We start from the raw sequence: 144,179 nt of genomic DNA, 5'->3' as shown, positions 1-144,179 counted from the left end.
GTACACAATTTTAGCACGGTTGCTGCCCCACTCACAGCTCTGACCTCTCCCAAGGTGCCTTTCCTCTGGAATCCCCAGGCGGAGAATGCTTTCTCTAAACTCAAGAATTGTTTCACTACTGCACCTGTGTTAACCGTTCCTGATCCCTCTCTGCAGTTCGTAGTCGAAGTGGATGCTTCAGTGACCGGAGTCGGTGCAGCACTGTCCCAGAGGTCCCTCAAGGACAACAAACTGCACCCCTGTGCCTATTACTCTCATCGCCTGTCTCCTACAGAGCGCAACTACACCATAGGGGACCGCCAACTGTTGGCTGTGAGGCTGGCCCTTGAAGAGTGGCGGCACTACCTCGAGGGTGCGGTCTTGCCCTTCCTCGTTTGGACGGATCATAAGAATCTTGAGTACATCAGGTCAGCTAAACGCCTCAATTCCCGCCAAGCTAGATGGTCTCTGTTCTTTTCACGCTTCAATTTTACCCTCTCATATCGCCCTGGTTCTAAGAACACTAAGCCTGATGCCTTGTCCAGGATTTATTCACCAGAGGAGGAGTCTGTAGCCCCTAAGCCCATTTTGTCTCCCGAGCTGATAGTCGGAGCTGCAAGTTTTGACATCGAGTCCCAGGTTCGGAGAGCCCAGCATCAGGAACCTGACCCAGGTAATGGGCCTACTGGCTGCTTGTTTGTCCCCACAGCTGTTCGCCCTGCGGTACTGACCTGGGGACATGATTCTAAGTTGGCGTGTCACCCGGGTACGAAGCGGACTCTGGCCTTCATAAAACGACGCTTCTGGTGGCCATCTATGAGGACAGATGTGGAGCAGTTTGTGGCGGCCTGTGATACGTGCGCCCGGAACAAGCACAGTAACCGACCCCCAGCTGGCCTTCTCAGACCCCTTCCTGTCCCACATCGACCCTGGTCCCACATTGCCATCGATTTTGTCACTGGTCTGGAGGTGTCCGAAGGTAACACCTGTATTCTCACCGTTGTTGACAGATTCTCTAAGGCAGTTCATTTCATTCCCTTGACCAAATTACCCACAGCCAAAGAGACAGCGGAGCTACTGATCACCCACGTTTTCAGACTTCATGGTTTACCCCAGGATATTGTGTCACACAGAGGTCCACAGTTCTCTGCTCAATTTTGGAAGGCATTCTGCAAACTAATCGGTGCCACTGCCAGCCTGTCATCTGGTTTTCATCCACAGACCAACGGCCAGACGGAGCGTGCCAACCAAGACCTGGAGGTGGTTCTCCGGTGCATGACCTCCTCCAACTCAGCATCGTGGAGTAAGATGCTTCCCTGGGTGGAGTATGCGCATAACTCCCTTCCCACTAATGCTACTGGTCTTTCCCCTTTTCAGTGCTGCCTGGGTTACCAGCCTCCACTGTTTCCTGCACAGGAAGAGGAAGTGGCAGTTCCCTCAGCCCAGGCCTTCATTAGGCGGTGTCGGCAAACCTGGATGCAGGCCAGAACTCGCATGTTGAGGTCGGTGGCTTATTTCAAGGGACAGGCTGACAAACGTTGCTCGGCAGCCCCCCTCTACAGTGTTGGACAGAAGGTCCTGCTTTCCACCAGGAATCTACCTCTGAGGGTACTGTCCCGGAAGCTGGCGCCCAGGTTCATTGGACCCTTCCCCATTTCTAAAGTTGTCAATCCTTCATCTGTGCGACTCTCACTGCCTCGACCCATGCAACGTATTCACCCTGCCTTTCATGTCTCCCAAGTCAAGCCTGTGGTTCTCAGCCCTTTGTCCCCTCCCTCCAAGCCCCCTCCGCCTCCCAGGGTCGTTGATGGTGGTGAGGTGTTTGCTGTCTGGAAATTGCTGAAGGTCCGCCGCAGGGGCAGGGGCCTCCAGTACCTGGTCGACTGGGAGGGCTATGGGCCTGAGGAGCGGTGTTGGGTCCCTTCCAGGTTCGTCCTGGCTCGTTCCCTCATTCGGGACTTTCACCGTGACAATCCTGGGGCCTTGGATGGGACGCCAGGGGGCGTCCGTCAGAGAGGGGGTCCTGTCACGGTCTGAGGTTGAGTGGGTGTGTCTGGCTCCTTCCCACCTACCTGGCAACACCTGCAATCACTCTGGTGCAATCAGGCCCACAGCATTTAAGCCTCAGTCACTCTTCAGTCCATGCCAGATTGTCTTGTGTTCTCCAAGCCTTCAAGCTGTTTTTCAAGCCAAGTGAGTTTTTCAAGTTTTTGACCTTTTGATCTTTTTCTGCCCCCAGACCACGTTTTTGCCTAGCCCTTGCCGGTACCTCTGCCTTCGCTGACAGCCTTTTTGGACCTTGACCTTTGCCTGCCCCTGGACGGATTTTTGCCTGACCCTTGCCTGCTCAGATTTACTCTAATAAATCTTTTGAACCGTTTTCCCTTTGTCTGCAATTGTGTCCATTCCTTGTGTGCCTGACAGTCACTTTAAACTCGTCACTTTAGATACAATCCATACTGCTTTTAAATGCTGCTAAATCTATTTTGCTACTATGTATGTTTTATGTTTACTCCCTTGTTTGATTGTAATGTTTGACTGAATAGTTTTTATGATTTCTGTGGGGACTGCGGGTGGAAACTAGCATTTCTGCTAAAATCCGGTGTATTTACACTGCTTAATGTAGTGTTCATTAATATGCATTGTCCCGTCTAAATAAACTTTGATTTGAAATGCAGAAATGTTATATATGTTCATGTTCATTGCAACCATCATATGCTGGTTGAAGTAAAGACAGAAACATGTGCTCAGAAGAATAAGGACTCAGTAAAGGCCTTGGCACAACTTGTCTATACACTTGTGCAGTGTTCATTTTGTTAGTCCCACGATACCTCCACTGACTACATCTTTTTGCCCCATCTGACATTTCTTTCACTCTCTTCCTCAAATTCTGCTCACATACTCCCGGTTCCACCAGTAATGTGACTACTGATCTAGCTATGAAACCCCTACATAACACTTCTACTGGACGAACACTAACTTTCCATCATTGCTGCTCTGCTTGTGCTCCTAATTCTGCATATCTAAGCTTTTTTACTTTAATTTGCCTCCTCCACTGAGTCTTCCCAGTGAACTTACAGCTCAATAAAGTGAACTATTCTCTCACTGACCAACCATAAGACTATGTCAGGCCTTAAAAACTATTTCCTGATGAATAACTGGCTGTGAAATCCATCATGTTGTTCTGATATGCATTTGTAGTTATTTTATATGTATTAAGTAATAGGATAAATCAATACAAATAGACACAGTAATTCCATAAATGTATTAAAAAAAAAAACATTTACATTTTCCCCTGAAGCCAAGGTGTGGCAGCTGCCGTACCCAATTGACGGCCCTGATCTAAATGCTATGCTCTCATTCTCGCCATACGCACGTATTAACACTTATAACTCCAGTGGCGTGAAGTATGTGGATCTTCAGATGCAAACTAATGAATTTTGTAAATTGAAATGTTAAATAAAGTTTAAAAAAAAAAAAAAAGTATGTGGCTCTTTTGTTGTCGCCGGTTGCCATGGTGAATCGTCGAATCAGGGCTCAATTGATACTGGCTTTTTATAGTTGTGGCGCATGCGCTTAACTCCAGGTGAAACTACGTAGAGTTGAGTAAATTAACTCAAATCCGCTGTTCTGGAACCAAAAACTCAGAGTTTCCGATCTCAGAGTAGATCAACTAAGAGTTCAGGATTAGACTCAGAGTTTGTTGAACCTGCTTTGTGAAACAGACCCCTGACTTGAGTTTCACAGTTATGTGCACCAGTGGGAGGTTCTGTTCATGTGCTCACCCCACACTTCTGCTTTGTGTTGAGAACTCTGCATTCTTGATTAAATCGGTGAAGTAAAGTAGACAGTGTTATAACGAATAAGCAACAAATCTTGAAAATAAACTTGATCACATTTTCAAATCCATTTCATTGTTTAAGTACAATGTAACTTTAAGGTCTTAAATAGTTTCATGTTCAGTATTTCAGATGAAAACCAGAAACAGTTCTCAGTTGTTCTTCCTCTGAACTCATAATGAAAGAAGAGTGAATGTCTGGTGTTGGAGGATAAACACAAGATCAAATCTAATTCTCTTAAAAAAAGTCCATCCAGGTTCTTAAGATGGTAATTTAAACGTTGGTAAACTGTATTGAAAGATAAATGTAGACGTGCAGTACCTGATACGGAGAGAAGGAGGACGAGGAATCCACCTGCTGCTGCACTTAAACTCATAACGGCTCGTCTTTTGAGTCGCATCAGCAGTTAACTCACACTGAAGACAAGACACCAGTATACCATCAGGTTATCATGAAAAAGAGAAGTGTTTGCAGTCAGCTACTTCTGTGGTTGGGAAAATAGAATCCCCTGTGTATAAACTGATGAAGCTGTTAAAAATAGTCTTCCTTCCTCTTTCACATTATTGATATGCAAGAAGAGCCTGTATGTAAATCACAAGTGAACACAGAATTTTTTTTTACTTTTCAGAGGAGTTGGTTGGGACAAGCTGCAGTTGCAGTTGTGTGTGTTTACGGTTCTTCTCAATGACTTTAATGTTTTCAGTATAAAAACTATCCGCATGGATGACATGATGTTTCCGTTTCATATCACAGGTGCATTCTTTCAATAAGCAGTGATTTTAACATTACTGGCTTGTCTAATAACTCATTCTTGCACTTACAGTGTGATAAAATACAGGTTAATAAATCAGGTGATACTAATGGATATCATTAACTGTGTTTGTATATTGGAGGCTAATCTTTCAATACTCTCATGCTCAGCGACATGACTGTCAATCAAAATTCATTTGACTTTAACCATCTCAATCCACTCACCTGTTATTTTCATGTCATTCATACATGCAGGTCAGTAAGTACATTATCTCCTGTACCAAGAGAGCGCAGCAGAGATACAGCCTGCTGGTTTAATCAGTGGTGAATTATCCTCTGATGTCACTCTTGGCGCCACTATTCTTGTTGTTTTACTGAAGCTGTAATGATATAAATATTTATTTTCCAGTGTCTCTAAAGTACAAACAGAAAATCCAGAAAACCTGTCTCTCTTAAACCTAAATAGAATACAATGTCAGGGTTTCACCCTTCCTGTTTTATTTTGAAGCCTGTGTCTTTGTGTTTAAGTTCTGGTTTGACCTTCCTGTTTCCCATTGGCCCTGATTGACTGCATCTGTGTCTCGTTATCCCTTGTGTATATCTAGTCTTGTCTTTCCCCTGCTCCTCGCTGGCCTGTATTGTTTCCTCCCTCTGTGTTTTCTCCCGAGCCCAGTCTTGTAGTTTTTGATCCCTGTGTTGCAGTTTTTGATCCCTGTGTTGCAGTTTTTGATCCCTGTGTTGCAGTTTTTGATCCCTGTGTTGCAGTTTTTGATCCCTGTGTTGCAGTTTTTGATCCCTGGGTTGCAGTTTTTGATCCCTGGGTTGCAGTTTTTGATCCCTGTGTTGCAGTTTGTGATCCCTGTGTTGCAGTTTGTGATCCCTGTGTTGCAGTTTGTGATCCCTGTGTTGCAGTTTGTGATCCCTGTGTTGCAGTTTGTGATCCCTGTGTTGCAGTTTGTGATCCCTGTGTTGCAGTTTGTGATCCCTGTGTTGCAGTTTGTGATCCCTGTGTTGCAGTTTGTGATCCCTGGGTTGCAGTTTGTGATCCCTGTGTTGAGTTCTAGTTTTTTGTATCCTGCTAAGCAGCGCCTTTCGTTACTTTAAAATAAAACCTGCCTTTTTTGAGAACTCCGGCATCCTGCTCTCTCCTACATCTGGGTCCGAACAACAACCATATAACATACAATCCTTTATTAATACCACTGCAAACATCTAGCAAACATATCTTTTAAAAAAGTTAAACTGTGTTTGGTCTGATGCCGGTCACAATAAAACCTGACTTGTTTGTATTTACTTTGTTCTGAATTTTTGTGGTTTTTCCTTAGTAAAACTTTAGTAACTTTGGTAACCTGTGTGGTTTTACACAGAATAAAAATGTTCACCAATAGACAAAATAATCTTTACAGGACTACGATTAAAGCTAAAGATGAATAATTAGACATATGTACATTATCAGACATCATCACCTTGTGATTGCTTTGTGATACTCATATTTTGTCATATTTTATCACTTGAGCAGAAATTTCAGTTCAACTAAAACTGTTTAAAACCTCTCAGCTGCTGTGTGTATGTACATATGTTCTGTTTGGTTTTAAATTTGCACTCCGACTTATTCTTAGAAATGTGTTGCAGAACATTGATTTCTGCAGAACTGAAAACAACAGAGAGACCACATAAGGAAGGAGGGTAACCAATCAGAAAAAGGAAAAGTTGTGCTGCTTTATTTCTTCTTTTTTAACTTGTTCAGTCAAAATCTGAACGATCATGGTTTGCTGTTTTTGATCATTTCCACACATATAAAATATTGAAAAATAACGTTAATGAGCCACTCAGGATTCTTTCACAAAAACTGAAATTCCTCAATTGCTTTAACAGAGGAGGCCACAGGGTAACCAACCAGAAAATACAAAAGTTGTGCTGCTTTATTACTTCTTTTTTTACTTGTTCAGTCAAACTCTGAACAATCTGTTTTTGATCGTTTCCACACATATAAAACATTTAAAAACCACACTAATGAACCAATCAGGATCATTTCACATAAGAAAAACCAAATTTCCTGAATATAACAGATGAACAAAGTCATTAATGTTACAAATCTGATGTGTGAAAAAGACTTTAAGGGAGTTTAAAACCATCATCTGAACCTCTCCAGCAGGAACAAACACAATTTACCCCCAATTATCAAGATGCAGCCGTTTACACTCATTTATGCAAAACTGTGTCCTACATTACACAGATTCTACAAAACATTAATAAACAAACTAACAAAAAGTTATCAGGGCATCCACTGACAAATCCTCTTACAGGGGTGTGTTTGTATGTAAATGGCCCAAACACACCAGCCAATAAGAAATATAAGAAAGTGGAGTTTTCTCATCCTTCTCTGGTCTTTACAGTAAAAAGTCATGATGAAACTCTGTTCAGATGTTTTTGATTTCAAGATAAAAATAAGGAAGCTGTAAATATACACCAGATATCAGGTTTTTTTTTTTAACAAAGTAACCTCGTATTCAAATTTACAAAAAACATATCTGAAAAAGGAAAACACATATCATGATCACCTCATCTCTGTAAATTGCATCAATATTGCATCAATATTGCATCAAAGAAAGTTGGACATCATACGTAATAAATAAAGCGTCTTTATATTGATTTTTATCAGAAAAAGGCTGTAGTCTTGTTATTTATGTATTTATTTTTGTTCAGATGTGATAGCGAAGAAAGAGAGAAAGGGTAGTGACTGTGAATGTTCTAAAGAAAAGTAAGCTAGTCGCTTCACGCATCATGAAACTATACACTGTTTTAGATATGTGTCGTTGTTTAAATACAAATAGTGTCATGTAAGACGAGTGAATGTCTGGTGTTGGAGGATAAACACAAGATAAAATCTAATTCTCTTTAAAAAAAAGTCCATCCAGGTTCTTAAGATGGTAATTTAAACGATGGTAAACTGCCTTGAAAGATAAATGTAGACGTGCAGTACCTGATACGGAGAGAAGGAGGACGAGGAAAACACCAAGTATACCATCAGGTTATCATGAAAAAGAGAAGTATTTGCAGTCAGCTACTTCTGTGGTTGGGAAACTATAGTCCCCTCTGTATAAACTGATGAAACTATTAAAATAGTCTTCTTTCCTCTTTCACACTATTGATATGCAAGAAGAGCAGCATGACGGTAAATGACATGAATCCAGTTGATTTTTGTTTTGATTTTTTTTATTGAAAGACAAGATGCAAACAGCACAATCCACCGCCAGGGGGAGACACACACTCAGCGGCGGAAAATCAGGGCACAATGAAACAATGAACTACAAAAATACATTAAAAAGAGACATAAACTTAAGGTCTTGATGGCCTTTGCATTGGTGGAGAGACTAATGGTTCTAATGTATTGTTTGACCTCATTTTCAAAAATACAAAAAAGAGGCTTTTGATTAATATACCGGGATTTATGAATAAACCATTTTGTCAAAAGTATAATAAGATTAATAATATAAAATAGTTTTTTTTTGACAGAAGGATAGTCAATGAAGCCAAACAATACATGTTCAAAGCAAAGGGAGAAATGTGGTTCAACACAAACACAAATCAAATTACAGATATGGACCCATAATGTTGTAGTGAAAGAGCAACTCCAAAATAAATGAAAAACATCTTCAGGGGATCCTTCACAGAAACAACAGGCAGTGAATCCAGTTGAGATACTGATGTAAAATCTTCTTAAAATCCACTGAAAAAACTCTGGGGCTACGAAAACCTTTGTTTGAGGACAATGGAACCAAAAGAAATCGACAAATGTATTTTCAGTTGATTGGGACAAGTTGTTGCAGCTGCAGTTGTTTGTGTTTACGGTTCTCCTCAATGACAAATGTTTTCAGGAGAAAACCATTGTGTGCTTTGGATGGTATTATGGTCATATTCATTATCACAGACATATTACAGTTTTTGCCCATTGCTTGAACACTATAGACGCATGCTTAAACTAAAGTAACACAACTTGAAACTTTTGTTACCATACCTCAAACACATGTACCCATACCTTAAACCAAAGCGCTGCTTTGCACTGTAGTTGCAATTCTGCAACACACTTAGTCCTTTATGCAACACACTTGGTCCTGCATACTAGACTCTATTTCATACATAAGACACTTCGTTCACAAATGAAATCTCAGGATGCCATTTGGAAAACGCATGTTTCCAAAATACAAAACACATCGGTTATTGCAACCATTCAAATACACACCTGAAGACACTTGCTTGCTAAACGTAACACCAATCAGCCAGCTACAAAAAGGCCTCAGTTTAGCCATTTCAAGAACTTTGCAAGCATGGATGGAGGGAGAGCAAGAGGACGAGGAAGAGGACGACAAGGAGGGCAAGGACAAGGTCGAAGAGGCAATGCACGGACCTCCATATCTGACGATATAAGGGCAACTCTGGTGGATCATGTTATAGATCATGGCCTGACAATGAGGGAAGCTGGGCAGAGAGTCCACCCGCACCTCACACAGTAGCATCTATAATACTGTAAGAACATTCACACTGGAAAACAGGTATGTCTTCCCCTCTCTACCTTCTACTCAGATGGTATTTACAGCACTCTACAGTATATCACATTACCACATCACATTTACAGGGTATTGCAGGGTTCAGTACAGTGGATTATACATTATATACAGTGAAGTACTGTAAGAAAAAGAATCAAACTGATGACAATTTGTGTTTGTATTTCTCTAGAATGACTAGAAAACCTTTTGGGGGAGGACGTCAACGCCTGTTCACACAACAGCACACAACATGAGCCCAGGTGCAGTATGCACAATTATGTGTTTATAGTATAGTGTTTTTTCTATTTTTTTTTTTTTTTTAGTTCACGTTACTATGTACAACATTGAGTAGGCCTATTTGTTTTTTTTTTTTTTTTTGGTTGCTTGAAAATGTGCCTGCTGAATAAAAAATAAATAAAAAAAATAAATCAAAGACTGCAGTGTTTTATATAAAGTAGACTAGTGTGTTCTCCCTGATCTGAAAGTGTATGCATATGATACAAGTGTGTGTCATTTTGTCATCAGAGTTACATTTTGACCAAGTATTTTTAGGTTATGATAGCAGAGTCTAGGCAGTGATAGTAGAGTTTCAATTTGACACAGATGTGAATGGTATATTTCCCAGTGTTGTGTCATGCTTACTTGTGTGTAGAGTTTTGGCACAATGAGCGAAATTTTGCAAAATGTGTTCAAGCAACGGGCAAAAACTGTAAAGAGTCGTGCGTGGTGTCATCGGACTTAATTTTGAGTCCTTGAACTTAAATGGTGCAAATTTCAAGCGCGAGGGCCCGTTCATCGCTGCTTGCAGCTTTAATTATTATTATTATTATTAGGGCCCGAGCACTGACAGTGCGAAGGCCCACTAGTTACTAGTACATACTCAGCCCGACTCGCCTCCACTCGGGTTTGGCTCTTTTCCACTAGGGGTCTAACGTGCCGAGTAGATACTTTTTCTGTATCTATTCTGCCGAGGTTCTAAGCGGCTGTGTCGGCTGTATCTGACGTCATCACACTACAGGCCACCGATTGCAAACAAACAAAAAAGCGTAGCCGCTTGAAGCTTCTCTCACTCTCATTTTTTAACTTGATATCAAACACAAGACGACAGACCCAGCAGCACATCTACAGGGGTGGAAAGTAACTAATTACATTTACTCACGTTACTGTAATTGAGTACTTTTTATGAGTAATTTGTAATTTTCTGAGTAGTTTTTGAAATATGTAATTTGTACTTTTACTCGAGTACATTTTGACCCAAGTATTTTACTTCGCTACATTTGAACCCCCTCACGTTACTGAGTACAAAATTCATGATAAAAAAATCAAATGCGGGCGGAAACCTCTGTGTCCCGGAAGTGAACGTGATTTGCGCATTGATGTGTCGAAACTGCCGGAAACAGAAGAAGAAGAAGAAGTATAATAGGGGCGCCTTGCCTTCAGCGCGCCCTTTTGGATCTACGCGTTTGAAGAAGATGGATGTTGATATAGAGATCGAAGATGAGGAAGGGCCCGACGAAAATTCCGGAGCGGAAAGCCACAGAAACCCTTGGCCAAACTTAGAGGACTTATTTGCGTTCAAACGCACAAAAGGCAACAACAACATTGTTATGCAGTGTAAGATGTGCCTGCCCGGCAGAACGGAGCTTTCAGCTTTCAAGACATCCACGTCAAATTTACGAAAGCATGTTGCGGTAAGTGAGTGCATGTGTTTTTGTTTCTTACATCCCAAATGGTTTATTTGTTGTTTGGTTTTAAAATCCCAGATAACACAGTGCTGCCAACTTTCCCAGAAACGTAGGCGTGAGATTTGGCGCGGGCGGGTGGCTGTTTTATTAATTATTAATCTGTTTATTAATTTCATTCATACTTCGTCGAGCATTGTCGCGCACAACGGGACATGTCACAGACGTCATGCTCATGAAACCGCTGCTTCAGCTAACCGAGAGGTCCGCACCGAGCCGACCGCGTTGCGGTTAATGAGAACCGAGCCCCGGCTTCACAAGGCTCAGCCAGCCGCTGTAGCATGACTGGTAGCTGTTAGCACAGAGCTCAGAGCTTCTGTGAGCTAAGATGCTTTCACCACACGTGAAAATGATCCGCCATTTGATTTTTCAGCTCGCGTTAGTTTTCCACTCAGGTCCAAACAGTTGATCAGTGACTGCGATTACATGCAGTCAATAGCCCTCTTAAAACCCGAATATTGGCAATGACCTGAATTTGCACGGCCATGTAAACACCAATAACCCCTTTGAATAACCCGAATTTGCTCATATTCCGGTTATTCAACCATATTCGGGTAATGAAAACGCCAAACGGAATATCCCGCTCAAACGGAACATGAATTTGTTTTCTGCGCATCCTCTGTTCGCAAGGAATCCTGGTCTTTTGAGTCCAGGAAGTTTTTCTAAACACGGCGAAACGCAAGAACAGCATTTCAAGTGTCTTGAGCAGTCTCAACTGCTTTGGCTGCTGTTAAAATATGTTACATAAATGTTATATAAAAATACATGATTATGGTAATGTATTTAGATTTCCGTTTAACTTTAAACATTTAGGCGAGGCTTTATGGAATCATGTCTTCTAAATTCTACTGCTTCATTAATGAATCTGTTACCTATACATCCAATATGGCGTCAAAGTCACCGCCATATTGGATGTGGCAAGACTGCGCTATAAACTAATACAAGTAAATGGACTTATTTTAATAAAGCGCCTTTCTACAAAGAAATTTACGTTTTACGTCTCATTTATTCATTCACACACGCACTAATATACTTGGGAAACAGTTAGGCACCAAATATAATGTATTTAATTTTCTCAGATGGCAAAAATAAAAACTTTATTGATCCCACATAGGAGTAATTCATGTTGTATCAGCTATAGAGAACAAGGTAGTGCCGAAAAACAATATATATCCCTCTTCACAAAAATAAGAAAAAGAGATACATATTTTCTCATCAACAAAACATATTTTTAAATTTTCAAGTAACAAAATAACATATTTTAACTATTTTTCAGATTTTTTCAATTATTTTATTGTCTGAAAAATGGTTCAATTATGTTATCTTGTTATTTGAAAAATTTTAAATTTGTTTTGTTGATCTATTTTTCTATATTTTTCTTATTTTTGTGAGGGGGGATATATATTTATATTAGTTTTGCGGCACTACCTTGTTCTCTATAGCAGATGTAACATTAATTACTTCTATGTGGGATCAATAAAGTTCTTATTTTTGCAATTTTTTAGACAGAAAATAACATGTTTTGTTGATGAGAAAATATGTTTCTCTATTTTTCTTATGTCTATGCTGTTCCTGCCTGTGACGTCATTACAACAGTTTTTCGACTCGTACCCATAAACTTGAATTCATGTTCACAGTGAAAACTCGTAGTCGTAGAAATTAGAGTTGTATTCACAAGACTTTGTACTTACAGCTTTTAGATTCATACTCGCATAAAAACAATCCTAACCCTAATAATTTATCACTCATGTGTGTGACAGCAGAATTTTGGGTACAACTTTTTTATTTACATACAAATGTTTATCATTACGAATACGAATAGTTATAACATGGACACATCTTTTTTACGCACACACAAATAATATTGGAACAATAATACCCCCATAGGCAGGCCTGTGCGCCACCGGAGTCACCCTACCACTGGGCCTAACAAGTTTTCTGGGGGAAATCCTGAATAGTGACAGTACAACACATTTTTTTCATAAGGATGAGATTGTTCTAGCTTAATACATGTTCTAGTTCTTAAATAGTGTTTTCTAAATATGAGTGTGCCTACGAATACATAATTACTCTGTACCCTCTTGTATTGTGTGTATTCACAGAGAAAGCATCCATCAAAGCTTGCTGCTTTTAGTGCATGTTCACGGAAGTCACCACAGGAACAAGGCAACAGTAAGCAGAGCAAGCTCCCAGACAACCAGGCCAAACTTGCGGTGGGTGGTGCCATCCGTGTGTCTCAAGGGACAGTTGACCGGTTCCTTATCAGGCTTATCTGCGAAGGTCACCAGCCCTTTTCTTTGGTGGAACAGCCAGCATTCAGAGAGTTTGCTGCTGCTCTCAATCCTCAATACAAAATGCTCTCCAGGCCCACAGTTAAAAGAAGAATCGCAGAAGCTGCTGCTGAAATGAAGACAAAGTTGATATCACACCTTGGTAACATCAATCATGTTGCTACTACCACCGATTGTTGGTCTGCACACCAAAAAAGCTACATAGGTGTCACGTGCCATTGGATTGATGGGGAGACTTTCGAGAGAGGATCTGTCGTGTTGGCATGCAAGAGGTTAAAAGGTTCACACACCTTTGATGTGCTTGCAGGTGTCCTGGATGATATCCACTGCCAATACAAAATAAGAGGGAAAGTGGTTAGAACCACCACAGATAGTGGCTCAAATTTTGTGAAGGCCTTTTCTGTTTTTGGTGAGCAGAGCCAGTCGGAGGATGATGATGCCGGATCAGATACAGACCAAGAAGGTTCAGAATCGGATGATGATGTTGAGTTCCAAGATGCATTCAGCATCCTAGAGCAAGACAACGGCCTGGAGTACCAGCTCCCCAAACACCAGAGATGTGCATGCCACCTACTGAACTTAGTTGCCACAACAGATGCTGACCTTGCTGACAAGAAGAACGACACCTACAAGAGGCTTTCACGTGCTGCCTTTGGCAAATGCCAAGCTCTGTGGAATAAGTCAGGTCGCTCGCACACTGCAGCAGAAGCTGTGGAAGACAAATGTGGTCTTCAGCTCATTCGACCCAACAAGACACGGTGGAATTCAACATACATGGCTGTGGAGAGAATCATTCGCATAATAAAAGAACAAGGGGAGGATGCCATCAGGTGTGTCTGCGAAGAACTGAAAGTGAAAATGTGAGTTTTGGTTTTTACATTTTTAAATATTTAATTAACTTAACATTTTTCATAATTCATAATGAATAAACAGTTCTGATTCAACAGTATAAAATACACAATATATGATATAATACAATTTTATATGATGTAAATGTTATTTTGTTGTTTGTTACAAAGTCCATATCCTTCTATGTTAATAAACAAAACTTAATTATTGTTTTTTTTCCATTTATTTATCTCGTGCAGGTTCAGTCAGGCAGAAATTGCCTTTCTGGATGAGTTCTGCTGTGTGATGAGACCAGTGGTAAAGGCATTGAATATTCTTCAGTCAGAGAGCAACACACACCTTGGGTGGCTGCTTCCAGTGATCTCTGAATTACAGTCCAAACTGAGAAGGCATGAAGCGTCGGTCAAGATGTGCCTTCCACTCATCTCGGCACTACAGCAAGGGGTACAGAGGCGCTTCAGAGTCATGATGGAGGACCGAGAGTTTATCTCAGCAGCAATCCTCCTACCCAAATTTAAGACGGGCTGGACTGACAAAGCTGAAGTCGCTGAAGCAGGTATGACTCCATTGTTCAATATCACAGCAATCAGGAATTTATTTTAGTCTTTTTCATTAGTTTTTTTATCAACAAATACATATTAACAACATTTCAGTACAGAATACAAGGTGTTTTATTTGCCACATACATAGAAATACTAAAAAAGCATAAAAGGAGGTGAAATTACAGTTAACCATCTGTACTGTGCAGGCGTGTTTGTTAGTGGGAGCTGGGGTATTAAAGTGCAATAGTGCCAACGTGCATACTGCAATATGTCATCTGACTTAGCTGTCCATAGTACTGTTTAAGAACAAATAGCTCAGTACTTAATTTCCCTACGCTTTCTGTCATTAAACAGGACTACTATATTTGAGGCATCACCTTGACCAGATGGCTGAGGCTGAGGTGAACCAAGGCACGCTCAAGGAGCATTCGTCAGACGAAGACGACTACTTCTCCACGATGAATTCCCGCAGGTCCGAGGGTTCTGGGGAATTGGACGGGTACCTCGCCTGCGTTTCAGAAAGCATGGACCTGCTGAACTCCTTCCCAAACATTAAGAAACTGTCTCTGAAACTCAACACAGGCCTTCCAGCCTCAGCCGCCTGTGAGAGACTTTTTAGTTCTGCCGGGTTGCTCTTCACAGCAAAGAGAGCAAGACTTACAGCAAAAAACTTCGAAAATCAGCTGCTGCTGAAATTAAACAAGAGCTTTTCCAGTCTAAAGTTGTAGATTGTGGGCAGTATTGTGGGATCTTGTTATGGGCAGAAATATGTGCCACTAGAAACTGAATTTGAATAATTTATATTTGAATTTGAATTGCTCAACTTGAATAATTTCATCAAAAACTGAATCTGAATCACATCATTTGAATTTGTATTGTTTAATTTGAATCATTGCATTGAAAAACTGAATCTACATTCAGCTCTCACAATTCAAATTCAGTTCTTGCAATTCAATTTCAATTCTACTGTGCCAGACATCCGGGTCTTCCACAGGAACAGCAATCGAGTGCAGATACATAGAACTCCAGAACAGCAGAAATTTTTCTACAAAACGGCAAGATATAAATCTACACTTTTTACACAGAATGGAGAAAACACAATAGGTTTTGAAATATCTAGCTCCCATTGGTCGTTTATATGGTTGAAAGAAAATAGAGGTTATAGTAGGCTATGTGAAAAGGAGTTCTTTGTATCTGCACTCGATTGCTGTTCCTGCGGAAGACCCGGATGTCTGGCACAGTGATATTGAAATTGAATTGGAATTGTGAGAGCTGAATGTAGATTCAGTTTTTCAATGCAAGGATTCAAATTAAACAATACACATTCAAATTATGTGATTCAGATTCAGTTTTTTTAATGCAATTATTCAAGTTGAGCAATTCAAATTCAAATATAAATTATTCAAATTCAGTTTCTAGTGGCACATATTTCTGCCCATATCTTGTGGGCATTTTATTTTGGTTTATTGTGAATAGCAGGATCCTGCGGACGTTGGGCACTTTATTTTGTGTTTGAATATTTTGATTCTGGTTTTAGTGTTGTCAGTTGGACAATATGTTTGCACTTTACACTACAGGTTGTGACTGTCCTTTTTGTCCTGTTCTGCGGAAGTAAGAGCTTTTACAAGTGTTGATGTGTTCTTTAAAATGCCTCGAAGTTGATTAAAACAACTTGTGCTGGATTTGATTCGTGACTCATCCTTTTTTTGCATTAAATAACTGAAAGTAACTTTTACTCAAATTACATTTTAAATGAAGTACTTTTGTACTTTTACTCGAGTAAATTTTTAGATGAGTACTTTTACTTTTACTTTGAGTAGGATTTAAGCAAAGTAAAGATACTTTTACTCAATTACAATTTTTCAGTAATTTTTCCACCTCTGCACATCTATCATCTCCAGGTTCTACATCTTTAGTCAAATACGTCACAGCAGCTTCACTCCAACCTCCTACTGGTGAGGTGAGACGAGTCGAGTCGCGCTGAGTAGGTACAAGTATAAAAGCACCATTAGTGGTTCCTGTATGTTGTATTTCTCCTCCAACCGCCATATCAGACGTGGCTGGTTATTGTTTATATATAAACACGGTGACTTCAGCATTTTTACACAACAAAGTGTTGTGCAACTCGGGTAGCTTGGCTGATTAGTTATCGAAGGGTTATTAATAATTGTATTAATAATTATTAATAATTAATAAAGTTGACTATTTATCAAATTGAATGATCAATATGATAAATAAAATCCTCGGGGCACCACTCTGTTCCTTAAGCAGAGAAATGATAACTTTTAACAGCAGAAAATCAGTCTCAATATGATTTGAATTATCCTGCAGAACAGCAAATCTTACTATATCTTACAGAATAACAATGAAGGCGTGATGTCCGAACACTAGGCTCTGCTTAAACAAATCAATTTGTGACCAAATCTTGCATGAAATAACAACAACCACTCGTTAAAAATCAATCAGAATTTATTTACATACGGGTATCAAAGAAGATGTGAATAGATACCCAATAAATCCTGACGGCACACTACTTAAGTATTATAAAACAATTAATTAACTAGAAAAACATCAATAGAAAAATATGACATGAAAGTTAAATGCATGGAATGAAAAAAGAAATCAAAGCAATAATAAAGATGATACAGAACGAACATCTACAGTTCAAACGTGGCTGCAGTGTTTAAAGAAGCCGGGGCTCCTGTGGTATTTTAAAGATGGCGGAACCCTCTTTAAGCCACGTGCAAATCTAGACCGGATGTTACTCCCGGTGTTTTAAACGTGACTACGGCAGAAAACAGCGCTTTAAAACATGAATGACTAGCAGAAAGTAGTGACTACAAATTAATGAAAACAGTCCTGATAATGATGCTGATGTAATCTCAGCTCTGAACACAGATTTAGCTCTGAAAACGTTCTTAAGTTACTGATAAACAGAGATCCCGAATTCACACAGTTCTGAACCGTTCTTAGTCCTACTGATCTGCTGCTCATGGGCTCACGTTTCCTCTCGGATCCGGATCGGGTGCCTGCGGGTTTTGTCGACTGGGCCGTCCCTTCCCCTGAAACGGATTAGACAGCGGCGGGGCCGCCTCGTGCCGGGCCGTGGTTCCGGACCAAACGGAGGCTCACACGCATTCCTAGGCGCGGCGGGGGACCGGTCTCTCCTGCCGTGCTTCCCTCTCTGCGCCGGTCGCCGACGCGCGGCCGTCCGGGCCCCGGGAGAGCTCACGCCGGCGAGACGCCGGCCGTCCGTCCCCGATTCCTGCGCGGTCAGCTGACAGGGGCTCGGAGCGGGGAGGGGGGTTTCAGTCTGAGCGTTCAGTCGCAGCTGTGTCCCGATCTGGTTGCCGGGAGCGCGTGGGCGTCGGAAGCTTGGATCTGTGAACTTAGAGGACAGAGTTAGTGGAAGCCGGAGCCTCCCCGGGGGACCGCCGCTTCAACCGCGGGTCCAACGGAGCGGGCCCGGTCCGATGCGGGCCTTACCCCTCCCCCCAGCCGGGGGAGAAAAGGAGATCTTGGCCTGGAGCCAAGATCCAGTGCCGATGAGATGAAGTGGAGAAGGAAAGAGATGCAGCCGGCGCTGTCTGCGCCGCGGGTCCTCGCTGATCCTCCGACCAGACCACGCTGCAGATTCCCCCCTTTGGGGGGGTGGGGGGAAGGTCGTGGTCCCTTTGGCCCGGAGCCAAAGGTGGACGAACTGACCCACTGGTTGATGAAGGAAAAAGAGAGAGATGAACGCGCAGCGCGGCGTTTTGATCCTACGCGCGCTGCGGTGACGTCATCGGTGCCTCATTGCGATTGGATGCGCGCCGCTTGTAGGCGCCACCCCCCCCACGCAAGGCATGCTGGGGGTTGTAGTTCAGGTCGGCCATTTTTGGAGGCACATTACAGCCGATTTTCAGCTGAGCCGTTTCAAAGTTGAATATACACATTCACAAAGTGTTCATACATTTTATAAGTTCAGAGTTCACATGGGCGACGCCCAACAAAAGCATATCCAACGAAACTGACTTAAGATGAGCTCTTTAAAGGTGACATATGGAAACACACACGTCCCTCAAAGCATTTCTTTAAGGGTTTAATGTCATTACCTCCTAACAAAAAGGATAACACAAAGCTGTAACACAAACTTCAAATGAGGGACCCCCAGCAGGAGAAGGGGGTGGGGTTAGGATGTTAACTCCACCCTACAACTTGCTGCTAAATGCGTTTAGTGTTTTTCCCTGTTACTGCTGGGCAGTAACCACAGGTTTCTGCCTCCAAGGGGCTGCTTACTTTTTCCAACAGCACTGTGAATGTTTAATGGGTGCTCAATTGTTTTTGTGGGCTATCATGTCATGCACATTGTGATTGTTTTTTGCTGTGTTACTGACTCTCCTGTCATCTGGATCCTGCCACCCTCATCAGCCTCATTCCCTTCACCTGTGCTTCCCTGGCCCAGCTCCACACCTGGTTTCCCTCATCAGTTTCCCCTTCTTAAACCGGCCCATTCCCTCATACCTGTTGCCAGATTGTCGTGTGCTTTTGCTCCGCTTTCCAGCCTTCCTGATTTCTGTCCTGTTCCTGCCTGCCTGCCTGTAACCCTGCATGACTCCCGGTATGACTCCCGGTTTTTTGATTTGTGCTTGCCCCCTTGGACTTGTTTGCCTGATCTGCCTGTCTGCCCGGTTTTGACCCCTGCCTGCCTTGGACCCGAATAAAGCCTCTTGGACTCTGATTCTGCCTGGTGTTGTGCATGTGGGTTCTCTGTCCTGTCTGAGCCGTGACAGTACAATCTGGCCAAGACTGAACCCAGCCAACATGGACTTACCATGTAAGGAAGAGGATTTGTGGGATTTTTTTTATGGGGACCAAGTGGCGTTCTACCACCGTACGGTGAAGGGGACGGGGACATGCCCCCAGTTCCGGCCTGTTGCTGTTCCCGAGGTGGTTCCAGACCCACCCCAGTCCCTTCCCCCTTTCTGGGGAACACGCCTGGCTCTGGGTGGGCCCAGGAGCCTGCAGGCTCAGGGGAGGCAACGACGAAGGCGTCAGCCCCAGCCCCAGCTTGCTCCAGCCCCAGCTCCTGCTCCGGCTTCTGCTCCAGCTGCTGCTCCGGCTCCAGCTCCTGCTCCGGCTCCTGTTCCGGCCCCCCGCATCCTGTCTGCTCCTGTTCCGGCCCCCCGCATCCTGTCTGCTCCTGTTCCGGCCCCCCGCATCCTGTCTGCTCCTGTTCCGGCCCCCCGCATCCTGTCTGCCCCGGTTCCGGCCCCCCGCATCCTGTCTGCCCCGGTTCCGGCTCCCCGCATCCTGTCTGCCCCGGTTCCGGCTCCCCGCCTCCTGTCAGCCCCGACTCTTGTTCCTGAGGTGGTCCCGCAGCCCTCGGTTCCCGAGGCGGTCCCGCAGCCAGTCTCCATTCCTGAGGCAGCCCCGCCGGTCTCTGTTCCTGAGGCGGCCCCGCCGGTCTCTGTTCTGGAGGTGGTCTCTGTTCCCCTTCCTGAGGCGATCCTGGATGGATCTGCCGCAGTCCCAGACCGACCCCCTGACCAGTCTGCCGCAGTCCCAGACCGACCCCCTGACCAGTCTGCCGCAGTCCCAGACCGACCCCCTGACCAGTCTGCCGCAGTCCCAGACCGAACCCCTGACCCGCCTGCCAAGCCCCCAGACCGACCCCCTGACCCACCTGCCAAGCCCCCAGACCGACCCCCTGACCCGCCTGCCAAGCCCCCAGACCGACCACCTGACCCGCCTGCCAAGCCACCAGACCGACCCCCTGACCCGCCTGCCAAGCCCCCAGACCGACCCTCTGACCAGCCTGCCGCAGTCCCAGACCGACCCCCGGACCCGCCTACCAAGCCCCCAGACCGACCCCCGGACCCGCCTGCCAAGCCCCCAGACCGACCTCCGGACCCGCCTGCCAAGCCCCCAGACCGACCCCCGGACCCGCCTGCCGCGCCCCCAGACCGACCCCCGGACCCGCCTGCCGCGCCCCCAGACCGACCCCCTGACCAGCCTGCCGCGCCCCCAGACCAACCCCCGGACCAGCCTGCCAAGCCCCCAGACCCACTCCCGGAACTGCCTGCCAAGCCCCCAGACCGAACCCCGGATCCGCCTGCCAAGTCCCCAGACCGACCCCCGGAAGACCTGCCTCGCTGGTCTGCCCGGCACCGAGGACGGCCCCCGGAGCTTTGGCCATGTGTTGGCCGGGGCCCTCCTCCGGACCCCCTCCGCCCACCCTGGGTGGGGGGGTTTTGGGACATCTGGAATCTGTCCCTTGAGGGGGGGGTTCTGTCATGATCACAGTTCATGTTTTTTTTGCTGTGTTACTGACTCTCCTGTCATCTGGATCCTGCCACCCTCATCAGCCTCATTCCCTTCACCTGTGCTTCCCTGGCCCAGCTCCACACCTGGTTTCCCTCATCAGTTTCCCCTTCTTAAACCGGCCCATTCCCTCATACCTGTTGCCAGATTGTCGTGTGCTTTTGCTCCGCTTTCCAGCCTTCCTGATTTCTGTCCTGTTCCTGCCTGCCTGCCTGTAACCCTGCATGACTCCCGGTATGACTCCCGGTTTTTTGATTTGTGCCTGCCCCCTTGGACTTGTTTGCCTGATCTGCCTGTCTGCCCGGTTTTGACCCCTGCCTGCCTTGGACCCGAATAAAGCCTCTTGGACTCTGATTCTGCCTGGTGTTGTGCATGTGGGTTCTCTGTCCTGTCTGAGCCGTGACAATTGTTTAATATTGAGACTCAGATGAAAAACAGATTACATTTGATTATAAAATTAGTGACGAAAACCAGTTCATTCCAAACATTTGACATATTTTTCTTGCTACTGTGTGTTAGGCACCATCACCTTGCATATTGAGAGTAGAGCACTTTTATTGTGACTCCAACAATACCTAATAATATAATAATAATAATAATAATAATAATAATTTCAGACTTATCTTCCTTTTTTCTCTGGAGTGGGATTTGTTTTTTATGACTATACAAGGCCTGATATAATGTATGTGAATATAATTAGTGTTCCTGCACTAGAAAAACAATGCAAGGTAGCTTTAAGATTACTATAATACATTTAGAACAATATGGTAATTCACACCATTTTTATTTTTTGCAGGCATTTCTTTATTTTCTGGTCTGTCTCTTATCCACTGAAGCCACTCAGTGCTTCTCTTAAACACACTTAAGCATATGTGTGTATTGTCATTATACATGGGTACAGTGAGATTAAAAGCAGCATCACCTTTCCAGTGCAAGACAGTGCAAACAGACACAAGAAATTTAAATAATATAAAACGGTTATGGTGCATTTTTAAATAGTCAAATCAAGACCTGAGATCCTATCTACAGATAATAACATATAACTACACATGTGGTGGAATATTGCACAGATGGGCCGGGGAAAAGTATTTAATTTTTTTTTCAAATTTGATTTGAATTATTTTGTACATGTAAAAAACAACAATTCAAGAGATGATAAGAAAACGAAACAACAAAACAAAGAATTTCATACTTTAACACTTGATATCTTAAAGCAGCACAACGTAACTTCCAGCTTTTGTTGAGTTTGGCGGCATCTTTTGGACAAAAGAGGTAGTGCTTTACCAGAAAGAACACTACATTTCCCATGAGCACCAGCGCGTACTGCCAGAAAGATCCTGTCCCGTCGCGTGCATTTGTTTTGATAGTAAATGAAGACGGGACGGACTTTCAAAACTACTTTTCTGTTTCACCAAGTGAACAGACGGAACGCAAAAAAAAGATGTTAAACTGCTGGAAAGGAACTGGAATTTACCGGGATACCTTAAACAAGGAAGCCAGGGAGCAGTATATGGAGAAAATAATGATTATTAACGGTTTGGATCCATATGAAATCCCTACTAAAGAATGGAGCTCCTCGTCGGAGCGCCACTCTTTAGAAGGATTTACTGCCGCAGTTCTGCACAACCCACGTCTTACTACCTTGTTTAGGAGTGTTTGGCAGCTGCTTTGGTAAATGTTTGACTCGCCATGTGTTTCAATAAATTTGTATAATAGTACAACATACAGTACATGTTTTGTATTACTCTTACTTCTCTTTTCTTTTTTTTGACTGCTATATTATGCTGAAGAGGCTCCGAGGCGTGAGCAATATTTTTGTTTTCCTCGTGAGATTATTTTTTTCCTCTGCAGCTACAAATAAGAGTTAATATTTTTTCCTCAACAAACTAGTTTTATCCGAAGATTGGGGTTAATTGAGAGCTGGCCAGCAACTGCGTTTAGCTGGAGAAGTGGGGAATAAAACCTGTGTTTTGATCCGACCTGGTCTGTGTGAGTGTTTGTGATACTGTGAGGAACGTTATGTTTGGCCGTTACAGCCGCGATCCAAGCGAGCCGACGACTCTTTCACTCTTTTAATCTGTTATCTCAGATACTCGGCCTCCGTGGTTCTGCCTCCGAGCAGGAAAGCGGTGAAAAGTTAAACCATTAGCGATCTTTTCCCCACGTCTGTTATGTAGCTGCTGCAGCCACAACGCAGCAACGAGTTACCAGCTTCTCATGAGCCCTGCGCTCCACGCCCCGCCCATTTTCGTCTCGACTGCGAATCGGGAAGGAGGGGGAAGTGACGTATGCCGTAAAGCAGTCAAAGCCGTAAAAATGTGTAGTTTTTTAGTGTGGCAGGGTTCCTACCATGCTCCTCAAAGTTACATAGTGCCAGTGAAGGCGATACAGACCCCTCAGTGTAAACTTATTTAATCCTACCCCCTTTCACTAATCATTTAGCCCGTATTTATAAATAATCACAGTGCTAAATAACATTATTATTATTATTATTATTATTATTATGATATACTGTAATTATACTCACACACATACCTATACATAAATACACTTAGTTGACTATTTCTATATATTTGTACACACATATAATAGTCTATACTTTCTCTATTAACTGCATCTGCTCTATAACTATGTATATATCTACTTACACACATATTCACACACGCACACACATATATATATATATATATATATATATATATATATATATATATATATATATATATATATATATATATATATATATATATATAGATAGATACATATATACATACCTACATACATACACATATAGACATACATACATTAATACACATATACTGTATATACACGTGCATACTTCTTGAAAACTGAAATTCAAACTCCCCCCGGACTCTGTAAACCACATCACCATGTTCACCGTCTTGGCTCCCGCACAGGGGTGGACTGGCCATCGGGCATACCGGGCATTTGCCCGGTGGGCCGATGGTGATTTTGGGCCGGGCCGGCCCAAAAAAAAAAAAAAAAAAAAAAATTATTTTTTTTTTTTTTTTTTTTGGGCCGGCCCGGCCCAAAATCACCATCGGCCTGGCCCGATTTTGGGCTGGCAGATTTTTGAAGAAATTCTGATCAAACTCCGACAACAGCATTTTGACTTTGGAAATAAAACAAGCAAATTTCTAGCAAATCAACTTAAACAGAAAAATCCATCATCACTTCAATTGTAGATACATCTGGTAATATAACTCACGACTTCTCCATAATTATTGACTCTTTCAGAACTCTTTACTCAAACCTCTACACTCCATCACAGAATACCTCAATTGCAGAAACTGAGACATTTCTGAGGAATGTCTCCCTACCCAAACTAACCCAAACGCAATCAGAAAACGTTGACCGACCTCTCTCACTACAAGAAATCACCAAAGCCCTTCATCTCATGCCCAACAATAAATCACCCAGTCCAGATGGCTATACAGCACAATATTACAGACAATTTTGTCCATTTCTCTCACCACTATTCTTTACAATGATCTCTGAAATCCACCAAAACAAAACTATATCCCATCACATGATGGTGTATAGTTATTACACTCATCCCAAAACCAAACAAACCATACAAGTTGCTCCAATTATCGACCCATATCATTAATTAATACAGACATACAAATCTTAAGCAAAGCTCTATCAGTTAGATTGGAATCTGTCATCTCATCATTAATACACATAGATCAAACCAGCTTCATTAAAGGGAGGCATTCCTCAGAAAACACTCAAAGATTATTTAACCTCATACATTTCTATAAGAACAACACCTCTCCAAAAAAACCACCATTCATCATAGCAACCCTGGATGCAGAAAAGGCATTTGATAGGGTGGATTGCTCCTTTCTCTTCACCTCCCTTAACCATTTTGGATTTCAATCATATTTCACCAACTGGATTAAAACACTATACAATTCACCCACTGCATCTGTTATAAGCAAGGGAATCATATCAAAACCATTTCAATTATTTAGAGGAACGCGACAAGGATGCCCATTATCTCCATTACTATTCGCACTATTCATTGAACCACTGGCAGCTTCCAATAGACAATGCAACCACATCTCTCTCACTCTAAAAAAAAACAAAAACTAAGGGAGGGGGGGGGGGGGGGGTAAATAAAGAAATAAATAAAAACTAGAAAGCCTCTCCTCAGCGGGCAGACCCCCTCCTCAGGGTCTGGAGTTGCCCAGACCAGGAGAAGCACAGGAGGTCGATCCACAACGGGCCGGCAGCCTCCTCTGGTCTGGTTGGTCCAAGATGAAGATGGTCCCCCCTGACTCTAAATCACATCAGACAGAATTGAACAAAGTTAAGGAGGGGTTTCCCTGCCGTCCTACCTGCCTCTTGACTCCCCAACCCCCTCCCCCCTTTTATGTTATGAAATCTCATGGGATGTTAAACTATAGTATTATTACATTGTTTTATATTGTAGTATGGAGATATCATTTTGTTATGTTATAATATTATAAAAATGATTGTTATATTAGGATATTATTATATTATTACATGCTATTATAGTATTACATATATTACATATATTATTACTATATTATATTGTGCTATATTATATCACTCTATATGATAATTAGGGTTAGGGTTAGGGTTAGAATAGAGTGGCAAGGCCCCTATAAGATACACAACCTTACTTGGTCCTAGTGCTTGACCCGTCTCCATTTAATATAGCGTAACATTGTTTTTGGACAGTAAAAACTGCAGGGGACCAAAACTGCCTTTTGGGCAAAGTCCTTATTAGTTTTGTATCATTATAACAGGACCATACAGTCAAACAGAAAAGAGAAACAAAAACAACTCGAGGACACGTCTGTACTGTCCCTGCTTTTGCCCTGATTACTGCATTTATTTCAGTCTTTATCTATTTCAATCCCTGATAAGTTTTGCGACTGGGATAAGTCAATATCCCGATTAAAATAGAGTGGCAAGGCCCCTATAAGATACACAACCTTACAACTGCCAAACAGGGATGAGCCTTCCAAGCCTCAAGGACTACTATCTGGCACCACAAATAAGACCGCGGGGGTGCAGGGGACATGTCACGCCCCCTCCCCCAAAATTACGCCCGTGGTGGGTGGTGTCATCGAACTCGGTTTTGAGTACTTGACCTTCATTGGTGCAAATTGCACGCGCGAAGGCCCGTTAATCGCTGCTTGCAGCTTTAATTTTTCTTGTTTTTGTTTCTCTTTTCTGTTTGACTGTATGGTCCTGTTATAATGATACAAAACTAATAAGGACTTTGATCAAAAAAAAAAAGGTAGCATTTTTTGTCTATGTTCTACACTCTTTTCGTGGTCACCAATGCTCTCTGGATGTTTCCAATCACAGAATCCGCTGATAAATGCATGATTTTGGGATGACAGGAGTTTGCAACAGAATAAACTGATCCAGCGTGTCCTAGTCCCAAGTCCGGACTCCCTTACTGACGCAGGATACTTGGCAGCCCAGTTCTGGAAAGCTGCAGGCCCTTGATAAATTGCCTCTCCCTGCACCCGCTCCGTAATGGCCCTCACAATGACCTGCCATCACCGCTTCCCTCAACGGTTACTGTTAGCAGACAGGTCGCAACATCTTCAGCGTGTATCCAACATGAGGTGAACAAAAGAGACACGGAGACCACAGCACTTGCGTTCACTCAGTCAGCTGATCTGAGTTAGGTTTAGTGAGTCAGTGAATATATACACACTGTCTAACAAGCACTTCCGGTCTAGCGCTTCAGAATAAGAGTGCAAATAATAAATACAATGAAGAGATCATTATCTCAACAGTTACACTTGGTGCAGCATCTGCAGTTATGTGGTCGGTTTACCGGACCTTCATGGTGAAGGAGCTGAGTTGAAAAGTGAAGCTCTAGATTTACTGACCCAAATGCAGCACAACAGCCCGGAGTGTTCAGTCAAAGTCTTTATTAACTGACCTCACTATCAAATTGCAGCAACAGCTTCCAGCTCCACGGTTCCAAAACATATTTTTGGCGTCCTCCAGTTTTAGGCTGCTTCAGTTTCCTTTGGCCTGATTCATAGCAGCCAACTAGTAAAACGTTTCAGAAAATGCAATATGTAAAATTAGAAAACCCTTTTTCCAAAAAGACAACCCATGAATTAGAAAGGAACAAAAACCATTTGAACATTTGTATCAGTCTCTGTACACTCAACCCACACCATTTGTTTCCAGTAAGGTCAAATAATTTCTGAACCATTTGGACTTGCCCTCAGGGGGGAAATTACATAACGACAAATGAATAAAAGAAATATCAACTGCAGAAATAGATAAGACTGAAATGCTGCGAAAATCTCCAGGGACTGATGGGTTCCCATGAGAATGGTATAAATCAATGATGAAACTACTACCTATGCTGCATAAGAGCTTCAACAGTACATTTAGGGAGGGAATACCGCAGCAAGTCCAGACTAATGGACTTGCTGCGGATGTATGTTGCCACCTCGGCTACACCCATAACATTGAAGGAACGCAAGCTTTAGTGTTTAATATTACCCCAATACCAGACTTTAAAAATGAATACACATTTTACTAGGACTCAACAATGATTAAATACTTCTGCTGACACTAACTAATGACATATCCTAACTATACTAATAATTATAAACAAATTACTGGAAAGATAAAAAAGGATCTGGATAGATGGGCTTCCCTGCCCCTTGATTTTGCCCTGATTACTGTATTTATTTCAGTCTTTATCTATTTCAATCCCTGATAAGTTTTGCGACTGGGATAAGTCAATATCCCGATTAAAATAGAGTGGCAAGGCCCCTATAAGATACACAACCTTACAACTGCCAAACAGGGATGAGCCTTCCAAGCCTCAAGGACTACTATCTGGCACCACAAATAAGACCGCTGATACTCTGGTGTGATCAGGAATATTTTGCAAAATGGAAAGTTATCGAGCTATCATTCTTAGATAAGCCCCTCCAGAATTTACTAGGATACGCACCAGCTACAAAACATGATATTCAGAGTCCGTGGGTTAGGTTTTCAATGCAAGTCTGGTCTGGTCTAGTGGAGAAACTCAAAATTCAAAAGAAACTCAAATTCTATTATAGCCAGCCAACGATCCAAACTTTGAGTCAGCTGTGAATGACAGCAGCATACTGAAATTTAAATTTAAACTTTATTTCGAACATGAAACAGTAGTGAATACAAAACAAAATAATAATAATCAATAATAAATAAATGTAAATAAAAAAACAAAACAAAAATATAAATAAAAAAACATGCATCCACCATAATTAACATGCTCGAAAAGGAGTAGGAAGAAGTAAAAACGTATGAAATCCTACCCCATATACTATATTTCATTATGATCAAAATTAATTTAATTTCTATACAAAAAACAAAAGATCAATATATAAATATCAATAATAATACATCCTCACGCCTATATACCCATTTATAAATTAATATATCAATCTCAACAATATACAAAAAAGAAAAGAACTGTTTGATGCTTGGACATTGCTTCAGATCCACACTCAGTCTGTTCCATAGCCTTACTCCATTATTTATTATGCAGAATCTTTTCATTGTAGTTCGATATTGCTGAATCTTGAAATGTAATGTTTCCCTTAAATCATACCCTCCCTCTCTTTCATGAAACAGTTTCTGTAAGTGATTTGGTAATAAATTGTTCCTGTCTTTGTATAGAAATTGTGTTGTTTGGAATTCTACCATATCATAAAGTTTTGTTATTTTAGACTTTACAAATAATGGATTGGTGTGTTCAAGACCTTGTGAATTATTCTGATGGCTCTTTTTTCAGTATGAATAGTGGCTCTAGTATGTATTGCCCGACACCTCTGTACAGTAGTTTAAATAAGGTAAGACTAGTGAACAGAGCAGAGTGTGGAGTGATTTGTTATCTAAAAAGTGCGTTGCTTTGGTCATTACAGAAATGCTTCGAGATATTTTAGTGCAGATATAATGTGAGACTTCCAGCAAATCCTGTCATTTATTATCACCCCAAGGAATTTAATTTTGTGTACTCTTTCTATCTCAACCCCCTCTATGTGTACCTGTGCTTGGTAATTTATTTTTCAATTCAATTCAATTCAATTCAATTCTATTTATATAGCGTCTAATACAACAGATGTTGTCTCTAGACGCTTTCCAGAGATCCAGAACATGAACATGAACATAAACATAAACATAAACATAAACATAAACATAAACATAAACCCCCGAGCAATTATTATATAAACAATGGCAGGTAAAAACTCCCTTAGTGGGAGAAAAGCCTTAAGCCAAACAGTGGCAAGGAAAAACTCCCCTTTAGGAGGGAAGAAACCTTGAGCAGGACCAGGCTCATAAGGGGGGACCCTCCTGCCGAAGGCCAGACTGGGGGAGTCAGGGACGTCGACAGCACACAGCAGGCAGGTGGAAGCAGCAGCGGGATGACCAGAGGTGGGGGGGGGGGGGGCGTCAGCAGCACACAACAGTCATGTGGAAGCAGCAGCGGGATGACCAGAGGGGGGGGGGGCGTCAGCAGCACACAACAGTCATGTGGAAGCAGCAGCGGGATGACCAGAGGGGGGGGGGGGTGCAGGCAGGCGGAAGCAGCAACAGCAGACATCCACGTAGGCAGGTGGAAGAAGCAATGGGATGACCAGAGGGGGGGGAGGGCCGGGAACACAGGCCAGAACGCAGCTCCTGAGGCTCCGGCCTGCAATTTTTCTGTTACCAAATATCATAATTTTTGTCTTGCTCAGATTTAATGAAAGCTTGTTTTTGTCAAACCAGTATTTAATTTTGATGAATTCTGAAGTGATAATAAAACTTGCTGTAAATTCTCACCTGATCCGATTATATTGGTGTCATCTGCAAATAAGATGAATTTGAGTACTTGTGATATTTTACATATATCGTTGATGTAGATGATGAATAATTTAGGACCCAATATTGACCCCTGTGGGACGCCACACACAACGTCCAAACATCTTGACTGGTATTCTCCCATTTTCACAAATTGCTTCCTGTTTTTTAGATTTTTTAGATACTCATATCTCATGCTACATTTAAATCATGCATACATATATCTGCATTCCCATATCTTCATATCTACATGTTATGTACATATCAGATGAACACCACATTAGCCTATATGCACCGAATATACAGTAGTGTAGTGATCTGATATTTTTAGATGATAATCATACAGAAATTAAACAACATCAAGCTTCACACAGGGTCTTTGAAGAAATCCAGATCAGCAGAATAACGAGAGGACACGTGGCCGCATCATGCAGTAAAAAAAAAAACACAAAAAAAACAGTTTTTTTATCTTTCAAAGCAACGCAAAATGTATAGGGCTTCAACGGAAGCTCTGATTACATTTACCATTCAGTTTACCATTAGCATGGGAACTTAAAACATATTGTATGCCAATAATGCTTTTTTCTTAATTTGGTCCCTTTTCAGACTGTGACATGGTAGTCACTGAAATATAATGCTTAAGTTGCTTTTGACTCAATATTAAAATGTAGTGTTAAATAAAGGGAATTGTTCAACAGAATGAGGGCAGTACAACACAGACTTCACTTATCTAGTGTGAATCAGCTGAACGAAATACAGATGTCACGGTGTCCTTTTAGAATTATTGCTGGACCAGAGGTAATTTAAATCCAGCACGAATAGTACATATTGTGATAAAAACCACATGAAAAACGCACTACTGTGTGACACTTTTCTAATATTCTGACACTGATAAACACATTTTTCAGTTGAAACTGAAAACAAAACTCCAGACTTCTTTTTTTCTCAGAACATAACATGTATAAATTTGTTCCTTTAACTGAGCTCTCCGAGTAAAAGCTGCCCCACACTGATCACAGACAATTATTTATCCAGTGTGAATAAACTGATGACGCCTTAGATGACCTTGTCGGGTAAAAGCTGCCCCACACTGATCACATCCGTACGGCTTCTCTCTAGTGTGAATAAGCTGATGACGCCTTAGCTGACCTTGTCGGGCGAAAGCTGCCCCACACTGATCACACCTGTATGGCTTCTCTCCAGTGTGAATACGCTGATGACTCCTTAGATCACTTTGTCGGGTAAAAGCTGCCCCACACTGATCACATCTGTAAGGCTTATCCCCAGTGTGAATACGCTGATGACTCAATAGATGACCTTGTTGGGTAAAAGCCACACCACACTGATCACATCTGTATGGTTTATTTCCAGTATGAATACGCTGATGACGCCTTAGATCCCCTTGTTGGGTAAAAGCCACACCACACTGATCACATCTGTAAGGTTTATTTCCAGTGTGAATACGCTGATGACGCCTTAGATCACATTGTTGGATAAAAGCCACATCACACTGATCACATCTGTAAGGTTTATTTCCAGTGTGAATACAATGATGACTCCTTAGACTACCTTGTCGGCTAAAAGCTACCCCACACTGATCACATCTGTAGGGCTTCTCTCCAGTGTGAATACGCTGATGACACCTTAGATGACCTTGTCGGGTAAAAGCTGCCCCACACTGATCACATCTGTAAGGCTTCTCTCCAGTGTGAATATGCTGATGACTCCTTAGATGACCTTGTTGGGTAAAAGCTGCCTCACACTGATCACATTTGTATGGCTTTTCTCCAGTGTGGATCCGCTGATGACTCCTTAGATTACCTTGTCGGGTAAAAGCCACACCACACTGATCACATGTGTATGGCTTTTCTCCAGTGTGGACACGCTGATGACACTTTAAAATAGTTAATGTGGTAAAAGCTGCCCCACACTGCTTACAGCTGTACAGCTTCTCTTCAGTATGAATCCTCTTTCGGACCTTTAGACCTGGTGAAGTGGTCAGGACTTTATCCCTCCTATCACAGCAGTAACTTGTGGTTCTCTCTTTGGCTTTATGTTTCTGTAAGGAAAGAGAAAAATACTTAAATGCTGTTGTTGGCTGACCTAACAAATCCTTTTTCAGTTCAAGTCAAGTTTTGTCCGTCATGTTCGCAGTGAAATAATGAAGTTTTATGTCTGAGTGCTATGTTAAGCATGTTCTGTTATCAATGGCTCTTGACAGCCAGAAGCATTCAGATAAAACATCTCAATATGTCAAAACAAGTGTGAAGGGCTAAAGCTACCCACCCTCAGAACAAAATCATAAATTGTTTATAGAAATTCCTTGAGATGACTGATGGTTAGTTTAATGAATTCTGTACAAACTCAAAATGTCATCAGTCAGCACTTCTTCTGCCCTGATCTTGTGTGTGCAGTACACAGTGTAGACAGCGAGCTATACACACTCCAATAAAGACCCCGACGCAATACGGATAATTTAGGTATCTATAGTTGAAGTACTGAAACTGCAACAGAAACAGCAACACAGACCCGGCAGGAGGCCCCCCCCTTATGATCCAGGTCCTGGTCCAGGTTTCTTCCATCCTAAAGGCTGGATTATGGTTCTGCGCTAAATCGACCCCAAGCGTGCGCCGCAGGTTGCGCCGCAATGAGCACCCCACGCCACGCCACGCCGTGCCTGACGCATCTCCCAAAATTGTAACTACGCGTCAAGAGGTCACAGACCCAACGCAGACGGAGAGGGCTGTGATTGGTTTGCTTGGTAGCAACGCATTTCCAGTTCCGGTTCGTGAAGCAGTAGTGAACTTTCAGCGCTCTTTTCTTCGTGTGTGTGATTTTTTTTGTTTTGTTTTTTTGCACAATAGTTGTCCTTATCTCTTTGATTCACTGTGACCGGAAAAGTCGGATAAACCATTCAGGAAAAGATAGCGACCCCCTAGCGCTCGCGGGGGGTACTGCACCACGGCGAAATGGAGTGACAGAGAAGTCCAAAGAGTTCACGACGGCGACACGGCAATGCCGTGTGCTCTGCGTTGGTGTAGCGCAGATCCATAATCCAGGCTTAAAGGGATTTTTTTCCTTGCCACTGTTTGGCTTATGGTTTTTCTCCCACTAGAGGAGTTTTTACCTGCCATTGTTTATGTAATAATTTCTCAGGGGTCATGTTCTGGGTCTCTGGAAAGCGTCTAGAGACAACTTTTGTTGTACTAGATATAAATATATAAATAAAATTGAATTGAATTGAACACAGAAATAACAATAAATGTCAGCCAAACATTAGATAGATTAATGTGCTACCTCATCATAAACCATGTAGTGACAATCGAACAAACATACTAATCAAAATGATTAGTGTACTGTTAGCGTACTGTATAGAAAAACATTTCAATATTACAATACTCACAGACTGTGCCAAATCAAAGGTGTAATCAGAAGGATGGTAGAGGATACAATTTGACTCTTCACTGCTTTGTCATCTGACTAAGATGGAAGCTCAAACTAATTAACAGGGGTGTGGGACATACTAGGGCTGGGGATCGATTCAAATATCAAGAATAAATATCAAATATCAAGATTCCAATTCTTAAGATTCAGAATCGATTATCACGCTTTGATTCGATCCAATTCGATCCGATATTGATTTGGGTTACTGTTAATAAAACTGTTTTTTCAGCTGTTGCATTAATTATATGACTGTCTAGTTATGCAACATATGAATACTAGTATTATATTGAGATTCAACAGCAAGTATTGCATCTAATGATGCTGTAAGGACCAATCACCTCCCAGAATGCTGATAGAACTGCTTTCAGAAACATTGTGGGGCAGAATTACCAAACAGATCCAGGGAGGAAACAGAGGACGAAAGAAATCGCTTTTATTTTTTCCCCATTTATGAGAATTTGGTTTTTAACATTTATGCAAATGTAACCCCAAGACAGTACATTAAGCAAAGAAATATAGACAATTTATGCAATTATAACTGAAAACTTTAATGTTTTCATACCTTTAAACATATTTTAAGGCAAAAACATGGCACCAGTTATTCTCGTGTCCAACAAAATATTCCTTTTTTGGGCATAAACAAAAAAGTACCAAAAGTTGTAATATAATGATGAAAAAAAAAAAAAAAAGATTTTTTTTTTTTTAATTGATCTTTAGACATATGAATCGATTTTTAGGAATTAATATGAGAATCGATTTAAAATCGGAGAATCGATCTTTTCAACACAGGCCTAGGACATACCACGTTCATTTTATCTATGGGGATGTGGGGGGGGGCTAGGACCCATTCAACTCTGCCCCTGAGTGCAGAATAGTCTTTATTACAGTCTGGGCTTAAAAATGTATTTTAAACATTTCAGTTTCGCTAGGCCCTGGATAGCTCAGTGGGTTAAGCCCCATTTACAGGTTTGAGTCCTGGGTCCTCATGTACAAAGAGTGCGTGGATTTCAACGTGAATCCGGGCCCGGAATTATTGCGTACACAAAAAAAAAAAATCTGATTCTCAAAACTGTGCGTACGCCCAAATCCACGCGTTTCTTTGAACATCACAATCAACGTGGATTTGAGTGCACATGCAGGAGCACAACACTCTCCCTGTCTCCTCCCTCAATAGATATATTTGAATATGATAATGAGGATAATTATCCATTAAAAACCACTCATCTTAACAAAGAACTTGCAAAAACAAGTAAAACAAATTAAAAATTAAAGCTGCAAGCAGCAATGAACGGTTCCTCCACCCTTGTGCATGTTCAGGCTGCAGTGGAAGCTTGTATGACTTGCATGTAGATTCTTCAGAACTGGACATTTAGCAGATGAAACCACCCACGACTCTCTATATCAAACCATTCAAAAGTTATGGCAGAAAGTAGGAACTATCAGATATCGACCAATCAGATGAAGGGGCGGGGCTAATCTGCACCAATTAAGGTGAAGGAGTCAAAACCGAGTCAGATGACACCACCAACGACTCTCTATGGGAAATCATTCAAAAGTAATGCCAGAAAATAGGGACAACTAGTTCTATCAAACTCCCATATGCCATATGGCTGGTAGAACAGTGTCCATTTCTCAACTAGCAGATGACACTACACTCTTTTTGAAAGATAAATCTTAAGTTGATGATGCAATCAAAGTCATAAACACTTTCTCACTGTTCTCAAACTGAATATTTCAAAATGTGAGCTTCTGCCAGTTAAAAGTTGTACAGACTCAGGGATCCCCGTCAAGCATAAGGTTAAAGGGGACCAATTATGGCATCTAATACCTATTTTAAACAGGCATTGAATGTCTTAAAAACAAGCTTTTGATTGTTTTTGCTAAATAAATTAGAAATTCAGCCTCTGATCCATGTCTTTATCTTCCCATTCTCTAACCTCATTATCTATGCAGGATTCTGAGTGGGCGGGGCTATGATAATGAGGCTCTGTGCTGATTGGCTGCCTGAATGACACGATACAAAGCTACGAAAAAATGGCGGAAGCTCCGGCCGGCGGAGTTAGTTTTGGGCGTGGTTTCACGCATCAGAGGCCGACCGATGTAAATCGCTCCGCCGTTACGTAATGAAAGGGAGCAGAATCTTATTGGCTCGTAGATCCACATCACACTGGACGGCTCATCCGGGCGGCTGTACAGACACTGCAGAATCTGGTTGCTTTCCTCCTTCTCTTCTTTATATATGTTAATGCAAGAAAAAAACCTGTTTTTCATAATAGGTCCCCTTTAAATATCTGGGTATTATAATTGAAAAAGACCAAAACTCTAGATTGTCTGTAATTTTTGATTCTCTAATTGCTTCATTCCAAAAGAGATTTAATCTTTGGCTTCAGAGGGATTTGACCATTACTGGAAGATCCTTAGTAGCTAAAGTTAAAGGCCTCTCCAGACTTATATGCAGCTATGGCTCTTGATATTTCAAAAGACATATGCACAAAAATAGACAAAATTTTATTCAATTTTATTTGGACAAAAAGAATACATTATATTAAGAAAAGTGTGATGATAAACAAGTTATGCTCTGGCAGCCTTAATGTCTTAGATTTCACTTCCCTAAATGCTTCCTTCAAGGTCAAATGGATCAGATTTTTCCTGAAAAATTCCAACTCAACTGGGGGAACTTTATCACTGCCCATGTTTTAATTTATTAGGAGGACTAAATTTTCTGCTCAGATGTAACTACAATATTTCCAAATTACCTGTGAATCTATCTAACTTTCACAGCCAACTTCTGTTATCCTGGTCCATGATGTACACACATAATTTATCTCCTCACAAATATTTCATTTGGAACAATCAAGATATTAGAATTCAAAAACAAATCTTTATATATTAAGAGATGGGTTGATAATAATATTTTACTAATTAGTCAACTATTGAATGACAATGGTCAATTACTCAATAATGAAGAATTTCTTTCAATCTATGGTTTTCCTGTTACTGCTAGAGAGATTAAATTGTGTTTGATGCAATACCGGATGGTGCTAGAAGGTTACTGTGTTTTGTTGCTAAAGGTTAAAATTTTAATAATATTGTAATAATGTAATAATAATAGGTTGAATCCTGAGAAAATGTATTATTACAAACAAAGTAAGAGAGGTTACTTTTAAAATACTTCATAGATGCTATCCAGTCAAGACCAATCTTGTTAAATATAAGATAAACATTGACACACTCTGTTCTTTTTGTGGTAATGTGGATGAAACAATATCTCACTTATTCTGGAATTGCACATATACTAATTTTCTCTGGATTGACTTTAATAATTTTATAAATGCTGAAGTTGATTATTCCTTTAAGTTGAGCATTCAACATGTACTATTTGCAGAGGTGGGTAGTAACGAGTTACATTTACTCAGTTACAATTACTTGAGTAAGTTTTGGGAAATGTTGTACTTTTAGGAGTAGTTTTGAATCACTATACTTTTTACTTGAGTAGATTTGTGAAGGAGAAACTGTTCCTCTTACTCCGCTACATTAGGCTACGTTGAGCTGTTACTTTTCTTTTATCCCTTTTATCCACGTACGCGTCAATCTCATGACATCACTGAGTGATTCTTGGGGAAAAATGTTTGTTTTTGCATGTTTTGTCACATTTACACAGACTCAAACACACACAGAGTTTCTATGAGTTCATGTTTGTTCTAGTTCTGCTGGTTAAAAAAGAAAAGTACAAAGGCTTGAAATTTTGTGCTACTTGTGCTTAATTTATTTTTTATTCTGTTATTATTTTCTTTATTTTATTATTTATTAAAGTACTTGAATTTACTTTAAGATTATTTAAATTTAAGCAATTTTTAATTAATTTTAATTAATTTTATTATTTTATTGATTTAATTTGCCTGAAGATGATTATTTTGTACTTTTGTCTGTTTGAATGGTTGTGTTAAAAAAATAAATCAGACGTTACTCAACAGTTACTCAGTACTTGAGTAGTTGTTTCACAAAGTACTTTTTTACTTTTACTCAAGTAATTATTTGGATGACTACTTTTTACTTCTACTTGAGTCATATTATTCTGAAGTTTGAGTACAATTTTTGGCTACTCTACCCACCTCTGACTATTTGGTGTATCAAAAAATGATGACAGCCCAGACAAAGTATATTTGATCAACCTTCTCTTAATTATGGCTAAATATCATATTCACTGTACTAAATTTGCAAGCCAACATCCAAATATAATTGTTCTCAAAGCTATATTAATATCATATTCAGTCTTAAACAGAGTATAAACCCCAAAGCGGCTTAAACGAGAAGCTTATGTGAAAAATATATTTCCTGATCTTTTGTGTTCCTCCTTAAACCTCAAGCCTTCTATTTTATTTTGATATATAATTTACTGTCCTTCATTTGTAACTGCATGTTATCCTGATGTTTTTTACCTTTTCTGTATATATCTGTCAAAAATAATAAATAAAAATAAAAAGGTCACGTGTGTGTGTTTTCTGCTGCTCAGTTCAAACTACTGACAATAAAATAAAGCGTTTGGATGATCAGCAGCAACAGAGAGACCAAGGAGGAACGTGGACCTGAACACTGACCTGAACACTGACCTGCAGACCAGCGGACGAAGAGTCCGCTTTGGTCCTGGTGCTGGACTCCTGGTCCTGGTCCTGGTTCTGATCCTGGTCCTGGTTCTGATCCTGGATCTGATCCCGGTCCTGGATCTGATCCCCGTCCATCTCCTGATCCTGGATCTGATCCAGGTCCTGGTTCTGATCCTGGTCCTGGTTCTGATCCTGGATCTGATCCTGATCCTGGATCTGATCCCGGTCCTGGTTCTGATCCTGGATCTGATCCAGGTCCTGATCCTGATCCTGGATCTGCTCCTGGATCTGATCCTGGATCTGATCCCGGTCCATCTCCTGATCCTGGTTCTGATCCCGGTCCTGGATCTGATCCTGGATCTGATCCCGGTCCATCTCCTGATCCTGGATCTGTTTGGTACTGGTCTTCTGTGCTTCAGTCTAAAACATGGATGTATTATTTAACGGTCTAAAAGCGTCTGCACATTTCCGCTGTAAGGATGCTGCAGACACGTGACCACCACTCGCGTGTTGCCTGATGGGAAATGTAGGATTATCGTCCCGGAGACATAAATGGTGTATTTTGAGGGAAATGTTCTCCCCCCGACAGCGCTGTATTCACTCTAGTGTTTAATGGAGTCCAACAGAAACCCACCTCTTACTAGCGTCGGTACGGACTGGATTCACGGAACCACGGCAGCTTCTTTACTTTTTTTTATTTTTATTTTTATTTCCCTCACTCGACTTCCTCGGGAGCGTTTCGTTTCAGCCAATCAGAGTCGTTGTTTTGAGAAAACGCATTGACGTCACTCGCAGCCTATTTACAAATGATTCATGGGTGGCTAGATTTATTTTTTTTATTTTTTGGGGGAGATATTGCAAATCCTTTTATAAAGGTACATGTTCCTTTGACTTATTTCGGGTTCATGGAAATCATTTCCACTGTTACATTTAATACATATCACAATGTTAAGAATCCTATAAGCTTACTCTGCCTATATTGAAATCTGATTTACTCTAGTCTAAAACTCATGCTACACAATTACTTTACTTCTTGGCGTTGCCCTGTTTTAACGGTTGTTAATCACCACCTAATTTCTGGTGAATTTTCTTCAGCACATTCCAAGGTTTCTTCATTGTAATTATTTAAAGGTATACTTTTTTCTCTCTCTTTCTTTCTGTCCTTTTTTTTAAAGATTTTAATTTTAACTCTGCATGCATCGCAGCTAGACTGGATATGTGTTGCAGATATCCGCAATTCAATTCTTCCTAGTCAAAAAGAGCATTTCAGATATCTACAATTACATTCTTCCTGTCCACAATAGTCATTTCAGATATCCACGTCATTCTGCCTAGGACAAATAACGTCACTTTTGCCAGTCATGTGTATGGAGTTTCTAATTAGAGATATCAACTATGTGAATTACGGATATCTGCAACTGAATTACGACTAGCTGTAATTCCAGTTTCAGATATATACAATTTATTCTGACTAGTCATAATTCCAGTTCAAGATATCTTTAATTCCCCTCAATTCAAGATATCTAAATCTTCCTTTTTAGATATCTTAAATTAAGTTTTGACTAGTCAGAACGAAGTAGTAGATATCTTGAACTGGAATTATGACTAGTCAAAATGACGTTCTAGATATCTCAAACTGGAATTACGGATAGTCATAATTTAATTGTACATTGATCTTATTAAATTGTAATGAATTTTAATTAGAGATATCTCAAATCGGAGATATCTTTAACTTCCATTTTGCCTAGTCAAAATGTAGTTACAGATATCTTGAATTAGAGTTTTGACGAGTCAAAATGACGTTATAGATATCCTGAATGACAATTCTGACTAGTCACAATGTAATTACGACTAGTCAAAATGCAGTTGTAGATATCTGCAATGTTAATTCCGGATATTCAAACTTTAAATTAAATGCCATTAAATGTTAAAACGGCTTGCCATAAAAATGTAGCAGAAAGAGGGATAGATAGAATTCCACGAAAAAGACTTTGAATTTCTTTAACGGAACTGAGTTAACCTGAACTGCATATCATTTAACAGAACTGGATGGAAGTGAAGATGAGTAGCTCGGGGCCCTCGTGGCTCCAGGGGCCACCTGCATCTAGATAAACCGTGCAGGAAGACAGGTCTGGGTTGAAAGAATGACGCCAACAAACTTTGTTGAGCCTCCCTGAGCACTATAACTTGTAAGGGCAATTTGAAGGAAAAATACATGAATAAATCAGTTAAAATGTTTGGCTGGGAAGGCGGTATAATACTATGGACAACAAATTAAGTTTCTGACTTTATTGTCTGGATCCAGACCCGCAGTTTCTCTACTGACCACGAGGGTCTCGGTGCCAAACTTAACAGAAATAAACATATTTACAGTCTAGTACAGCTACAAAAATAAATAATCAAATACATAAATGGACGTGTCCAGAATCAGAATCATGTTTATTTGGCCAAGTCAGGTCAAACAAGACAGGGAATTTGACTCGGTTATTTTCGCTCAATGTACAGTAAATAGGCAAATAGGCAAATAACAGCTCTTATTAACATATATACAATTTTAAAAAAGTGAAAGGCGCAGCAGTCCTTGGTGTTGCACCGCCTGAATGTGTTGCTGTCATGGAAAAGTTCAGACATTATATGCTTTATAACAAAAGGCCAACAGCTGTAAGAAACAGAATGGGAAGAGGGGAGGTTATAAGAGATGTAAATGGAGGGTCACATCTCTTTTGTAATGTATACCTTCCTCTAGAGAACTAGCATCCATATGTCGGGTGCAGGGGGCCAAAGATCGGTTCTCCTTCACCCAGCAGCTGATCAGTGCTGCACTGCTACAAGCAGACAGATCCCAGCAGGACAACAGCCCTGAAGCAGACCTGAACACCACCATGGAGGTTTATCCTCTGATGAACAAGGTGAAACCTGAACTGGGCCTCATCTACAGCAATGATGAGTTCTGTGGTTCTGTAGCAGCTCTTCATGGGGAATAATCTCCAGGAACCTTCTCAGAGACGGTGGCTCTGCTTCAGATCATCATCACAACTCCTGACTACAGCTGAATCTGAGAGGTGTTTCTGAAGAGAATCAAGACCTTCCTCAGGAACACGATGACACAGCATCCTCTTAATGCCTTGTTCATGCTGTCTGGAGAAGAAACCTGTCAAAAACAGGACATTTATGTTCAAAAAATAAAGCTGCATGTCATTATAATGTTGCTATTGTTAATTTCATTTATTCAAAGATGTGATACTTTAGTACAATATATGTCCATTTTGGAGTTTGGTATAGCCCCCCCTGGAGAAAACTACACCCGCTGCCGATGCATCATCACCTTGTGATTGCTTTGTGATAATCATATTTTGTCATATTTTATAACTTGAGCAGAAATTTCAGTTAAACTAAAACTGTTTAAAACCTCTCAGCTGCTGTGTGTATGTACATCTGTTCTTTTTGGTTTTAAATTTGCACTCCGACTTATTCTTAGAAATGTGTTGCAAAACATTGATTTCTGCACTGAAAACAGCAGAGAGAGCACATAAGGAAGGAGGCCACAGGGTAACTTATCAGAAAATACAAACGTTGTGCTGCTTTATTACTTATTTTTGTACTTGTTCAGTCAAACTTTGAACAATCTGTTTAGCTGTTTTGATCGTTTATAAAACATTGAAAAACCACACTAATGAACCAATCAGGATCATTTCACATAGAAAAACCAAATTTCCTGAATATAACAGATGAACGAAGTCATTAATGTTACAAATCTGATGACTGAAAATGACTTTAAGGGAGTTTAAAACCATCATCTGAACCTCTCCAGCAGGAACAAACACAATGTACCCCCAAATATCAAGATCCAGCCGTTTACACTCATTTATGCAAAACTGTCGTCCTACATTACACAGATTCTACAAAACATTAAAAGGGAAGGAAGAGTATGAAACGATGAACAGAGTCAGGGCAGTCAGTGCGCCATTCAATGGGTCCGCATCACTGTTTTTATTGACAATTGAACTACAAATCCCAGCAGACCGTAGCCAGCCGGGCCTCTTCTACGGCAGACGCGGAGGGACATGTGTCCTCCTCCAAAACCTCCTGCTCCCTTTGGTTTCGGGGGGGACCGCCCACTTTCTGCGTCTCTCTTCCTCCCAGTTGTTTATTTCCGCCTCGGTAACGTGGTTGTCTGGTGTTGACAGATGAATGATCTTCACTCTTCACATGATTCACATGATGGCTTGTTGGTCTGAAAGGCTTTGGCATGCATCGCTGGGATTGGCTGGCTCCTCCTCGTGAGTGCAGAACGCATATTCTCAGGTGATGAACACCACGGATCGGTAGGCATTACCAAAGATTCTCTATACTTATTGAACGTCTGTGGCATTACCGAGTACAACTGAAGCCTGATTTATGGTTCTGCGTTAAATCAACGCAGAGCCCACGGCGTAGGGTACGCGGCGACACGCAGCGTACGGCGTAGATTCTGCGTTGGTGTAACGCGGAACCATAAATCAGCTTTAATGCTGCATGAGACTCATCTAATTATTATTTATTATTTATGTATTATTATTATTATTATTATTATTATTATTATTATTATTATTATTATTATTATTATTATATTGTTATATTTATTATTATTTATTAATTGATTTTATTTTATTTTTGTTCAGGATTGAAGAGCTCTTCATTTGAGAACCCTGCTGCCTTGTGTAACACATGAAACCCACCCAATAGGATCCAAGTAAGTTACATGAACATTTATTGACAAACGTATGTATTTCCAGTATCCAACTCTGTTCATAAATGAATCACCTGTGAGTTGTCTCAGCTAACTAACAAAAGAAAAGGGTGCTTTAACAAAAATTTTACTTTGTACTGCCAAAACTAAAGCCGTAAGATTAATACTGGATGTTACAGTGGTCCAGTAAAGTTGGACAGATATCCGCAGATTCCCACTTCTGCGGTCAAAAACTCCTAAATAAAGAGACGTAAAACCTGAATGTGACCTCTGTCCAACCACTGACACGCAGACAATAAGCTACATGCCAATTGTCGTCAAAAGGAGACCTACTCTAAATGGACAAAAGATGTTGATGTCAATATGCAACTGGCTGTATGACGCTTAGTGGGGGACCGTCTACAAATTTCGATTCCCACATAAGATATTCAATAATGTCACCAATATGGCTTCAGTTAACAATTGCTTCCTACTGATGAAACTACTGTACAACAGTCGGATGGCAAACAGCAGATTTATGGACAATATTTATAATCAAAAACTTTCAATAACCCCACTATCACCAACTGTAGTGTCACCAAAATAAAAGCAGGCATTAGTGGTGTCATGTCAATCATGCTACAATACTCTCTTTTTACAACTGTTTGTGTGTAAATCTCATTTGATAACTTTGGTGTTACAGAATGCAGAACCACCAAACCAAACATCTGATTCCAATCAATGGCTGTCCATGATCTGCTGTTGCTGACACTACAACAGTCACATTCCAAACAGGTGCTCTTGCAGAAATGTGGACAATATTTAGTATCAAGAACTTGGATGACTGATAGTCAGCATATTGCCATGAATAGTTTGTTTGCTATTTTATCAAACCTTTTTTTTTTATATTTACAAGGCACTTCTGCTCGTTCTTCTTATACATTTCCATTTTACCCTGGTGAGGATATCCAGTTGAATATTAGTTAATGACATACTCAGAACAATAGCAATGCTGTGTTCAGAGTAATTTAAATGAACTGTTTCTCATTCTGACCCTCAATGTTATCTTGAGGAACTCTGTCATGTGACTGGCTGATAGTACTGACAAGCAGATGAACAGGTGTCCTAATTAGCAAAAAGTATAAAAGGATGGAACAAAAAAGGGTGGAAGTTATAAGAAAAAGTAAAGACCTGAGAATGAAATTAGAGCATGTTGTTGGGATTAAAGGGACAGCTCTATGTTGGTTTAAATCATACCTATCTGACAGGTTCCAGTTTGTTCATGTACATGAGGTTTCTTCAGAACAGTCGAGGGTCTGTTATGGTGGTCCGCAGGGTTCAGTGCTAGGGCCAATCTTGTTCAGTTTATACATGCAGCCGTTGGGAAGTATAATCCAGAATCACGGCATACACTTTCATTGTTATGTTGATGATACGCAGCTCTATTTGTCTATGAAGCCGGATGAAACAGAACCGTTAGTTAAACTTCAGGCATGTCTTAGGGACATCAAGGACTGGATGTCCAGAAATGTCTTGCTTCTAAATTCAGATAAAACAGAGGTTATCATTCTTGGTCCAGAGCATCTTAGGAAGGGATTAGATGGTGTTGCGATGGCTTCCAGTGCAACTGTGAGAAACCTTGGTGTTGTTTTCGATCAGGATTTGTCGTTTAAACCATATGTTAATCAGGTTTGTAAAATAGCGTTTTTCCATCTCCGTAATATTGCAAAAATTAGGAAAATCCTCTCGCAGAGTGATGCAGAAAAACTAGTTCATGCGTTTGTATCTTCTAGACTGGATTACTGTAATGTGTTAGCAGGATGTCCAAGTAATTTGCTGAATAGGCTCCAGCTGATCCAAAATGCAGCAGCACGAGTGCTGACAGGAATTAGCAGGAGAGACCACGTCTCTCCAGTGTTAGCGTCGCTCCATTGGCTACCTGTAAAATTCAGAATTCAATTTAAAATTTTATTACTTGCATATAAAGCCCAAAACGGCTTAGCTCCGCAGTATTTACAAGATTTGATAGTGCCTTATGTTCCTGGCCGAGCTCTCCGCTCCCAGGGTGCAGGTTTACTCGTAGTTCCTAGAGTATCTAAATGTAGATTTGGAGGGCGGGCGTTCTGCTATCAGGCACCATTACTTTGGAACCAACTTCCAATCTGGGTTAAGGAGGCTGACACCACCTCCACCTTTAAAACTAAACTTAAAACCTTTCTGTTTAGTAAAGCTTATAGTTAGTGTTTAGTAAACCTCTAGCTGGTGTTGGTAAATCTCTAGGTAGTGTAAACTTTAGTGTGTTAGAGTCAGTAATCATAGTCGCAGCTATAGAACAAAACTATAATAGTTAGTCTCAAATATAGCTTGGTGGTAGATATGCTGCTATAGGCTTATGCTGCAGGGGGGCACCGACATGATCCGCTGGGCGGTGCCTCTCACCCTTCTTCTCCTCTCCTCTTCCCTGCCTCTCTTCTCCATTACCATTTTTATTTATTATAAATATCTCATAGCTATCATTTTTGTCCATCGTTCCTGTAGTTTCTTGTGCCGGCCCCCCTTTTTTCTCTTTTGTGTATGTTTGCAGGCCGGAGCCTCAGGAGCTGCGTTCTGGCCTGTGTTCCCGGCCCTCCCCCCCCCCTCTGGTCATCCCATTGCTTCTTCCACCTGCCTACGTGGATGTCTGCTGTTGCTGCTTCCGCCTGCCTGCACCCAAAAAAACAGGAGATCAGTTGCCTGTAGGAATCAAGTTAGCCAACTGGGAGTAATATGGAAGAAAGGCATCATGGATGCCATTTCTGTCACCTGTAGTTTTGCTGCTGTGAAAACTTAGAAAATAAGCCGTGACAAGTCCTTCTGACTTTGAAATAATTATCATAGTCAATAAAATAATAATAAATAAAAGTAATTTAGACCCAACCCAAACTGAATATGTAATTGGCATGATACAGTAATTCCATTTCTGTCACTATTTTTGATTACTATCACCTTTTTGCTGTATTTTTCACTATTTATGCATTACCAGGTTGTAGTACTCCTCTTTCAAATCTAATGTATTTACACATACTGGATTGTGTGATTGAGTATTTGACTTATGCAACCTTGACAATATTTTCCAGGTTTGCCTGTCATCCCGACCTAAGAAACAGCATTTGAAGAAAATGGGAAGACTTAAAAAAGGAACCAAAGCAAAAAGAAAAGACTTATGGGCAATTGCTGGTGGAATGGAAGTCCTGGTGTACTCAATGTGGAGCCTGGACATCATTGAGAGAGATACAGGTTACTCCTCAGCGATCTGGTCTGAGCTATCAATATCACTGTTTGGTATAGACCAGAGAAAGAACCGTCACTGGTTGTGGGTGATATGGAATAAAAATCGAAACGGAGTGAGGGATTTGGTTTTTCGACAGGAGGAAATATCAGAGAGCATCACTTATACATTTGAGGGTATAAAAGAAGAGGATGAGTGTTCATGGATCAAACCAGAACCAGAGGAGTCATTGGTCATGGAGCAGTGGGCCGGAGGACCAGTGTCGGAGTGTCAGCAATATTTCTGATGAAAAAACACAAGATGATGCAGGGATGACCAACAGCAGTTTAACAGAAAGATTTCACACGTATAAACACCCATAAATATATGTACATACATGTATATATGCCTATGTCCACATATACTTCATATACACACTAGTAGTGTGTGTGTAATTCTTTTTATTTTTTTATTGAGATCAGTTGGAATATACAATATGAATCTACAGACCTAATGTAGGACCAGATGTGGCATCTTTTGATGATACATTCTGAAGTGATCCAAGTCAATGTCCCATGTTAAAATGTGTGACTTTAAAGCAGAAATAAAGATATCAGAATCAGAATCAGAAAGGGGTTTATTGCCAAGTTTGTTGACACACACAAGGAATTTGTTGTGGTGATTGGTGCAATACAATAAAAATATAAAAACAAACAAATATATAGAGATAAAATAAGAGATAGAATAAAGTAAAATGTATAAACAGAAATGTACAATATGAGGTTATAAAGTATGTAAATATGAGTCTTTACAAAAAGTGACGTAGGATGACAGATAAAATGTATAAACAGAAATGTGAAATATGAGGTTTTTAAAGTGCCGGATGTGAGTCTGTACAAATGTTACGGGGTTGGAATATTTACGTTAATGTAACGTAGAGTGGGATGGGGGGGCAGTCCGTGGTAGACGGGGGGGGGGGGGGGGGGGGGGACCGGGGCCTTGTTGATGAGGACAGCTGCAGACGGGAAAAAACTGTTCTTGTGGCGTGAGGTTTTGGTCCTGATGGACCGCAGCCTCCTGCCAGAGGGAAGAGTCTGGAACAGTTTGTGTCCGGGGTGGGAGTGATCTGCTGCAATCTTTCCTACACGCTTCAGGGTCCTGGAGGCTGCAGGTCCTGGAGAGATGGGAGGTTGCAGCCAATCACCTTCTCTGCAGAGCGGATGATACGCTGCAGCTGCTTCTGTCCATCACAGTGGCAGCAGCGTACCAGACGGTGATGGAGGAGGTGAGGATGGACTCAATGATGGCCGTGTAAAACTGCACCATCATTGTCTTTGGCAGGTTGAATTTCTTCAGCTGCTGCAGGAAGTACATCCTCTGCTGGGCTTTTTTGGTGAGGGAGGTGATGTTCAGCTCCCACTTGAGGTCCTGGGTTATGATGGTCCCCAGGAAGCGGTAAGACTCCACCGTGTCTGCTGGGGAGTCACACAGCGTTCCTCCTGTAGTCCACTATCATCTCCACTGTCTTTAGAGCGTTGAGCTCTAGATTGTTCCGACCGCACCATATTTACAGTCTAGTTCAAAAAAATTGTTTCGGTCTCAATCGTTTGATTTCACATGAGAACTCTGAGGAGGGTGAATTATTTTTATTTTTTTTACCACGCCAGAAGAGCTTATATCAAACATTACATTTATTTCTAATATGGTTGATTGGAAGAAGGCTCAGCCAATCACTAGCCGTCATCACTTCCTCATCCGTAATCGTCATGCTATCACCCGTTTGTAGGAACCCAGCTTAACTTAAACGGTCATGTCTGATTTTGCTGTTTAATGTTTTCTCATGTCTGTGGCCAGTTTTTCAAACAATGCACCATCCTTTCTGGTTCTGGGCATAAGCCGGTTTATGGCGTCCAAGGCTCTAAGGCTAAGTAGCTTGCAGATCTCCTCGTCTCGCCAGTTACTCATTTTGGAAGTATAGGCCCTACCTGTGATCTCTTACTACTGTTGTTACTCTCAACTGTTTCTTATTTTCAATTCAATTCAACTTTATTTAAATAGCATCTATTACAACAGAAGTTGTCTCTAGGATCTTTCCAGAGACCCAGAACATAAACCCCCGAGCAATTATTACATAAACAATGGCAGGTAAAAACTCCCCTAGTGGGAGAAAAACCTTAAGCCAAACAGTGGCAAGAAAAACTCCCCTTTAGGAGGAAGAAACCTGGACCAGGACCTGGATCATAAGGGGGTAGAAACCTGGACCAGGACCTGGATCATAAGGAGAAACCTGGACCAGGACCTGGATCATAAGGAGAAACCTGGACCAGGACCTGGATCATAAGGGGGACCCTCGTGCTGGAGGCCAGACTGGGCAGAGCAGGAAAAGATTTTATTGAAGAAAGAAAAAAAACCCTCCCCTGGTGGCTTGTGCTCAGGTTATGTGATGGACAGATCCCTCCCACGACCCGCCACCACCATGACCCACGATTAAGTGTATCCGAGGAGGCGAGTTATTCGCTGGGCCAGCACGACACGCTTACCTGTGTCAGTCAGTGTATAAAGGACAGGTGGCACGGTAGATCAGCGGGGTAAACGCAGAGTATTCAGCGATGTAAAAGGGGCTAATGGGAATGCTTCATCCATAGTTATATACAGTCTATGGTTGTCAAGTGACACCTCTGATTATGCCAGCAATGTCTTGGCATTCACTTTTCCATTAATCCATGCCCCGTGCTGCTCCGTGTCACTGGGATCAACTGTTTGCAGGACACTGAGCCAAACAGTGACTGGCTGTACGGGGCAGCTCCTGGATAGCTTGGTGTGGGACGTCTTTGTCTTTTTTTTAAATGTACATTTAACTAAACAACTTTAAGTGGTTTAGGTGGAGTTGATTTCGTTTTCTCTTGTTCCTTAGGTTTTTGCAAAGATGTAAGATTTTTTTTAATTCATTTTTGAAGTATTTACAGGTATGCAGCTTTGTCCATAATACTGTTCTGTCTTTTCCCAACTTACAGAATGACACAGTTTTGGATGACTTTCTGATACTTCTTCAGTCTCTCAAAGGCTTCATTGCATATATTCACAACCAAATCAATCTTCTACAAACTGAAACCTTAAACACTATTGAATCCCTTTTGAAGGAGATCTGAATGTAGATTTTAAAACATGTACATAAGTCCTCTCTCTGTGCTAGACATGGTCATTAAGTGTAAAATTAGACACTGTGCATACTACACTAAGGGCCCGATTTACTAAGATCCTAAATAAAGAGTACTAAATTGCATGTGCACTGAAAAAGTTTGCGCGTCCTATTGGACACAAGCTGTTTTTGTCAAAGGAGGAGACCTATCACAGTGCACGCTCTCCACTGGGATGTACGTAAAGCGGAAATACGTCAAGCCTCCTCAAAACGATACCGCCAAAGTAGCCTGCGTTTGTCAAGACAGAGCTGCAACAAGTCAAGACAGAGCCGCAACAAGTCAAGACATAGCCGCAACAATGGCTACGCCTGCGTCAGAAGAAGAAAGACAATCCGCTGAGTCGTCTGAGTCTGATAATGAGCCGGACTCGGAGCAGGGACTTTCACAAAATCCTTGGCCGTATCTTAACTCAATGTTTGAGTTCGACAGAGTAAAAAACGAGGGCACAGTTTTTTGTAAAGCAGTGGTCTCTGTTAAATCCTTTACGCGTTGAGGGGATACTCAGGATTGTCCACACGATTAACATTTCCTTTATAGAAAAGTGACATTTCTACGTAACAAAAAGTAAAAATCATTCACTCATATGAAACTACGGCATATTTGCCCCAAAATACTGGTTGATGATCAAATGAATTATTACAATAACTGGAAAACATATTCCTTCTCATTAAGCTCCTCCGTAGTTCACTATTGAATGTTACATAAAGACATATCTTCGTACAAAATAAAGTTGAAAATGATCTGCGTCCGGGGCTAAACACTGACATGTTTCCCTGGAATACTCAATGAAACAACCTTTCTTGTATCACATAACAACATCCATGAAATTCAAAATCTCCTTAACAATGTGCTTTCTAAGGTGAATATTTGGATAAAAAATGAACAAAACCTCTATTAATATTAAGAAAACAAATTATATATCATTCAGTTTCAATAAAGCAACAAAAGAATACGGAAAATCTGGCCTTTCAGATCAAAATAAATGATAAAGAAATAAAGAAAGTAAACTCTACAAAGTTCCTTGGAGTCCTCATTGATGACTGTCTAAACTCTAATCGTCATATAGATCACTTTTGCAAAACTAAATATCTAAGAATCTAAAAAATGCTGGTCTGCTTTTCAAACCGAGACGCCTGCTTCCACGCTCTGCTCTTCTTATTCTTTATTAACCTTTGTTTAGACAACATCTAAATTCCTGTACTATTATTTACTGTAATACTTATCCCAGCTATCTAAAAAATTTTGACCTTTTACAAAAAAGAAAAATTACTCGTGCCATTCCTGGACTGAATTTAATTCATCTAATCGCCATCTGTTTGCCCATTCTGGTATTCTTTACCTTAAAGACAATGGCCGGGTTTCCCAGATCCAACCTCTCTTAAGGATTTAAGAGAGGTTCAAAGAAGGTTTGAACTAAGAGAGAACCCTAAGATATGGGTGTTTCCCAGATGACTTCTTAACACCGTTCTTTAGTTTCGCTCTTTCAGAAGCTCTTTGGAGCAGCTGTCCGGTTCTGAAACCAAATCAATCGATGCCAGGCAAATCGATCACCGATCACTATCAGCGCATTTTCACACGCAGCACTGCTACCTAACGCACTAATTCCCTGCTGCCTGTGCGTTATAATGAAAAATTAAGATGATAAATATAATTCAATGACTCTTTTTCATCCAAACGGTGCGTTACTCCGTTATTTCTGGCTACAGTGAGGCTTTTTTTCCCCACACGCAGAAACCGGGAGTCAACGTGGTGGGCGTGTGTGTGCGTTCAAAAACATGAGCCAAGAGAAGGCGAGTTTCGCAAATCGCAACGTGGAATTACAGCAATCCCTGGTTTTTCGCAGGGGTTATGTTCCAAAAAGAACCCGTGATAAGTGAAATTCTTTTTACAATTATAGAGGGCTTCAGATTGCAGAGATCATCCCCGCCACGCACGTGCTCTTCTGAGCTGCTGCATCCCGCAGGTGGGTTTTTTCAAGAGAAGAAAATAGTTATGGGTCGTTGTCTTCGCTCTTTTTTCTTCTGGGCAAAAAGATTCTTTAATATAAACCGACACCATTGATTATATTTGAGACTGTAATGAACGATTCATCAAAGGATCCCGTTGATCAGCTGCTGCTTCCCTGTCATCACATAGATGCGCTCGGGCGCGGCGCAGGAGGATCGGTGTCCCGGCTGCCTGGACAGCGCGGTGCCGCGGTCCGACAGCACGTCCAGGGGACTGAAGTGCTGACGCACGAATGCGTTCATATAAACAGTTCTGCTTCGCGCACGGTGACGCGGTTGATTTGCAGCGAGAACATGCTGTATAGCAGCCAAATTATCAAATAAATGATATTCATGATCATCGTTTTATTTGTGCGTAATGCATAAAGCATATACAGGAACACACTTGAAATTCCTTATTTTTCTTTTTTTTCCCCCCTTTGCTGTCACCAATAAATGCTAAACAATATAAATCTAAAGTATAAAATAGATCAAAACTTGTGCGGGGTGCATTGTTTTAATATCTCATTGCTTGGTGTAATATTGTTTTGCCTGACGCGGCTGGATCTGTGAGTCTTTGTTCACTAAGATGGTTGTAAAGACTGGGTCAGCAGCATCTTTCATTTCCTTCTTAATGAAAGAGATACTTAAGCTAAGAGCGACTCTGGGAAACGCGATTTTCTTTCACAGGCTCCTTAAGAAGGTTTGAAAGAAGTCTTTCGCTGTTAAGAACTACTTAACTGATCTGGGAAACCCGGCCAATAACTACTCCCATAATGCTTGTACAATATATCAGGTTGTCTCAGGTTTCATTCTACTCATTCCAATCTCCGTTTCCCATCTCAAGGCCACTATTATTTATATTTCTTATTAAGAGCTGTCTTTACCATGTCTACCTCTATACTGCTACACCTTTCACTTTTTTAATCGTATATATTTTAATACATGCCACACTTTTATCTACCGTACATTTGTTATTTACTGTTCCTACTTTCAAATCCGAGTGGAAAACGAAATAACCGGAGTCAAATTCCTTGGGCAATATTCAAACTTGATTAATAAATCTGATTCTGATTCAGATTCTAATTCCTTCAATCCTTCTAGCATCTACTGTTACCCATGTTTCGTCTTCCTCGTTTACTATCGCATATGCTAATTGTAACCCTTCGTTCCAGTATCTAAAACAGTATCCGTCTAAAAACAAATTAATCGCTTTGTCAAATGGTGTTTTCACTAAGTCTTCCCTGACTTTATCGTCACAAACGATTCTTTGCATGCACTTGTGTGGTTTTCCCCTATGATATCCTTCGTGTGTATACAAAATATTTGATGCTTCATTTTCTTAATTTCTTTTTGATTAATTTCTTTTAACTGCTACATGCTGTATACATGTAGGGTCGTGTTTACACGTCACATAATTTCCAACCTTACTCCCCCTTTTGAAACAGGATCACTTGTTGATGATCCTGTTACAGAAAAACTCTAAATCCTAACGCCTAGTTGTTTCACCATGTCGTACAACTATTGGGTGGTAATAATAATTTTGCTTTGGAGGCATTAAGCCTGATGGCCTAGACGCAAAACCAATGATACATGAGGGCAAGCCTTTTAATAATTTCATACCACCTTAGTCGTGTCATAATGTGAGTGCAAGGCATCATGTTACCATTAGGTGTATCGTAAAATAATGTGATATGTAAAGGATTGGGGGAACAAGCGTAAGGACACCAGGTGCGACTCAGGGGCGCCACTGTTGATAGACCGTATATCGGGCCAGGAGTAACCGATGTTTGTGGTTCAAACAAAGTCCAACATACTGTACTGCTGCAGCCAGACCTGGCTGAGGAGATAACATGCAATGTCCACTCAGATGGTTGATTGACTCCGTGTCCCCCGTCCAGAAAGGTCAGCGTCAAACCATCGGGACCACACTGAATCATCACCTCCAACATGATCAGTTGGTCTGTCCCATCAGGTCACAGGGAGCTTGTGTGACACGAGGAAAAAATGTCTCAGGGTTTGCGCCCCACCCTCATCCTGAGGGGGCATGTAAATGGTAAAGTCTGTTTTTTCTCCAAAGCAGCCAGTCCCTTGGTGTCTCTTTGTGGGACGTGTCTCTCCTGGGTCTCTATGGCAACCCCCTCGCCAAACCCCCGGGCCCCTCCCCTTTAGTCCACCCATCCTTATGCGTGCGTATTGGTAATGTGGGGGTTGGGTGCTCAAGGTGGTTCATAAAATTTGTGTGTGTTTAATGCCTGATTTTACTACCAGTACCTCTTGGCTTGACCTCACCCCACTGACCCTGCGCCTGGCGCTGAAAGTTTCCCCTCTTTTTTTTTTTTTTTGTTTCTGTTTCACCCGACATGTTTACGACATGGTTTAGTGAAGACTGGTCTGTACCGTACCCCTACATTCCTTCGTTATCTTTTTCCGACCCCCTCCCTGTGTTCCAGGTAGCGTTTCAGTTTTCACTCCTTCTAAATTCCCAATCTCCTCTTTTCTTGTTCAAATTAATCCGAATTTATTTAAAAAATCCTTGGTTCGCTAATGGAGAACTAACCAATGTTTGTAAAAAGAAAATAATCTTTATATATTTTTCCTCTCTCAGCAACAGTTACAGTAAACAGAAAGTGACAAACCCTGTTCAAAAATGTAAAAGTAAATTATCCACTGACTGTCCTAATATTAATAACCATAGAAAAGTCCTAAATAACATTGTAAAACTTCTAACGCATATCTGTAATTTATCATTTCAATCTGGTCCTTTTCCTAAATAAAATAAAAATTGCAAAAGCACTTCTACTTCCCAAAAATGAGAGTAACCTCAACTATACAAATTACAGACAGAAATTACAATGTCCCTACTATCACAGATTCCAAAATCTGTATTCATCAACTCCTTTATATCAACGTTAATATTAGACGTTAATATTATTATGCCCTCACTTGAAACTGTGAATGTGAGCCGCCCCTAACCAATTCACCATATTCCGCTGTGGGGGGGCGCTCCAGTACACAGACAAACGTTCTTGACCTAAACAAACAAACTCCCAAAAAGTCCTCTCTCGAAGTTCATATATGCTTTATCAAATAAAAAAGTCTTCTTTATTAGACACAGAATGCATCATTTAAAGAAGCTCATTGTTAATGTTATCTTAAAAAATGTCAACAGAGAAGCTGAAGCTCATGTATTTTTAACAGATAAAAAGTCTCCTTTATAGACACAGAATGTATCATTTAAAGAAGCTCATTGTTCATATTTTTTAACCAAGTCAACAGAGAGAGGCTCATATGAATTTAAACCTTTACTTCTTGAAATATTATCTTATAATATCCAAATATATTCTAAAATTTGTCACCTATTCAACCCCTAAATAAGATTATTATCAGCATAATCTCTAGCTTTTTTTAAAGCATTAATAGTTATCTGTGCTGCCGAAAGACCCAAACAGCCCCTCCTCCTTCCATCGGAGAAACGCTGCATCTCTGCTTCTCTGCATCTCCAAGCACCATAAAATCTGCTATCGCTCAAAGCAGATCATGATCTGACTGAGGACTTTAACGACCATGGCATCCGAACCTGCAACTTCCACGAATCTATCTTTTACCTTTTTCCCCATTTTAAAACCAACTACGAAGTCAATTAAATCATACTTTTCTTTCTCTTAAAATGACAGAATATATTTCAACTGTTCACAAAATGTCATGAACATAACGTACAATGCACAAAGGCACACACACACATTATCTCTCACACACACACACACTTACACCCTATCTCTGTCTCTCACTCTATCTCTCTCCCTCTGTCTCTCACACACACATCTACACATAGTCTCTGTCTCTGTCACACACACATACACACATACACACACCAGCACACACGTAAATGCAGGCGCTTCACCCACAAGCGCAGCCCCTCCTTTCTCATAGCCAGGCCAGCAGCCACTGCTTAATTTTTTACATATATTCCACAATATTACCATCTCTATTTATTCTATTTTTCATGTCAACATAGATGTTACAGTATCTTCACGAAGCCAAATTCCCTCAACATTTAAAGTTTCTCGGGCATTTTAAAACATCTCTACAGTTTCCAAAATCCTATTCCATCCTCAATGCATACCATCAACTTTTCTTTTCAAAGTTTCTTTGGCAGCTCTTAGAATTCGGGTGGCCTCAATCCCGGGACTCTAACCCAGCAAAATCCGTGCGCCCGTCGACGTCATGGTTGGAGTCGCTACACTCGAGACTTCAGAATGTCTACGGTAACAGGATTCTCCAATAACCCTGTCCCTCAAAAGGGCCTCAAACCCCGACATCCTCGGACTCTAACCGTTAATAAACCCTTTCTAATAACATCCTGGGACTTAAACCCTTAACAAATATTCCTCTTAACTTATATATATTTCCTCTTTATTTTCTATTCCAGCTTTGTCCTTTCTTCATTAAATTTAGCAGTTGTCATTCCTTAAATTTAGCAATTCTTATAATTCAGCAGTTATCATTCCTTAAATTTAGCAGTTATTAAATTCAGCCGTTATCATTCCTTAAATTTAACAGTTCTTAAATTCAGCAGCTGGGTGTTTACTTAAGACTTTGGACACGGTCTTGATTTGAGTATATCCAATGCAGATAAACGGTCTGCTTACCCTGAATTTGCCGCGCGGGCCGTGTCCTCGCCTTTTTTCGCACCAAGCTGTTTTTTTGTTTTTCATAATTACCTCTTTCCTGATCTCAATCCCGGACGAGCCCCCAAATTGTTGTGATCGAATTCAATCACCCCGGGTTCTTTAATTGAGCTGGAAAAGGTAAATAAAAAGACACAAGACTGGGATAGAATTAAAGTAGGCCTCATGAGTGAGATCGGCAGAGCAGGCTCCTGCAGCCTGCTTGGTCAATCGTCCCGCCAGATCTGCCGGTCTCTGTCTTGAGAAAGTTTTATTACACTTGAGAAAGGGGGTGGCTTGGGGCCCCCCTTAGTTTATTGCTGGGGGCCTCTCTTATCTCGTGCCTGTTACAGCATGGTACTCTCAGTGAAAGTCAGAGATGCACCTTAGTTTCACATACAGAAACATTTAGTTAATCAGCACATGCAGTTTACATATTCAGTTTGATTTTAAACTATTTTTTATATAATCAATCATAACATAAGACAAAAATAACGGCAGATGAGGTTAAAACAGAGTCAGCGTTTTAACCTCCCGCGTTTTAACCTCCCGCGTCCCCCCACCGGCCCACGGCCGGTGGGGGGACGCGGGTGTCTTATCAGGGCCGGCTTTGCTGGTCCTGCTTCCTGGCTTCGGCCTCCGCTCCCCCTCTTGCCCCCCCTACACGATTCATACGCACATAGGCGAAAGGCGGGGGGTCCGGGTCGTGGGGGGCACTGTCCCGCGGGGCCTGGCACTCCCCGCCTCACGGTTTTAACTGCAAAATAGACACTGCACATTCAACACTTAATAAATACATTTGACAAGGACACGTAGTTCGGGAGGGGGGGGGGTCTGTGTCAATCGATACTTGGCCCTCCCTCCTCCCTGTTTTTATGGCATTAATCACATGCACTCAACACAAGGGGCGGGAGGGGGTCCCACATCACCCGCGTTCCCTCACCGGCCTGGGCCTGGGACGGGTGGGTCGGGTTACCCGGGCCTGGCGGGGCCCGCCGTGCAGCCTGGGGTGCCTTCTGGCGGTGCTGGATCCCCCCGGGGAGGGGGAAACGGTGCGTGATTGTATGTCTGTGTCGGTGGGAATGCGGTATGGAAGGGTCCTGCCATGGAGGATTTGAGCCTCCATTGGCAGGACATCAAAAACTTAATAATTTATCAATATTATTTTATACAAAGATGGTTATTATTATTATTATTATTATTATTAGTATTATTATTAGTATTATTATTATTATTATGTATAGTATATTATATTATTATTAGTATAGGTATCGAATAGGTGAATGGATGAATGAATGGGATGCCTGGGTCTGGGGCCCTCCGTTGTCGGGCCTGCGCGGGTGTCGCCTTGTTGGGGGGTTCCCTCTCTCCGGGCCCGTCTCCGGTCCCCCCCGCTGCCTCTACGGCGGGGCGCCCCTCTGGTCTTGGAGGGCCACTTTCGTGGGGGACGGGTGCGCCTGCCCGCGTCGGCGGCCGGGGCGGCTCTGTCTCTCCGGGCAGGCTGGCCCCCTGCCGGGTGGGGGTCGTTGGCCTGAAGGGTGAGGGCCTCCTGGCCGCGTGTCCGGCCCGGACCGGGTGGCCGGGGATTGCCTGGGTCGCGGTCCGCCGCCACGGGATCCCTGGCTGCTTCTTTCCGCGCCGTGGGGGCCCCGCCCGCGGGCCCCCTCGGCCGCCGCCGGGTGGGGGGGGGGCCTCGCAGGCGGTGGGTTGCCTCCCTCCTACTTCTCCCCTCTGTGGGGTTGCCGGTGGCCTGGGTTCCGGGCTCTTCCTTGTCGGCCTCTGGTCTCGCGGGTGGCGGGGTTGCTCCCCCCCCTCCCCCACTATAGATACACTTCAGGTGGAGCTTTGTTTGGTTTATTACACACACACACACACACACACACACACACACACACACATATAGTCATTTAGTCACATGCATACACATCCATGATCATATACATACACACACACACACATAGACATACACACTGGCTTGTTCACCTGCATGCTGGCTCTCTAGTTTTTGGGTTTAGGTAGCGGTAGCGATAGCTTAGCTCAGACTGCGATCAGATCTCAAGATTTAGGTCGATTGCTGTTCGTGTTTTGGATGGCTCCGTGCCGGTTTCGTGCTTTGTTTGTGGTTTTTTTGTTGCAGATTTCCAGTGCTTGACGTGTGTCTCCGTGTGTTCCTGCTTCCTGGATTGGCAGTGGATGTCGTCACCCCCCCCCCCTGTGTTTTGTGATTAATAAGCATGGGTTTTAATTAAATGTAATTTACGAAGGATGATTTCACGTTCAATAGGATAAGTAATCAATAAAATACAAAGTTTGTCACAAAGGCTTGGCCTGCTTGTGGGCGAGTGGAGGGGGTCACAAAGGTGGCAAGATATAAGGCGAAGAACTAAAGAAAAAGTGGCCTTTAATAAAACTTGTGCAACCATTTTTAAAATAGCATGCAGCAGAATAAAGACTCTCTCTCTGCGTATTCTTTGATTTTGGATGTCGTCTCCTTGCCACAATAACAGCAGCAGCAGATTAGCACCTTCCTTTCAAACGTATTAAATACAGACGCAATCACAATACGCGCAATTACTTTCAGGCTTGGTAAATCTCATTGCGCGTGGTAAATGGAGCAATTTGCATCTTCCCCTCCCAGTATTTAGCGATTTCTGGCGGGTACGCCCCATATTGATTATTCATCAGGGCAAAAGTACTAAATGAATTGCGTGTGCTATTTTGCGCATTTGAGAGACGCAGTCGTCTTTGCTGAGGCTGCTGCCCCCGCGACCCGGTAACGGATAAAGCGGGAGAAGATGAGTGAGTGAGTGAGTCCTCTTTGCACGCTGTTAGTAGATCAGCTGGCACTTTGGTATGCGGGTGCTGTCAAGTTTGCACACGTTTTTACACACGCAAACCTTTGGTAAATCAGGCCCTAAGGCTCAGCTTGCTAAGATTTAGGATGGGTTTCTGCAAATTGTGATAGATGTCAATAAGCTCCTGCAAACTTAATTCACAGGTTCTGGTCCTATATGTGTCTGTGTAACTTCTGGGTGGAAATCTTTAATACCTTGTCTGAGGTATTAAAGGAGAACATAAAACCGAAACCTATTGGTGCAATATTTGGGGTCCCTCCTCAATCAATCCTTTCTTAAATAAATCTAAATAGGACATTTTAGTTTTTTGCACTCTTCTCGCTAGAAGGCTGATTGTGCTGTGATGGTAATCACCCGCACCGCCCTGTCTGGATCAAGGATGTCCTTTATTTTCATTTTGGGGGATTATGGGGCCCATTCCTTCACGGAGGCCAGTGGGAAATCGAAGGGAGGAGTTTTGTGTTTTTACTTAAATAGTAACTGGTGCACAGATGCAGTGATATTACATCAACACTGTCGTGGCATCCTGGAATCGGTTTTTATTGAGTGTAAACCTTACTACATCCCTCTGCAAGCCCCCGTCCGTAAAGCGCTACAACAGCTGGCTAGGCAGATTTCCAACGTGGAACCCACTCGGCCGAACCGGGTAGTTCTTGTGATGGGAGATTTCAACACCTGGAATCTCTCAAAGGAGCTGCTGAACTACAAACAGCTGGTGACGTGTGCTACACAGGACAACAACACACTGGACCACTTCTACTCCACCATAACTCCTACTGAGAGAAAGAGGTGGCAAAAAAAGCACAAAAATGCACAGTACCTCATTTACCTACATTTTGTGAAAAATTGTAGCAAAACATTGTAGTAAAATGCAAAAAAACATGATAACCAAGACAACTTTTTATGGCAACACTTACAGATGAAACAGTGACCCCTCGTGGTCATAAATAAATACTGCAACTATTGCAGATTCAACAGAAATCTGGCTTCTAGAGTTTTACAGTTCATATGAATAAGTCAAATCGAAGCCATGAACGTAGAATTACCTTCAATGATAACTGTTATCTCCCATGAAATTCTTTCAAAGTACAAGAAATGTTGATAAATGTGACGAATAAATGCCCACTCCAGATAATTACAGGGACCAACAAATAACACATTATTAGAGTAATTATGAAAGCCACTTTATTCTGTAAACTACCTGTACTCTTTCTTTTCTTTTTTTTTAGTACAATATAATATTAAGTAGGATACAAGAAACACAAAGTCTTATGCAAACACGATGATCATAATGCCAATAAAAACAATGATGTTTAAATGAGCTCCCGTTAACATTTAGTTCATTCGAGCCAGTTAACATTTCAGACAAAATCGAAAGAACAGGGAAATAAGCTGACAAAAACGAACAAATAAATAAACAATTCAACATTTAAAACTACTTAACTCAGTTGAAAAAAAATCAAAGAACTGAATAAGACAGTTCGTTTCAAAGCAGCAGGACAAACAAGACAACAGCCTCTGTTGCTTTTCACTATTGAGTAATGAAAAAATAAAGGCATTACGTTAATTATCATAATGGTTGAATTAACGAAACACAATATATTTTTGTATTGAGGAACTAACAAAGAAAAAAACAAAACAAAACAAAACAAAACAAAACTATTGACTGTAAAATGTAGAATTTTGTTTCTGGAAAACTGACATTTTGACATGGAAAATGTTTACTAATTCTGTTTTTCTATTTTTCTATGTTATTCATTTCTGTATTTTCAATTTATTGGTAGCTTATATTTTTTGTGGCGTAAATACACGGCAAATGTCTCAATTTACTTGCCTACGTCTAAATGTTTTATTATAAAACAACAAAAGTTATCATTGAAGACAAAACCATAAAAATGAGGTAATATTGTGGGCTACTGGGTTTTTTTTTCCAACATATTTTTAAGAAAAAAATAAAACCTTTCCAAGCCCTTGTAATCCTGAAGGACAGCTAGTATCTCCAATCAGCGGCCGCTGTTTCAAGACTCTCGACCAATCATATCGCTCCTAAGCTTGCTAGGGCGGGATCATAGCGGCTGCGAAGGGCTGGTCAGCGGCCATTGATGCACTTTATTTCTAAAGGGTAAAATCGATCTATATTTGTCATCGTGTGAGGTTTTGTGCAGCTGAAGCCATGGTGTCGCACTCCCTCGCCCTGCCGATGATCTGCTTCACCACGTTATGGGGGCTGGTCGGGGTCGTGGCTCCGTTTCTGGTGCCGAAAGGACCGAACCGTGGGTAGGTGGACTGGGCTGCACTTAAACCCACAATGTCGTGTTTCCCTTCCTTATTCACACGAGAGTTAGGCTTGTATGTATGCTTACACTTCAACGTGAGTTTCCATTGTTTATAGTAGCATAGCATCTAAATCCATGAGCGACTTGCTGTTCACGTCCAGGGCCTTCAGGAATTATTCATCATCCCTGAAGTCCTGCACCCAGTTATTCCCTCCATCCATCCATCCATCCCTTCATCCCTCCATCCATCCATCCATCCATCCCTTCACCCATCCCTTCATCCATCCATCCATCCATCCATCCATCCATCCATCCATACATCCATCCCTTCCTCCATCCCTTCATCCTCCTCTGTTATCCAGGAGTTATTCCCTTCATCATCCATCCACCCCTTCATCCATCCATCCATCCATCCCTTCATCCATCCATCCCTTCATCCATCCCTTCATCCATCCATCCATCCCTCCATCCATCCACCCATCCATCCCTTCATCCATCCATCCACCCATCCCTTCACCCATCCCTTCATCCATCCCTTCATCCTCCTCTGTTATCCAGGAGTTATTCCCTTCATCCACCCCTTCATCCATCCATCCATCCATCCATCCCTTCATCCATCCCTTCATCCTCCTCTGTTATCCAGGAGTTATTCCCTTCATCCATCCCTTCATCCATCCCTCTGTTATCTAGGAGTTATTCCCTTCATCATCCATCCACCCCTTCATCCATCCATCCATCTATCCATCCCTTCATCCATCCCTTCATCCACCTCTGTTATCCAGGAGTTATTCCCTTCATCCATCCCTCTGTTATCCAGGAGTTATTACCTTCATCATCCATCCATCCATCCACCCCTTCATCCATCCATCCATCCATCCATCCCTTCATCCATCCCTTCATCCATCCATCCATCCCTCCATCCATCCATCCATTCATCCATCCATCCATCTATCCATCCCTTCATCCATCCCTTCATCCATCCCTCTGTTATCCAGGAGTTATTCCCTTCATCCTCCTCTGTTATCCAGGAGTTATTCCCTTCATCCTCCTCTGTTATCTAGGAGTTATTCCCTTCATCCATCCCTCCATCCACCTCTCTGTTATTCCCTGTTCTTGGAGTACTATCTGCAGAAATATTGATTGTAGTAATTGATTGAGTAATTAAAAATATGAATTTATTTTATAATATTAATATAAACCCTGTGTTTGAGAATCACCTCATAACTAATACAAGTCAGCGCTCTGTGGCACGTTGTTATTGTTGAGGTTACCTTCACCTTTATTACTTAATAAATAATTTCCCTTTACCACATTTCATAGCTCCCTCTATCACTCTTCCACTCATTTGCAGCATTTTCCAAAGATACCCTATTTGCAGTTACTTATAAATGCCACCCCACATCTAGAGTATCATACTGCCAAAAACAACCGGTTACGTAATTAAGTGCATTAATTGAACTTGACTATGTTGTGTACATGAGGATAATTAAGAAAAGTAACAGCAAAGAGAAAGTCAAATGTGACAATCAGCAGTAATGTGACTGACAATCCTCTTTTTCTTTTTGACAGTGTGATTGTTACCAGTCTCATCCTCACAGCAGTCTGCTGCTACTTGTTGTAAGTGTAAACTTCCCTGATGGGTTTTTATTGTGAAGCTGCTGTTCTTGGTGCATGCTCCCGGGACTCTTGATTATGCTGCACAACCCACTGCTTATCTGACTCGTAAACCGGTCCAATTCCTCTGTTGAGTAGCAGTTGTGCTTTGCAGAAGTAACAAACCGTTTCAGTTGCTTTCTCACTCTAAATTGACAGTTTAGCTCCTGTAATTAAAGTATCTGAAGTCTCTTTATATTATTGAGGGTCTGACTGAGATAATTCCACAGAATAGAAGATGTAGCTTCTTGACTTCTCCAAAAAGAAAGTGGGAGAGAAAGTTGCATCTCAGTGAGAGGCAGCATGTGATCCTCCAGGGAGGGCGCCCGTTCTGGCAGCGATGCCTTCAACATAGCATCATCTTCAGTGAAGGATTCACCAACCGTAAAAGTCTGAAATAAAAGTACATTTAGTTTTGCCTTTCCTGAGCTTGATAAGAATGCAATTTGTTAACCAAAGAGCTGAAGTGAAATGACAAAGAATACATAAATGGATACAGGATCACTGGATTGGCCTAAAAAGCAGGTATAGTAACGCATAGAGCACTTAGCACGACTTTGAAGCTGTACTTTTTTCTTCTAGGACATAATAAAACTATAATTATCCATTTTCGTTGTATTCAAAGTCCCCCGTGTTTCCCTAACTTTACGTAGCGGCATTGAATTGAAAGGGTGTCCCAACTAGAACACAGCGTGTGCTGATAACTCTGTAAATGCGCTTTATACTTAGTTCAAACATGAAAGTGATGGAGAGGGACATGTTTCTGGCACAATACCTGCCTCTGTGCAGCGCTGGACGCTACGTCAAAAGAGATACACTTACTGAAAAGTCACACACTCCAGTATGTTTTAAGAATGAGAATTCCTTTATTTGTCTCACAGGGGAGAAAGTTTAGTGTTACAATAGCAGCAAGAGGAAAAAGTACCAAAATAGTAAAAAGAAAAATAGTAGCAACAAGTTAAACACAATGAATAATGATTTAAAACATCCAACGCCCTTAGCTTTGGTTAGACCATGCTGCCCCCATGGTAATGTTTCAAGAAGCTTATATCAGGTTGTCACATTTCTTTCCTGACCCCCCCATAAACAACCCCAGACTGCGTCACCGCCCCCTCTATGCTTCCTAGCACGCTAAAGCTTTTCTGTTTTAGTTTTTTTCCATAAATGGCGCTGAGTCATTTTTTTGAAGCCACATCATTGTTTAGTCCGAATACCTCGATTTCACTCTGCATTGTGCACGTGAAAATGCTCCTACATAAGGTATTGATTCCCCATCACCCTGTCCTGAACAGAAGCCAAGTAGACTTCATTGGTTCTTTAAGATGTTTCATGTTTCATCCAGAAGGATTTTTTTGATCAGTTCTAACTTCCTACCAGTCAGTTAGAACGGAAGAACATTTATCCAATGTATTTTACACTAAAAAATAAAAATGTACAACCCCTAAAAGGGATATGAGATATTGATGAGATATTTTTCTTGGTGATCTGTTGGGTCTGACCAAACAAACTCCTCTAATGATGAAGTCAGAGTTCCAGTCGAGCTAACCGGAGTGCACAAAAGTGTCACACAAGGACACAGCAAATCACCGAAGATCAGGTGTGTTCTAGATCAGTGGTTCCCAACCTTTTTTCCTTGGAGCCCCCCCTACTTGTGTCTAAGACCAGCCCCGACCCGTACGTACTGGCACCAAAAGAATAAAGTGATTTGTTACAAATCTTTAATTGAAAAAATGAACATTAATTATGTTTTTGTGATACATTTCTCTTTGGTTTACCCTGTATAAATATAACTTTGTCTTTCTAACCTTCATTTTGTGTCACCAATGTATAAAATACGCACAGAAAATAATTGCAAGGACATAAAATAATTTCTGAAAAATGTCTCTTTTAATATGAGAGCAAATTTTTTTAACATTTTTCCTTTAACAACCTGTCGGAGTAGTAGTAGTATGATTAAATGTTGAATAATGATATAATAATAAGTTATAAAGTTTTTATCCTGCTAAATAAAAATAAAATATATTTTGGTCATTTTAAAATACTACGTGGGTTTATACAGACTTGGATTACTGTATTCCATTAGGTGTGTTATTATGATTTTTTATTTATTTAACATGCGCAAAAATAATTTTTACAACTGCATATCCTCAAAGCAGACAAAGTTTTGCGCCCCCCCAGAGATCTCAGGCGCCCCCCAGGGGGGCCCGGACCCCAGGTTGGGAGACACTGTTCTAGACGAACCCTAGCTCAACCCGCGGGGACAGGTGACCGAGCTGTCTGAACATCTGAACAACTAGACAGTCAGGTTTTCTACAAACCCCAGAAGAAAAGAGTCCAGAGGAAAGCACCGGTACATTGATAAAGCAGATGTAACACCTGCAAACATCTCTGTGATCACAAGTGGAGCGGGAGAACTTCCCCCTCTGCTTCCTCGTGGTGTTTGACCATACAAATATGTAGGGTGGCGTGTCTCTCCCAGATAGTGGTCTGTGAGGTGATGTGCTGTGAGTCTACTGTTTTAGAACACGGTTACTTCATTTGGACTTGTTTTTCATAGATTTAGTTGTTCCTGTGGAGGTTGAGCTGAGAAACAGTTGCTATCTCCAACTTGACCACTAGATGTCGTCGATACACCTGGAAATCAAAGACAACCTAAAGAAACTGCTGAGTCCAGAGATGCAGCTGCGCCTCTTAAAAATACCTTATAGAGTGTCATTTAAACCTTGTATCTGATATCTGGTTACTTCACGCTAAGAAAGACAAAGCAGAGAAGGTAAAATAGAAATTCAAGCCTGGCACCCATATTTACGGCAAGAAGACCCGTGTGTACAAATGTTAAAAATGTTTTCATTTATAAACCGTGTCTGTGTACTAATATATCCAAACCCCTCACCCTCACCCTCCTCTCTTGCTCAGCTGGTTGATAGCCATCCTGGCCCAGACCAACCCTCTGTTCGGCCCTCAGCTCAAGAATGAAACTATCTGGTATCTGCGCTACTTCTGGGAGTAAACAGGGGTACGTTGACCTCTGCATCCCTTACACTTGTGATTATCTTTCCATCCACGCTTTTCTTATGTGCATTTTAGATGTTCAAATCACAAAATCTATAGAAATGGCTGGTCTGTAAAATATGTTTTAGTTAAAAAAACAGGAATTTTTATAGGTTGATTTCTTATCTTTGTGACAGAGTTGTCACAAATATAAGCTGTGACAGAGTTCTGACAAAGTAAAATCTGGACCCACATGAATGAATGAAAAAGAAAAGGATAATTGTAGTCAGGCTGAAATAAAACAACAAATCATGCATAAACCCTGCATTATGACCTTTAATCCCCCATCTGCTGACATCACGCAGGCTAACTTAATTAGTCAGATCACTTGATTTAAATGCTTTTTTTGGCTTTTCCTTTTTAGTCACTCTTTTTCAGTCCTTTTTTTTCCTTTATATTTAATCCGCAAACATTTAGAATTACAGCTGCTGGCTTTTTTATGTTCATATTCACAGATTCTGTAATCCAGCACCAACTACTGCAAGTAAAAATCTTGTGAACATTAAGTGTAGTTGTGTATATAATGTGACTGGTCACATGAGAGCGATTCAAACCTCTCCCCAGAGGAAAAGCCCACCAGTGAATTTCTTTACTTCACAATTAAACTTCTGACGTCATTTCAGGGTTAAAAGCAATGACTGCAAAAGTATCTCTGCTTCAAATGAAAAACTAAATTGCATAACGTACTTAAATCATATGAGGGACAAAAAATGACAAAACAACAGATACATATAAAAATAAATAAATACACATATAAATGCATAAATAAATACATAAATAAATGAATAAATAAATAAATAAATATGTTTTGCTCATGAAAAAGGCTAACTCTTTTTTTTAAACTTGTGTTTGTTATTTATTTATGTATTTATTTGTGTATTTTATCATTTTTTGTGTATTTATACATTTATTTATTTATTTATTTATTTATTTATTTATACATGTATACATTTATATATGTATCTATTTATATATTCATTTATTTCAAATATTTCTTATTTATTTATTCCTACATTTATTTATGTATTTATCCATTTCCACATTTATTCATTTATGCATTTCTGTGTCTGTATGTTAATGAGGTGGGGGGTTCTAACATTTGTCTACAGCACAATGGTACTGTGCCATCCTCTTGTTTGCTCAGACACCCCGAACAGATTTGCGATGTAAATATGTGTGCAGCCACACCGCTGCAGGCATATTTATTTATTTATTTATTCATTTATGTGTGTATGTGTATTTATTTATTTTTATATTTATTTGTTATTTTGTCATTTTTCGTCCCTCATAAACTCAAAACCAATGCTGTATTTTGAATTATGGTGAATCATTTGATTCATATTTCTTACACTAATAATTTGTTGCAATAATTTTTATAAATTACATTTTAATTTGAAAAATTACAATATTGTTTAATTTGTAGACATGTATTTTACTGTGAAATGCTTAGTGGTTTTGATCCGTACAAAGTACTAAATTAATCAAATATATCTGCAATTAAAATAAACTGACATTATTTAGGATATATCAAATACATCAAGTTCTTTGACCAAGTGTATACAGTACACTGCTGTGAAGAAGTATTTGCCTTCTCACAGATTTCTGCTGCTTTTGCTTTTTTGTCACACTTACATGTTTCAGATCATCAAACAAGTTTCAATATCTGACAAAGATAACCTGATTAAAAACAAGATTTGGTTTTTATATGATGATTTCATTGATTGAGGGGAAAAAAGTTATCTAAACTAACCTGGACCTCTTTTTTTTTTTTGGCTGGCAGTGAGTCTCTCATTGTTTTCAAGCATGAACGACATCTTAATCAGATTTAAAGGAGCTTGAGGCTCCTTTTAAGAAATGAGACTCTCTAGCGCCACCCTTCACTACGACGGCCGTTGGGGGTACTGCAGCCAACAGTGAAGCCGGCACGGGAGAACGGGGAGAACGTGCATGCAGCGTCATGTGACGTCACATCCACAGCCCAGCGCGGGAAATTCGGGACCGAATTGCAGCACATTTTGCAGCACACAGCCTGTTCAAGGCAAAGGAGAGATACACTAGAGCAGGGGTTCCCAACCTTTTTTGTGCCAAGGACCAGCAGAAGTATAAACAAAAAGCTCAGGGACCGGTTGACAATTTATGTCAATTTTAATAAACATTTTAGAAAAAAACAATGCATTTTAAAATGCAGGCTATCATCAGCGACGTTAGCTGATGTTGTGGCCTTTAAAACTTGCTTCTGCAAATCTAAGTCACGTTTTTTCCTTCCACTGGTTTGTCTTTGAGAGAAGGATGTTTTGTATTTAAGTGTCTTTGGAGCTTTGATGGCTTCATTGCTTCGTTGGCGAGCGTTTCTCCACATAAAATACAAAGTGTGTTTGGCGCCTCCAAATCGCCCGTTGCAACAAATCCGTATTTTATATACATAATGTCGTACTTGCGATTAAAGCTTTTGCTTTTCTTTTTGGTAGGATTTTCCACTTGTTCATCACTATTTCTTTTACTCGAACAACTAGTAAAGAAACGGCTCATGGAGGTTTGCTGAGGTCCGCTCATCTCTGCAGCTGACTGAACCTAACCTGCATACAGCACTTGTGCATAGCGCTGTTCAGTCCGGTCAGGTACCAGAACTTATTGTCCGCCAAGCCATGACAGGGCTGCCACTCAAAGAAACACATTTCGACAAGTTTTGGATGAAATTATATGACAAAAAAATGCAAAAATTGTTTTCTTAAATTTAGTATGAGGTTGCTTTAATTATGTGGCAAATGATAATAAACACGAGAAAGATGGGTACTTCAATGAAAAATAGATATTTTATTCAACTTTGCTGCTGTCATTCATGCAGGGAGACACCTAAAACATGCTGGATAGGTCTTTCCAGGACCGGAGTTGGAGACCCCTGTATTATGCTCTTATTTATTCATGTAATAATATACAGGTGGAGGTCGGAAAATTTGAATATATTGCAAAACTTCATTCGTAGTAAATTCAACTTAAGGTGAAACAAATATTATTTCCCACTACATGCAAAGTGAGATATTTCAAGCCTTTGTTATAATTTTGGTGATTATGGCTCACAGTTTATGAAACCCCAAATAAAAAATCTCAAAAAATTTGAATATATTATGAAATCATTAAACAATTCAATCATCAAAATTATAACAAATAAAGGATTAACACATATTGCTTTGCCTGTAATGAGACTATGTACTGTAATATACATGTATTACGCGGTCTGATAACCATCTCTCGACGAATATTTAATTCTCTGCGCATAAATTCTGCACCTTCATCAATTGTGTCTTCATCAAAAGGACATGCCATGTTCGTGACAATGGACTTCTAAAATACTGACTCTGTTTTTAATGACAGACGGCAGAACTTCGCCAAAACTCGCCTGCTGACTGAATGAATGAGGAAATCAAATGTGCGTGTGTCTCTGAAAGAGGCGGAGACGCAGAGAAACTCCAGGTTCATTGAGATAAACCTGGTCCCGACCAGGTTAGGTTCAGAGAGTCTGTTACTGCAGTAACTGACCGAGAGCTTAAGTTACCTCTCTTTGTGAAACAGGCTAGAGTTACCTCTCTTTCTCTGGTTTGAGTTACCTCCCTTTGTGAAACGGAAAACTCAGAGTTTCCCTCATTTCAGGGTTAACAGACTCAGAGTTTTCACTAAACCTGCTTTGTGAAACGGACCCCTGTTCATCATTGATCAGCATCTGCAGTATTGATCAGTGAGCGCAGTCGTCTGGTGCGGGGAGACGCAAAAAAGAAAAAAAAAAAAAAAAAAAAAAAGCTGCGCTGACACGCGGCTCTGGGCAGAGATTGTATGAGGTGAAGTGAAGTGAGATGCCTCACTCCATTGGGAAAAAACCGTCTGGTGACAATTGCCGACGATTTTGATTATCGCTTTTTGTCGACAACGTCGTTGCAGCCCTAATTATGATCGGAACACAAGCCATTCCACGGCCCGGTAGTAACGGCTCTACGGACCGGTACCGGTCCGGGGACCGGGGGTTGGGAATCACGGCACTAGAGGGCTCATTCTTTTGGGTTTGGAACGCTTCATCTGACATTATTACTAGAAAACTTAAAATGTATACGGATTTTTTTCATAAATCTTGCCACAATACGGCCTCAAGCTCCTTTAAGTCTGGATTTTGACTCCGCCTCTCCAAAACCTTCTTTTTTTGAGCCAGTCGGAGGTGGACTTGCTGGTCCTCCTGTACACCGCGCTTCTCCTCCCCGCTCATTCCTGGCTACTTCTCCCTGAATACACAACAGCTCTCAGACCTGCTCAAAACTGTTACCAAAGTATGACAGTCTGCTCTTCTGTGGAGAGTTTCATATTCACGTCTGTTGTCCATCCAGACCCGACTAAATTAGTTAATACCCCCACACATAACCACGATCTTATAATCGTCCACGGACTGTGACTATCTATCATAAAAATATGTGATACTTGTATTTCAGGCCATCTCACGGTCACATTTGCATTTTCAGTTCCCTTTCTTGGAGCCAGATCTCTCACTCCAGCCTGCACATCCACTACAGGTGCAGAATCTTCTGCAGCAGTTTTTTCACCTGAGACAAACTTGTCTCCCTTTGTCCTCTCAAGACTTGATCTCTTCTTTCCATTGCACTTGTTCCTGGATTTTGGACTCAATTGCCCCTTTTTAGTTCAGGCCTACCAAAGCCAAGCTTGTGACACCACGTTCAGTGACACCACCCATGCTCTCAGACTGTGCTGCAGGTGGAAAAAGGACAAGCTGTTACATCTATCCCTGGCCGTACTTAAGGACATTTTCTCTAATTCAGTCTGTTGAACGTTTATAACACTTCTTACAGTCCCGATATATATGTTCTCCTGCGCCTCCTGCTGTGTTTAATGTCTGAGATCCAGTGTCCTTATCACCCCTCTCTGAATTGAGACCAACCATCTGTTCCCTGGACACTACTCCATCTCAACTGCTTTGATGGGTTTTTCACACAGTCGGCCCTTTTCTCCTCTCGTTCGTTAACAGCTCGTATAGTTCTAAATCTAATCTGGATCATACAGCCCCCTTCAATTTTAGACCAGTGTCGTCTTCTTGTCCTTTCAGCTGCTCCCTTCAGGGGTCGCCACTGCAAGTCATCCGTCTTCATCTACCCCATTTTCTGTATCCTCTTCTCTCACACCAGCCCACCTCCTGTCCTCTGTCACTACCTCCATACATCTCTTACATCATCTCTTTGGTCCTCCTCCAGGCCTCCTGCCTGCCAGTTTAACCCCATCACCCTTCTACCGATATATTCAATATCCCTCCTCTGTACATGTCCACCTCAGTCTGCCCTTTGACTTTGTCTCCAAAACATCTAACATGGGCATCAGAGGGTGATGTACTCATTCTTGATCCTATCCATCCTTGTCACCTCAACATTTTAACCTCTGATACTTCAGATACAACTCTACCTCCGGTCCCTCGCTCAGTGCCCCAGTCTTTAAACCGTACAACATAATGGGTCTCACCAGCGTCTTGTGGACCTTTCCTTTCATTCTTGCTAATGCCCACACATCAACCTTGACACTTTTCTCCATCTTCTCCAACCTGCTTGCACGTGCTTCTTCACCTCTTTTCCACATTCTTCATTGGTCTAAGTACTTCTTTGTCCCTGCTCCCTGTAGCCTCACCGTTCCTCTTGGGTTCCTCTCATTTACACCCGTGTTCTTTCTTACTGCTTCATTCCTCGTCTTTCCAGGGCATACCTCCCCCTCTCTACATTTCCTTGCCCTGTTTCCTACTCTCACTACAGATCACATTGGTATCTGCAAACATAAATATGAACAAACAATCAAAAAACTTTTTTTTTATATTTGTCAGAATACATCTTAAGAAACACACTGACATTTGTCCTCTGCTTTTAACCCATCACTAGTTAGACGAGCAACAGTGAGCTGCCATTTTTCCGGCACTTGCTCAACGTCCAGAATGACATCCTCGTGTCCCTGGATGCTAAAATAACTGGTGCTGCTTGTGACGCTGGACAACATTCAACACTGTTGACCACTCAGTGCTAGTGGAACGTCTGGATCAAGCGGGAGTTTCTCCATTATGATTAAGGTTGTCTCCTCTGACTCAGACCCTTTGACTCTGGTGTGCCACAGGGATCCATTTTGGGCCCTGTCCTGTTTTCCTTATATACCGTATGCTGTCATTAGGGTCAGTAATTTCCCATGCCTTCTGCATGCAGATGATCCGCAAATCTACCTGCCAGTAAAGCCCAGAATCCACCCTCAGATGCGTAGATGACATTAAACTCCGTCTTAGAACTATGTTTAAATGAGAGCATAGCTGAATGTGTTGTGTTTACTCTTTCCAAGTTCTGTGGCAGTACAATATTTTCACGTTTCCCAGGTCCTGATGCCCTTGACCCTCACTTTAACCATGTTGTCAGAAATCTTGGTGGGATTTTTAAAATTGTATAAACAGATTGATTTGGTTGTCAGGGCATGCTTCTGGCAGTTTCGACACCTTGCAAAAGTCAATCATCTCCTGAGCCGTGGTGACCTTGAGAAAACCATTCTTGCTTCCTTAAGTTCCCGGCTCGATAACTGTAAGGCTCTTTATTTTGGTATCAGTCAAACTTTACTGCGTCGTTTGCAGCTTTTTCAGAATACCTCCCAAACACAACCACATCATTCCTGTCCGGTATTCTTTACACTGGCTTTCAGTTGAAACTCAATCCATTTGAAGCTGTCGTTGTTTGTTTTATTGCCATAAATGACCTTGCTCCTTCATATCTATGTGGGGTTTTAGGTTTTTGTCAACCCAGGAGAACTTTGCGTTCAGCTGGCCACTTCTTAGAGGTTTCATGGACAAGGTGGAAAAAGTAGAGTGATTGTTCTTTTGTAGTCCCTGGTCCCAACCCCCCCTCACTGACCTGCCTTTGTCAAACTAAAGACACCTTTTCAGACTAGCATTTGGCACGTAATAGCACTGTCCCTTTTTTCACTCTTTTGTTTTTATTGGATCTGTAATGGAATATTTTTATTTTCTTAGTTTTTCTGTGTCCAACTATTATTTTTATAGTCCATGTTTTTATTTTTTTTGAATTGTCAAGCACTTTGGTCAACCCTGGTTATTTAAAAGATTGGTTGGTTGGTTTGTTGATTGATCTAGAGGCTTTTTGGCAAATGTGAGACTGGCCTTTGTGTTGTTTTTTGGTCAGCAGCGGTTTTCTCCTTGGAACTCTCCCATGGATGCCATTTTTGTCAAGTCTGTTTCTTATTGTTTACTCGTGAACCCTGACCTTGACTGAGTCAAGTGAGGCCTGCGGGTCTTTAGATGTTGTTTTCAGTTCTTTTTTTGACCCCCTGGATTAGTTGTCGATGAGCTCTTGGAAAGATTCTTCACTGTTCCATGTTTTCTCCATTTGTGGATAATGGCTCTTGCTGTGGCTTGACAGAGTCCCAAAGCCTTAGAAATGGCTTCGTGATGCTTTCCAGACTGATGCATGTCAATGACTTTGTTTGTTCTCATTTGTTCTTGGGTTCCTTTAGATCTGGGTCTGATATGTTGCTTTTTGAGGATCTTTTAGCCTACTTCCTATGTTCTCATACAGGTTCTAATGAAATGATAGCCAGGCTGGTTTGGTAAAATAAATCATCATTTAAAAACTATATTTTGTATTTACTCGGGTTATCTTTGTCTGGTATTAAAATGCTTTGATGATCTGAAACATGTAAGTGTGACAAAAAAAAACAAGGGCAGAAGAAAATCTTTAACGGGGTCACTTTTTCCCAGCGCTGCGTGGCTGAGCCCTCTAAATAGACCTCTAACATTAGAAATGCACAAATCACTGATTTGGGGTTTCAGGGTCTTTAAAACGTTTAAGACTCATCCCATCGGAAATGTGACAGAAAGTTAGATTTTTGGTGTATTCTTTAGTGTGCTGGCTGCTCAGTAACAGCAGTCTCTGCTCTTCCCTTTGCTGTCTCAGACCAGAGAAATGCAGCTCTTTGTTTTTAATGTTGCTCATTGAACACAGGCGGCCAAAAAAAAACAAAGAAATGCCATTGAACTTCATACACTGATAGAAGCTGCAGTCCGCCATGAGTTTTTATCATCTTACTTTTGAAAAAAATAAAGTGAGTAGAATGTAAAATGAAGGAACAGTTTTTACTATTCTGAGGCGGGTTGGGCTCCTGGACTCTGATGCTTTTGGACCAGCACGGAAACATCCTTTTTTCCGTCACGTTCGGACCCTGACATTCATTTCTTTTTAACCAATTTTTGTAAGTGGGTAAATTCAAGGTGTTTTTAGTTTTGTTGAAGTTGTCTCCCTCTTGTGCGTCTGTTCCAGGACTGTGCCACGTGAAGCCTCTCGTCAGCCTGGTCTGCTGGACTTAATTTCAACATATTTCTCAGCTCATCCACACACCTATATGATAGAATTGATGGATTATTTCATAAAATTTTACCACACAAAATGCTGCAAAAACTTGTTAATGATCAGAAAATCAATGTCAGCTTTCCTTGTAAACTTGGGGAGTATTTAGAATTATGCAGTGCATCAGAATGCTCGGATGTAAAGATTATTGTAAAACGTGTTGTTGTGCATCTTTAAAAAAGCAGATGTCCTTATTTATTTGCGTTTCAGTGCAATGAGGAAATGGCACCCCCGCATCATGTGTTAGAACTAGATGTTTTCCTCCCTGAGTAATGTGAAATCCTGTTGTTTACGCCGTGTTTGTTTACATTTTAGTTTTTTATTTTTTCGTTGCTCCCATCAGCGTACATGAACTTCCAAGTGTATTTATTTTAGCGTGTGGTGCTGATGTGGGAGTCTTGTAATCACCTCAGTGTCCACACATTCTTCTTATATAATTGTTATTATCTGTCATATAACTGTGTGTGTGTGTGTGTGTGTGTGTGTGTGTGTGTGTGTGTGTGTGTGTGTGTGTGTGTGTGTGTGTGTGTGTGTGTGTGTGTGTGTGTGTGTGTGTGTGTGTGTGTGTGTGTGTGTGTGTGTGTGTGTGTGTGTTCATTAGTGTGAGTGCCTGGGCCGTGGGCATGAGAGTTTCCTGAAACGGTGTAAGTGAAGAGCGATTCCCTCCTCTTTACACCACTTCAGTATTAAACTGGCTCCCACGTTCCCCCTCGTGCTCCACACCACGGAGGCCCTCGTTGCCATGGTGATCTCATCATCCAATTCGGTCCATCTCCACTCGACCCTTGTTGACGAAATCCTACCCATTCTTGGCGGCCAGTTTATAAATGTACTGCAAAGACACGTTTCTAGAGGGAAGTTGCTGGTAGCTGGTGATAACATCTGGTGTTCACAAAGAAAAAAGAGAGCGCAACTTTTCCTTTTTACTATGATAGAGGGGAAACCTGTTTCATATCAAACAACTGGAGCTTCTGGCTGCTTTGATTTGATATTTAACAGGCCAGCAGTTCAACCGTGTGAGATCACTGAAAACCCATCCACAAATGCAACTCTCTCTTTGCTGACTTCACCCGTCAGACTTCCCAAACTGGGTTTGGAAAGATTTCCTCGCTTGGCATTTTAACACATTTCTCACATTTATCTGAAATAAGATGCAGGTGTGCTGTCATTTCCACATACTTGCCTCCTCTTGATGCTTTAAGAGTCTCAGCTCCCAGCCACGACCACAATTGCACCTCCCGTCTCTACATCCCCAACCTCGCGCACCCCTCCCTCCCTGAACTCCTCTCCAAAACCACTTTGCTTCAGCCAAAAAGAAACAAAATCAAAATACAGCTACTTTTTAGAAAGACCAAATTGTGTTTTATCTTCCTTACACTTCGCCCTTCCCTGTAGTTGTGGTGGTGGCGTGTGCCTAAAACCGGGCGCTGTACTGTACCGTGATTTACACAAGAAGGACCTGCGTCAGACGGAGTTTGATCAGACCTTTGAATATAAACAGAGCTGTCTATGCTTGCATGTAAATCTGTTTTGATTTTTAGTTTCGCTCCAGATGACCCAGATACTGTAAACACGAGTGATACGCACCCACAGATGGCTCAGTTAATTGTCCAGCTGTGACGTTAGAGATGTTGCTAGTGATGGAGAGTCGGTAACAAATCTGAGACCAGCTCCTGTAACTTTATCTCAGTGTTATGATGTTCAGCATGACTGTCTCTGTGAACATTAGCTGCCTCTTGTAAGAAGCATTTTGTTTCCTGGGATTTCATCCCCAGTCCCACTCGTCATCCAGACAGGCTGCAGTTTCCTTGAACAGGGACACACTCACATTTTGAGCGCCAGTGAATCATCAGACACCAAATGGCATTATTCTCACCCAGCTCAACACATCGGACTAGAGGAGGGAACAGCTGAGACACAACCCCCCGCTCAAAGCCTTCTGACAGTAAACACACCCTCATAGTTTATCTGTTCCAGCTCTTTCCCCCTTTTCTGGTGAATCTCTCCAGAAGCCACGACAACCGGCTGCTGCTCATCTATGAAATGTTCCTGGCAGAATAGGTGGAGATGGATATGACAGTGTGTTAAGAATCACCATGGCAACAGAAATCCAGTGTCACTAATGTAAACATTAAAGGAGATGAGACCCTGCGTGTATTATTGTATTAGTGTCAAGTAAAGACTTCTCTTGGACTGGTATTGTACTGGATGTTAAATACCCAATAAAGAGCTTTGTCTCACATGACCCAGTTCTGCTTTATAGATTATTGATGTTCCTCCTGAGCAGGTTTGACTGTAAATTTCATTTATAGACACTAACAAACAAATCTGTATACTTCTGTTCTGTGTGCTTAAACAAATGATTTCAGTCAAATTTGAATGTATTTGACTGTAAGCTCTGAATTCGATGTGACGCTCAATGTTTTACAAAACTATGCATTACTCAAAATCCTCATGCGGATTTAATCTTATCTCTGAAGGATAAAAATAGCAAGTGCACATGCAGACACAAAAACATAATCTGAATTAACAAAACTCTCTTTCATTTTTACCAAATATCATAGTGTGTGTGTTTTACCTGATGGTTAGGTGTATCATTTAGAGGTTGTGTGTGTTTGTGTATCAGAGACGGGGGGAGGTCCCTGAATCAGTTGCCTTGGTAATCAAGGACAAGGTTGACTAAACTGTGCTGATTCCTCACAATAGCACACGTACGCACAGATGAATGAATGACTCAACCATTTAGCTCACCTTATCCATCAGCTGCAAGCAGTTCACAGCAAGAAGCTGCAGCCCTTCACAATGAAGACCTGAGATTCTGGATACTTCCCTCCTCATCCCATTTGGGAACTCAAGAATCCCAGCACTTTGCCACGTGTGAACTGGAAGGTCTGGACTCCGTACGGCTAAGCGGTAAGATACAAGGATGGGCCGACCTGATCTTAAAGACTGATGCTGAGTTTTGATCCTCCTGCATGGACAAGCTGCCAATCCTTACAAGCTCTTGATGTAGCCTAGCACATCAAATAATGATAATAATAGGACCAGTGTTTTATTCAAAATGTGATCAGAATGTTGGAGCAGAAAAGTCTCAAAGAGATCATTTGCATTAAAGTGAGAGAAAACGTATAAAACCCGTGCCAGTTCAACTGCAACTTGTGCCACTTGCAGGCAAGAAAAATGCCTGCAGCAATTACGTCGGATCAGTAAACCTATCTACAGGCAATACAATATTATCATTATTAGTAGTAGTATGGGGAGTAAGAGTAGCAGCATCGGCTTTTGTATTTGTCTGAATATCAGGATGAAATTTTATGACTTAAAAAGAAACATATTGTGCATCCTTTCTCGTGGATAATTAATAGTTTAGTTTTAAAACAGGACGCTTTGCTTAAAATGGAAAGAAACATCTAAATTGCAAGAAACATCTAAATTGCTTGATCTAATTATGTTAATGCTGTTAACTATTCACATGTTAAGCTGTGTGTTCCTAATGTCTGTATCAAGGGGAACTTGCATCCTTGGGCATGTCCCAAGAAAAGCATTCCAGATTTAGACTCTGAGGGAGCCTCTCTCATTCCTTTTAAATCCAACGGTGGACCTTTACTTATCTCTGATATGTTCATTTTGAGGGCCGTGCAGTGGCTTATCAAGGATTTTTTTTCCAAGTAAGCGGCCTTCACAGTTTAAGATTTGTCAGCCTTTAGCTGAGTGACAGCAATAAACCCCTGAACCAGTGGTTACCAAGGTGGGGGGGGTTGAATGATTGAAAAAAATGAAGTTGGACATAATCAGAGACACTAGCCCCTTTCACACAGCCAGTTCGAGGCGGGAACGTTGCGCCTTTAAGCCGCCTCGCTGTTCTGTGTGAAAGTCACGGAGGCGGAATGGGGGGGCCAAGTGGCCCCACCAATAAGCCGGCAGCGGAGGTAGTCACAGAGCCGTCACAGAGACGAAACGGGGTCTGTGTGAATGACACAGCCGGCATGCCGGCATGCCACTAGACGCTGACGCTGTCGTCACGCCTCTGATTGCGGAACGCCGGCATGCTGTGTGAATTTACAGACGGGAGCGGCGTTATGCCGGCGTTGTATGGTTCTGTGTGAACCAACAAAGGCGGCGTATTGGCAGGACTTCTTTACACCAATATTGCGGAATCTCTGTGTGAAAGGGGCTACTGTTTGCCAATAGGTACTCCATGAAAATGCTTGGGGCCCAGAGGCAGAAGGGGGGGCCCCGAGAGCAGACCAACTTTGAATAGCAACTGATCAGTGACAATGAGGGGGATTTGCAATAACGTGGTCGATCAGCGGAGAACTCCCTAAAGTGGCCCCGACTCTACCTCTCGCTTAGTAAACAAACCTGATGACAGTTTATCAAAATTAAGAGACACTATCTGGCAGTAAGAAACCAAAGGAAAAAAATAACACATCAAAAAGTGGTAGGCTAAGTAGTGCAGGTAATACATAACTAATTTAGCTCAGAGCAGCTCGGCGTGTCATTGGTTGCAGTTCCTCGACTGGCCGCTAGAGGGTGGCTGCAAAAGCGAGTCCATCTCCACTGACTCCCGTGTTAAAATGTCCAACTTTAGAGCAGAAACAAACATATTCCTAGCCTGGTTCAAAAAAACATTTTGATCTCAATTGTTTGATTTCACACCCATGACAACTCTGAGGGTCCATGTTTTGTGTATCGCGCCAGGAGAGTTTACAAAAAGCAATACATTATTTCTAATATGACTTGTTGGCAGTTGGCTGAAACAATGGCTGGCCGTTATCACTTCCTCATCCATAATCGCCATGCTACTGCGCTTAGTGAAGCAACCATTGTATTAACAAGCAACCTTTGTATTAACCCAGAAGGGGCTAAACGCCACTGTCATGTTTGATTTTGCCGTATTAAGTATTAAGTGGTATATCCTGCTGTGACTGCCTGACAGCAACTCTGTAGATATTTAGGCAGGGTTTAGCTGAAGAAGCTGGGAGCAAAGCTAACATGTTCTTATCGGCTTCTAAAGCAAATGGCAGACTCCATATGGAGAAAACAGGCTTCAAAACCACTTCAGAAACCGATGGGTCACGTGACCTCATGCTTCGTCCATTGTTTTATACAGTCTATGGCGCTAGTAGCTAAAGTGATAACGGCCTCTAATTATACACAAATTTTTGCTTTATATACATGTACCTGATGTGTAACATAAAAGATTCACCCCGAGTTCAGCTGTCATGGTTGTGAGGTCTAGATATTGAAACCAAACCAAACCTACTTTTGAACTAGGCTGTGAATATTCCGGCAAATTAGTGGTTAGTTTGACCAGTCGTTTCATGAAACGACTGGTCAAAATTCCAATAAATCATGCACCTCAAAATACCAAACAGCAAGACTTTCAATCGCATATTACAGATTAAACCCGATCTGAACCAACACTGGAGCTATTATGTGTAAGACAACTTGCTGTCACGGTAGTACATTGGGACAAAAACTCAAAAACAATCCAAACATGAATACGGTGAACTTTCCCAGCACAACAAACACAATTCAGTTTCAACTGAAGCACCACATTAGCAAAGTGATCATTTCAGCCCAAACACGCAGTCACCAAAGACCACGCCCATCCCCTGCTCAACACTATGGTTGTGGTTTAGTGGAGATTCACTTGTTTTTGGAGCTAGCGGTCTGATGTTACTGCTTAGTTGCAAACATAGACCGTATAAAGTTATGGACGAAGCATGAAGTCACGTGAGTCGTGACCCATTGGTTTCTGAAGTTTTGAAGCTCGTTTTTCTTCATACGGGACGCAGCCACGTTTCTTTGGAAGATGATGGAAACACGCCCACCGTATGTCAATCAAAGTTATCTTTGCTCCCGGCTCCTTCAACCGAACCCCGCCTAAATATCTGCAGAGCTGCTATCAGACGTTTACGGCGGGATATACTGTGAAACACGGCGACTCGACGGCAAAATCCAAAATGACACTCACTTTTACCCCGAGGCTAGGTTAATACAAACAGCTGGGAGTTCTCTGGAAAGATCCTAGAGACAACTTCTGTTGTAATAGACGCTATATAAATAAAATTGAATTGAATTGATTTGGTAAGCGCGGTGGCATGATGATTACAGATGAGGAAGTGATAACAGCCAGCTATTGGGTGAGCTGACTGTCAATCAATCATATTAGAAATACATTTAATGCCTTGCCTAAACGCTCTCTGTTGCCTGCAGGCAGGAGGCCTCAGGTTCCAGGGCCGGCCAGGACTGAAGTATCAAAGACAGAAAATATTCATTCTGAAACATTCTTGCACAAGTGAACGTAAGAGCTCACTGAAGTACATGTAAAGATCAATGGATACCTCAAATAGTGTGAAACCATAATCTCAACCACATCCTTTGTACTTTAACCCACCAGTAGACACACACTATTAATACACATACATAGAGATGCACACTCACAGATTTCAACTTCCAGACATTCACGCACCAAAACCTATTCAATGTTCAGTTTTTTGTATTTTCAATCCATCATTTTAAGTTTTATCTTGATGAGGGTAATGCTAATGATTTTTAGCTGCAACATATATAGTGTGCCAATATGTGTGTAAGTGGTTGTGTGTGCTGGGGGCTTGTGATGCGAGACAAATTTCTGCATCAGTACACAATCTTATATCCTCTGCAATACTCTGAAAATGTTACTTAATACGCTCATGCACCATGACAACCTACTTTCCTCTGAGAGTGCATTAAGATTTAACAGTCTTTATGCAAGCAGCCATACGAGCTGACCTATATAGCACTGGCTGTAACATGGATTGGGTTACATTGCTCCATAACAGAGGAGCTGCAAGCTTGAGGATCCATTTTAATTTCACCACAAAACTGCATCGCTCGTTTTCAAAGTACAGATATTTGACAGGTAAAAACAATGAAATCCACACAAATTACCCTTCTCATATTCACATTGACTGAATTAATAGTGATCCCAGCCCCTCTGGTTTTAAAATCTGCTCTTTCTTTTCTTATATGAAGGTTTTTTGGAGTTTCTTGTCCTCGCCATTGTTTTTCCGATTGTTAATATTTACATTTCCTTCATTGGCCTTCTTTAAGATGGGAATAAAATACATTCTTCTGCCGGTATTCATCATTTTTTCCATCCAAAACTGGTTGCTTGGGTCTCAGTGAATCAGGCATTTGCTCATTTAGTTTGCTGACATGGCTTATACATATATTTATGTATATAAGCTTCTGGCTTCTTTAAAAAATGTTAAAGAAAATAAACTGAATGAATCTAGGGCATTTATATGGTACCATGACCATGTAAACATTGTCTCTCTACACACAATACACAGGGGGACCTTGTTATGCTTATTTCCAGCTAAAGATTCAATAATGTTTCAATAATGTTAATTTTCTGAGCATTCAAAGGATTAAACATTATATATGTCCACAAGGACAAGGACATGTCCAGCATGTCCTTGTCCCTGTACAGCTAAAGAGCAGCCTGTTTGAGTTGAGACTTGTTCTCCTGCCACATCAGTTCCATCACGCTGAGGTCTGGAATTCCATCGAGACACTGCACTGATTTTTCCCTCTTCATCAATCACTCTGTTGCAGACTTTTATCTGTCAAATAAATGGCCTCAGATTTAACTCTAAAATAATTGGGTATAAAAAGTTCATGGCCCACTGGAGGCTTATGGCTCCCGAACAAGCCCAAAACAGCACCTTTCTACCTCCGTGCTTGACACTTGACATGAGATGTTTGTGTACTATCGTATGGCCAGCAATATGCACTTTTTGCTGAGATGCAACTTTTCATTTTAGAATTGAAATAGTCCCAATAGGTTCATCGTATCACCACTTCCAGGTTGATGAGTAGACACACTTCTTCTCTAAGAACATTACTGATTCCTTTCTTTCTTAGCATTGTGTTTACGCATACCCAGTACTGGAGTTGAGGGGGGATGAGGGGGGATGGCATCCCCCCTGAAATCCAAATCATCCCCCCCTGAAATAAAAATGGTCAAAATCATCCCCCCTGTGAAACTGCCATCCCTCCTTTCCATCCATAATGTCATTTCATCAATGAATGTGGTTTTACTGCTATTTCAACATTTAGAGTCATCACCAGAAAAATAACACCAGAAAAATAACTTATTTGACAATTTTCACCTGTTTCAAGTAAATTTTCACTTGAAATAAGTAGGAAAATCTGCCAGTGGGACAAGATTTATCTTCTTATTACAAGCAAAAAAATCTTGTTCCACAGGCAGATTTTTCTACTTATTTCAAGTGAAAATCTACTTGAAACAGGTGAAAATTGTTGTTTTTTCCAGTGATGAGTCTTGTTTTAAGTGTAATGAGATTTTTTTACTAAAATGAGACATTTTAACTAGAAATAAGACAAATATTCTTGTTAAGATTGTGAGTTTTTGCAGTGATCCATGTTACTTATCCTGTGAAGGACAGAGTCATATTGATAAGTTCAGAAAAGTGTTTTTTATTGTTGTGTTTTGATGTATTTGATGTAAGTCCAGTGGATATTTAAAGCTTACAGAAGGCTGCATTTAACTGCTGCTATGTCATTCCTGCAGTATTTCTGCAGCTGTTTTGGTCACTGCTATTATTTGTAATATATTATATTATTTGTAATCAGCACAAATGATCTGTCCCCATATGATAAAATCCACCATGCCCCCTGATTTTTTTTTTTGTACAACTGGAGTACTGCACATACCTAAATCCACAAGAGCAGCAAAATAACCAAATGTGTGCTTTTAAAGATCATGCTTTCACACAGATCAAACTTTCTAATAAGCAGCAACTGGTGAAATTGTATCTCCAAATTCTTACAAAAGCAGGAACAATTCTTTATAGATTGTTACTGCAGTAAGGCTCAGTTTTTGTTGGATAAATAATAACACTGGGATATGTGTTGTTCATCTGAGGTTGTATTTACCCAACATTAAGACCTGCTAAGATTGTAATTTTGTTTCATTATTATCCTGTTCCAATATTTCAGGGTTAATATCAAGTTCATGTGTCATAAATGTTTTGTTAACAGCAGTCACGTGTAAAAGTCCCGCACAACTGTAGATTTATGAATAACAATTCAACTCTAAGGTTGACTTTTATTCCGTATTAATGTACATTTCACATCTGAAACTCGTCCTCTCAGTGTTTATCTTGTACAAAGTAAACCCCAGCAGCACATCTGTCTGCAGAGGAGTTAGTGAAGCCTCTGTAATGTGGAGCTGCTCTCTCTAACTCTGTCTAACATGTGGCTGTGAGAGCCGAGCGGTTCCAGCGGGACTCGGCTCAGAAAAGGCCCACGGACCCGCCGGGGTCAACGGGTTCGAATCCTCAGCTCTGCCGGTGTCCTTAAGGATGGGTCGTGAGACCCCGCCCCTCTGACGAAGCCGTGTCGTAGTTCAAAACCATATCCGTGTTCACGCTCTTCGTAATATGTCAAGATACCGAAGATTCACCATGAAACCGGAAACGATGGAAAGTACTTTCAGAATAATAGACAATGAGTAATATGGGACAAAGACAACTTTGCCCTGATGGCAACTGTTCCCAACTAAAACATCAATATATTCAAATTGGAATCATTATGGTGAATTTAGTCATTACAGATAAATCAACATTTTTTTTCTTTATTGTTTAAAAAAAAACAACTTAAAATTGTATTAAGCTTTCTATACATGTTTTCAAACAAAATGTATCCAAGCTCTTTCTGTGTCATAGAGCATGCAATTTTACAATTTCAGAATTATATTTAAAAAATGTAAACATATTTGAAGAAAATAAATAACAAAGTGAACATAAAATATACAAAGTAAACATACCATCAAAATAAAGTACAGCTAAAATGCTACAATTTTAATCAGGTTTATTTATTTATTTTATTTAGTTTATTATCCATCCCATCCCTCCATCTCACCACTGATCCAGAATCAGGTAGCAAAGGCAGCAGCCACGGCAGAGGACAGACCTACTGGAACCCGTCTCCTCCTTCACGCCGTCCAGGGGAACACCGGGGCCAGATGCTTAAGGTCCCACCACAGAACTTTACTGGGGTTGATGTCCGGACTTTGCCTAGTTCATTAAACAGTCTTTAATGCCAAGAAACCTGGTGTTAGACTGGGTTGGACACTACGTCATTGGAACCAACCAAAACAATGCAACCGCCACATTTAAACCCCTCACACTTGAAGTAGCACCTTGCCCACAACCTTTTCACACTGAGGACCATGGACTTGGATCCCCATCGCTTCATACTAATGAACTTCTCTAAATTCAGCTGAGAATCACAGTTCAATAAAGCCAAGAGGAAAAAACAAATCTGCAAAAACCAGAGATCAAGTCCTGACCCTCCCTTGGCTGTGCCTTTTGATATTAAGATAAGATAAGATAAGATAATCCTTTAATAGTCCCACAGAGGGGAAATTTGCAGTTTACAGCAGCAAAGGGGATAGTGCAAAAACAAGAGGCATCAATAGAAATAGTAATAACACAGTAATAATATCAGAGTACGACACACTATAAACAGTAAACTGGTATATACAATAATAATAATAAGAAGAAGAAGAATAAGAAGAAAAATAAATAAGAAGAAATACTGGTATATAAAAAATAACAGACGGATATTTACAGATGTTATTTACATAATTGCACGTTGCAGTGAATGAAAGATATTGCACATTATTTTCCGGTATGTACATTTATTGTCAGGTTGTTGTGTATGTGGTCTACTGTGCTGGTGCTGGTTGTGTAGTCTCACAGCTGCAGGGAGGAAGGACCTTCTGTAGCTCCTTCACACATTTAGGGTGAAGGAGCCTGTCGCTGAAAGAGAAAAAATATTCTCATTATATTAGTAAAACGTTGCTGACCTCACACGGTTTAAAAAAAAATATTATAAAAGCTAACATTATAAACATACCACTTTTATTTGAGAAAGCTCAGGTGAGTATTTGTAATATTGCATTGTCATTGTAATTATTTCATTGGGTTAGCGCCAGCAGTGAAGGAGGCTTTTATTTTGATATCCGAAACCGGAAACGTGACAGTTTAGACTCTCGCCAGTGACACTCAATTTACACGCTCTTTTATAAACTTAAGTCCCCCTAATTCGTCGCTGAGGAGGGCAACTTTATTTTGTATTTTTTTTACCCCAACTGACACACTTGCCATTGCTGACAGGTCAGTGGTCCCGCGGCTGCTCCGTGTCCGTGTTCGTGTCCGCTGGAGCCGAAACTAGGAGCTAAACCCCGGCGTAACTGGGGAGAAGTGGCGGCGGTGGCGTCCCGGGGGCGACACACACACACACACACACACACACACACACACACACACACACACACACACACACACACACACACACCTGCACTAGGTGGTGTGACCCCGGCCCCCCCGGGGGGTGAGGGGGCTCCGCGGGCGGAGGCTCCGCGGAGAGCCGGGGAACTTTAGTGGAGGAAAGAGTGTTTATTCCCCCATCCCTCCCTCGCTCCAGCCCGCAGCCTTAACACATGCGCTGATGAGCGGGAGGAAGAGGAGGAGGAGGAGGAGGAGGAGGAGGAGGAGGAGGAGGAGGAGGGGGTGTAACAGTAACAGTCCTACTACCATCTTTTCTGTCCCGTCCACCCACATGCAGGCCGGGACCGGGAGCTCCGCTACAGCCCGGACTGACCCGCTGCGTGTGGCCGAGGGTGACGCGCGCTGCCCGGACTCTGCCAGGCCGGCCCGCCGCCCTGCTGGCCGGAGCGGAGGATGTGACCGGGGGAGGCCGTGGCCGACATTTTAGCCCCGGTCCAGAGGAGCCTTCACCCGGGGAGGGACATCCGAGGACGCACGGTGTGTGTGTGTGTGTGTGTGTGTGTGTGTGTGTGTGTGTGTGTGTGTGTGTGTGTGTGTGTGTGTGTGTGTGTGTGTGTGTGTGTGTGTGTGTGTGTGTTGGGGGGGGGGGGGGCACATACACACACACACACACACACACACACACACACACACACACACACACACACACACACACACACAACAAAACAACACAAACACGCTGCTCTCAAGGAAACCTCTGGATTACTTTCACACAGTTTTAAAACAAGTAGCTTTATTATGTTCTTCTGTGATTTAAAAAAAATAGCTGCTTTGGACGTGGAGTGTTTATACTTTGCTCAGAAATATCAGATTTTAAATACAGGATATACAAATGAATAAATAAATAAAGCATTTTAAGGTCCAGGGTTCGTACGGGTGCTTGAAATCCTTGAAAGTGCTTGAATTTCTATGTTGTGTTTTGAATTGAATTTTAGTTTAAGTGCTTGAAAGTGCTTGAAATTATAACTCTTGTGTCTTTCACAAAATTGGGATCAGACTGTATAGTTTAGTTATTACAAGGATAAATAAAATCAGTAAGATGAAACATAACTAGATGTTTTACAGCACGATACAATGTACATGATTGTGATAAAAAGCGGAAAAAATAATATATATTCCTGTAGATATTTTACCCCAGCGATAAGGTGCTTGAAGGTTTTGAAAGTGACCCTTGAAAGTGCTTGAATTTGACCTTGAAAAATGTGTAAAGTCATGAGGCTTGTCTCGTCAATAAGAAAAAAAAAACACATTTCTTACACATGTTATAAGCCTGGCTTGTAAATGTATCTCTTATAACTTATTGCATAGGTGTCTCTTACATTTGCGCACGGATTTCTATTCCTCCTGCCCTCTTTCCCTCCTCCCCCCGTAAAAAAAAAAGCCCAAACTACCATGTTTTTGCCACCGGATCAGCCCTAACTTGGCCCCGGCCCCCGGGTGTGCGAGCAGCAGCAATCCGCAGCAACACCTGCAGGTGGACAAAGTTGCTCTCTATCTTGTTCTCCTCCTCCGTCTCCACTATACTCCAACCTCTCCAAAAAGTCCTGGATAGTGGGGATTCGGACCCGCAACCCCCTCCCCGGGACTCCGTCACTACCGAGCCCTGCCGAGGCCACATGCTCGCATTAACAATTAATATTGGACATCCGGTGGCAGTGCCAGCTGCGCCCCATTTTTATTGTTGTCTGCCTGCGCGCCGGAGAGGAGAGGAGCGGAGAGCAGCCGGAGAGACCGAGCCACCGACCCACCGGAGCGGCTTCTGGTGAGATTCACGCTCGGGGATTCACTTTGCGGAGCCTCCTCATCCAAACCCGGCCAGCAGCCTCGCGGAAGCCGCGAGGCTGCTGGCCGGGTTTGGATGAGGAGGCTCCGTCTCCGTGCCATGCGGGACCCGCCGCTGGCTGCCACCATGGCACCTTCCTCCCCCTTCCGAGCTCCGGAGCTCCCCGAGCCGCCGCCGGCTCCACATCTGGGGGGTCAGGGGGGGGCGGGTTCCCGGGGTTATTTTTCCGGGGAAAGAGGTTGGATTGATGGAGGGAGAGCGAGGCGAGGGGACGTCAAACGGGGTCACTCGAGCCCCCCACCGGTGACGGGAAGCGCAGCTCCAAGGACACGGGGAGGAGGAGGAGGAAGGCGCATCCAGCCCCTTTATGCTCTTTATTCTACTTTTCTCTTGCCGCGATTCGTAAAAAAAAAATATTTACGGGAGGAATTGCACGCGAGACGGATCTCCATCCACCAGTTTTTTGGGAGATTTTATCCCCCCCCGCCTCCCAAATTGGCTTCCCAGACAGGCTGCCAGCCAGCCCTCGCTCCCCCGCCTCCCGAGCCCGCTGCCCGGCCGCGCTGCTCCGGCTCTGCCCCCTCACGGGCTGGACTTGATTGACTTCTCCTCCTCTCAACCTCCTCTCCTTTTCATGAGCCTAACCTTCACCCATCCGTGGCAGGGCTTTCAGTCATCGTGCGTGAGTATTCCCCCCCCCCCCCCTTTCTTTGCTGAAGAGGCCTCCAGCTGTTAAAGGTTCATTGTCTGGTCACACAGCCCCGGCTCTGAACACGCACCAGGTCCTGCTGCTGCTCCATCACTATACTCACGCTTCTGGAGGCGTCTGTGCGCGTTTGGATGGCATAGATTGTGCGTTATGAGCAGTCAGATGTTCCAATAGCTTTTTTAATTTTAAGTTTTCATAAGGGAAAGTAGCGGGACCCAGGAAATACACCTTTCCTCCCCATAATATATTACACAGTAAACAGTAAATAATGTGTAATAATAACTCAGCTTTATGTGCATTTTATCTTTCCTATTAATAGATTCAATACCATAAATTGTAACCATACTGAAACCTTGATCAACAGCAAAATAATTACTAAACAGTCTTAATAAATGATGTTTAGGGCAAAGATAATCTCGTTCCAGTGTTTCATGTGTCAGGAATACGTTTAATGCATTTACAGCTGTAATATTTCATGCACAAAGCAAAAATGTTACAAAGACTCTTTATAGTTTTAAATATAGTTAGTCTTTTTCTTTTCTTCTTCTTTTTTTTTACCTCAAAAGCATAAATGGTGGTTAAAGCAATGCATGTGCGAGATAATTGCTCCAGCTTTCTAATTTCTGATACTATAATAACAGAGTCCGCTGCAAGTATGAATGCAGCTGGAAGTAAGAGGAATTAGTGTGAGGCTACGGAGGCATTTCAAAGTCCTCTACGGCTGAATGTAAGCAGGACAAATTACTTTTGTTACGCGTGGACTGGGTACATAAGCCATATCATACCACACAGTACACGTAAGGGACACATATTTGCTCTGCCGGTATATGCTGTATTTGTTCAGAGATGAGCGCTTGTGTTGGCATCCACGTTACTTGCAGATTCCTGTTTACAAAGGACTAAATGGGTCGTGGGCTGAACACAAACCCAAGGGTTATAGGCAGTTGTTGACCTACAGTACAGTACGGTGGCATGAGACCAGGGGCTTTTATTTAGTTTCTCTGCAAAGTCTGCCAGCCGGTGTGCGTTTATGAGGAAGGAGACCTTTGGACCGAGCCCTATGTTGAACTAACAGACGCAAAATGAAGGTTGTTCCTGCACGAGGGCACGCCTCGCTCCTACATCAGCTGCAGCGTGAACAACAACAAGCACGGATCTGCTTGGCACGCAGGGTAAATGTAACCTTGTAACTGCAAACACCAGGACAGACAGCCGCTACATGAAGCAGGTTCACGCAGATTGAAAGAAAGTGTGAAAATGACATTTCCATTGAGGTGAGCAAGTTGTTATATGTGTGTGGCATTTTTTGATTCACCAGATATTAGTACAGATGTGATTAACAGCACAGTTAGTAGCCAGTCTCACTCTTTTTCTTTTCTTTTCTTTTGATTCTGCACAGAGAAGAAACGGTAAAATGGGGCGTTTGAACAAACTGTGTTGTTGGTGCGAGCAAAAAAAACGGGTGCCAGAAAATGGTGTTAACGCGTCCACAACCTCTGTGCTTCACGTCTTAGGTCCTCCTGTCTTTCTGTACTTCTCTTATTTCATGATGTAGATGTGTATCTTTTGAACATTCACACTTTGCTGGGTTACCACATTTGTTATCAACTTCAGAAGTCGCTGTGTGTGTCTGATAAGTGTTTGTGTACACATTATGTTGGTAGCTGGCTTGCTTTGTGTGCCAAATACCAGTTTTCCATGCGGCGTGCCAAGGCAGTGTCATAACCGCCCAGCCAATCCTCATTTCCTCATTCTTGTGTGCCTGAGGTCAATCCGCAGAGAACATATCATGGCATTGTTCTCAAATCTCTGAAGCGGGGTCTGTTTGAGGTTCTTTCTCTGGCTCCTCCACAGGTACTGAACCGTAGGTTTGCATGAGTTCTGCAGTATCCGTGTTTGGGCGTTAATGTTACTCGACGTTTCATCATGTTGCCATCTGAAAAGAGCCAGAGCCGGTCTCTGCACGCAGTGCGACTTCCTCTGCTCTCTAGCATGGTTTATTTGTAATTACCTAGATATTAAGTGAAGCAGGGCTCCACAGCAGCCAAAAAGTATCCAGAAGCAACCAGGTCCAGGGTCGAGTTAGGTTAAAGGATATGTTGAGCTGTGTTTGATCATTTAGGGACTTTCATGAAAAAGAGAATGATCATCTGACCATGATAATACTTTGCTGAGGACTCTGAGACGCAGGGCTTCAGCGTGAATCCAAACGGATTGAAAGGACACAAAGAGAGCTGGGATGGGCTCCAGCAGATCGCTGTTGCCTTAAATAGGAATGAGCAGGGATGGATGGGTGGAAAATACACTAGAAATGTCTCTTGATTATCACAGACACGTGCTCTGTAGTTAATGTGGTTCAGTTGTGAGTTACATGTGTACAGTCATCAGCTTCTCCTACAGCATTTAAGAGAAGTGTCCACAGTTTCCTACACCGTTTCCTACAGTATCAAAGATGATTTCTCTGGCGATCCTGGGTGGGACTAGTGAGACGGTCTTCACTCACAACCGCTGGGGTTTGGAGGTGGACTGGACCACCGGGTCCGTGCTGCCACGGTATCCGGCAAAATGACACATTTTCAGATGTAACAGGATTATAATTTCAGTTTCTGATTTGGTTGTCACTTCACATAAATAAAATCCTTTGGAGAAAGGAGTATGTACTCCATCCATGCAGCCAGGTCTGGGTGTGGGGCTCTCGGGGTCTGCTGGAGCCTCTGCCAGCTCTCTGCTGGCAGGAAGTGAGCTGGAACCTGGACAGGTCGCCAGTCCAGCACAGAAACGTATATTATATCCTTATTAAAGATATTACTGAGTAAAATGTATGTAATTATCTGGATGACAGGAGGAACTGAGGCCATATTATCACTTGCGTGGCTTTCTTTAGCAGTTGTGATGCACGCAAACACGGCTGAATTCACTAAAGCTAAGCTAGCTGGGGTTAATGATCAACCTTTACCCTTTGAAGAAGCAGCATTATATAGCAGGGAAACTTTATCTGCTTCTTTAGAATGAGCCTGAGCCCAAACTAATGAGATTTGAGGAGATATTTTTCTGAGATGTTTAACTCTGGCTTTAATCTTGTGAAATGTGTCTCCAGCTAGTTGCATCTTCATTTCACACTGTGCAGGCTGTGTAATATTTAACATCATCAAAGTTATCCTTCAGGGCATTTCATGATTAAAAACAGCTCATATTGCTGAACTAACAGAAGTTATTTAGTAACCGTCCACATTTGAATCTACAAATGCCACACATTAAAGTTCAACCTTTGCCTGGTGCATGAAAGCTTTTGTTTTCATCGTTTCAAATGGTTGCTGTTGACACAGCTTTCGCAGGAAGTGATATGTCCTACATTTCTGGCAGCAGCATGCTTTTTCATGTTGAATAAATGGATGTATTAATAGAGTAGCTACCCCGCTAACATAAGCAACATCGGCCAACGTGGCTGAATAGACAGTGAAGAGCTCATTCACCAAACACACAGTCTAAAGTAAAACATGTCACCCCAGAGAACCTTCTCTTCTTTGAAACCTCTTCTTTCAAAGAACTGCTTTCACCTCAGACATTCAAGCACTTTTAATGGCATATTTAAAACCTGCATTTATATGAAAACTTCATTACTTCTGAGCAAACCAACTGGTGCTGCATCGTCTCTTTAAAATGATAGAGGGAATCTACTTCAATCCAACTGACAATGTGGATGCTGAAGACTTGCCTTTATATAGGCTACACTTTGTTATTATCTCTGTGTTTTAGTAGTGTGTATACGTGCCATTTTTATTGCTTTATGATTTCTGCTGTGGCTTCAAATGAATCTTTACCAGACTCATGCCCAGCTCTTATCGTCTGTTTCTTCAGGCTGAGAGCTGCAGGACGCGACATGTGAAAAAGAGCTCCACTCCTTCACCATCTCAACTCTCATCTCCAGGCAAGAAACATCCTTCCCCTTTCCGTCTTTTTATATCTTTTTCTTTCATTGTTGTTGCAAAGTCTTCTTCTCACGTTTCCTCTTTACATCTCAGTTCTCACGTGTGAAAACGCTGTTGTTTCTGCAGCAGAACTTCCTTAGACTGACGTGTCCTGACCCCCCCCTGCCTCGGGCATGCCTCAGGTAGGGTGAGACCTCCGAGCCGTCGCTGCACTCCGACGCCCCGCACAGGTTTCTGCTCTTTCTGCTCCCCGTGTTTGAAATGTGTCCGACTCTTTGTCCTTGTATGTTTCCTGCCGTTCAGCCGGGCATGAATGGGATGGAGCCTGCGTTTGGCGAGGCCTACGGGGGACTCCGGGGGCTGGCCAGCCCCTACCCCTCGGCCATGTCACCACAGGGGGGCCGGACCGAGTACGATCAGGTGAAAACAACATGATCAATCATCACATTCATTGGGAAACTCATTAGACTGTAGGGCTGGGCGATATATCGAGATTTTAATATATATCGATATATTTTCAAACGCGATATTGTATGAGACAATATCGTTTATATCGATAACGTTTTTTTTTTTATATATATGATTTTGATATAGCTTATTTTGTGACAAATTGACTTGAATGTTTTATTTGAGATTTGCACAAATGTTTTGTTATTTGCTCAACTGTCAACCTCAGTGGAAAAGTCTGCCTGTTACTGTCTACATTGTATTAATTACAGTGTATTTTAATTTATTTGTTATGCAGGAAAGGGATATTTGTTTTTTTTTATTCAAGAAGCATTTTTATTCTATATATGCAGGCAGTTTATTTTTATTTCATTTGTTTTATACATGTTGATATTGTGCAGACCTCTGTTAATAAAGGAACCTGTGTGACATTTGGCACGAGGCTTTGTATTAAAACTGACTGTTTTTTTAAGGGTTTGCCTCAGAAAAAATGAAGCTAACAGAGATGCTAACAGAGATGCTATGCTATAATGCTTTGGGGGAAACCCCAATTATGGCACTGAAAAAATATCGATATATATCGAGTATCAACATTCAGCTAGAAAATATCCAGATATGACTTTTGGTCCATATCGCCCAGCTCTATGTCCTAGCCAACGATGTGATATGCTGCAAATTAACGTTAGCCGTATTAAATCATTTTTCTGGCCCTTTTAGAGTATTCTCCTCATGCTGGGCTCCCCGGCATCGCCACGGAAACGGCCTTTCGAGTTGCTGAGCGACCTGGTGGATGATGGGGGCTTTGGGGAGGACCAACACCCGGAGCGCTGGGACGTGTCTGCGCTGGAGGAGATGGCTCGGTACACCAAGCTAGGCCTCGGGGTCGGCGGGGAGCTGCTGGCCTGCTCCGAGGAGGGAGTCCTGATGGGGCGCTGGGGGAGGAGCCCGGAGGAGCAGGAGGAGGAGGAGGAGGAGAGGAGGAGGAGGAGCAGCAAGCACACAGCCCCCCCAGACACCCAAGATGTCCAGACTTCTGCTGGAGACAAAGAGGACACGCGTGTCTCCGCTCCTACGGCCACACCACGGCAGCTGTGTGTGGTGGGGAGAGTGATGGGAGTTGTTGACGGCGGGGGGTCCCGGGAGCGCACCATGGAGGTGTATCAGGTGGCGCAGGAGGAGGAGGAGGTGGTGGCGGCGGCAGCAGCGGGGCTGAATCTGGAGCACTGCAGCGAGGAGCACAACTACTCCCTCATCCAGGGGGGGGAGATGGGGGCGGGGGCCGCTCACAACTCCCAGGCCCAGGAGGTGCCGGTGGAGGAGGAGCAGGATCCGCGGGCCAGTGAGGAGAGCCAGGCTAACACAGACGTGGACGAGGACGACGAGGACCAGGAGGACGAGGAGGACGAGGAAGGAGAGGAGGGAGCAGAGGAGACGGCGGTGGAGGCCGAGCTCTCAAGCTCCTCAGAAACCGAGTGTGGTGAGTTCTGGCTGTCTCGTCTTTGTGTGTTGAAGTTCTCAGCTCGTCACAGCTCTGCAGACGCTCCCTCACACAGAAACCAGCTGAATGTCTTAGGGCTGGGCGATATGGACCAAAAGTCATATCTGGATATTTTCTAGCTGAATGTTGATACTCGATATATATCGATACTTTTTCTGTGCCATAACTGGGGTTTCCCCCAAAGCATTATAGCGTAGCATCTCTGTTAGCATCTCTGTTAGCTTCATTTTTTCTGAGGCAAACCCTTAAAAAAACAGTCAGTTTTAATACAAAGCCTCGTGCCAAATGTCACACAGGTTCCTTTATTAACAGAGGTCTGCACAATATCAAAATGTATAAAACAAATGAAACAAAAATAAACTGCCTGCATATATAGAATAAAAATGCTTCTTGAATAAAATAAAACAAATATCCCTTTCCTGCATAACAATTAAATTAAAATACACTGTGTAATTAATACAATGTAGACAGAAACAGGCAGACTTTTCCACTGAGGTTGACAGTTGTGCAAATAACAAAACATTTGTGCAAATCTCAAATAAAACATTCAAGTCAATTTGTCACAAAATAAGCAATATCAAAATCATAAAAAAAAAAAAAAAATTATCGATATAAACGGTATTGTCTCGTACCATATCACGTGATATATATTCAAATCTCGATATATCGCCCAGCCCTAGAACGTCTCCCATCCAGATGGGAGTCCCAGCCTTCCTGCTGGAACTGCAGCGCTGGTGTCATAATGTGTGAGTCCTGGGGTTGGCTGTTCCCTCCACTCTGTCGTACCTGAAGAGCGGGGTAGAGGGCTCTTGTACTTCAGCGTGTTTGAGAGTATGAGAAAAGGTTCAGATCGTGGAGCAGCCACTACGCAAGAGCTGAACTTGAAAAGCAGCTCAAAGGAGCCAGCTACGTGGTGTGGAGTCAGCTGGAGGCTTGTTAGAGATGTTTTCACAAGAACTGAGGTGTCTAATGGAGGTGCACGGTGGGCCTGAAACCTAACTCGATAGGATGAACAGACAGACAGCTGTAATGACACACAAATGTGCTCTAGGATCTCGTACAGTAAAGCTTTGCTTTATTTCATCCGCTCTTTTTATTACTCATTTATTTGTCGGTCACATCCTGGTGACGTCTGTTTCATCCAGGCGCCTTTGGTTAGGAAAAGAAAACAACGTTTAAAGTTACGACATTGGACTCTGCAGATGACTCGGTAATGAAAACAGTCGTTAACTGCTGTCATGGCCTCCATGCTGCAGCTTTGACCTTTGACCTTCCTTAGTCTCGCGCGTCCACGCGAGTCGAGAGGAATCGGACTGACAACAGCAGGGCTCGCGTGTGTGCCGGTGAATGATTCAGCCCAGAAAACCGAGTGACTTAGTGTTTGAACATTTCCCAGAGAGACATTAGTTTACTTCCTCCTCACGTGGGCGTCTCATGAAAATCATGAAAACAAACACTCTACGCGCTTACACACGATGCAGCGATGCAGCTCGCCCAACCAGCGCCTCCCTGCTGGAGACACGGACAAGGCCAGACCATTGTGGTCTGTGTGTGTGTGTGTGTGTGTGTGTGTGTGTGTGTGTGTGTGTGTGTGTGTGTGTGTGTGTGTGTGTGTGTATTAATGAGAGACACATTGTAAAGTGCTCGGTAGAACTAGGATAAGGCTGAAATCACACTACATAGCTGTGCAGCTACAGCACCAGACCTTTTTAGTTGTTGGGCTCGGTTTGGGAGTGTGTCACAAGAGCGGGGAGGCTGCTGATAGCAAATCCAATTAAAATCAAAATTGCAGCCTGAAATAATGTAATTTGAAAGTCTGCAGTTGTACTACACATCACAAAGCATGTCTGACGGAGGCTCAGGACGTAGCTCCTCGCTGGATTTACAGTGACAATGTCCCCCTTGTGCTGAAGCCACGCCTGCCAGCGAGAGCCTCTTCGTCTACTATTAATCCCAGCCAATCAAACGACACATGGACGGAGGGGAAATATAACATTTAATGGTCATTTCAAGAGAAGTGACCGCTGTTCGATCTGAAAGCACCAAAGAAACATTGGTCCCAGGGAGATGAGGGACTGGCTGCATGGAAGTGTTTGGGATTTGAGGGGGATGAACAGACAAAAAGAGCTCTGTACAAAGCTTTCTGCAGTCCAGTTGGCAGGATAAGAGGCAGCGCCATGAAACATTACCAGTGTTGAAAGAAGCAGCACAGGCTGCTGCAGGACAAATGTAAAAAGTCATGCAAAGCTGGTGACCGCGGCTCTGCCAAGTGGGACCAGAGGCCAGAGGTTCAGGCCTGTTTGTGACAATAAGACCACGTGAAAGAGATCGTGCTCAGGGAGAGAACCACTCACTAGCCACTTCTTGGCTAAAGACATGCCGTCAACACTCAGGACATTTACACAATGTCAGAAGAAATCCACTGATTGCTTTAGTCCAACTGAAATCGCAGTTTTAAAATGCATGTAAACATTATACCGAATTTCTTTGACGTTAAAGTCGGAGCAACACACCTACAGGACTGTCTCAGAAAATTAGAATAATGTGATTTTCTGTAATGCAATTACAAAAACAAAAATGTCATACATTCTGGATTCATTACAAATCAACTGAAATATTGCAAGCCTTTTATTATTTTAATATTGCTGATCATGACTTACAGCTTAAGAAAACTCAAATATCCTATCTCAAAAAATTAGAATATTCTGAGAATCTTAATCCTAAACTGTAAACCATAATCAGCAATATTAAAATAATAAAAGGCTTGCAATATTTCAGTTGATTTGTAATGAATCCAGAATGTATGACATTTTTGTTTTTTTAATTGCATTACAGAAAATAAAGAACTTTATCACAATATTCTAATTTTCTGAGACAGTCCTGTAGATAACGTAGTTGAAGTCGAGCTCATCCCTGCATGTCCTACAGGTCCAGTGTTCGCTCCACAGTTCCTGCACAGACTTTAACCCAGAAGTACCTGAAGAAGCTGATGCAGAAAATAAGATAAAAGCTAAAGTGGACTCACGAATCGTACAGAACGTACAGAGTTGTCCGTCCAACTCACCGTTCACCATTTTTTTCCCATTTTGTTGAAAGCAGCTAAACCAAAGCTTTGTGTAACAGATTTGTGTGTAATAGACTTGTATAGCACCATGCTACCAAGATGAAAGCAGGCAGCATCCCCACCTATCACAGCGGGGTGAGACGTCATTCTTTGGTAAATTGATTTCCTTCATGTGGATCTATATTAGGACAAAAAGAAATGAGCCCAGTTAATCAGTCAAGCTGTAACTGTAGTTGGACTGGGTCTTTTTGTCCTTGGATCTTCTTTTCCTTGATTTTAAATTAATCTTTTCACTTTAAAAGTATAATTGACTGTTTGAAAGCGTTATACTTCCAGATCCCAACATATTTTAGTGTGATATAGTAAGACTTTATTTCTATAGCACACTTCATACAAGAGTTGCAGTTCAAAGTGCTTTACATCAAATCAATAAAAACAAGCAGCAGGAGAAATGCATGGAGTAAGAAAAATAAAGAAAAGTTTTAAAAGTACATAGATAAATTGAAAGTAAAAACCATTCTGTAAAAAGAAGATATTAGTGCATAAAATAAATAAAAGGATAAAAACAGGCAAGATAATATTAATAAAATGCTTTTTTTTGAAGGTACCTTTTGAAAGTGTCTAGCGTGTCTGCTTCCCTATGATTTATTGGGTGGTGTGGTCCATAGTTTTGGAGCGTAGGTGACAAAGGCTGCACCACCAATCTCCTCCTGACTCCCCCGGTGACCTCTAACAGATCTGATGAGCGCAGCGTTCTAGTGGTGTGTACTTGGTAAGGGAGGGGGCCATGTAGCTGGGCCCTAATCTTCAAGTTAATTCTGAAGGCAGCAGTGTAGCGTGGACAGGACTGTTTTTGTTAATAAGCTGGAGTCTTCAGCGGTCTTCTTGGGAGGACCAGCTGAGAGTGCATTACAATAGTCCAGCCGGCTGGATATGAAAGCACGTGTCAGTCTCTCAGCATCAGTTTGCCATGTGAATGGTCGTATCTGTAGCTTTGCTTTGTTTCTGAGGGGAAAGAAGGCTGTTTTTGTCACGTTGTTAATGTATCTGCGTCGAGGATGACAGCCAGATTTGTCACCTCAGGTTTGAGCCAGGAGGTTAAACCTCCTAGATTCTTGGTTGATATCTATCTTTTTGATTTGGGGCTGATAAGAAGAAAATTATCGTGCATCCATTTGTTTATTGCCAACAAGCAATTAGTGATGGGATGTATTACTGTCACATTAAGGATATATACAGGACTGTCTCAGAAAATTTGAATATTGTGATAAAGTCCTTTATTTTCTGTAATGCAAAAATGTCATACATTCTGGATTCATTACAAATCATCTGAAATATTGCAAGCCTTTTATTATTTTAATATTGCTGATCATGGTTTACAGCTTAAGAAAACTCAAATATCCTATCTCAAAAATTAGAATATTCTGGGAATCTTAATCTTAAACTGTAATCCATAATCAGCAATATTAGAATAATAAAAGGCTTGCAATATTTCAGTTGGTTTGTAATGAATCCAGAATGTATGACATTTTGGTTTTTTTAATTGCATTACAGAAAATAAAGAACTTTATCACTATATTCTAATTTTCTGAGACAGTCCTGTATACAATGGCATATCATCAGCGTAGCTATGGAACTCTATACTATGTCCTCTAATGTCACCGATTGGAGACATTTAAAGAGAAAAGAGTAATGGACCTAGGCAGCTCCCTTGTGCTACCCCGTAGCAGTTTTCCTGTTTCTTTGACGTAGATAACATAGAACTGTCTCCCTCTTACATCTGTTTTGATCCAGTTCAGTACACTATCAGTGAGCACAATCCGTTATTCAAGTCTATTGATTAGGATGTCATCATCACTAAGATCTAACAGGATATAAATAGATACTTTATTTGGATCAGAGGTTGCTGATTATTTTGGTGAGGGCAATTTCAATACTGTGATATTTTCTAAGAGACTTCCAAGATGTTATTTTCTTCAAGAAACTAATTCAGTTGAACTAATACCATCTTTACCAATATCTTGCTAATGAATGGAAGATTTGATATCGGGCTGTAGTTTGCTAGTATACTGTTATCCAGTTTGGGTTTCTTTAATAGGGGCTTTAAAACATCTGTTTTAAAGGATGTGTTTATAATGTCTAGAACCGGACCTGAAACGCTATAAAAGACTTGCTTAAAGAATGTTTTATAGGATCAATGTCAGAGATTGTAGACTTGCATTTGCTGACGATTTTGGAAAGTTCACTTTGTGTGATACGTGCAAAAGTGCTCATGGTTAAGTAGTGACACTAGCTCTGATCTTTCTGATCTCTCTCTAAATAATGATGCTGTTCTTCCAGATAAAACATCTTATCCAACTCCTCACATATGACATATCCAGTGATGGAGAAACTGAGACTGGAATATTCAACTTCCCTAATAAGATTGTTTCCAGTGCGGTATTGATGTTTAAGTTGCTGCAGAGTTTCATGGTTCTTGTCAATGACGCCTGCGTATGTGACTGTTTTGATCTGACTGATCCCAGGCTTTTAGTGGTAATGACACAGACTTGTTCAGCTCCATCAATAAACCTTTTTTGATAACCGTAATTTGTGTTTCGAAGAGAAATATAATGATCTAATGGACAACGTTGTCTAATTCTACTGGTGAAACACTTGAAAAGCGCTCATTTGGGCAGTCCTTAAAAACTGATCCCCAGAACTTTTACCAACTCTAAACAGATGCTGGTGATTTATGTACTGAATGCTTTTGTAAAAATTCACAAGTAAAATCTAAACACTTTCATCTAGTTTAGATTCATAGAAATCCACCATATCCAAAATTAGACGCATGTTTTTTTACAAATATTCCTTCCAGGCGTGAATCCACGCTGTTCTTCATCCATAATATTCCCCAATCCTACTTTTCATCTTTCTTCAAAAATCATTGGAAAAACTTTGCATCAATACTTAACAAACTAATTAGTCTCTAATTCTAGGGCCCAGTTGATCTTTTTTCCTGCTTTGCAGCCAGTTTAATGAGGCTGTGATGAAGCGTTGGTGGTAATTCTCCTCTTTTTATGGCTTCCTAAAATACAGCAACCAAAAATGGGGTTAATTGCTTTGTAAAGTTCTTATAAAATCAACCCATGATTACCCCGGAGATTTGTTATTTTTTGGGGGGCGCTAATACATTTCTGCACCTCTGTAGTGATTTCTTTCTTTATTTATTTGAATAGATGCTCCTCCCGCACACGTCTTTAGCTGTATTTTTGACAAATCCATGTTCTCTACCGTTTTATGCAGCAGCCTATAATTGTGATTAAATTAATTGGAAATATTTTTAGTATTTTCACATATTTAAAGATACCCCCCTCTCCCCCCGTTTGTTTGTCTGCAATTCTTTTCAAAAGTTTTCCGGGTTTCATTTCATTTTCATTTGATTTAATTTACAATAATCTTTTATTACAGTAATGATTCTCCCACTGTTGATGGATTACACTGCAAAACCAAACGGATGAATCTGGTAGCATGCAGACTCTGCATTGTGTTTGTTCTGCTGGCTCTAATTTGTAGATGTTCTCTGTTTCGGCCCCCGGTGCTTCCAGGATGAAGGTCCTGTTTATACCTTAACTGGATAAAGAAGTTGCTTTTTCATTGTTGTCGTCTCAAATATGATGACGCTGCAGCGAAGAGCAGATTCAACAAATTCAATATTTAGCGACTCATTACAACGTACGCTGTGATTTATAGTATTGATCAGGCCGATGTAACTGTAATGTCTCTTCCCTCGGAGACCTCCGGATCTCGTTGGTCCTGATTGATTAGCTCGTGGAGGCTTATTGCGTTTCAGCTTTCTCCCGAGTGTCTCCTTTTGCCGGGAGCCCGAGGCTGCTCATTTGGCCTCATAGTTGTGAAGCTGTTAATGAATAAATGTGCTTGTGTTCTTCGAATGGGGAAAAAAAGAGCTTAACATAATATAAAACGTTTACACCCTCTTAATATTAATTTAAGGGTCTGTTGCCATGAAGTGTTTCTGTGTTTTCTACAAGAATCTGAATGCTTCTGCAACCCGGAGGTATGGTCTTTTTTTTAGGATATAAAATAACAACTGTTGCTAAACCAAAATAATACATATATTTCCCCCAGAATCTTATTTCCGGACGTCTACCAAGAAGCAGTTCTGTGACATAAATATTTCTAAAATCCCATTACACCTCTAAACAGAAATCCGTCCCTCAGACCAGCGGAGCCGCTGGTGGGCTGGTACACGAGGGCTGGTACACGACGCTGATCCATGCCAATGGTACATTCTTACTTTTATAATCATGCACTAATACTGTTATAAAATCAACGAATAATGTTGATTAGATTATTTACCCTTTTAAGAAATGTCGTCTGGCTTCTTTTGTGACTGTGGACAGCAAGAGGTTTTTCACTGGTTGACCCAAAGATGACATTATGATTGATTATTTTAAATCAATAGGGCGTTCCTTTGAGTCATTTCCTTTGCAACGTTGTGCTTTTCTACATTCGGATGAAAACCAGACTAGTTTTCTCAGAAGGGTCAATAAAATGTACTCGTATAATCATGAGCACGTTAACGCCGTAGCCCGAGGCCACAGTGATGTTCTCCAGATGATGTTACCGTCTCCTGCAAGCGTTCAGCATCAACTAAACCCTCAAAGGTTAGGATGAAGTGTCCCGGCCCGGATCACATCTACACATGTATGTTGGATAACACGCATGGACTCACGTCACACCAGATCGCCCTCTTGCCCCAGACCCGTTGTCCCAGGCCCGGTCCCCCAGACCCGGTCCCACAGGTCCGGTCCCCCGTCCCCGGTCCCCTAAATCGTCTTCACGGTAAACACTAGTGGGGCGTCTTGTTGCAGTGTAATGGAGATGTTGCTGGCCGACTCTCAAAGACGGGTCTGGGTCATATTTCCACCATCGCTGCTCTCTTTTGTAAAGCTGCTGTGTCTGTCCGTCCGTCCGTCCGTCCGTCCGTCCGTCCGTCCGTCCGTCTGTCTGTCTGTCTGTCCGTCCGTCCGTATGTCTGTCTGTCCGTCCAGACAGCTATGATGGATGTTCTCAACGTCCTGCGTTTTGCAACGGTAAAGACGCGTATCGCAGACGGGGGAGTGTGTGTTCAGTGATGCTGTAGATAGAAGCTGAGCGACTTTACAGGATTAGTGCAACGTTGAGGGTGTGTGTGTGTGTGTGTGTGTGTGTGTGTGTGTGTGTGTGTGTGTGTGTGTGTGTGTGTGTGTGTGTGTGTGTGTGTGTGTGTGCGTGTGCGTGTGCGTGTGTGTGTGAGAAAGCTCTTGCCACGCCTGGCTAATGGAAGAGATCAGACTTCATGGTTTCTAAGAGCCAATCAGATCAGATTCTCCCAGAAGCTCCTCATTAGAGGAGAATGTAGATTTACTTGTCAAACAAAGCTCGGCTGACTCGGAGGAAACACCCCCTTTTCCTCCTGCTGCCGGTGGAGCTTTGCTCACTGTATTATTTATGATTCCTTTCTTCGCTGGTCTGGAAGCCTGCGGCTAATCTGTGACGTCTGTGCATGAAACAGAAAAACATGCAGATTGGGCTGGCGGGGGCTTTGTCGTTGAACTGGGATCTTACGATTCTAGCTTTTATTTGAGGTTCCCAGGTATTTTTCTACTGTTACACCTGTCGTCGGCTGTCATCTCCACAGTAGTGGAGAACAGTCGGTTTCTCCATAACAGTGACGGGAGTTCAACTCTGAGAGAACTGCTTTGACAAAGGTCATAAATAACTGCGACTACGATGGCGTCTGTCACATTAACCACGTAGGCGCCCAACTCTCTGCTCCAGACTCTGTAGGTGCTCACAATTAAAAGTGACCTTTATAATTCATTCAACACTTGATTTCCTGTCACCTGATTCACCAGAGGGACAGGTTGTGTGACTGCAGGAGAGTGGCTGAAAATCACCAAAGCTGTAATAAAAATGATGCTGGTACATTTTAAACAACGGAGGGACTCTGTTAGTTTTTTAAACGAGTAAGTTCCTGTCTGTTTAGTGTAAAACGGCCGTTAAAACTGTCATGTGGACCACAGCTGTAGGAACAGCTCTGAAACCTGCGAGGGGTTTTCTGACGTGGTCAGTTTAAATGTGTTGCTTTAGTCTTATTAAATGTGATTGTAAGAGGTTAAAGACCTGCATGACCTGCTCAGGTTTAAGTATGAAAAGAGTGACTTTATGATGACGGAGGACCCCGGGAGGATTGATCCTGGATCTGTGGCTTCTGTCACACCAGGACCAGAGTCCAGTTTGGTCAAAGTGTTTGTAGGATTGGATTTTCTGATTCTGTCAGAAGTCTTTACAGCTTTAATTTGTTTCTCGTTCATTCAGCTTGTGGTTATTTCTGCGAAAGATAGTCATGAATACAGAGTCAGCAGCCTGTCAGCCGGACGCCACCGTGCACACTGCAAGAGGCTCCTTTCATAGAGACTTATTCAGACCTTTTTGTTCGTCATTTGACACAAATGTCTGAGGTCTGAATGAAAAGTCTGTAACATGCTCGGTCTCAAATCTGCCCTGACAGATGCGTTCATGTGCCAGTTCAGTTCACAGGCACTTTTACTCTCCAATTATTCCATTAGGTGCATTTTTTCAGATGCAAGTCGTACACTTGACTGCTTAGGTGGGTGCAGCCCAATCTGCAGAAAACAGAATCACTTGTTAACTTCATTAGGCGTTTATAACGCTCTGGGCTTCACTGTCAGTCAGGGAAACCCATAAGAACTGTTGCGTTTCCCAACTTAAATGTTCAGACTTGGACATTTCAAAGAAAATGCAAACAAGAATAGAGATGTCCTGGTCAGGAAAAGGGAAAATAATTCACCAACCTGGACTTGAACGGTAGATCTAAAACATCTAGATGCTGTTCATGTAATAAAAAATGGGAATAAGTACTGTTGGGATGATTTAGCTTGTTTATGTCAAATTAAATCCTGTTGAGGGTTTGCTGAAAAGCTGATCGGTTTGATCTGAGCGATAATAATTGTACTCTGCTAACAGACTGTGGTGAAATGGTCACGCCCAACTAAGTGAGTTACCTGAAAACAAAGGGACAGGGTTGTGTTGAGTCTGAGATTTGGAGATGATAGTTCACACATGTTGCCTCAAGGACAGATTTCCTTTCTTCTCTATATTATGTCTCCTTTTAAGACAAACTTAAAAAAAAAGTCATCTGTGGACCTGATTGGTCTCATATGAACCGGAGGGCGTTTTTAGCGTGCTTCTCTTGCTGGACGGCTGATGCAGACAGAAACTGTGAATGAACAGGTCTGTCCTGCTCCATTACTGCTCACAGCTGTTGATGGTAATGGAGCAGGAGCTCCCTGGGCACGGCCACTGCAGCTCGGTACTCAGAATGTGTTACTATCTCTGCGTGCGTCCCCAAAGTCTGGCTGAAGGACAGATAAACATGCATCCTGAATTCATCACATTAGGGGGGAATGTGTTATTAACCACTCAGTCAGACTTGAATGATTTAAACTGCCACTAACTTCACCAGATTAGGTTTTTAAGAGTCGGAACAGTTTTCTGTCTTCTAGAAAACGGAGACCACGCCCACTGCGGATGCAGATTGATCGATCTCAGACAAGTGAAGTTTGAGTTGGTTTTTGGACCAAACAAAACTGCTCAAGGTACGAACTGAAAAACAGCAGCTGGTAAAGAAGACCCGGCGCTCTTATTTCACGTACCACCACTGGTCATCCAGCTCACATCCCCACAGAGGTGGAGGAGCTGGCCAGCCAGAGAAAGGTGCACAGCCGCCAGGATGAGCTTATATGACACATATGCATAATAGCAAGATTATTTCATCATTTCCACGTGACTGTGATTCGTGATTCATAGTACCTTCACATGCTCAGCAGAGACTGCAAATGAGTGTTTCAGTCTTATTTATAGGCAATTAACATTTCAGATTTGAACAGCAAAGATGTTGAACACTACTCAAACTACTCAGACGTCATTGACTACGTTTACATGCAGTCAAAATTGGGGTTATTGCTAATATTCCGGTTACTGAGACATTCAGAATATTCCCTTTACATGGTAATTAATCATTCTGGATATCTGGATCAAACCAGCGACGCACGGAGAACATCATGACACAATTACCGTCATTTCTGCTTCTTCTTCCTGTATCCAAATTCAAAACAAATGCTGCTTCACGCAACTTTTCTCTCACCTTCTTGTAAATCTTCTATCCCGGTACTTTCTACCGTCTACAAATGCAGAAATGTTCATATCCTTCATTACATTTATGAAGTGATTAGTCTCCTTAGTCTTGTGTTTCTCCGTGTTTATAAGAACTTCCTGGGGGGTATTCCAAGAAGGAGGTTTAACAAACACTGAGTTAAAGTCTCATCTTGAGGTTACTTGAACCCATGACGACTAAACCTGCTCAGTTGGTTCCAACACACCGGTTATTAATTAACTCAACTAACCCAGAGTTGGGTAACCCAGAGTTGTGCGAGTTCCCGGTGAATCCATAAAGACATCATCTAACGAGGGTTGAAAAATGGAGCAAGTCCTCCTGATCAAACCGTGATACAAGGAGCTTGGTCATCCACAGAACTATCCAGACTTTGATGACAAGGTGGTGACGACCGTTAATTAGAATCAGGTGTGTCGATGCAGGGAAACAACTAAAACATGCAGGACTGTGGCCCTCGAGGACCGACTTTGGACACCCCTGTATTAAATGAATGAAGCAAACAATGGGGAAATGAATTGAAAAAATATAAATAAAAAAAGTGAAAACTCTGTCAAGTGTATTTCTTTAATTGAAATGACTGAGACAGATTTGACCACGCACTCTGTGACTATCATTTTGAGAGAGCGCTCAAAAATAAAAGCAGCTTACGGTTCCATCATAGCTACTTGGACATTGATGCTGTGGAAACCTTTCCTGTTGACAAAGTCAGCCTCATTTTGGGATGGTGCTGTAATTGGCACATGCGTCTAGGGCTGAAACGATTCCTCGAATAATTCGAGTAATTCGATTACAAAAAATGATCGAGGAATTTTCTCTGCCTCGAGGAATCGTTTAATTTATTTATTTATTTATTTTTTTCGTTTAATTTCACCAGCTCAAAGCCTCGTATTACGCCCGGACCACATTTAATACGACACAACGCGCTGACGCTTCGCCGTACATCCATGCGCTGCGCACGTTAAAGGGGGAAGAAAGAGGTTTGGTTTTAGTAACATGCCGTGCTCAGGCAGTCTGCAATGTCCCAGACGGGAGACTAATGTAGTTCAGTGCTTAACTTTTATTTTTAATCCACGCTATATTCTTCTGGTCCGTTCTCCTATATGTTCCCCCTCTAAAGCCAAAATTATTGTTCCGTGTTTAATCGACGCAGAGCCTACGGTGCTCTCCGGCGAGGGCGGAGAGCGGCGGTCCGGCTGGCGTTGCCACGGCTACGCCGTAGCCCACGGCGTAGGGTACGCGGCGACGCGCACCATTCTGCGTTGTTGTAATTTGTAGTTTAGTTGTAGTTGTTGTAATTTTCATTTCATTTTATCTCTGTAGTCATTCATGGATAAAACAAGCAGCACTGGTGCCTAATGTGCTCCAATACAGCAGGGCTCAGAAGTTTATTTTAAACACTGCCAAAACTCAAAATCTTATACTTTAACTTAAAACTTAACTAGAACTTAACATTTGCTTGACACAAATGAAAGTTCAATTGAAACACGTGGGAAAACACCTAACATTTTAAGTGATGTCTGATATCAGGTGTAATGGCATTTTTAGGTTAGAAATAAGAACATTTCTTGGTAAGATCCTTAGTTTTTTGAGTGAAGGCAGTGAATTTGGTCAACTGGTGTAAGTTCAGGGTTTTTAAATACACAGCCATGAACCTACTGGATTATATAATTTAGTCTTGATGTCAATTAACATCTAACATCTTATGTATATTTATAATTGCTCTTTAACTAAACAAATATATGTTTTATCCGATTACTCGATCAATCGATGGAATTTTCAGTAGAATACTCGATTACTAAAATATTCGATAGCTGCAGCCCTGCATGCGTCCCATCGATGCATCTAATAACGTTTGGAAAGCCTGCATAGTAGCCATTGCTCATTAAATGTAATCTCACCAGCAAAGATTTCTGTGCATGCTGAACTGCCAGTTGGTGGGTAGGTTTGTGCGTCTCCAATACTGTACAGAAACTCCCAGATGCAAAAAAACGGAGAGCGATGCACATTGTTTGCAGGAAGAGAGGGCAGACCCACGATGGGTAACACGTTAAAAATGGTTGAATTGTAACAGTGGTGTCGTTTTCATTTTTTCTAACATTATTAGCTGATTATATGTGTAGTGGGCTGGCATCAGTATTTGATTTTAGAATTAATTTTGAGTGTATTTCCCACAGACTATGAGCTGAGGAATATTGAAAATTGTGAGTGTATTTCTCCCAAACTATAAGTTGTGGAATATTACTTTTTAAAAGATGATATAAGATAATTTAAGGCAATTGTAAGTGTAATTTTTATTTTATATAAACTTAAAACATTTAAGAATATCACTAAAATATTTCTGGGTAATCAGTTACAAAAAAATTCTTGAGTTCTGTGAACTTATTAAGGTTTACAGTGTATGGATGGACAAGGTTACTCAAATAAATCAGGGATTCTGCTGAAAAACGGTAGCGCTCTCGCAAATACTCATCTGGGAAAGATAAAATGTCATATCGTGGTCTTATCACCCTCTCACGGTGAATTGAACGGACAATTTGGGCTTCTATGTGTAACAAGTTGCAGCAGCCCTCCTGAACTTGCGCTTAAATACCCAAACATAACTGGGTTATCTGAACAAAACCCGAACAAAACCGGCATAAAACCTACCCCCTACCAGGTTTGGTTCAGAGCCTATGTTACCACGGTAACTTACTTAACCTGACCATTTTGGAACGGAAATCCCAGGTTTACCATTTACCCTGGGTTAACATACCCAGTTTAGCCACTAAACCTCCTTCTTGGAATACCCCCCTGGACTCAAAAGACCAGGATTCCTTGTGAACAGAGCATGTGCAGAAAACAAATTCCTGTTCTGTTTGATGGGGATATTCCGTTTGGCGTTTACATGACCCATTTCAGGTTTTAAAAGGAGTAACCCAGGAGCAAATTCGGGTTATTCAAAGGGGTTATTGGTGTTTACATGGCCATGCAAAACCGGGTTATTGCTAATATTCGGGTTTAAAAGCGTTATTGACTGCATGTACATGCAGTCATTATAGCCACGTAAGAGTAACGTGTGTTCTTTTTGTTTGCACATAACCAGACAAGAGTAATGTAGCCACATGATACCGGACATTGCATGGGGCTCGGAGTGTAGTACTTATAGGTTGAGGTTATAATGCTGACGTGGTTGGAATCGCTCCTCAATAGCGTCAATAGTGGGTTAAAGTTGTCCGGGACCCTGTTGCAGACGGACGTCAGCCATGCGCTGTCACAGTTCTGTCAGAGGATCGTGGAAAGCGCAGACATCTCCTGAACAACCTGAGACATGGCAATCTAGTTTGACATTTTCCGTCGTTATGAAGTCGGAAAGAAGATTTTCCTTCTCCCTGTCCTCGCTGAAGTCAGCCGAACTGCGCTGTCGGGGTCGATACTCCTCGGCTCAGCAGAAAGTGCTCTGGCATTTCCTGATTTTTGAGACATCAACGTCATCTGTTGCATTATATGTTGCAGTTTTGGGGATTGGATCGATTTCAACTAAATATTTGTGTTGTGAAGTTGATGTGAAGGAAATTACAATAACATCTGAGTTTCACTGCATCTCTTTCTTTAACTCGGCCAAGGTGAACCTGGTTCTAAACTGTATGGGACCTGTCATTTTCTTGCCTGAGGTTGTTTCTTTCCCCTGAAGGAGAGATGGATCAGGTGGGCATGCTCAGTCTGCACTGGCCACAGAGGGTAAAGATGATCAAGTTTACATCACACAGGCTTCACTAAGTGGATGTGGGGACGAGGAATTGGCTGTTACATTGTTGGGGTGGTGTGAGTTTGTGTTTCCGTTCTGCAGGGTCATGGATCCTAAAGGAAAAAACAGCTCCACAATAAAACGCAGGTCTCGTAGTTGTTGAGTAACTCTTATCTAAGTAGCATGACCTGGTTCCATGATAATATCTGAATTTTAATCTAACACTGAATTGCTCTGCGGCGGTGTTCATATCGTACAGATGGATTAAATGCAGAGGTCCAGTTACTGTGTGTAGAAAAGCAGGCAGCAAGAACAGATTCACTTTCTTTTATTTGTTAAACATGATTTCGATAATAAAGTTTAATAAACAGTCCCTGACACTGTCTCCGTTCTTGCTGCCTCATGATAAGAACATTTTGGACAAGGCCTGGGTTTTTAAAAATAAATGAAACTAAACGCCGAACAAAGCATTATTTACTTATTTTTATTAATCAGAAAATTCAAAATAATCACTCAACCCAGCAGAGAGAGGCTTCGGGAAGATGGCTCTTTTGTTTTTTGTCTGCATATATATCAGTGATTAGTGGCCTGATTGACAAAAACCTTTTTGCCAGTATGCAGGCGTTTTAATCTTGCAGCAGCAGTTGTTAGTTTGTTGTGTGTAGGTGTGTGTGAGAGTGAACGTGACCTCCACCAATCCTCTTTGACAGACTGATAAAACATACAGTATTTTATTAAGAGATGACACACTGATTCTGCCAGAGAGGACAAAACCACAGATTCAATTTTATCGCATCTATGAAAAAAGAAAAGAGAGAACAGACAGACAGAATGAAGAACAGAGAAAGTAGAAACACAGACACAATGGCTAACTGGTGCAGTACAGGGATGACTATATAAACACGTGTGCTGAGGTGGTCGGGGGGGGGGGGGCGGCGGGCTGCAGGTCAGCACGCAGCTCCTACAAACTCGCACAACAAACTACAAGAACCATGGAGAACAATTATGGTGATAAAATTCTTATAATTAATAACTGAGAAAGGTGAGAGAAGGAGGGGTGATGGGCACCGTTCAGTGGATCATGTGGGTGCCCCCATGCAGCAGAGGCTTATAGCAGCATATCTAGGATGACGCTCTGTTTCAGGCCAGCTGCTCTAGTCTGGTCCTGCAGCTGCAGCTACGACTACTGACTCTAACACACTAGAGTTTACACTAACTAGAGGTTTACTAACACTAACTACAGGTTTACTAACACTAACTAGAGGTTTACTAAACACTAACTAGAGGTTTACTAACACTAACTAGAGGTTTACTAAACACTAACTAGAGGTTTACTAAACACTAATTACAGGTTTACTAACACTAATTACAGGTTTACTAACACTAATTACAGGTTTACTAAACACTAACTAAAGGTTTACTAACACTAACTAGAGGTTTACTAAACACTAACTAGAGGTTTACTAACACTAACTAGAGGTTTACTAAACACTAACTAGAGGTTTACTAACACCAGCTAGAGGTTTACTAACACTAACTAGAGGCTTTACTAAACAGAAATGTTTTAAGTTTAGTTTTAAAGGTGGAGGTGGTGTCAGCCTCCTTAACCCAGATTGGAAGTTGGTTCCATAGTAATGGTGTCTGATAGCAGAACGCCCGCCCTCCAAATCTACATTTGGATACTCTAGGAACTACGAGTAAACCTGCACTCTGAGAACGAAGAGCTCTGCCAGGAACATAAGGCACTATCAGATCGGGCAAATATCGTAGAGCTATGCTGTTTTGGGCTTTATACGCAAGTAATAACATTTTACATTGGATTCAGAATTTTACAGGGATGGAGCGAAGCTAACACTGGAGAGACGTGGTCTCTTGTTGATTCCAGTCAGCACTCGCGCTGACAGGATATTACTTCCAAAATATTAGACATATAGATGTGCACGTACAGATGGAAGTACATGTACTTAAAGAGTACACACACCTTAACATACATGCTCGTAATCATTTGTGAGAACATTAGCGCTAGAGAGTTGGAGCAAGGGTTTCCCCCAAAACACCGAGACTGTATAACCTCAGTTACATGTGAAGCATCGATGAAGAATTTGATAAGTGAGATTCAATTAATGTCATTAATGTCACCACACGTGTCAAGGAGAGAGAGAGAGAGAGAGAGAGAGAGAGAGAGAGAGAGAGAGAGAGAGAGAGAGAGAGAGAGAGAGAGAGAGAGAGAGAGGAGAGAGGAGAGAGAGAGAGGTTTGAGGTTTCAAAGTCCCTTTATTGAGACACTGCAGGACATGTCATACAACCATCATATCAAAAACTCCAGAACAAAAACAAAAAAAGAGCCAAGACAAACCAACAAACCCTTTCAACCAGACAGACAATATTCCTCTACTCAGAATTTTAAAACCAGTTCTCCACCCTCCCCCACAGAGCACAAAACCTCCCCCACAGTCCACATACGAGAGAAGTCTCCCATATTGTCCATCATACTGTAGTAGGCGTGCTCCACCCTTAACCGAGCCTTCAGCAACCCCAGCAGAACCCCCACCGGCTCCACGCTACCGGCACCTTGGGTTTGGTTTCTGCGTGTTAGCCAGATGGCCAACTTAACAGAACCTGACAGGAAGTTGATCAGGGTTTGAACAGACTTCCTCTTGGCACTGTACCTTGGACCGAAAATAAACAAAGGAAAAGAAAACTCCTCCCCAAGACCCTCACACCATCCCTTCAGAAGCTCAAACAGTGCTTTTAACCGAGGACATAGAACAAACAAATGTGCAAGAGTCTCCGTCTGAGAGCAGAAGACACAGCCCTCCCCCAGCCCTGGATCCAGGCGCGCTCTGTATCTGTTTGTAGCTATCGCCCCATGCACAATCCTCCACTGGAGGTCTGCTGTCCGCTTCTCAACGGGCAGCTTGTACAGGGACCGCCAGCTGCCCTTCGGGGAAACGTCTGGATCAAAAAACTCAGTCCACCTCGACTCTTTCAGGCCCGTCAAACAACGCAGGTTCAAAACCTTGACACAGACTGTGTAGAGGTCTTTCTTTTCTGCAGCCTTGAAGGTGTCCAGGCGAGGGGTTATGAGAGACAGCAACTGCCCCCCTTCCTCCTGCCACTCCCCCACAGCTGGACAGACAGACAGCGAGGGGAAACTGTACTCACGGTCCTCCTCCCACTGCTCACACCGAGAACCGTCCCTCGCAAACGCTCTCAGGGGTTGTGGCAGGCTTGCACAGACCTCCTTCACCACCCTGTTGATCAGCCTGATAGAGGTGATGCTGCTGTTCCTCCTCAGGGTGTCCACCGATGTCGCCGTCATCCTCAGTAGATGGCCCAGTTTAGTACAGCCGGCCTCCCTGAGACTGGTTCGCAGGCTGGCAGACTGCAGCGTTCGAGTCTGTATGAGACCATTGAAGAACAAGGGTTCCTCAAACAGCCACAAGCCTGGGGTGTCATCTGTGGCCCGTGTGATTTTAAAGACCTGCCAGGCCTGCAGCACCGAGCTGTAAAATGGCGACAATCCAGAAAGGTCAGCGCTCTCAGGCTGCAGCAGGAAAAGCTGCTTGTCATACCCCCATCTTCCAGCTCTCCTCAGCAAAATTCGGGCTGTATCTAGCCAACCCGGGCCGCAACCATACAGCAGTCTCTGCGCGGTCTGAAGTCTGAAAGAGGCGATCCTAGACTGGATGTGGATCAGCCCCTGCCCCCCCTCAGCCACAGGTAGATAGAGAGCCGCTGCTCGTACCCAGTGATGACCAGACCAGAAGAAGTTCAGGATAGCTCTCTGGATTCCCTCCATCAGGCCTTTAGGTGGTGTCAGAACGACCAGTCTGTGCCACAGAGTCGAGGCGACCAAGTTATTGGCGACCAGAACCCTTCCCCTATATGACAACTGGGGTAGCAACCATGTCCATTTAGACAACCGAGCAGTCACCTTCTCCAGGACTCCCTCCCAGTTCTTGGCCTGAAACCCTTCGGTGCCCAAAAACACTCCCAACACTTTCAGCCCCACCCTGCCCCACTCCAGACCCCCAGGCAGACTGGGCACTGCCTGATCCCTCCACTGCCCCAGCAACAGAGCTTCACTTTTAGCCCAGTTCACCCGTGCAGAAGAAGCCTTTTCATACAGGGCTAGGGTTTCCTTTAACCTGTTTACATCCCCCTGACTGGTGACAAAGATGTTCATATCATCAGCATAAGCAGAAACAGTATGGGGCCGATCCTGACAGGAGGACCCAGACGGTAAGAGACCACTGAGCCGATCCCTCAACCTGCACAGAAGAGGTTCAATGGCCAGGCTGTAGAGTTGCCCTGAGATAGGACAGCCCTGCCTTATCCCCCTCTGTACAGGAATTGGCCGACTCAGCCCTGCCCCCATCTTCACCATACACTGGGCACCATTATAGAGCAACCCAACCCAAGCCAGAAACCCATCACCAAAACCAAAAGCCCTAAGTGCAGAAAATAAATAGGAGTGATCCACCCTATCAAACGCCTTTTCTTGGTCCAAAGAAACAATGCCGACATCCACATGATCACTCTTACAGATGTCAATAATGTCCCGAACAAGGAAGATGTTGTCCATAATGGTCCTGTCCGGCACACAGTATGCCTGGTCTGTATGAATGATCATATCAAGGACACCCTTCAGTCTGTTCGACAAGGCTCTGGAAAGCAGCTTGTAGTCAGCACAGAGGAGGGCGACTGGCCTCCAGTTTTTAAGTGAGGCCAGGTCTCCTTTTTTTGGCAGCAGAGAAAGCACTGCCCTCTGACAGGAAACAGGAAGAGATCCTATCCTGAAACACTCCAAAAGGACAGCATGAAAGTCAGGTCCAAGGGTTGCCCAGAAGCGCTTGTAGAAGTCAGCGGAGAGACCATCGATCCCTGGTGCTCGTCCTGGCGCCATCTGATGCACCGCCACCGTCAGCTCTTCCAGCGTCAGCTCGCAGTCCAGAGCAGCTTTCTCCTCCGGGCTGAGCTGAGGAAGCCCATCCAGGAGCTCCCCACGGCTCTCCACACTGCACTGCTCTGCTGCAAAGAGGTCCGTGTAGAAGTCCATTGCAAGGCTCCTCATCTCCCCCGGACTGGTGGTCACTCCGCCTCCCGGCAGCTTCAGGCAGGTCATCTGCTTTCTCTGGGCCACAGATCTCTCCAGGTTAAAAAAGAAGGAGCTTGGAGCATCCATATCCTTCAGCCGGAGGAAGCGGCATCGGACAAGAGCTCCCTTCACCCTCTCCTGCAGAAAGGAGCTCAGTTCCAACCTCTTCTCCCTCAGCAGCTGACCTGTAGTGTGATCTGAGTTCCTGTGCAACCCTTGTTCAATGGTCCTAATGTCAGCCTCAAGTTCCTGAACTGCTGCCCTGATCTTAGCCGTTGACTGAGAGGTGTACTGCTGGCAAAAAACACGGATCTGTGCCTTACCCACCTCCCACCACAACTTCAAAGAACTAAAGCAGGCCTTTTCCACTTTCCACTGCTTCCAAAAGTGTTCAAAGCTCTGACAAAACGTCCTATCTTGTAGGAGTTTATTATTGAAATGCCAGCATGATTTAACCCTTTCACTTGGCGAAATGATGAAATCTATGCTGACAAAATGATGGTCTGTGAAGCCGACTGGGATGATGTCACTGTGGGTTAATCTGGGGCTGAGACTGTGGGAGATGTAGATCCGGTCTAACCTGGCTGCACTCACTGTGTTGTTATTGACCTTCACCCATGTGTATTGCCTGGTCTGTGGATGTTTAACCCTCCATGTGTCCAGCAGATCTAGTTGCGTGACTACACTATTCAGGCTCTGAGCAGACTGTAGGTGAGGCTCCTCATTCGTCCGATCAACTGTAAAATCCAGCGTGCAGTTAAAATCCCCAGCGACGATCAGCTGATCCTGCTGGTGATTCTGCAGCTCTGTCTTCAACAGTGTGAACAGACCTACTCTCTCAGCTCCCTGGTTTGGGGCGTAGATGTTGACAAAGCAGAACACAGAGCCCCCTACCTCTGCCCTGACGATCAGCAGTCGACCCGGTACCACCTCAACAGACGAGAGGACTGTTGCATTGGCAGCCGCTCTAAATAGAACGGCTACCCCTGCACTGGAGCCTGTGCCATGGCTAAGGGAACATGAGCCCTCCCACCATAAACACCAGTCTGTCTCGTCTGCTGGAGTCGTATGTGTCTCCTGTAAAAACACCACATCCACCCTCCTCTGTGCAATGACCTCAGATATTAGTGCCCTCTTGTGCTGGTCCCTCCCGCCATTGATGTTTAAAGACCCTATCTTGAGACTTCTCATGAGAAGGTTAGAATAAAAAAGCAAGTAAAAAGAAACAAGCAGAGGACAGTAAAAAGAAGAAGACGCCTTGTTGTACATGATCACATCATTTCCTGCCCCTTCCAGCAGTTTTACCTTTTTTTACTTTTCTCAGTGCTGTAATGTGTTTTCTTAGACGGAAGCGCTTCTTCTCATCCAAGAGATCGCAACCAACCATTCTCCTAAGGACGGCAACAGACTTGATGAATTTGTCTGTATCGCTAAAATAATCATCCACTCGAACAGACTTTCCAAATGTTTCATCGAGAAACTGATTGATATCCTCTAAAGAATAAAGGTCTGTGCTCCTGGTTGGAACATCAACCACAGACACTGTGTCTGATTCAGAGTCATATTCCATGTCGACCCCCTCACAGGACACCTGACTATTGGTGATCACACTGTGATCTCTTTCTGCATCACCTGTGGAAACTGCTGGCTGAGAGCTGCTCAGGTTCTCTTCAGACTCAGGAGCCTGCTGCTCCTCCGTCTGCCTCTGTTCGTCCCTCACCGGCTCTCTGGGCTGAGAGTGCGAAGCTGTATCTGCGTGCACCGCCGCGCCAGCGGCAGAATCGCCGCCCGCCGCGCCAGCGGCAGAATCGCCGCCCGCCGCGCCAGCGGCAGAATCGCCGCCCGCCGCGCCAGCGGCAGAAACGCCGCCCGCCGCGCCAGCGGCAGAAACGCCGCCCGCCGCGCCAGCGGCAGAAACGCCTGCAGAATCGGCTGTCGCGTCCGCGGCAGGGCCGCCTGCCGCGTTAGCGGCAGAGCCGCCCTCCGCATCCTCGGAGGGAGCCGCGACCGGCTGCCTGTGCGGACACGCAAACCGTTTGTGTCCTACATCTCCACACTCGAAACACTTGAGCTGTCCTGAGCTGGCATACACCATATAAGACCCTTCACCGTGTTTCACCCTGAAAGACACCTCCAGGATTTGCGCAGGTGAGTCAAGGAACATGAACACCTGCCGCCTCAGGGATTGTACATGTTTCAGTTTGGGATCTTTACATCCCAAACTCACCGTTTTAAACCCACTTGCAAATTTCCCAAACCTGCGGAGCTCGTTCTCCAGCAGCTCGTTAGGTATAAACGGCGGAACACCAGACACGGTGATCCGCGTGGATGGAACTGACAGCGGGGAAACCTGCACGTAAGTGTCCCTGACAAACACTCCGCTCCCTATCAGCTGATGTACGTACAGCTCCTCTAACACGAACACAACCACCGCTTTGTTCATCCTAGAGGCGTATGACAGTTTATCATGTCCTACCTGCTCAGCCACAGCCAGCAAAACCTCCTCCACACTGACGGTGTTATCCGGCGGGACTATCCTTACTCCCTGCCGGATAGACGGAGGTGGCGTCGCGGAGGACGCCATTCCTCCCGACAAACCTCCCGATCGATCAGACACTACTTCTAACAGTATCAAGAACCAAGAAAAACTTACCTGATCATGCACAAGTCAGCTGGAAGCACCCGAAAAACAGTGACAGCAAACAATTCAAACCTCCGCGCCTCCCACACTCACATCCGTCACCACCACTCACGCTCACACTCACACCGGAAGCGGAGAGAGAGAGAGAGAGAGAGAGAGAGAGAGAGAGAGAGAGAGAGTGAGGCAGTGTGTTAGACTTTCCACAGAACCACGACACAGAGAAATGTAGCATGACGTCAGGACTCTAAAAGACTCTCCAAAGATTCACAGAGGACGTTTTCAGGACGGGCCCAAGTCTTCCTAAGAGGAGCCACACCAGCAGGAAGGTGCATGCTGGGGATGCAATTAAAGCACTCTGATTCTGCTTCTTCTCATCTTACTTCCTGTGAACAAAGTTCAGCCCAATTACTAAAAAAAAAGTTGAGGTCCTGCAGAAATATCGTACTCACAAATTGACATGGAAAACAAGTGAGACATTTGCCATTTCGTGAAAAATACTGTATTGGCTTTTTTTTTATTTGATGGTGACAAGAACATTACTTAGAAGTTGGGACGTAAAGCTGGAACATCAAATGGCTAAAAAGCATAAGCGCATCTAGCTGCTTATTAACTAGCAACAGGCTAATGATGACTTCCTAAGAACTGGGTTCATCACGTCCTGCACAAGCGTGCGTCACAGTTTTCCTCTGGAAAGAAGTAGCCGTCTCTGGGGGTACGGGGGTCCACTCATCTCTGTGGACGGGGTAGCTTTGCACATCTGGAAAGTAAACATCCATGCTGATGCTGGGATTTAAGGGTTTTAGAGCAACACATGGGGGGGTTATCTTTCAGCAAGACGATACTAGACTGCATACTGGATCCATTACAGAAGCACAACTTCGTAGTAGAGGAGTCTGGGGTTCAACCGGCCTGCTGGTCTTGTTTTCCTTAGCATCTCTGAATGCACAGCATCTCTGAATGCACAACACCGGAACCTGCAGCGTGGGAGTGAGAGGGGCAGGGTAACGGCCCGGGCAAGCGGAGGAGAGATTTGTCCCTCAAGACTCCTCTCCCTGGCCCTGCCCCTTCTCAACCTTTCCCTGACCCTGCACCCCAACCTGGGACTTGCTGATTGGGCCGGAGCTTCGGGAGCTGCGTGCTGGCCTGGTCCCCCACCCCTGGTCATCCCGCTGCTGCTTCCACCTGCCTGCTGTGCTGTTGCTGTCCCCGACCCCCCAGTCTGGCCCTCGGCAGGAGGGTCCCCCCTTATGATCCTGGTCCTGCTCAAGGTTTTTCCCTTTTAAAGGGGAGTTTTTCCTTGTCACTGTTTGGTTTAAGGTTTTTCTCCCACTAGAGGAGTTTTTACCTGCCATTGTTTATGTAATAACTGCTCAGGGATTATGTTCTGGGTCTCTGGAAAACGTCTAGAGACAACTTTTGTTGTATTATACGCGATATAAATAAAATTGAATTGAATTGAATTCTCCTCTCACCGACTGACAACATCTGGATCATCAAGAGATGAAGAAACGACACACGTGTTACGACACATGCAGTGACAGGACAGTCATTGCTAAGATGTAGTTTGATCCGTCGTGTCACTCTCCGGTTTATTCAGCTACATGTGTGAAGTGTGCCGTACTTAGGAGTGTGTTTGGGGCAGGAGTGTGTGTTTGTGGCAGGAGTGTGTGTGTGTTTGTGGCAGGAGTGTGTGTTTGTGGCAGGAGTGTGTGTGTGTTTGTGGCAGGAGTGTGTGTTTGTGACAGGAGTGTGTGTTTGGGGCAGGAGTGTGTGTTTGTGGCAGGAGTGTGTGTGTGTTTGTGGCAGGAGTGTGTGTTTGTGGCAGGAGTGTGTGTGTGTTTGTGGCAGGAGTGTGTGTTTGTGACAGGAGTGTGTGTTTGTGACAGGAGTGTGTGTTTGGGGCAGGAGTGTGTGTGTGTTTGTGGCAGGAGTGTGTGTTTGTGACAGGAGTGTGTGTTTGTGGCAGGAGTGTGTGTTTGGGGCAGGAGTGTGTGTGTGTTTGTGGCAGGAGTGTGTGTTTGTGGCAGGAGTGTGTGTGTGTTTGTGACAGGAGTGTGTGTTTGTGGCAGGAGTGTGTGTGTGTTTGTGGCAGGAGTGTGTGTTTGTGGCAGGAGTGTGTGTGTGTTTGTGGCAGGAGTGTGTGTTTGTGGCAGGAGTGTGTCTGTGTTTGTGGCAGGAGTGTGTGTTTGTGGCAGGAGTGTGTGTGTGTTTGTGGCAGGAGTGTGTGTGTGTTTGTGGCAGGAGTGTGTGTGTGTTTGTGGCAGGAGTGTGTGTGTGTTTGTGGCAGGAGTGTGTGTTTGTGGCAGGAGTGTGTGTTTGTGACAGGAGTGTGTGTTTGTGACAGGAGTGTGTGTGTGTGTGTGTGTGTGTTTGTGGCAGGAGTGTGTGTGTGTGACAGGAGTGTGTGTGTGTGTGTGTGTTTGTGACAGGAGTGTGTGTTTGTGGCAGGAGTGTGTGTTTGTGACAGGAGTGTGTGTTTGTGGCAGGAGTGTGTGTGTGTTTGTGGCAGGAGTGTGTGTTTGTGGCAGGAGTGTGTGTGTGTTTGTGGCAGGAGTGTGTGTTTGTGGCAGGAGTGTGTCTGTGTTTGTGGCAGGAGTGTGTGTTTGTGGCAGGAGTGTGTGTGTGTTTGTGGCAGGAGTGTGTGTGTGTTTGTGGCAGGAGTGTGTGTGTGTTTGTGGCAGGAGTGTGTGTTTGTGGCAGGAGTGTGTGTTTGTGACAGGAGTGTGTGTTTGTGACAGGAGTGTGTGTGTGTGTGTGTGTGTGTGTTTGTGGCAGGAGTGTGTGTGTGTGACAGGAGTGTGTGTGTGTGTGTGTGTGTGTTTGTGACAGGAGTGTGTGTTTGTGACAGGAGTGTGTGTTTGTGGCAGGAGTGTGTGTTTGTGACAGGAGTGTGTGTTTGTGGCAGGAGTGTGTGTGTGTTTGTGGCAGGAGTGTGTTTTTGTGGCAGGAGTGTGTGTGTGTTTGTGGCAGGAGTGTGTGTTTGTGGCAGGAGTGTGTCTGTGTTTGTGGCAGGAGTGTGTGTTTGTGGCAGGAGTGTGTGTGTGTTTGTGGCAGGAGTGTGTGTGTGTTTGTGGCAGGAGTGTGTGTGTGTTTGTGGCAGGAGTGTGTGTTTGTGGCAGGAGTGTGTGTTTATGACAGGAGTGTGTGTTTGTGACAGGAGTGTGTGTGTGTGTGTGTGTGTGTTTGTGGCAGGAGTGTGTGTGTGTGACAGGAGTGTGTGTGTGTGTGTGTGTTTGTGACAGGAGTGTGTGTTTGTGGCAGGAGTGTGTGTTTGTGACAGGAGTGTGTGTTTGTGACAGGAGTGTGTGTGTGTGTGTGTTTGTGGCAGGAGTGTGTGTGTGTGACAGGAGTGTGTGTGTGTGTGTGTGTGTGTGTGTGTGTGTGTGTGTGTGTGTGTGTGTGTGTTTGTGGCAGGAGTGTGTGTGTGTTTGTGGCAGGAGTGTGTGTTTGTGGCAGGAGTGTGTGTGTGTTTGTGGCAGGAGTGTGTGTTTGTGACAGGAGTGTGTGTTTGTGACAGGAGTGTGTGTTTGTGGCAGGAGTGTGTGTTTGGGGCAGGAGTGTGTGTGTGTTTGTGGCAGGAGTGTGTGTTTGTGGCAGGAGTGTGTGTGTGTTTGTGACAGGAGTGTGTGTTTGTGGCAGGAGTGTGTGTGTGTTTGTGGCAGGAGTGTGTGTTTGTGGCAGGAGTGTGTGTGTGTTTGTGGCAGGAGTGTGTGTTTGTGGCAGGAGTGTGTCTGTGTTTGTGGCAGGAGTGTGTGTTTGTGGCAGGAGTGTGTGTGTGTTTGTGGCAGGAGTGTGTGTTTGTGGCAGGAGTGTGTGTGTGTTTGTGGCAGGAGTGTGTGTGTGTTTGTGGCAGGAGTGTGTGTTTGTGGCAGGAGTGTGTGTTTGTGACAGGAGTGTGTGTTTGTGACAGGAGTGTGTGTGTGTGTGTGTGTGTGTGTGTTTGTGGCAGGAGTGTGTGTGTGTGACAGGAGTGTGTGTGTGTGTGTGTGTTTGTGACAGGAGTGTGTGTTTGTGGCAGGAGTGTGTGTTTGTGACAGGAGTGTGTGTTTGTGACAGGAGTGTGTGTGTGTGTGTGTGTGTGTGTGTGTGTGTGTGTGTGTTTGTGGCAGGAGTGTGTGTGTGTGACAGGAGTGTGTGTGTGTGTGTGTGTTTGTGGCAGGAGTGTGTGTTTGTGGCAGGAGTGTGTGTTTGTGGCAGGAGTGTGTGTTTGTGACAGGAGTGTGTGTTTGTGACAGGAGTGTGTGTGTGTGTGTGTGTGTGTGTGTTTGTGGCAGGAGTGTGTGTTTGGGGCAGGAGTGTGTGTTTGTGACAGGAGTGTGTGTTTGTGGCAGGAGTGTGTGTTTGGGGCAGGAGTGTGTGTTTGTGACAGGAGTGTGTGTTTGTGGCAGGAGTGTGTGTTTGTGACAGGAGTGTGTGTTTGTGGCAGGAGTGTGTGTTTGTGACAGGAGTGTGTGTTTGGGGCAGGAGTGTGTGTTTGTGACAGGAGTGTGTGTTTGTGTCAGGAGTGTGTGTGTGTTTGTGACAGGAGTGTGTGTTTGTGGCAGGAGTGTGTGTTTGTGGCAGGAGTGTGTGTTTGTGACAGGAGTGTGTGTGTGTTTGTGGCAGGAGTGTGTGTTTGGGGCAGGAGTGTGTGTTTGGGGCAGGAGTGTGTGTGGCAGGAGTGTGTGTTTGTGACAGGAGTGTGTGTGGCAGGAGTGTGTGTTTGTGACAGGAGTGTGTGTGGCAGGAGTGTGTGTTTGGGGCAGGAGTGTGTTTGGGGCAGGAGTGTGTGTTTGGGGCAGGAGTGTGTGTTTGGGGCAGGAGTGTGTGTTTGTGACAGGAGTGTGTGTTTGTTGCAGGAGTGTGTGTTTGTGGCAGGAGTGTGTGTTTGTGACAGGAGTGTGTGTTTGTGACAGGAGTGTGTGTTTGGGGCAGGAGTGTGTGTTTGGGGCAGGAGTGTGTGTTTGGGGCAGGAGTGTGTGTGTGTGACAGGAGTGTGTGTTTGTGACAGGAGTGTGTGTTTGTGACAGGAGTGTGTGTTTGGGGCAGGAGTGTGTGTGTGTGACAGGAGTGTGTGTTTGTGACAGGAGTGTGTGTTTGTGACAGGAGTGTGTGTTTGGGGCAGGAGTGTGTGTGGCACAAGTGTGTGTTTGTGACAGGAGTGTGTGTTTGGGGCAGGAGTGTGTGTTTGGGGCAGGAGTGTGTGTTTGGGGCAGGAGTGTGTGTTTGGGGCAGGAGTGTGTGTTTGGGGCAGGAGTGTGTGTTTGGGGCAGGAGTGTGTGTTTGTGACAGGAGTGTGTGTTTGTGACAGGAGTGTGTGTGACAGGAGTGTGTGTTTGGGGCAGGAGTGTGTGTTTGTGACAGGAGTGTGTGTGACAGGAGTGTGTGTTTGGGGCACAAGTGTGTGTTTGGGGCAGGAGTGTGTGTTTGTGACAGGAGTGTGTGTTTGTGACAGGAGTGTGTGTTTGGGGCAGGAGTGTGTGTTTGTGACAGGAGTGTGTGTTTGTGACAGGAGTGTGTGTGACAGGAGTGTGTGTTTGGGGCAGGAGTGTGTGTTTGTGACAGGAGTGTGTGTGACAGGAGTGTGTGTTTGTGACAGGAGTGTGTGTTTGGGGCAGGAGTGTGTGTTTGGGGCAGGAGTGTGTGTTTGTGACAGGAGTGTGTGTGACAGGAGTGTGTGTTTGGGGCACAAGTGTGTGTTTGGGGCAGGAGTGTGTGTTTGGGGCAGGAGTGTGTGTTTGTGACAGGAGTGTGTGTTTGGGGCAGGAGTGTGTGTTTGTGACAGGAGTGTGTGTGGCAGGAGTGTGTGTTTGTTGCAGGAGTGTGTGTGACAGGAGTATGTGTTTGGGGCAGGAGTGTGTGTTTGTGACAGGAGTGTGTGTGGCACAAATGTGTGTTTGGGGCAGGAGTGTGTGTGTGTGACAGGAGTGTGTGTTTGGGGCAGGAGTGTGTGTTTGGGGCAGGAGTGTGTGTGTGTTTGTGACAGGAGTGTGTGTTTGGGGCAGGAGTGTGTGTTTGTGACAGGAGTGTGTGTGGCAGGAGTGTGTGTGGCAGGAGTGTGTGTTTGGGGCAGGAGTGTGTGTGTGTTTGTGACAGGAGTGTGTGTTTGGGGCAGGAGTGTGTGTGTGTTTGTGGCAGGAGTGTGTGTGTGTGGCAGGAGTGTGTTTGGGGCAGGAGTGTGTGTGGCAGGAGTGTGTGTTTGGGGCAGGAGTGTGTGTTTGGGGCAGGAGTTCGTGATGGTCGGTGTTGTACCAGATCATGTTGACCCACAGGAGCGGGGACGTGTCTGTTTTGGGTGCGATGCCGCAGGGAGGGATTTCTGATTGGAAATGAAAATGTCTTTTCCTTCTTTCTTTCCTTCCTTCTTTCCTTCTTCCTCCTCCTCGCTCGGCTGTTATTCAATCATTCATTACTTGGTGGATTAAGGCTGGTGTTCTGTGTGAGTGTAGAGGAGAGCATTAGGAAGGCGTCTGTGAGGAGAGTGGACGCAGCGCTGACATTGTACAAGCACATCTCTAGTTTTTCACTGAAGGAGCTGGAACATCTTGGGACATGAATTGTGTGTGTGTTTGTGTCCTCAGAGGTGGAGGCGGAGCCGGCCCGGCCGCTCGGCCAACGTCCAACCAAGCGCCGCTGTTTCTGGGAGTACCGGCGCACTCGGGAGTCGGCCACCAAGAAGAAGCTGGGCGGCGACGTCCACTGGTCTCTGTCCTGGAGCTCCAGCACGCTGCCCAGCACCCTGTACCGCCGCGAGGGTGAGAACACACTTTATTTATTCAGCTTTCACTTCAAAAAGAAACCATTGGTGTCTTTTGATAAAAAGACAAACACCTGAAGGTTGCTCTGCTTTTAACAGCAGATTTGTCTAACTGGTCTGATGGAGGCCTGAGCGCTTGGACGTGACTCCGCCCCTTCAACAGTCTTATAAATATCACTTCTGTGGGTCATCTGTCCGTGGGGGCGGCCAGCTTCAGCCGCTGGGTTTCCAGTGAGCAGCACATGTCAAGTTTTCGGGAGTATTCTATAAATCAGTGTAGCTGTAAAATGTTTGATCCATAAAGACAAAAGAAGTCAGCTTAAACATCTTGTGTTTCTCTTATATTGAGATTTAAACGAACATCAGATCCCATTTTATCGTTTTAAAGTAAATTAAAGGAGAAGTACTGTGGAGGTTGGTACCATTTCCTCAAATCTGAAATGTCTTGGACAGGTTTTGGTCTAAATGTCACAAGGCTATAAGCGTGAAAGCTCCCTTTTCACGCACATCTTTACAGCTCTGTTCACAGCAGCTGGTTTCTAGCCACTGTTTTTCTTGCCACTGTTTGGCTTAAGGTTTTTCTCCCACTAGGGGAGTTTTTACCTGCCATTGTTTATGTTATGTTCATGTAATAATTGCTCAGGGGTTTATGTTCTGGGTCTCCGGAAAGATCCTAGAGACAACTTCTGTTGTAATAGACGCTATATAAATAAAATTGAATTGAATTGAACTGGTGAGTCTTTCTGAATCAGTTGCAGCAGTCTGGCGGCCAGCGCCGGCTTCACGAGCCAACGTCACACTTCATCCATTTCATCCACTGAAGTAAAGTCACCAACTGCTCAGATTCAAATGTCCGTGGCTGTGCCCCCTCAGACAGATGGAGAAATGTAGCACCTCCTCCGTCTTCCCCAGTGGAGGACAGAAGCCTCCACTTTAGTGGGTCTGAGCCTCGCTCTGCAGACGGATCATGAGTTCTCTCTACTGTGTTTTGAACAGGCAAGAAAGGGCGGCGCAAAGCCCGCAAGACTGACGCCAGCGACCTGACGCCCAACCCCCAGAAGCTCCACAACATCGGGGAGCAGCTGCAGAAGCTCAACGCTGCCATCGATGGGATGGGTCCGGTCAACGATCTGCCCGCCGTGGCCCGAGCTCGCTCCCGCAAGGAGAAGAACAAGCTGGCCTCCAGGTAGGATGGGAGGTGCTGACCGGGTCGTGGCCTCATACGGCTTCTGTGGTGATCATTTCTAAGGCATGAGGGGGAGTGTTGAAAAGCTCTCATGTTGAATATAAATGATGGGCAGAACAGAAACTCCTGCAGGCGTTGTGTGTCATGTTGACCCTCTTATACCTTTATTTATTTCATTTTTTTGTTCGGCCATGAAAAACGTGTCTCTGTGACACCGAAGGTATAAAATAAACTTAAAAAAATGAAAAGTTGCAAAAAGGGAATTGCTCTTTCTTTTCTGTCAAAGATCTGACTCCATCAACAGCAACTCTCTCCGCCCAAAGATGTAAAACACAAACCAATTTAAAACAAACTGCCTTTAGCGGCCTCAGTACGCTATAATTTGCTCTCCGAAGCCGTTGAATCACATCCCTGAAGATGACAGACACAAAACAATGATTTTGAGTCGAGGGGCCAGGGGTGTAATTTTGAGTTGATTATCTCTTTTTAACGAGTTGATCCTGGATATTAGAACGGCAACGTAAGTGAAGGGGGGATGGAGGGAAGCGGAGACAAACAACAGAGGTGCTTAGATGGAGGGAAGCAGGATGAAAGGCTGAATAAGCGGAAACTCGGCAGCAGCGAGGACAAGGAGCTGGATGTGCAGCGAAAGATGGGTCATGGAAAGTTCATCTCTGCGTGGAGGGAGGGGGAGGACCGGGATTAAAGGGGAGGGAGATTATCTTTTACTCCACACAATACAAACACACTATCTGATAGAAAGTTGGCAGAAGAAAAACCTGCAGAAATAAACAAGCAGCCACTTAAAGAAAGAAGTGTACTGTGTGTTTTATTCTGAGTGCGACTGAGTTCATGTTTTAATCAAATATGCATACGTTTAAAAGGGAGGGGGGGTCAGTCGGCGTACAGTCATTTTTGTGGTGAGCCGAGCCCGGGTCAGGGTGAGAGGAAGGAATATTCCCAGTATTTCCAGGCTGTTTCCCTCCTGTTCTGCACCCCCCCCCCCCTCCCCGGTTAGTAATCACGCCTGAAGCATTCACGCAGCAAAGAGGAAAAACACTCACCTACTTTGGCTGCACTGAGCGCTCAGATGAACACAGTGGTGGCAAGTAGATCTGGTTCCTGGTAGTCGCTGCTCCGCCGTCCTCAACCAGTCCAGTATCCTCACCAGTAGTACTGCTAGTGTTACTTTAGTACGGTAGAGACTCCTGTCCTACTGCCCCCCTAAGGTTTCTGTCCACCACGGATGGGAGGAAGTAGAAACCAGCAGGTAAAGGCTTGTTGTCGGTGACCTGCTGCTTTGTTATACAGTCATGAAGACTTTGTGCAGCACGTGAGGCAACGATCTATAAGCTCCTCCAAGGTGAGGTACAGCTGACGATATGAACGGCACCTTGTGGTTTTTTAAATGCCGAATAAAGTTAATAAACGTATGAAGTGTTTTCATGTCTGGGCCTCCAGCCGTGTGCGCTCTTTCCATCAACACGTGCGTTTTCTTCTCCAACCTGTTTATATATTTCTCTTAGAATCTAAATGCACATTTGCAGCAGAGTAAAGTTGCTTCACAATAAGGCGACAAAAGCAAAGACTCAACGCCATCTAACGAATCAGGGGCCTGACAGCTGCTTCCTTTGTTGTTGAGGGATTAAAAAGCATTCACACGGACAAAACCGGTAATGTTCCTTCAGCCCGCTGTCAAACCTCCGTCCAGGCCGCGCTGCTCGTGTGATCTGCTCGGTAACAGGCAGCGGTGTGCAGACACCAGCAGGTATCTCACTGACCACCGGCCCAGTCCTTTATTCACAACCCTGGAAACCACCCAAAGCTTTTAACTCGGCTAATGTTCTGTACTTTGAGACGTCCACTTGCTTTCTTTCCATTCTGCTCAACAAATAATGGGATCTGCAGCTGTGGATGATCCATCACGGAAGAGCAGGACTTGTGCTGGGCTATTTTTAGACGAGCATTGAGATCGGTCCTTGTTTCCAAAGAGCAGTGGTGCACACTGGGACATCAATGCTGCCCTGACCCGGCCAGCACGGGAACAGCCCGTTAGGGGAACGGCTGCTGCCCTCAGACCAGAACTCAGTGTTTCATTTACCACCTCACACTTCCAGGAGAGGACACACACAAGAGTCGGCCCTGGAGATGTTTTAATGTTTCCTTTATACCCGTGACGTATCCCCTGTAAACAAATGCTCTCAGTGTTGTGGTGTCCAGTGGTACCGAGGAGGAGGGAGGGACGTCTTCAGCCGGCGTGGTCCAGCTGAGGAGTGCAGACAAACAGGAACACTATGGGCTCAAATTAATGCCATAAATATTTTGTATCTGTAAATAAACTTTGTACTTGTAGAAATATTTTGGGGGGATATATATTGTTTTTCAGCACTACCTTGTTCTCTATAGCTGATATAACATGAATTACTCCTATGTGGGATCAATAAAGTTCTTATTTTTGCCATCTGAGAAAATTAAATATATTATATTTGGTGCCTAACTGTTTCCAAGTATATTAGTGCGTGTGTGAATGAATAAATGAGACGTAAAACGTACATTTCTTTGTAGAAAGGCGTTTTATGAAAATAAGTCAATTTACTTGTATTAGTTTGCAGCGCAGTCTTGAACATCCAATATGGCGGCGACGTCGGTAGGCGATGCAATGATCTGATTGGCTCTCCAGAAACGCTTTGAAACCCGTGCCAAAGATCGCTGATTGGCTCTTATTATTGGCACGTCAAAACAGTGCCATAACTCTCCGTAATTCGTAGTTGTAAAAAAAGTTTGTAGCTTTTGTAAAAAAGTTTGTTGCTTTGTATCTACAAGTACAAATATTTTTTGCAAGTACAATTTTTTTTTGCACACGCACAAAATATTTCTACAAGTACAAAGTTTATTTACGGATACAGAATATTTATGGCATTAATTTGAGCCCATAGAACACGGGCTTAGCAGATCCAAGACTGAGTCTTCTCTCCTTGTGTTTTTCAGGGCCTGCCGGCTGAAGAAGAAGGCCCAGCACGAAGCCAACAAGATCAAGCTGTGGGGGCTCAACCAGGAGTACGGTCAGTACCGGCTCTGCACACTTCTGGACTGTCTCAAACCTTAAAGTCACTTTGATTGAACAAAAACCCCAAGCAACGTGCAACACACCCGCAGTTTTCTTCTTCTGCTTCACACGTGTCTTTTCTCTCTACTTGTTTTCTGTCTTTTTCCAAACTGTCTGCAAGTTCTGTATGTGGTTAAGCACCCGTAATCCTCCTCTGTGTGAGGTGGGAGCAGCACGGACAGTGCTGCTCTGTATCCGTTGTGATTGGCCGGCCCCGAGCCCAGGCCTGTTGGCACGTGGCTCATGTATCCTCACAGCTCCTCTTAGGAGAGACAAAACCAGGCTGAGGAAGTGGGAGAGAAGCACCTTGAAGATGCTCGCTCCGAGAGCGGCGGGCTGGTAGTAACAGGAAGGCTGCAGAGCGTGTAAACAAACCGAGGGAGGAAAAACCTGAGAAGTGTGACTTCACCTCTTTTCCCGATAATCAACACCTCCTCCGCTCTGCCAGATTTCCCATCCGTCGCCGGGCTCTTTCCTCCTCCCCGTGCTCCTCCTCCTCCAGCTTCCTTGGTCCTATTCTTCTGCTTTTCTTTTTCTTTTTTTCCACCCAGATTCCAGTCATTCCTGATAATGCTTGAGCGTTTCACTGCGAGGGCTTTATTTGTGGCTCCCACAACAATTTTGTCCTGGTGGGGAGCCAAAACACACAGGACCAAACCTCACACGTTACCCTGCTTCCTCTTTCCCTGCTCTCTTCCAGTAACTCTTTATTTTTCTCCCTCGCTCTCCTGTGCTCTCGGCCCGCTCTCTTTCCAGCTCTGTAATTTGCATCTTTACGAAATACACAATACATGCGACGGAGTCCAGAGAAAGCTTCAGAGCGATATGCGGACGGCTCTGGACGGCTCTGGACGGCTCTGAGCGGCGGGGACGTGTGATGGAGGGATGTGTGTGGAGGCAGAGTGGATGTGAAACCCCCGTCACTACGACAAGCACCTTACAAAAGAGAGACGGTTTCAGTCCAGGAATAAAGCTGGATGACAGAAGAGGCGTCTCGGTGCCAGCGGGCCGCGTGATTTCACAGGGGGAGGAGCCAGAGCCGCGGGGGGCTCTCTCGTTTCACACCATCATCAGATCTCAAGCGCACACGATTGTGGAGTGTGGATGCCGAGGAACAGATCTGACGAAAAGAAAAAAGAAGTGAGGAAGCTGGGTCTTTGTTGTGGAGACGTGAGACATCAGAGCGCCGAGCTTGACTCGGTGCGCGGGTAATCAGATTACCTTCTCAAATGTGATCTGAGGGACAGACCTTCTGCATTATGATTTGCACATAATCAGATCAGATGTGTGTTTCCAGACATGAATCTATCATGTGTTGCTGTGGCAACGGAATAAGTGGGTAATTCCCCCCGGTGCAGCCGTGTTCCGGCGGCGCTGACGTGCTGACAGATCACCTCTTCATTCTGCTGGTGAAGGTGCAGAGCAGGAGGCCTGGCCGGGTGGACGAGCCAGCGGGCTGTTGGGAGCGCTCGGATGAGGCGCTAAGGCCTCCGTTTAGTAAAACCCACAAGCTGCGTGACCAGCACAACCAGTGTGGTGTGATCTCTGTGTGAAAACTTGTCTTTCATAGCCCTCCGGGTCCATTCTGAAGCCCTGCGTTTGACTGCGTTTCCATGCATCAATAACCTTTTTAAAACCCGAATATTGGCAATAACCCGAATTTGCACGGCCATGTAAACACCAATAACCCCTTTGAATAACCCCAATTTGCTCATATTCTGTTTTTTAAAAACCTGAATATGAGCCCTGGGTTACTCCTTTTAAAACCCGAATATTGGGTCATGTAAACACCTAACGGAATATCCCCATAAAACGGAACATGAATTTGTTTTCTGCACATGCTCTGTTCACAAGGAATCCTGGTCTTTTGAGTCCAGGAAGTTCTTATAAACATGGCGAAACACAAGACCAGGAGGAGACTAATCACTTCATAAATGTAATGAAGGATATGAACATTTTGGCATTTGTAGTCGGTAGAAAGTACCGGGATAGCGAGATTTAAAAGAAGGTGAGAGAAAAGAGGCTCCGGCCTGCAAACATGCACAAAAAAAGAAAAGGGGGGGCCAGCACAAGAAACTACAGGAGCGATGGACAAAACAATAGCTATGAGACATTTATAATAAATAAAAATGGAGAAGAGAAGAAGAGTGAGAGGCACCGCCCAGCGGATCATGTCGGTGCCCCCTGCAGCATAAGCCTATAGCAGCATATCTACCGCCAAGCTATATTTGAGACTAACTATTATAGTCTTGTTCTATAGCTGCAACTATGGCTACTAACTCTAACACACTAGAGTTTACACTACCTAGAGATTTACCAACACCAGCTAAAGGTTTACTAAACACTAACTATAGGCTTTACTAAACAGAAAGGTTTTAAGTTTAGTTTTAAAGGTGGAGGTGGTGTCAGCCTCCTTAACCCAGATTGGAAGTTGGTTCCATAGTAATGGTGCCTGATAGCAGAACGCCCGCCCTCCAAATCTACATTTAGATACTCTAGGAACTACGAGTAAACCTGCACTCTGAGAGTGGAGAGCTCTGCCAGGAACATAAGGCACTATCAGGTCTTGTAAATACTGCGGAGCTGAGCCGTTTTGGGCTTTATTACAGGTAGCCAATTGAGCGACGCTAACATTGGAGAGAGGTGGTCTCTCCTGCTGATTCCTGTCAGTACTCGTGCTGCTGCATTCTGGATCAGCTGGAGCCTATTCAGCAAATTACTTGGACATCCTGCTAACAACACATTACAGTAATGCAGTCTAGAAGATACAAACGCATGAACTAGTTTTTCTGCATCACTCTGCAAGAGGATTTTCCTAATTTTTGCAATATTACGGAGATGGAAAAACGCTATTTTACAAACCTGATTAACATATGGTTTAAACGACAAATCCTGATCAAAAACAACACCAAGGTTTCTCACAGTTGCACTGGAAGCCATCGCAACACCCTCTAATCCCTTCCTAAGATGCTCTGGACCAAGAATAACCTCTGTTTTATCTGAATTTAGAAGCAAGAAATTTCTGGACATCCAGTCCTTGATGTCCCTAAGACATGCCTGAAGTTTAACTAACGGTTCTGTTTCATCCGGCTTCATAGACAAATAGAGCTGCGTATCATCAGCATAACAATGAAAGTGTATGCCGTGATTCTGGATTATACTTCCCAACGGCTGCATGTATAAACTGAACAAGATTGGCCCTAGCACTGAACCCTGCGGAACACCATAACAGACCCTCGACTGTTCTGAAGAAACCTCATGTACATGAACAAACTGGAACCTGTCAGATAGGTATGATTTAAACCAACATAGAGCTGTCCCTTTAATCCCTTTAATCCCAACAACATGCTCTAACCTGTGCAGTAAAATGCCATGATCTACAGTGTCAAAAGCAGCACTGAGGTCCAGTAGAACCAATATGGATACTAATCCCTTATCTGAGGTCCAGTAGAACCAGTATGGACACTAATCCCTTATCTGAGGTCCAGTAGAACCAGTATGGACACTAGTCCCTTATCTGAGGTCCAGTAGAACCAGTATGGACACTAATCCCTTATCTGAGGTCCAGTAGAACCAGTATGGACACTAATCCCTTATCTGAGGCCATAAGAAGGTCATTCGTAACTCGAACCAGTGCTGTCTCTGTGCTATGATGCATTCTGAACCCTGACTGAAAGACTTCAAACAGATCATTTCTATACAAGTAGTCACATAACTGGCTTGAAACTGCCTTTTCCAGAATTTTAGACACAAATGGAAGGTTGGAAATTGGCCTATAGTTAGCTAAGGTGTCTGGGTCAAGAGGAGGTTTTTTAAGTAAAGGTTTAATTACTGCGACTTTGAAAACCTGTGGTACATATCCTAAGCTTAGGGATAGGTTGATTTGGTCCAGTATTGTCGCACCAAATTGACTGCATGTAAACGTAGTCACTGTCTCTTCTCTGTCCCGTCTCAGTAAATCTGGATGTTGCAGTTAACAGTTTTGAGTCTGAAAACAGTCCAAGACCAAAGCCATCAAATGTCCAGGCTCCTCTGATCTTTGAGATGCACAAATCAAACCTTTTTTTAAGCAAAAGGATAAAAGATGACATGTAGCTGTAAGTAACCAGAAGAGTCCGAGCTGTTCCGTTTCATTATCGTATCAGCTGGTCCTTATTCCAGCGTCTCCAACACCGACGCCGGGCAACCAGGAGCAGAGACGGTCTTTGTGTCAACAACCACTCACCCCCCCTAACCTCGTTTCACCTTCATGTTCTGGTGGTTGATTGGTCTGTGCGAGGATCTCAGCTGCTCTGCGTGTGTGAGGACCTGGAGGAAAGCTGCTGCTACGAACGGCTCACACACGTTTCCTCCTTCTGAAACACCGACCCGTCATCGCATGTTTACCGTGGCTCCATTAAGCCTCGAGCAGATGTTCTGGCCCCTGAGAGAGCGGCTCCCCTGAGGCGGCCGGACCGGAACCGCTCTCACTTAAGTTAGGACGTCTCACTGCACCAGGATTGGCAGGATATTTGTGTAATCCCGAGCAAAAGTAGTCCTCAACAGAGATGATTGTTGGATCCCTAAATCAACATAACATAAATTCATAACCAGGAAAGACACAGAGACTGTTAGAATGATTTTTAAGGCCTTCTGCAGAAGGGAAGCAAAGTCGGAGCTTGCAGAGCAACATGGCTCTCTTATGGATGCTCTCGACGAATGCTTGCTGGCTCCTCCTTTGCATCAGCTTTTATTGAGAAACTTTGACAGGAACATAACCATTTTAAGACAGCCAATAGTAGACAGTTGAATGGACAATGGGAGGAAACAGACGGAGGAACAGACATCGAGGTTAAAGGTCAAACATGTGACATTTCAGTTAAAGATTAACTAATCTGTGATATGCATAAACAAACAGACATCTTTAGCTTAAAGTATTTAAGGGCAACGGGTCACATAGGTCAAATGCCTTCCTGACTAAAAACAGGAACTTCATTGGGGTCTTTAACAGATGGTCCAACTGACAATGGGTCAGCTGTTCCCAGGACAGTCGACCCCCCTGACAGAACTCAGGAAGGGCTGCCCTGTCATCTGTTAACATGTGATAGTTTCATGATGACTAACTAGTTCAGAAGTTTGATTAACTTCACAATGATGTCATGTCAGGTTCTAGTTGGCTTGTTACAGATGTTACAGATGTTTCCTCTTTAGAAGGTTTTGAGAGGAGTGGACCCCAGCCCTCAAGTTTAGCCTCACTTCTTTTATTTCTCCAGAAAACCTGCTGGGGGCCCTGCTGCGCATCAAGGAGGTGATCCGGCGGCGGGTGGAGAGCAGCGAGGAGGAGGACACGGACGAGCGGGGCATGACCCAGCGGCTGGAGGACATCCTGAAGGAGTCCAGCGGTGAGCAGCACACTCACACCACACAGCTCTGGGGCTGCGCTCACATGTCTGCATGAAGCGTGTGACCAAAGGTGTCAAGTAACGAAGTACAAATACTCCGTTACCTTACTTAAGTAGAAATTTTGGTTATCTATACTTCACTGGAGTAATTATTTTTCAGACGACTTTCACTTTTACTCCTTACATTTTCACGAAATTATCTGTACTTTTTACTCCTTACATTTTAAAAACAGCCTCATTACTCTATTTCATTTCGGCCTTTAAAAAAAAACACTATCCAGTTAAATTGCTCCATCCGGATAGAGTGAATTTGGTTGTGGTTGTTTCAGATGTTCTTGTCCAGTTTTGTTCTTACATCCGTTCCCTCAGATTCCTGCAACTAAACTTGGATGTACATTCCAATAAAGGTTAGGATAAATGATAACATGCCTCTGAAGTTTGACTTTTTGCACCATTACAATACTTATAGGCAACTAGTCATCATATCTGCTGCTCTCTGAAACACATGTTAATGCTCAATAGTACACATATATGCTTCTTTAATATATTTGCATTATACTAAGATGCATTCATTTTCAATGGCTTTTGTCCTTAATGGCTTTTTCCCCCTTACATTACTTTTATACTTTAAGTCAGTGATTCTTAACCATAGGGCCGCGGCCCACACTTGGGCCGCGAGCGCCATCTAGTGGGCCGCCAAAAAAAATTCAGTTTTGTACATGTGGGCCGCGGGGGCCGCGGGACTGCATAGCAACTCCCAACCAAATGAGGAGAAGAAGACACTCAGCTAGCTGTACGTGTAATAGTAAGAGAAATGGTGTGTCTTTACAGAGAAAATCCTTCATTTTGCACAGAGTAGGTTTATATCCGCCAGGATTAGGGATCGATTACTTGGGTCTGCGCCCAGAGCGAGCGAGCGCGGCGTGCTCATTTATCCCGGCGCGTCCCCGCGGCCGGGGAGGTCGGCTGAGGCTGCCGCTCGGGCGGTGGCTCCGTCGTTACTGCTGAAAGATGGTAGATGTAGATGCGTGGGCTGTCGTGTCTGCTGGACTGGACTGTTCGGGCTTTCGAAAAAGCATCGGAAAGTAACTGCTGCAGCGCGACCAAAGAGCTGCGGTGCGGGCTGTGTGTCGGATGAACCCGACACACTGAGTCCTGACAACTTATTAATGTAAATAACTTAAAGTAAAATCAAACTAAGTTTTGTCCTCGCTGTATTTTTAAATATGCAACCCGGAATGGACAAATTCATCCTGTTCAGTCTTCCCACTGGGACAAAACCAGTGTCTCATACGTTCAGAGACCGTGGCGTTCAAAGTGCAAAAGTGAAACGCCACTGAAACAAAACACAAAGTTTTTCATCAAACATATCCACTCAAGTCTGAACTGAAGTCACAGAAAAATAAGCTGAGCATCTTAAAACACCCATGTTTGGGTCCAGATACAGCTGTGAAGCAGCTTTCTCCACAGTGAACATAATTAAAACTAAATATCGTTTCAGGCTCATCAATGAGCACCTCCACATGCATATGATAACCTGAACCTGAACCTTAAATTGTTAAGATGTGTTTATATTAATTTAGTATAAAAATGTGTTGAAACAATAAACAAAGAAAAGGGGAAATTCAAACTGCTGGTAGAGAAATAAAATAAGATAGCATTTGAAAAATAAAATAAAATCTACTTTATGTTTAAGAGAAAAAAATATGTTTAATTCAAGTTAAACATGTTAATTGGCAAATATGTACTTTTTTTAATATAACAGTCAGATGCAGATGTTGATACAACTATGAGGCTACTTGAATATATATATACACACACACACACACACACACACACACACACACACATATATATATATATATATATATATATATATATATATATATATATATATATATTATGATGATGTTCTGGACCTTCGCTTGAGTAAATTTTCTCTAAATGGACCTCTTAAAGTTGAATACCCCTGCTATACAGTGTTTATATTTAACGGGCCCCGGGCCACTCTGTACTGAAAAAATTGGGCCCCAAGGTCAGAAAGGTTAAGAACCCCTGCTTTAAGTAGTTTTGAAACCAGTACTTTTATACTTTTACTTGAGTAAAAAACTTGAGTTGATACTTCAACTTCTACAGGAGTATTTTTAAACTCTAGTATCTATACTTCTACCTGAGTAATGAATGTGAATACTGAAGACACCTCTGCGTGTGACTGAGGAAAGGCAGGTTAAACGGGCCGCATGCAAAGTGAAACATTACAGGACCGGGAATGTACTGCTACCCTGACATTTGGAGCTGCTTCTGAGATTTGGAATCCTGTCCTTCTCCACCCGTGACGCCGCCTCTGCTTGTCTCCCCCGCGGGACCATTTTAGGTCCTCTGGTCGCCGGACGGACCAAAGACTTCGTGCAGCGGATCCTGGCGGCCAGCGCCGGCGGCCAGAGCCAGCGCAAGGACCCCCCGCAGGAAGGAGAGGAGGCAGCAGGGTAAACCCCGCCAGAACCCCGTCTTCCTGCCGCCCCGCTCCTCCCAGCATCCTCCTCACCCGGCCCGGCCGCGTCGCACCCCCTCCAGTCTCACGCTGTGCACGTCTGGATGCTCCGCAGAGCGGTGGGCGGGCTGGGTTGGAGCAGAGGAGGACGGAGTCACCTAAACAACATGGTAGTAGATTACCACCCTGCTCCCGGTCCTCTCCTGCACGGCTCGGTGTGTGCAGGCGGCACCACCACCACCACCAGACCAGAGCTGCTGCTGACGTCTCCGTATTGTGTTCTGTCGGTGTGTGTGTGTGTGTGTGTGTGTGTGTATGTGTGTGTGTGGGGGTGTGTGTGGGGGTGTGTGTGTGCGTGCGCGCCTGTAACATACTGTGTGAGTGTTTATAGTGTCCCTCTTCCCCTCCGTGAGCTGTATTTGTATCCCATTGTGCCTATGAATAGACATTGCACTGTTTTGTAGATGGTTGTAGTCGTCGGCAGGGGGCCAGTAGCGAGGCGAGGGCCAGGGGGCATCTGAGGACAGGGGAGGTGCTGAGATGAGGAAGTGGGAGGAGCCCGGGCCTGGAACACCAAGGAGTGGGTGTGTGTTGGGGTTTGGCCGGGCTCCCGTCGGAGCGCTGCACACCACTCTGAGTGCAACAGGCTCTGAAACGTCCGTGGCTGACGAAACCCCGGTGCCAGAGCAGGTCCGGGTGGAAACACGTCTCTGCTGCTCTGAGAGACTCCCATCACGTCCAATTGACTATGAAAACAGCACCTTAATGCAAACTGACCAAAGATGACTGAAACTGTTAAGCTGCCGGGACGCAGTCATTCAACACGTCATTTCACTTTGCAAAGACGAGAGAAAGACAGAGGAATACTCTGATTGTTGTCAGGTTTCCCAGCATGCATCCTGTAGGTTTCACGTCTCCCCACAGAGCGATGCTGGTCACCTGAATGCACCAGTGCTGCGTGTGTGGGGGGGGCGGGATGCAGCCCGGCGCTGCTCCCTCTCATCTGCCGGGGCTTTGTTTGAGCCCGCAAAAGGGAAGTGTCCTCCATGCCTTCCCCGAGCCCTCTCCTCGACCCCTGACCTGAATATGTAGCGCACCTTCCTGAATCGCAACCACGAATAGCGAGAAACACTTGTACATGTAGACAGCAAATAAGTCTGACTTGTTTGGTTTTCTTTGTAGCGTTTGATTTTTGTTGTCACGTGGCGACGCCACAGCCCACCGAGTGGGCGTCAGTGTTTGAGATTTGAAATCTGCCTTTCTTCTGTGGTCTCTGCTGAAGCTTTATAACCAACCTGTCCTGCTCTCTAAAAGTAGCCGGACATTAAACAAAAAAAAGAGAAAAGACAAAAAAAGTCAAGCACCCTTTTGAATTGCACTGTGGTGAGAGCAACTAAGCACCTTTGATGGAGGGAGGGCTTCAGATCCTCCAGGAGAAAGAGACGGAGACGCCAGAGACTCCTGGCACCTTTTTGTAGAGACAGATATTGATTGAGAAAGTGGAGGGCGCCTAGCGCCTCATGTCCGCCTGGTGCTGCAGCTCCGGCTCAGCGCCGGAGCCGGGGCCGGGGCCGGGGCCGGGGCCGGGGCCGGAGCCGGGGGCCGGGGGCCGGAGCCGGGGGCCGGAGCTGCTGCCCGCGGCCCTGCCAGCACGTACTGTTGTAATAGGCACTTTGTTTGCATAATGACGCCTTTCTGAAGTGCCTGGAGCTCCGAGCCACAAGGACATGTGTTATTATGCCTGATCTTCAATCCTATTACAAGGTAAAACTATGACTACTGCGCCAGGCTTGGCCTCACTTGACTCCACTGAGGGGAAGGGGGGGGGGGGGGCAGAACCCGCCTTGTCAAGGTCTCGTCTCACGTTCAGCCAAAAGAGTCAACCAAAATATTTAGCTTTGAGATGAAACCTGCAGACGGAGAGGAGCTGGCCTGCCCTGGCGTCTGTGAACACGGGGGGGGCTGCCAGGTCCCTGCAGCTTCCCAACCTTGACGAGCTCCCGTGTGGGCCGCGCTCCAGAGCTGCTGTTCTGCAGCTTCCCTCCTATGGAAAACCCATTTGGCGTCTCTGGCCTGAGACGAGCGGCCGACTTTAAACGCCCCCCCCCCTCCGGGGGGACGTGTTTCAGGCTGCTGTGAAAGCGCCGGACACAGGAGTCCGGGGGCGTTTATTGTTGCTACTGTTCTAGTTTTTGTTCCCGGGGAATGTTTCTGATGGTTGTACGACTTGTAACACGTTACTGTAAACAGCAGACTCCCAGCGCCGGGCTGGACCGGTCTCACGGAGGTCTGGCCTCCGGGTCGGGCCCACGCCAGAGACACGGCATCTGTGGATCTGCAGGGGGGCCCAGGGTTCAGATCTAAGGCCATGCAGCACGCTAACCCCACCTTCTCTAGTGGGCCGGCAGCCTGGCAGGCCCTGGGTCTGGAGCTGGTGCAGCAACCAACGAAGAAGAATAAACAGCTGAACAACTGGACATAGCAGGAGGAGGAGGAGGAGGAGGAGGAGGTCTTTGAGTTTAAGATTCCACTTAAAATACAAGTTTGTCCTGTTGCTTTCTTTCCTCTGAAGCGGTGTTACATAACCCAAAACATCTGCTGTGTTCATTCATCTATAAGCCAAAAACTGAGCTGAAGAGAAGAGGCTTCTACCATCCGATGCAAACCACAGACAAGGTGGGAGACTTTATGCAACTACTGAGACCGAGTCCGGCCTGCGTCGGTGTTACAAAGAGCTATTGTCACGCCGGGGTCCTGCGGGATGTTCCTCTACCTTTAAAGCTTTAACGGTGAGCGGCCAGCGAGGCCTCGCCTCCGCTCACATTCCTGATCCAGTTTCCCGGAACGTTTCTGTTTACGCTCACCTGGCAGCGGGAGGCAGATAGGTGGGACAGAGGGCCGGCTCTGTTCTCAGGCCCGCCGTATCTGCAGGGCCGGGCTGCAGGGCCGAGCTGCAGCCTGAGGTGTGGTCGGCTCTGACCCCAGACCGGCAGGCCGGCAGGCCGGCTCTGTTCTGCTCGGGACGGAGAAGCAGCACCGGCCTCTCCATCACTGCTGTGTGATGGACCCGCCAGGTCTGCGTGGTTGACCCGGGCTTGTTCTGCCAGTTCACACCACACAGGCTGTAGATCTGTGTCGGCGGTGCTGCAGAACCCAGAGAAGCTCAGACCTGCAGAGCCTCCGGTGGATGTTGGAACTGCAACAAACACACTAAAGGATAGTTAAAGGAGCATGAGGCAAGAATAAGAAATGAGACTCATTATCGCCACGACGGCCGTCGGGGTTCCTGCAGCCAACAGCCAAGCCGGCACGGGAGCGCCGTTCAAATCAACTCTAAATATGACTTACAATGTTATCTTACCTGGTCAGTAGGAAATGAGCCATGTCAGCATCTGTTTTCAGTCCCAATTCAAGTTGAAGCTGCCTCCATGACTCAAACGCGTATCCAATGTTTACTCGTGCGCTGCCGAGAACGCCCATGCAGCGTCATGTGACGTCACATCCGCAGGACAGCGCGGGAAATTCCGGTCACAATTGCAGCACATTTTGCAGCACACAGCCTGTTCAAGGCAACGGAGAGATACACTAGAGGGCTCATTCTTTTAGGTTTGGAACGCTTCATCTGACATTATTACGAGAAAACTTAAAACCTATACGCATTTTTTTTTCATAAATCCTGCCTCATGCTCCTTTAAGTCATTTTTCTCTGATTTCAGTGGTTATTCCCTGAAACATCCTGGTACTGAGGGATGCTTGTGTTTGGGCGGGCTGAGCTGCTACCAGGCAGCCGAGGCCTTGGCCTGCAGCTGGAACAGCTGCACCCATGGGTGCCCAGGCCCAGAGCCGCCCACCGTCCCCGGCTCGGGTGTAGGCGGGTGTAGGAGGAGGCGGGCCAACCATCCAGTGCCCTGAGCTCCCAGGACCCGGTGGGGCCCGGTGGGGCCCGGTGGGGCCCGGTGGGGCCCGCCGGGCTGAATAGACCCATCAGTAAGCCTACACTGGTGGGACGGCGCTGACCTCCTGGTGCCCGTCCCCGCTCTGCTCCAGCGCTCGCATTGTTGCAGACACTGGAGCGTCTCCGGTTTCAAAGGCGGCGTGCGTCCGTGCGGAGGAGGCCGGAGCGTCGGGCCCCCTGAGTAGCTTATCCAGAACCTTTTAATCCCCAGCACCACCTCCACCCGCTGGCTCCCACTGACAGCTGCTGCCGGGCCTCAGTGGAGGCGGTGGTCCGGAGGTTCTTGCGTCTTCATCTCGTCTCCGGGCCTTTCACTATATTTGGACAGGGAAACGTCTTAGTTTTTAAATGGTCAGCGTTTGTTCACCCACTCTAAGCCGGAGCGGCCGCCTGATTCCCAGGATGTTGCCACGTCCCTTTAACTAATGTGATGCTACTAGAATCTGCACCAGCAGCTCTGACTCCTTCTCTTGTTTGTGTTTCTTAATGATGCTGTTTGTTAGATTTATTAACCTTTCATGCTGCTGGACTTCTGTGAAAATGTGCATGTTGGTGGCCGGAGCCCGGCCCCCCAGAGCTCGGTCCTGCAGAGCCCGGTCCCGCAGAGCCCGGTCCCGCAGAGCCCGGTCCCGCAGAGCCTCTCCCGAGCCTCCCCTGGGCCTCCCCTGGGCCTGTCCAGGCCGGTGTTAGGCCGGTGTTAGGCCGGTGTCGGGCCGGTGTCGGGCCGGTGTCCGGCCGGTGTCGGGCCGGTGTCGGGCCGGTGTCCGGCCGGTGTCGGGCCGGTGTCGGGCCGGTGTCGGGCCGGTGTCGGGCCGGTGTCGGGCCGGTGTCAGGCCGGTGTCAGGCCGGTGTCCGGCCGGCGTCAGGCCGGTTTCAGGCCGGCGTCAGGCCGGTGTCCGGCCGGCGTCAGGCCGGTGTCCGGCCGGTGTCAGGCCGGGCGGAGGGAGGGACCAGTCGTTAGCGAGGAGCTTCAGAGCGTGTTTGAGTAGCGATCCCTGCTGGTTCTCTGAGACCCAGAGACCAGCAAACATTCCACGACGCCGTGTCATATACTGTACAGCAAACCCCCCCCCGGCGCTCCGTCTGTCCGTCAGTCCCACCAACCACAACCCTCCAGTAACACGTTTTGGACCTGGTAACACATTAACACGTTTATGTACAACTCCGTCGTCAGTAAGTAACCTTTAAGAAAATAGTACAAAAAAACAAAGTGGGAAAAGAAAAAAAATCAAAATACAAGTGCCGTACAAATAGAAGCCTAATATTTTTTGTTTTGTGTGAGTGTACTATACACCTGTATAATGTATATTTTAATATTTATATGCTGCAGTTGTATTAAAGTATATTTTTAAAATAAACTCTGAGGACGTGTTCATTTATTCTCCTGTGTGGAATCAAAGATCTGGTGTGCGTCCCTCAGCAGGACGTTGGCTCTCGCTGAAAGGTCAAGAACCCATCCATTTTCAGGCAGAATAAAGTTGGAGTTGCTGCTTCAGCAGACCGTGGGGGGGGTGAGGTATCACTTTCGGCAGGTTTTTGGTCCGGATTTGCATTTCCACCCGGAGAGCAAAAGTTCATACATGTTGCTATTTGCAAGACCTGATAGTGCCTTATGTTCCTGGCAGAGCTCTCCATTCTCAGAGTGCAGGTTTACTCGTAGTTCCTAGAGTAACCAAATGTAGATTTGGAGGGCGGGCGTTCTGCTATCAGGCACCATTACTTTGGAACCAACTTCCAATCTGGGTTAAGGAGGCTGACACCACCTCCACCTTTAAAACTAAACTTAAAACCTTTCTGTTTAGTAAAGCCTATAGTTAGTGTTTAGTAAACCTCTAGCTGGTGTTGGTAAATCTCTAGGTAGTGTAAACTCTAGTGTGTTAGAGTCGCTCCTGTAGTTTCTTGTGCTGGCCCCCCTTCTCTTCTCTTTTTTCTCTTTTGTACATGGTGCAGCATCCTCTGCCGGTGGCGAAGAGCATCTCTGAATGCACAACACCGGAACCTGCAGTGTGGGAGTGAAGGGGGGCAGGGTAACGGCCCGGGCAGGCGGGGGAGAGATTTGTCCGTCAAGACTCCTCTCCCTGGCCCTGCCCCTTCTCAACCTTTCCCCGACCCTGCACCTAACCTGGGACTTGCTGATTGGGCCGGAGCTTCGGGAGCTGCGTGCTGGCCTGCGCTCCCCACCCTCGGTCATCCCGTTGCTGCTTCCACCTGCCTGCGCTCCCCACCCTCGGTCATCCCGTTGCTGCTTCCACCTGCCTGCGTCCCCACCCCTGGTCATCCCGTTGCTGCTTCCGCTTGCATGCTGTGCTGTTGACGTCCCTGACTCCCCCACTCTGGCCCTCGGCAGGAGGGTCCCCCCTTATGATCCAGGTCCTGGTCCAGGTTTCTTCCCTCCTAAAGGGGAGTTTTTCCTTGGCACTGTTTGGCTTAAGGATTTTCTCCCACTAGGGGAGTTTTTTCTGCCATTATTTATGTAATAATTGCTTGGGGGTTCATGTTCATGTTCTGGGTCTCTGGAAAGCGCCTGGAGACAACTTTTGTTGTATTAGACTCTATACAAATAAAATTGAATTGAATTGAATTGCTCAGCAACAGTAGCAGGTCTCCTGAGGTCCCCGCATCACTGATGAGACTTTACAGAACTGGAACTATTAATCTGAGAGTTGTGGCGTGTGCTGGCAGCAGCCGCTGCACAGCTGAAACCGTTACTCAAACCACCATCCAAGAGCTGATCACTTTTCCTCAGCTGTGGACGGAGCCCACCTCGGAAGGGACGGCATGCCACAAACTGCTGGAAAGATGTGAAATGTCCTGGAAAAACCGCCAACCTCAACACATGAACCAAAAGGCGCCTGAACTAGTTTGGGGAAGTCAGCTCAGATCAAACCCAGCAAAGGTGGAGCAGGTGGAGCTCCAGCACCTTCAGTTGGACTACCTTTGTTCACTTTTCAATGTGTTTGGCAGTTTTTAAATAGAACATGCAGATGGAGAAAAACCAGACGCCAGCGAGCGGACGTGTGTCTTTGGAAGAGAGCCGGGACCAGCCGATGTGGAGGTAAGTGATTAATGTGGAGACAGGACGTCCAGCTTCAGACTGGGACGGCTTTTCTTCTCTCATCACAAATATTTGTGTGCAGAAGTTCTGGATGCAAACTCAAATAAGTGAGAAATTCAGGCCTGGATGTTGTCACATAAGCTGTCTCCCCGTTTCTCCTCCAACCTCACGTTTTACTGGAATATTGCTTTATAAGTTGTCTGGTGCTGTTTTTCTAGTCTGGCATTTTTTGGGGTTCACATGGTTTTCAGATCAATTTCAGTACAAACAGCAGCAGAAAGGAACCACACTGATGTCAGTCATCATCTGTGAAGTGTTTTTAAGAAGTAGCACGAAGGAGACGCTCAAACCCTGCTGCCTTTCTGATCCATGAAAACAAGATGAACGAGCTGGAAAAAGCTGGATGGAAATATTGTGAAAGCTGTGCAGAAGCTACCTGGACTGGTCCTGCTCTTGAGGATTCATCCTACTCTACACTGCAAAAACTCAAAATCTTAACAAGAATATTTGTCTTATTTCTAGTTAAAATGTCTCTTTTTAGTCCAAAAAAATCTCATTACACTTAAAACAAGACTCTTCACTGGAAAAAACAACAATTTTCACCTGTTTCAAGTAGATTTTCACTTAAAATAAGTAGATAAATCTGCCAGTGAAACAAGATTTTTTTTGCTTGTAATGAGAAGATAAATCTTGTTCCACTGGCAGATTTTCCTACTTATTTTAAGTGAAAATTTACTTCAAACAGGTAAAAATTTAAGTTATTATTCTGGTAATGACTCTTGTTTTAAGTGTAATGAGATTTTTTGACTAAAATGAGACATTTTAACTAAGAATAAGACAAATATTCCTGATAGGATTTTGAGTTCTTGCAGTGTCGGACTTGTCCTGCTCCCTGGGACTCGTCCTCTGGACGTTCCATCTTTCTTCTGTCCCCAGCACAAACCCCTCCAGGTGGACTCGGACCGTCCATAGCTCCTCGCCTGCTCCTCAACTAAACTAAACTGCACCTGCCACTGTTTTGTCAGCTCAACTTTTCCCACATAAAAATCCAGATTTACACCCAAAGTAAACCGTTGTAAATGTGTGTGATGGTTGGCACGAGTGTGGTTGTTCCACCACAACCCCGGTCCGGAGACATGAGGGGAACAGTCCTCTCAGTCTCCTGCAGGGCAGCTGATTCTCAGGGACAAAAAGTGTCTGCAACGGTTTAATAACACGCAGGAATCAGTCTCTCAAGTCTTCTATTGTTGTTATGAACACCGTAGACAACAACATTCTGTCTGGTGCTTTAAAGATAACTAATGCAGGACCTTGTTTCCTGCTCGTTGGTGTTTGTCTGAGTGGGGACTTCAGTATCACTGAGCTGACGGGACGTGCATGGATGCAGATCCCGGGGGGGGACGGGGGGGACATGTCCCCCCCAATAAAAATACCCTAAATTATTCAAAATTGAACAAATGTATTTTTAACATGGGTACATTTTGTTGATAATTTTCATGATTTTGTTTGTCTCTTCTCTAAATGAATGACTATATAAATGAATGAATATGAATTTATTGTCAAGTTGTATTATCCATGATTTGTCTAGATACAGATAAGATTTATACGGACAAGAAGAGTTTTAGCCTATTAAGATACAGGATCTCTTCTTCCAGGGAGTCCTGGAAAATGACAGATGAAAACGAACATGGACATTTATGTAAATAAATTTGATGTTGGGTCAACTTGTGCTGTGTTTATTGTGCTCTTAGCAATGGGTTAGAACTGTTTACCACCATAACTGTGTTAAAACATGATCAGTTAGTTCCATATTAGGCTCCATATTTCATCCATATACCAATTGATCGTACATAAAGTAGTCCCATAGGATAAAAGGAAGATGGTGAGAAGAATTTGAGATGAGTAGACACTACATGCCCAAAACCCT

General features: G+C 43.6%; 4 protein-coding genes and 1 long non-coding RNA gene across 12 annotated transcripts in view; 3 read left to right on the top strand and 2 right to left on the bottom strand.

The window, feature by feature from the left end:
* The window catches only part of LOC133445345 (B-cell receptor CD22-like), a 22,122-nt gene extending 17,928 nt beyond the window's left edge, over positions 1 to 4,194 (bottom strand). Inside the window, exon 1 of the mRNA XM_061722848.1 lies at positions 4,140 to 4,194. Coding sequence (XP_061578832.1) covers positions 4,140 to 4,194 — 55 coding nt within the window. The remainder of the gene's footprint in view (positions 1 to 4,139) is intronic.
* A 26,175-nt stretch (positions 4,195 to 30,369) lies between these two features.
* LOC133454372 (zinc finger protein 239-like) lies at positions 30,370 to 37,935 on the bottom strand. The gene is made up of 2 exons (XM_061733156.1): positions 37,765 to 37,935; positions 30,370 to 31,769 (listed from the first exon to the last, which is right to left on the bottom strand). The coding sequence occupies exons 1-2, from the start codon at positions 37,891 to 37,893 to the stop codon at positions 30,738 to 30,740; spliced, it is 1,161 nt and encodes a 386-aa protein (XP_061589140.1). The 5' UTR covers positions 37,894 to 37,935; the 3' UTR covers positions 30,370 to 30,737.
* A 3,944-nt stretch (positions 37,936 to 41,879) lies between these two features.
* LOC133454346 (uncharacterized) lies at positions 41,880 to 46,326 on the top strand. 4 transcript variants are annotated; one of them, XR_009783366.1, is made up of 4 exons: positions 41,880 to 42,063; positions 42,420 to 42,490; positions 43,170 to 43,261; positions 45,583 to 46,326. It is a non-coding gene; the product is annotated as an uncharacterized LOC133454346 (long non-coding RNA). The 4 variants fall into 4 exon arrangements; XR_009783364.1 differs by having other exon boundaries at positions 41,880 to 42,083; XR_009783365.1 differs by lacking the exon at positions 43,170 to 43,261.
* A 14,169-nt stretch (positions 46,327 to 60,495) lies between these two features.
* On the top strand, positions 60,496 to 76,077 carry atpv0e2 (ATPase H+ transporting V0 subunit e2). Of its 2 annotated transcripts, none has more exons than XM_061727856.1 (4): positions 60,496 to 60,700; positions 62,269 to 62,316; positions 65,269 to 65,364; positions 73,745 to 76,077. In XM_061727856.1, exons 1-3 carry the CDS (start codon positions 60,597 to 60,599, stop codon positions 65,360 to 65,362), a joined length of 246 nt encoding a protein of 81 aa, XP_061583840.1. In that variant the 5' UTR covers positions 60,496 to 60,596; the 3' UTR covers positions 65,363 to 65,364; positions 73,745 to 76,077. The 2 variants fall into 2 exon arrangements, with proteins under 2 accessions (XP_061583840.1, XP_061583831.1); XM_061727847.1 differs by having other exon boundaries at positions 65,269 to 65,368; positions 73,746 to 76,077.
* An 8,853-nt stretch (positions 76,078 to 84,930) lies between these two features.
* On the top strand, positions 84,931 to 140,555 carry LOC133448867 (CREB3 regulatory factor-like). 4 transcript variants are annotated; one of them, XM_061727836.1, is made up of 11 exons: positions 84,931 to 85,030; positions 85,482 to 85,681; positions 91,555 to 91,624; positions 91,755 to 91,807; positions 91,929 to 92,045; positions 92,790 to 93,549; positions 122,903 to 123,076; positions 124,075 to 124,264; positions 127,253 to 127,326; positions 132,623 to 132,751; positions 135,126 to 140,555. In XM_061727836.1, the coding sequence occupies exons 4-11, from the start codon at positions 91,799 to 91,801 to the stop codon at positions 135,239 to 135,241; spliced, it is 1,569 nt and encodes a 522-aa protein (XP_061583820.1). In that variant the 5' UTR covers positions 84,931 to 85,030; positions 85,482 to 85,681; positions 91,555 to 91,624; positions 91,755 to 91,798; the 3' UTR covers positions 135,242 to 140,555. The 4 variants fall into 4 exon arrangements, with proteins under 4 accessions (XP_061583820.1, XP_061583794.1, XP_061583803.1 ...); XM_061727810.1 differs by having other exon boundaries at positions 91,752 to 91,807; XM_061727819.1 differs by lacking the exons at positions 84,931 to 85,030; positions 85,482 to 85,681 and adding an exon at positions 86,666 to 86,966 and having other exon boundaries at positions 91,752 to 91,807.
* Positions 140,556 to 144,179: the final 3,624 nt, after the last annotated feature.

This window comes from Cololabis saira, chromosome 1 (genome assembly GCF_033807715.1).
Source record: "Cololabis saira isolate AMF1-May2022 chromosome 1, fColSai1.1, whole genome shotgun sequence".
Classification (NCBI taxonomy): Eukaryota; Metazoa; Chordata; class Actinopteri; order Beloniformes; family Belonidae; genus Cololabis; species Cololabis saira.
Note: the sequence above shows the minus strand (reverse complement) of the source record. Positions and strands in the feature narration are given on the sequence as shown.

Coding starts and splice junctions, on each gene's coding strand:
- LOC133454372 (XM_061733156.1), bottom strand. CDS start 37,893: ATGGACGGGGATCAGATCCAGGACCGGGATCAGATCCAGGATCAGAAC. Junction 31,770..37,764: donor CTTCGTCCGCTGGTCTGCAG/GTCAGTGTTCAG, acceptor CTTTCCTTACAG/AAACATAAAGCCAAAGAGAG.
- atpv0e2 (XM_061727856.1), top strand. CDS start 60,597: ATGGTGTCGCACTCCCTCGCCCTGCCGATGATCTGCTTCACCACGTTA. Junction 60,701..62,268: donor CCGAAAGGACCGAACCGTGG/GTAGGTGGACTG, acceptor TCTTTTTGACAG/TGTGATTGTTACCAGTCTCA. Junction 62,317..65,268: donor GCAGTCTGCTGCTACTTGTT/GTAAGTGTAAAC, acceptor TCTCTTGCTCAG/CTGGTTGATAGCCATCCTGG.
- LOC133448867 (XM_061727836.1), top strand. Junction 92,046..92,789: donor GCCGGACCGAGTACGATCAG/GTGAAAACAACA, acceptor TGGCCCTTTTAG/AGTATTCTCCTCATGCTGGG. Junction 123,077..124,074: donor CACCCTGTACCGCCGCGAGG/GTGAGAACACAC, acceptor TGTTTTGAACAG/GCAAGAAAGGGCGGCGCAAA.